This window comes from Balaenoptera ricei, chromosome 11 (genome assembly GCF_028023285.1).
Source record: "Balaenoptera ricei isolate mBalRic1 chromosome 11, mBalRic1.hap2, whole genome shotgun sequence".
NCBI classification, from domain to species: domain Eukaryota; kingdom Metazoa; phylum Chordata; class Mammalia; order Artiodactyla; family Balaenopteridae; genus Balaenoptera; species Balaenoptera ricei.
Window position 1 is genome coordinate 90,002,150 of NC_082649.1, and position 144,179 is coordinate 90,146,328.

Genomic DNA, 144,179 nt, shown 5'->3' on the forward strand with positions numbered 1-144,179 from the left:
GCTGGGGTGCAAAGTTGAGACTGTCCATCCTGCAGGGAAGGGAGCCTTAGCTAAGGCAACGAGGGCAGCGGGGTAGGTGAGCCTCTACCTGCTCGACACCCCGAGTCTCTCACTCTCTTTCCTTCTGATACCTCCCCACACTCTCTTCTGAATCCATTAACACATTCTCCTCTTGATAGCATCCTTTATTTTCTCATTACAAATTGGTATGTATTTTCAGAGAAAAATTAAAACATACAGAAAAATTGATATTAAAAGTGAAGACTAGGGACTTCCCTGTTGGCACAGTGGCTAAGAATCCACCTGCCAATGCAGGGGACACAGGTTTGAGCCCTGGTCTGGGAAGATCCCACAAGCCGCGGAGCAACTAAACCCGTGCACCACAACTACTGAGCCTGCGCTCTAGAGCCCGCGAGCCACAACTACTGAAGCCCACGTGCCTAGAGACCGTGCTCCACAACAAAAGAAGCCACTACAATGAGAAGGTCGCGTGCCACAACAAAGAGTAGCCCCCACTTGCCTCAACTAGAGAAAGCCCGCGCGCAGCAACAAAGATTCAACGCAGCCAAAAATTAATTAATTAATTAATTTTTAAAAATCCTGAAGACTAGTTGATCAGTGTTAATATTATGCCCTATTTCTTTCTCATTTTTCCCTATGCATGTACACTTTTAAAAGAAAAAACAGCACGGAATCAAATAATGGCTATATAGGGAATTTGTGTTCTCTTTTTATTTTCTAACCTCATAAATGTTAACATCTCTCGTATCTTTAATTATTTTTTTTTGAGTCAAGATTTTTAATAGCATCATAAGAACCCATCTTGTGATTGTTTTGCTTACCAGCATTTATGCAGTGCTGGGCATATGCTAGACACTTTATATAAGTGTTTTGGATAAAGGAGTTACTATTTAATAACTCAATTATTGATGGACATTTCGATTACTTCCAACTTTTTCTCTATTGTTAATAACACCACAATTTTTATATCTGATGACTTCCTTCAGTTGAATTCCTAGAAGTGGTGTGTATATATACATATGTATATAAACATATATATACATATACATGTATATTCTGATGCATATACCAAATTTTATTCCACAAAGATTGTTCTAATATTTCATTGTTCTGATATTTCAAACTCTTCTAGTTTGAGAAGTTTTTAAAAAAACTACCCTTGCAGTTAAATACGTAAAAGATATATGCTATTTGTACTCATGCATTGTGATGCTTGGTTTCCAGTCTACATCTTTTTATAATCTCTTAGAACTCCTAAGATGAAGGTAGAAAAAAGATTCATTTTTTTCTATCTCTCAACTTAAAAAATCAATAAATATTTGTTGAGCTGTAAATGTGTGGGGTAAGAATTTGATTACTACATGATAATTGAAATATAATTTTTAATCCTTAAATTACACACAGTCTAATAAGAGAAAGAAGACTCACAAATGAATTATATAATAGCACAGATATGAGGGACTACCATTTTATAGAAAATCTTTGGAAGGAATGATTATTATTGCTGGGTGAAGAAACTAGTCTTAGAGCTGGCTGTGGAATGGGTGGAATTCTGGTGAGGGCAGAGAAAATACATAGGAAATGAACAAGTGGCCAGGGTAATATGCCAATGTGTATGGGGGAACAGTTTGCCTAACGTGTGAAGTGGGAAATAAGATAGGGAAGGAAAAAATAAAAGGAATGCAGTCCTTCATGTCAGACAAAAGATTTTATATGTAAACTGATTTAATGATAATTAATTTTAAGGAGCTAAATAATAACAACAACAAAAATAAACAATCATAATACAGCACTGCTGGCAAGCACTTATTAAGCTCTTACTGTGTGCCAAGGGCTATGCAAGTTATCATGTTGCTATTATCCTTTTTAATATTCACATCAACCCTATGAGGTAGTTGTTCTATCTTTATTTCTTACATGAACAGAGGCTAAGCATATTAATCCATATCAGTAAGACACTGGGATTACTGGGATTTGAACTCAGGTGTGTTTGACAGCATAGCTTATACTGAAAAACAAAAAGGGAAGGGAAGGGAAGACGGAGAAAGACAGGGGTGAGGGGGGAGAGAGAAAGAAAGAAAGAAAAAGAGAAAGAGAGAGAGGAAGGAATGAGGGAGGGAGGGAAGGAAGGAAGGAGGAAGGAAAAAGAAAGGAAAGAGAGAGAAAGAACAAAGAAAACAAACTTGGAAGAGAAAGGGTGTAGAAATCCATCAGGTGGCTATTTCAGTGGTCTGGCTGAGGGAATATTTCCTACATTAGTGGCTTTTAAAGCTTAATGTGCAGAGTCATTTGGGTAGTTTATTTAAACTGTTTCAAATCCTCAAACTATACCCCAGGAAAGAGTTTTCAGCAGGAAATGACCTAACTTTATGCACTTTTAAGAAAAGATCTCTCTGGCTACTCTTTAAGAGGGCAAACTGGATGCTGGGAGACCAGTTACATGGCTACAGTCAGGAACTAGGTGACACTGGTTTGGATTAGGGGGTGGCAGGGCCATGGCAGTAAGTGGGTGGGTTCAAGAGTTACTCTGACTAAAAGCCAAAGGGACATGGGAGAAAAAGCAGGTTGAGGGAGAGGATGAGTTGAGTTTTGAGGGCCTATAAAATAGTTTTATAGATGGAGCCACTGGGAAGTTTAAAAGAAAAGTTTGGAACTAGGGATTCAGAGACAGGCTAGACATGATTCTCAGAAAATCATGCACATTTTGGGAGGGAGGGTAAAATTATCAACATAGATAAGACTTTTCAAAAGCAGATTATTGTAAGAAAAGAAGAAACACCTTTAGAGGCAGATGCTAGTGAAATGCTTATGTTTTACTGTTGTTGTCATCCTTGTAACTAACATTTATGGGACACTTACTAAGTTCCAAACACAACGCCAAGCACTTTTTAATATTCAAAAATATTTTGAATGTCCAGAAACTCCAGAAAATACAAGGCCAATCCAATGTGGACTTAAGAAGTATTTAACATCTTGCCATTCTTGTTTTAAATTGTTTTAAAGAATTGAGTTGAGACTAAGCATTTTACATGCACTGCCTCAAATATTCTCCAAGACGCCTAGGTGAGGTAGGTACATGTATTATCTCCTGTCCTCGGTTTTTCCCTTCAGGGGCACTCTCTATTCTTCTCTGTGTCCCCCTACCTTCATGGACTGCACAAAAGATTCTCTTGGCTTTTGGCTTTTAGCTGATTTCCACCAAGAGGGAGCATCTCGTGGAGACTGGAGGCAGGGAGGAGGGTAAGTCAGAGTCTGATTCACTATGAGGTCGCCTTACAGTGATCGTGTCCATGGCCAGAGGTCACTGTTGTGCTCAAAGGAACCTGTGCTCTCTCTCGTTTCAAGTTCCAGTAACCTCTCTCTATCTTGTCCTTTGTGGTCTAGAGGTGGGAATAATTTGGCTACTAGATATGGACAGTGCTGGGGTGGCATCTCCTGTTTTCTCTATACCCCATATATGCCTTTGTAATTTACCCCTTTGTAAATAAACCTCTTCAAATTTAACCTCATTTGGATACGTCATTTGTTTCTTGTTGGAACCCTGACAGTGCAACCCTATGTTACAGGTGAGGAAACTGAGGCTCACAGAGGAGGAAGTAGCAGAATCCAGACTCAGTTCCAATCCATCAGACTCCAGAACTTGTGCTCTTATCCACTCTGTAGCATCGCCTCCCTACATTAGGCGAGGGAGGTAAAACGAGGGTGCAGAGAGAGTCGAGCTGACCATTGTAGAAGGAACTTAGTTTCCTGAACAAGCCAAGCTTGTGCCCAACTCTGGGCCTTGTTTTCACTCTTCAATTTGTATGTAATTCTGTTCTGATTCCACTCTTTCTCATCATTTGCCTCTGAACATAATATCATATTTTCAAAGCAACTTCTTCACGTTCCTAATTTATGGTACTCACCCACTGTTACCCAGCCACTCTCTCATATCACTCTATTTTATTTTCTTTATAGAACTTGTATTCTCTGGATGGATCCTCTATTTATTTGTTTACTTGTTTATTGGTATCTTTCCTACCCCTCACCCTCTGGCAGGTAGAAGGTCTAAGTGACCAGGTACCATATGGGTGGTGCTTGCCCATAAGTTCCCATTGATGAGGACATTGCCTGATACACACAAGCAAGTGCTCAATAGTAATCAATGAATGCATGAATGAAGAAAAAAGGAAGAAATGAACAAGTGAATGCAATTATATCATTTTAAGGCTAACTAAGATAACAGATAGCTAAGGAGTGGGTAGTGGCCAGCTAAGAAAGAAAGCGAACACAGATTTTTCTTTCTAGATGTTTGACTTTGAAGGGAGAAGGGTAGCACAACAGGATGGAGCCCCCATATCCCAGCTGAATTTATGGTTCAAAGAAAACAAAATCCATGCTTCTGAAATTCTATTATTTTAAAGAACCATTTCACTATGATTATACGCTATTTTAACACTTGCAATTATAGAACCAAAATAAGTGCTTTAAAATAAGAATCAAGAGAAATTGGATTATATATCTATCAGTTTTCAAATCATATTGGTATATCTCCCACTTGGGAAGATATTTCTCCTCTTTTTTCTCGTTGTGAAATGGCAGCTTGTTGCATTTCTACTGCTGCTACAAGAGAACACAAGGATATAAATTAAATGGTTTATTTTGGAATGACTGTCCTTGTAAATCTTTGTCCTTTGAAATTCAAAGATCAATGATACGTTCTGTATGCAAATTTAGTTGTTAAATGTATTGCACATTACTAGTCCTGGCAGACAGGGAAAATTACAAATTTATCATGGCCATGGCTTCAGGAACATGCCAGGTCATTATGCACACAGTGTGACAACTAATGACAGTCTTTTTAATTCTCTCTTTTCAGTGGCCTCTTCCACACACACACAAAGCTAAAATATACCTTGCCCATATGTCAAAACCAAATTCAATATCTTTTTAGACACCGTAATTGATTGCAATCTTTCATTCTGCTGAAGATTAAGCTGAACTTCTACCCTTTAATAAAAACTTTAATAAAAACTCTCCGGGAAAATTTCATGTGGTCAAGTCTTATTTTTAGTTTTGATTTGGATGCTTTATATTGAAACTAAAAATTAGGAATGACGGGAACCACTGTTACTGTAATATCTTGAATTTGATACGATTCTTTTCTTTAAGGAGCTTAAAATGCTTTCACATACAGTGTTTCATTCTTCAAAACGTCAGTCAAAAAAGGAGATGTTGATTTTCATTTTACATTCTTTCATGCTCAAAAAATGTTTGATTTGCTCACACACGTGTTAATTTGTAAAAAAAATTAAAGAGAGGGGCAGGGGAGGGAGATGGAGAGATGGTGGTATCATGGACCACTGGAATTTAGGCATAAAAGAAACAGAATCCATTATTCTGGGTTACATAAGGAAGTGGATGTGGAACGTTGTTTTAAGTCACTTGGGTTTGGGGTCTCTTTGTTACTGCACCATCACCTCACCTATCTTGACCATACAGTATGAGTAGTTATCTACATTAAAAAAATTCTTTGTAACATCTATGAAAATTACAACATTTAACAAAAATTCTAGGCTCCAATCCTATTTCTAATACCTACCCACTGTGTAGCTAGAGCAAAGGATGGAAACTTTCTGAATCTCAATTTCCATTTCTATATAATGAAATCCAAACTGCATCTCTCACATGGTTGTTGTAAGAATTAATAAAAAACTTTGCCCAGTGACTGACATCTATTAAAAATGTATTAAATGGAATATCCATAAACACAGAATCCACAATTCCAGTGTAATAAGCTAGTGACCATCACTAAAATAGGTCAGATTGGCAAGTCATAATTCTTGCTATCTTCCCCAATTTTGCTTCTTTCTTTAGAAATTCTAAGCCATCAACTGTAGCAGCTTCTCCTAAGCTGCTGTTTCTTTAGTCATATTGGTATTCATAATTTGTTAACTATAGTGAGTGGTAACTAGGAACTGTACTATTCCTTTATCTTGATCTGGGCCTTCCCAGTCTTAAATATCTGGTTCTCTTTCTGGAGACAGCAGGCAAAGCTCCCTCCTTAACACATCTCTAGGTGAGTACCTAATTTCAAATCTGCAAAACTCTCATTCTATCCCACCGACGGTTTAGTCCTTCTCATTCCCTTAGGAAAGATGTCTCTAGTTATCTCTCTACAGTCCTGTGTGTCTTACTCTAGCTTTCCTTTCCATATTGATCCGTCATCTTCTACTACAGAAAACTAAGAGGTCAATGGAAGCTTTGTATTTTAAGAACTTCTAAAATAGATTTTGCTCTACTTTTCTATTAGTTGCCTAAAATAATCATGTACTTTTCTATGTTTAAAAATAATACATTGTTTCAATAGTGAACCACTGAAAGCTTTTACCCTAAGATCAAGGACCAGAGAGGGAAGCCCACTTCACCACTGGTATTCAACTCTCCACTAGAAGTTCTAGTCAGAGCAATTAGGCAGTAAAATAAGACAAAAGGCATCCACACTGGAAAGGAAGAAGTAAGACCATCTTTTTTCACAAGTGGCATGATTCCATATAGGGAAAATCCTAAAAAATTCACACATACATACAAAACCTATTAGAGATAATAAATTCAGCAAAGTTGATGGGTACAAGATCAGTATGTAAAAATCAGTTATATCTCTACACACTAGCAATGAACAATCTGAAAAGGAAATTAAGAAAATTCCATTACAACAGCATCAGAAAGAATAAAATGCTTGAGAATAAATTTAACCAAGGGGGTGTAAGACTTGTACACTGAAAACTAAAAAAAATTGCTGAAAGAAATTGAAGAGGACACAAATAAATAGAAATTTCCCTGAAATTCTACTCAACACATAGTTTCACTGTTAAAAGTTTGGTATATATTATTTTAGACCTTTTTCTATTTAGTGTCAATTATGGTTCTTGGTTAGAAGCAATAGAAACTGTCATACTGTGTGATATATGGCTTTTTTATTTTACCTCTCCGAGTTTTACCTTACATATCTGGTAAATGAAAATAATATCAGGACCTACTGCACTGGTTATTGTGAGAAGTAAAGGAGCTACAGCATACAAAATATATAAAACAGTATCTATTACAAAGAAAGAGGTTAATACCTATTTGTTATTATTATTTTCATATTTTAATTATTGCTGTTATAACTGGTTTTCAAAATCAAGTGTAGCTTATTATACAAAACTCTCTATTATAGATGGCCTCACATTACATCCTAACTTACCACTCCCAAGTCAAAAAATTATTTTCCTCTCTTGTAAGAATACTTTCCTTACTTTTATTCAATCTGACTTGTTAATTTTCTTCATCTGTACTTTAACTTACAAAGAAAATATTTTTCTTCAGTGCCATTTCCTTCTATCAGCAAATCCAACTCAAAAATTTATATAAAACCTACTTAAGTCTCAACACTTCTGCCACACATGCTCTGATCATTATGGCCCCTGGTAGCCATCTAGTGGCGATAATATGTGTGTTAGATTGCATTATTCTTCAAAGTGTTTGCCTTTCAGTAAGAGACCCCTCTCTACAGGAGGCTTTCTTACCCAAGGCTATATGACTTGCTCGAGCCAATGGAAAGCAAGTGGAAGTGACATGTACTACTGATTCTGGTGATGGTTGCACAACTTTATGAACATACTAAAAACTGTGAATTTTATGTGTTAAATGAGTAAATTCTATGGTATGTGGATTATATCTCAACAAATCTGTTACAAAAATACAGTACAATAAATATACAATACTAAAATACAATAAAATTGAATATACTTTAAGTAGAATTAATGAGAAGAGATGATAAAATAAATATTTTAGATTGTAAAAAAAGTATGTGAAATATTTCTATGAAGAAAAGCCACATGGAAGACGTAACTAATGTTTGTGAAGTTTCTGAGGTACTCATTCTAATTTCTCTAAGTTATATAGAAAACATTATCAACATAATAGTTGATATTAAACATGGCATATCAATATAATAGTATTGGTTTGGATTAAGTTCATCTATGAGTGATAGAAATCCCTAAATAATGGTGGCATAAACATTACTGAAATATACACTTCTCTGATATAAATGTAGGTAGTCTAGGACAGGTAAGTTGGCACAAAGAGCACCAGGAATCCAGGTGCCCTTTAATTTGTTGTTTCATCATCCTCAACTCTTGCCTTCTACCTCATACTACAAGATGGCTGCTCCAACTCCAGCCATCATACCCACAGTTTGGCCCCAAGAAGACAAGAAAGGGCAGGAGAGGGGCATGCCTCCTTCTTTAGTGATGTTACCGAAAAGCTACACAAACGTCTTCCATTTATTCAAATTACCATACCAAACTGAAAGGGATACTTGGAGTTTTTATTTTGTTCAGCAATGAGCCCAGCTCACATTAGGGGTTTTATGCTAGAGAAACAAGGCAGAATTCCTGTTTGGTGACAACCTGTGATCTCCGCTCAAACAACCAAAAGGCAGAATGCCCAGAAATGCTCCACGAATAATTTCATTATGCTCCAGGGCAAAAGCCATTTACAGAAATCCTGTTCTTTATATCAGCCTCTATTCTAAATACTTTGTGAACCTTAGTGCATCTCATTTAGGGAGAACAAGCAGTCTCAGGCAGGGTCATAAATAAAACAAGGAACAGGAAGGAAAATGAGGAGTCCCTGTGCTGGGTGACACTCAATTCGGTATGGGGAAGGTAAGTGGGAAGGAGGGGTCCTGGCACGTTGACAAGCATTGCCCTGCTGAATGTGATAACTAGTTCACAGTTACCACTTATTAAAACATGTGGAATCATGAGTCTACAACTAAAAGACATTCCAACTATTTAAGAGAGGCCAGATATCTGAATTTTTATTGAAATCTGGATTTTATAGGAAATCACCTTTTTCTTAATTTTGTTTAAAAACGACATGCAGCTTGCCTGTGGACCACCAATTTGAGATATCTGGCTGAGAACAGTGAGATAATGTATCAGCTGCTGAAAGACGGATGGCCCATCAGACTCTGAAAGTAACCCTTGTGCTGAGAATTATTATAAAGGGTGGTGACAATGAGGCGGAACTTATCATCATTACCGACTTACTGAGTATCAGAATGTTTACTGAGCATTTCCATTGTCAGGTATTGTACTCAACCCTTTTCACGTTCATTATCTTGCTTACACAAAAGTCTTGTGTTATTTCTTTTTTTTAAAGGGGAGTGGATGGAAAGTGTGGGCCATATATCTTTAGTAACAGACCCAGGGTCACACAGCTGGTAAGGGAAATAGTTGGGACTTCAATCTGGCCCTGTCAGATATCCAAACCCATGTCCTTAATCCTCATTTAATATCATATGCAGGCACTTCCCTGGTGGCACAGTGGTTAAGAATCCGCCTGCCAATGCAGGGGACACGGGTTCAATCCCTGGTCCGGGAAGATCCCACGTTCCATGTAGCAACGTGCACCACAACTACGGACCCTGCGCTCTAGAGCCCGTGAGCCACAACTACTGAGCCCACGTGCCACAACTACTGAGCCCACGTGCCACAGCTACTGAAGTCCACATGCCTAGAGCCCGGATCCACAACAAAAGAAGCCACCACAAGGAGAAGCCCGTACACTGCAACAAAGAGTAGCCCCCGCTCACCACAACTAGAGAAAGCCTGCACGCAGCAACGAAGACCCAACACAGCCAAAAAAAAAGATACAAAAATACCAAAAAAAATTATATCATATGCAATTTCTCTGCCTTTCCTGGAACAACATAGGGCAGGTTTGCCACAGTATAAAAATAGAAATTTAAGCAGTGATGCAGAATCTCAGCATTTAAGCACAGAGTCATCCTGTCAGAGAAACAGCACAGAAGATGTAAGAGGAGGATTAGCCAAAGTCTGAAAAGCCTCCAGAGGACCTCCCTGCTCAAAATATCATACATTATCTTTAAACAACATCTGGAGGGCCCTCACACCATTTATCCTATTAAATGAAAGAGAAATTTTGACAGTTACCATTTCGTGGCTTGAAACCCACAGCGGAGCTATGCAACTTATTTAGCACAGGTGTTTAACTGTGATAAATTGGAGGAAGTCCCGGTATTCAGTGTCCTCAAACTAACACTACCATCTAGGTAGAGCAGGGTACTGGCTTTCTGTCAACAAACTTGCTTGTAAAATTTCAAGGGTAGTGGCCAATAGGAGATCCACAGGGGTAGATCAGGGGTTTGGGCATGTGTGGAGGGGACAGAATATTTAAACCTTCCCCAGGATGACAAAATACTATGGAGGATAAACAGGAAGACTTTGTGCTTATTACATTTCTGAAAATCTACTTTTTTAATGCAATATTAAATACTAAAAACACGTGGGTATCTTAGTGAGAGACAGATTACATTGCCATTTTGTATGTTAAGGGAAATTTATGTTGACTGCTTTTGGCAAATCTTTCTGCCCATGAAGAGTGCACAAATGTTTCTATGGTCTGCCACGAGAAATCAGAGCATGTTTTAGTTAAAGAAAAATGGAGTAACAGAGGGACTTCTGTTTCCAACTGATGTGAAGTAACTGGGACTAGAATTATCTTCCCACCTGAAACAATGGAAAAACCAAATAAAATATAGGAACCAATGCTTTTCAAAGACATTGAACATCAGGCAACGACGGAAAGTGATTCTGGAAAGATAGAAAAAAATGAGGCTAGCCCTACAATTGACCTAGCTAAGTGACTTGAGAGTTTCCAAGCCACAATACAAGGAAGAACTGAGGCAGAACCTGGGAGACTCCCCAGGTGAACAGACAGAGCTGAGAGTGTGGGGGGACCAAAGCTGCTAGAGTTGGTAGAGTACCAGGGAGGAGGGGTCTACACAGAGAAAGTATTCAGAGAACTGCAGGGACTCACTCTCAAGTATCCAGTAGCAGACTTATTTATGCGGTGTGTGAGGAAACTACCAGAAACCCAGCAAAGATCACTTGAAAGGTGCATAACACCTTTATAGTGCATAGAACCCAGGCAGGGCCAAGAATAGTCTATTCTCTCCACCCAGATTGGGAAAACTCAAAATTCACAGGACATTGGGTAGAGCAAATCAGAAGAGTCTTGCCCTAGTAGTGGGTAATAATTAACCCTGTTAAAAAAGGAAACTGAAAAAAAAATTAAATGCTTTCCAAACAAGTGAATTGCATATCAAAACAAAGCTTAAGGGAGGAGCTTCAAGATGGCGGAAGAGTAACACGCGGAGATCACCTTCCTCCCCACAAATACATCAGAAGTACATCTACATGTGGAACAACTCCTACAGAACAACTCCTGAACGCTGGAAGAAGACCTCAGACCTCCCAAAAGGCAAGAAACTCCCCACGTACCTGGGTAGGGCAAAAGAAAAAAGAAAAAACAGAGACAAAAGAATAGGGATGGGACCTGCACCAGTGGGAGGGAGCCGTGAAGGAGGAAAGGTTTCCACACACTAGGAAGCCCCTTCGCGGGTGGCGGAGGGGGGAGCTTCGGAGCCATGGAGGAGAGCGCAGCCACAGGTGTGCGGAGGGCAAAGCGGAGAGATTCCCGCACAGAGGCTCGGTGCCGACCAGCACTCACCAGCCCGAGAGGCTTGTCTGCTCAGCCGCCGGGGCGGGCGGGGCTGGGAGCTGAGGCTCGGGCTTCGGTCAGATCGCAGGGAGAGGACTGGGGTTGGCGGCGTGAACACAGCCTGAAGGGGTTAGTGCACCACAGCTAGCCGGGAGGGAGTCCGGGAAAAAGTCTGCAGCTGCCGAAGAGGCAAGAGACTTTTTCTTGCCTCTTTGTTTCCTGGTGCGCGAGGAGAGGGGATTCAGAGCGCCGCCTAAACGAGCTCCACAGACGGGCGCGAGCCGCGGCTAACAGCGCGGACCGCAGAGACGGACATGAGACGCTAAGGCTGCTGCTGCGCCACCAAGAAGCCTGTGTGCGAGCACAGGTCACTCTCCACACCGCCCCTCCCGGGAGCCGGTGCAGCCGCCACTGCCAGGGTCCGGTGATCCAGCGACAACTTACCCGGGAGAAAAATAGGCGCCTCAGGCTGCTGCAACGTCACGCCGGCCTCTGCCGCCGCAGGCTCGCCCCGCATGCGCCCCCCTCCCTCCCCCGCCGCCTGAGTGAGGCGGAGCCCCGGAAGCAGCTGCTCCTTTAACCCCGTCCTGTCTGGGCGGGAACAGACGCCCTCAGGCGACCTACACGCAGAGGTGGGTCCAAATCCAAAGCTGAACCCCAGGAGCTGTGCGAACAAAGAAGAGAAAGGGAAATCTCTCCCAGCAGCCTCAGGAGCAGCAGATTAAATCTCCACAATCAACTTGATGTACCTGCATCTGTGAAACACCTGAATACACAACGAGTCATCCCAAATTGAGCAGGTGGACTTTGGGAGCAACGTTATATATATATATTTCCCTTTTTCTCTTTTTGTGAGTGTGTATGTGTATGCTTCTGTGTGTGATTTTGTCTGCATAGCTTTGCTTTTACCATTTGTCCTAGGGTTCTGTCTGTCCATTTGTTTTGTTTTGGTTTTTTTTCCTTAAAAAATTTTTTTTTGTTAATAATTATTTTTTGTTTTTTATTTTAATAACTTTATTTTATTTTACTTTATTTTATTTTATCTTCTTCTTTCTTCCTTTTTTTCCTCCCTTTTCTTCTGAGCTGTGTGGAGGACAGGCTCTTGGTGCTCCAGCCAGGCGTCAGGGCTGGGCCTCTAAAGTGGGAGAGCCAACTTCAGGACATTGGTCCACAAGAGACCTCCCAGCTCCACGTAATACCAAATGGCGAAAATCTCCCAGAGATCTCCATCTCAACACCAAAACCCAGCTCCACTCAATGAGCACGAAGTGACAGTGCTGGACACCCTATGCCAAACAACTAGCAAGACAGGAACACAACCCCATCCATTACCAGAGAGGCTGCCTAAAATCATAATAAGGCCACAGACACCCCAAAACACACCACCAGACGTGGACCTTCCCACCAGAAAGACAAGATCCAGCCTCATACACCAGAACACAGGCACTAGTCCCCTCCACCAGGAAGCCTACACAACCCACTGAACCAACCTTACCACTGGGGACAGACACCAAAAACAATGGGAACTACGAACCTGCAGCCTGCGAAAAGGAGACCCCAAACACAGTAAGTTAAGCAAAATGAGAAGACAGAGAAACACACAGCAGATGAAGGAACAAGGCAAAAACCCACCAGACCTAACAAATGAAGAGGAAACAGGCAGTCTACCTGAAAAATAATTGAGAATAATGATAGTAAAGATGATCCAAAATCTTGGAAACAGAATGGAGAAAATACAAGAAACTTTTAACAAGGACCTAGAAGAACTAAAGAGCAAACAAACAGTAATGAACAACACAATAAATGAAATTAAAAATTCTCTAGAAGGGATCAACAGGACAATAACTGAGGCAGAAGAATGGGTAAATGACATGGAAGATAAAATAGTGGAAATAACTACTGCAGAGCAGAATAAAGAAAAAGAATGAAAAGAATTGAGGACAGTCTCAGAGACTTCTGGGACATTAAACGTGCCAACATTCGAATTACAGGGGTCCCAGAAGAAGAGAAAAAGAAAGGGACTGAGAAAATATTTGAAGAGATTATAGTTGAAAACTTCCCTAATATGGGAAAGGAAATAGTTAATCAAGTCCAGGAAGCACAGAGAGTCCATACAGGATAAATCCAAGGAGAAACACACCAAGACACATATTAATCAAGCTATCAAAAATTAAATACAAAGAACAAATATTAAAAGCAGCAAGGGAAAAATAACAAATAACACATAAAGGAATCCCCATAAGGTTAACAGCTGATCTTTCAGCAGAAACTCTGCAAGCCAGAAGGGAGTGGCAGGACATATTTAAAGTGATGAAGGAGAAAAACCTACAGCCAAGATTACCCAGCAAGGATCTCATACAGATTTGACGGAGAAATTAAAAGCTTTACAGACAAGCAAAAGCTAAGAGAATTCAGCACCACCAAACCAGCTTTACAACAAATGCTAAAGGAACTTGTCTAGGCAGGAAACACAAGAGAGGGAAAAGACATACAATAATAAACCCAAAACAATTAAGAAAATGGTAATAGGAACATACATATCGATAATTACCTTAAATGTAAATGGATTAAATGCTCCAACCAAAAGATATAGACTGGCTGAATGGATACAAAAACAAGGCCTGTATATATGCTGTCTACAAGAGACTGACTTCAGACCTAGGGACACATACAGACTGAAAGTGAGGGGATGGAAAAAGATATTCCATGCAAATGGAAATCAAAAGAAAGCTGGAGTAGCAATTCTCATATCAGACAAAATAGACTTTAAAACAAAGTCTATTACAAGAGACAAAGAAGGACACTACATAATGATCAAGGGATCAATCCAAGAAGAAGATATAACAATTGTAAATATTTATGCACCCAACATAGGAGCACCTCAATACATAAGGCAAATACTAACAGCCATAAAAGGGGAAATCGACAGTAACACAAGCAGAGTAGGGGACTTTATAACACCCCACTTTCACCAATGGACAGATCATCCAAAATGAAAATAAATAAGGAAACACAAGCTTTAAATGATACATTAAACAAGATGGACTTAATTGATGTTTATAGGACCTTCCATCCCAAAACAACAGAATACACATTCTTCTCAAGTGCTCATGGAACGTTCTCCAGGATAGATCATATCTTGGGTCACAAATCAAGCCTTGGTAAATTTAAGAAAATTGAAATCGTATCAAGTATCTTTTCCGACCATGATGCCATGAGACTAGATATCAATTACAGGAAAAAATCTGGAAGAAATACAAACGCATGGAAGCTAAACAACACACTACTTAATAACCAAGAGATCACTGAAGATATCAAAGAGGAAACCAAAAAATACCTAGAAACAAATGACAATGAAAACACAACGACCCAAAACCTATGGGATGCAGCAAAAGCAGTTCTAAGAGGGAAGTTTATAGCTATACAAGCCTACCTTAAGAAACAAGAAACATCTCAAATAAACAACCTAACCTTACACCTAAAGCAATTAGAGAAAGAAGAACAAAAAAACCCCAAAGTTAGCAGAAGGAAAGAAATCATAAAGATCAGATCAGAAATAAATGAAAAAGAAATGAAGGAAACGATAGCAAAGATCAATGAAACTAAAAGCTTCTTTTTTGAGAAGATACACAAAATGATAAACCATTAGCCAGACTCATCAAGAAAAAAAGGGAGAAGACTCAAATCAATAGAATTAGAAATGAAAAAGGAGAAGTAAAAACTGACACTGCAGAAATACAAAGGATCATGAGAGATTACTACAAGGAACTATATGCCAATAAAATGGACAACCTGGAAGAAATGGACAAATTCTTAGAAATGCACAACCTTCTGAGACTGAACCAGGAAGAAATAGAAAATATAAACAGATCAATCACAAGCATTGAAATTGAAACTGTGATTAAAAATCTTCCAACAAACAAAAGCCCAGGACCAGATGACTTCACAGGCGAATTCTATCAAACATTTAGAGAAGAGCTAACACCTATCCTTCTCAAACTCTTCCAAAATACTGCAGAGGGAGGAACACTCCCAAACTCATTCTCCGAGGCCACCATCACCCTGATACCAAAACAAGACAAAGATGTCACAAAGAAAGAAAACTACAGGCCAATATCACTGATGAACATAGATGCAAAAATCCTCAACAAAATACTAGCAAACAGAATCCAACAGCACATTAAAAGGATCGTACACTATGGTCAAGTGGGGTTTATCCCAGGAAAGCAAGTATTCTTCAATATACGCAAATCAATCAACGTGATACACCATATTAACAAATTGAAGGAGAAAAACCATATGATCATCTCAATAGATGCAGAGAAAGCTTTAGACAAAATTCAACACCAATTTATGATAAAAACCCTCCAGAAAGTAGGCATAGAGGGAACTTTCCTCAACATAATAAAGGCCATATATGACAAACCCACAGCCAACATCGTCTTCAATGCTGAAAAACTGAAACCATTTCCACTAATATCAGGAACAAGACAAGGTTGCCCACTCTCACCACTATTATTCAACATACTTTTGGAAGTTTTAGCCACAGCAATCAGAGAAGAAAAAGAAATAAAAGGAATCCAAATCGGAAAAGAAGAAGTAAAACTGTCACTGTTTGCAGATGACATAATACTATACATAGAGAATCCTAAAGATGCTACCAGAAAACTACTAGAGCTAATCAATGAATCTGGTAAAGTAGCAGGATACAAAATTAATGCACAGAAATCTCTTGCATTACTATACACTAATGATGAAAAATCTGAAAGTGAAATTAAGAAAACACTCCCATTTACCACTGCAACAAAAAGAATAAAATATCTAGGAATAAACCTACCTAAGGAGACAAAAGACCTGTATGCAGAAAATTATAAGACACTGATGAAAGAAATTAAAGATGATACAAATAGATGGAGAGATATACCATGTTCTTGGATTGGAAGAATCAACATTGTGAAAATGACTCTACGACACAAAGCAATCTACAGATTCAATGCAACCCTTATCAAACTGCCACTGGCATTTTTCACAGAACTAGAACAAAAAATTTCACAATTTGTATGGAAACACAAAAGACCCCAAATAGCCAAAGCAATACTGAGAAAGAAAAACGGAGCTGGAGGAATCAGGCTCCCTGACTTCAGACTATAATACAAATCTACAGTAATCAAGACAGTATGGTACTGGCACAAGAATAGAAATATAAATCAATGGAACAGGATAGAAAGCTCAGAGATAAACACATGCACCTATGGTCACCTTATCTTTGATAAAGGAGGCAAGAATATACAGTGGAGAAAAGACAGCCTCTTCAATAAGTGGTGCTGGGAAAATTGGACAGCTACATGTAAAAGAATGAAATTAGAACACTCCCTAACACCATACATAAAAATAAACTCAAAATGGATTAAAGACCTAAATGTAAGGCCAGACACCATCAAACTCTTAGAGGAAAACATAGGCAGAACACTCTATGACATAAATCACAGCAAGATCCTTTTTGACCCACCTCCTAGAGAAAGGGAAATAAAAACAAAAATAAACAAATGGGACCTAATGAAACTGAAAAGCTTTTGCACAGCAAAGGAAACCATAAACAAGATAAAAAGACAACCCTCATAATGGGAGAAAATATTTGCAAATGAAGCAACTGACAAAGGATTAATCTCCAAAACATACAAGCAACTCATGCAGTTCAATATCAAAAAAAACAAACAACCCAATCCAAAAATGGGCAGAAGACCTAAATAGACATTTCTCCAAAGAAGATATACAGATTGCCAACAAACACATGAAAGAATGCTCAACATCATTAATCATTAGAGAAATGCAAATCAAAACTACAATGAGATATCCATCTCACACTGGTCAGAATGGCCATCATCAAAAAATCTACAAACAATAAATGCTGGAGAGGGTGTGGAGAAAAGGAAACCCTCTTGCACTGTTGGTGGGAATGTAAATTGATACAGCCACTATGGAGAACAGTATGGAGGTTCCTTAAAAAACTAAAAATAGAACTACCATACGACCCAGCAATCCCACTACTGGGCATATACCTTGAGAAAACCATAATTCAAAAAGAGTCATGTACCAAAATGTTCATTGCAGCTCTATTTACAATAGCCAGGACATGGAAGCAACCTAAGTGTCCATCAACAGATGAATGGATAAAGAAGATGTGGCACATATATACAATGGAATATTACTCAGCCATAAAAAGGAACGAAACTGAGTTATTTGTAGTGAGGTGGATGGACCTAGAGACTGTCATACAGAGTGAAGTAAGTCAGAAAGAGACAAACAAATACCGTATGCTAACACATGTATACGGAATCTAAAAAAAGAAAAAAAATTGGTCAGAAGAACCTAGGGGCAAGATGGTAATAAAGATGCAGACCAACATAGAGAATGGACTTGAGGATATGGGGAGGGGGAAGGGTAAGCTGGGATGAAGTGAGAGAGTGGCATGGACATATATACACTACCAAACGTAAAATAGATAGCTAGTGGGAAGCAGCCGCATAGCACAGGGAGATCAGCTCGGTGCTCTGTGACCACCTAGAGGGGTGGGATAGGGAGGGTGGGAGGGAGGGAGATGCAAGAGGGACTAGATATGGGGACATATGTATATGTAAACCTGATTCACTTTGTTATAAAGCAGAAACTAACACCCCATTGTAAAGCAATGATACTCTAATAAAGGTGTTTTTAAAAAAAACAAACCAAAGCTTAAGAATATTTATAGGAATGTAAAATATCCAACAGCCCACAAGATAAAATTAACAATGCCTGATATCATATCAAAAATTATCAGGAATGCAAAGATGTAGAAAAATGAGACAACAATGAGGAGAAAAATCAAAGGACCAAAATTGTATCAGAACTGACATAGTTGTTGGGATTAGCATATAAGAATATTAAAACAGTTAGTATAACTGTATTCCCTATATTTGAAAAGTTGGATAATACATGGAAGACTTAAAAACTCAAATCTAACTTCTAGAAGTGAAAACTATAATCCTGAGATGAAAAATGCACTGAATGGTATCAGTGGATGATTCATCATTGCTGGGGGAAAAAGGTAAGTGTACTTCAAGATACAGCAATATCAAGTATCTGAAATGGAATACAAAAAGAAAAATGATTTTTAAAAATGAACAAAGCATTATTGAGCTGTGGGACAAATTTAAGCAGCCTAATATATGTGTAGTTGGAGTCGCTAAAAAGAGAAGGGTGACAGAGAAAAAATATTTGAATAAATAATGGCTAAAAGTTTCCAAATTTGTTGAAAATGATAAAACCATGGATCCAAGAACCTCAATAAACCCCCAAAGCAAGGAACGTGGAGAAAATCACACCAAGGCACATCATAATCAAGTTGCTTAAAAGTAGGAGTTAAAAGGAAAAATTTGAAAAGCAGCCGGAGAAAAAAGATGTACTACATCTACAGATAAAATGAGGAAATGGCATATTTCGCATTGAAAATAATACAAAACAGTAGAGTAACATTTGCAAAGTACTGAAAGAAAAGAAAAAACTATCAACCCAGAAAGTAGAACTATGTCCTGTAAAAATATCTTTTAAAAGTGAAAGTGCAATAGAGACTTTTCAAGCATACAGAGCTGAAATAATTCCCTATCGTCAGAGTTGCATTATAAGTAATGTTAAGGGAAGTCCACTAGGCAGAAGGAAAATGATACCCAATGGATATATGGATGTACAAAAAGGAATAAAGGGTGCTGGAAATGCTAACTATATGGGTCAATATACAAGATATTTTCTTATTATTTAAACCTCTTTAAATGATAAGTGTTTAAACAAAAGTAATCATGAGTGTGAGGTTTATAACATTTGTAAAAGAAAAATACATGACAGCAGTAACACAAAGGCAAAGAGGAGAGAAACTGAAGTATCTAATTATAAGGTTTTTAATATGTGAAATGCAGCACCATTACTCGAAGTTAAACAGTGGCAAGTTAAAAGTACATACTATAAATCCTAAAGCAACTAGTAAAATATCCATCCCAACCTTTAAGCGAATAAGCTGATAAAAGAGGCAAAGTACAATTTTAAAAATAAACGTGTGATCCAAAAGTAGGAAGAAAATGTGGGAAAGGAAACAAAAACCTGATGTTTCAAATAGAAAATTAATGGCAAGATGAAAAATTAAAATTTAATCACATCAAATGTTAAAATACCTTTAATCTCCACTTAAAATGCAGAGATTGTCAAATTGGTGAAAAAAAGCAAGAGCCAACTATAAGATGCTCAGAAGAAATGCATCTTAAATATATAAACACACATAAATTAAAATTAAAAGATGGTAAAATACATACTATGCTAACATTAATCAAAGGGAAGCAAAGGGGGCTGTACTAATCTCAGACAAATTAGATTTCAGAGCAAAGAATCTTTCCAGGGATAAAGGTCATTTCATAACGATTAAGGGATCAATTTATCAAGCAAGCAAAATAATCCAAAGTGTTTATGCACCTAATAACAGAGCTTCAAAGCAATTGAAGCAAAAACGATAGAACTGCAAGGAAAAACAAATCCACAACTATAATGGGAGATTTTAATACCACTCTCTCGATAATGGAAAATCCTAATCAAAATCCCAGGAGGCTTTTTTTTTTTGAAATTGGCAAAATTATTCTAAAATGTGTATGGAAATGCAAAGGACCTAGAATAGCCAAAACAACTTGGAAAAAGAAGAACAAATTTGGGGAACTAACATTACCTGATTTAAACACTTATTAAAAACTACAGTAATTGTGACATTGTAGTATTAGCATCACTTTAGACAAATAGATCAATGGTACAGAGTAGAGATTTCAGAAATACACCCATGCATATAAGGACAATTTATTTCTGACAAAGATGCATGGCAAATTCAGAGGAGGAAGAAGAGTTTTTCAACAAATAATACTGAAACATTTGGATATCTGGATGGAAAATGCCTTATCTTCAACCATATACAAATATTAACTCAAAAAATAAATGTTCAACCTAAAACTATAAAGTTTCTAGAAGAAAACGTGGAGGAAAATCTTTGTGTCCTTAGATTAGGCAAACATTTTTTAGATATTACACCAAAAGCATGATTCACAAAGAACAAATTGATCAAGTGGCCATCTTCAGAATTAAAAAGTGTTTTCAAAAAACACTGTTTAGGGAATGAAAAGACAAAGCCTCAGACTGGGAGAAAATATTTGCACAGCACATATTTAATAAAGGATGTATATCCAAAATATATAAACAATTCTCAGAAAAAGAAAACCTGATTTAAAATGCGGGCAAAAATTATGAACAGATGCTTCACGGAAGAAAATATACGAATGGTAAATAAGAACATGAAATGATATGACACATCATCAGTCATTAGTGAAATGCAAATTAAAGGTGCAATGATATATATACCTTTCAGAATGACTAAAATTAAAAGGTCTTACCATCGCACATGGCTGTAAGGCAACTGGAATTCTCATCCACTGCTGGTGAGAATGTAAAATTAAGCAACGAAAAGTTAAACATACAGCTACCACATGATCTAGCCATTCTACTCCTAGGTCTTTACCCAGGAGATTTCAAAGTGTATATTCATACATCTATGTTCACAGCAGCTTTCTTTGTAATAGCCAAAAAGTGGAAACATTCCAAACTCCCATCAATAGGTGAATGAATAAACAAATTGTTACATATCCATACAGTGGAATAATAAGAAATGAACTATTGATAAATGCAATAAATTTATCATGGATGAATACCAAATAGTTATGCTGAGTGAAAGAAAAGTACATACTCTTTTCAATAAATGATGTGTGGCAAACAACATCCACATGTGAAAGAATGAAACTGTTATCTTACACCATATACAAAAATTAACTCAACATGCATCAAAGACCTAAATGTAAGAGTGAAAATTATAAAAGTTGCAAGAAAATGTGGGGGAAAGTTTCACAATACTGAATTGGGAAATAATTTCTTGGATATGACACCAAATGCACAGCCAATAAAAGAAAAAAAATAAATGGGACTTCATCAAAATTAGAAACTTTTGTGCATTGAAAGATACCATCAACAGAGTGAAAAACAACTCATGAATGGGAGAAAAATATTGGCAAATCATATTTCTGACAAAGGATTAATAGCCCAAATACATAAAAAATTTTAACCAAAAACAACCTGATTTAAAAATGAGCAAAGGACTTGAATAGACATTTATCTGAGAAGATATACAAATGGACAATTAGCACATGAAAAGATGCTCAACGTCTCTAATCATTACGAAAATGAGCATCAAAAATGCAATGAGATACCACTTCACACCGATTAGGATGGCTATTACAAAAACAAACAGAAATAGAAAATAAGTGTTGGTGAGGATGTGAAGAAATTGGAACTTTTGTGTATTGCTGATGGGACGGTAAAATGATGCAGCCACTATGGAAAACAATATAAAGCTTCCTCAAAAAATTAAACATAGAATTACTGTATGATCCAGCAATTCCACTTCTGGGTATATCATCAAAAGAACTGAAAGCAGAGATATGAACAGATATCAGTACATTTAAGTTCATAATAGCATTATTCACAACAGCCAAAAGTTGGAATCAACCCAAGTGTCCATTAACAGATGAACAAATGAGCAAAATGTGATATATCCATGCAATGGAATATTATTTAGTCGTAAAAAGAAATGTAATTGGAAACATGCTGCAACATGGATGAACCTAGAAGACATCATGACATATGAAAAAAGCCAGTCACAAAAGGACACATACTGTACGATTCCACTTATATGAAATATCTAGAGTGGTCAAATTCATAAAAAACAAAGTAGAATGGTGGCTAGGGACTGATGGGAAAGAGAAATCAGGAGTTATCGTTCAATGGGTACAGAGCTTCAGTTAGGAAAGAGGTAAATAACTCCAGAGATGGATGGTGGTGATGGCTACACACTAATTTGAATGTACTTAATGCCACAAAACTGTACACTTCAAATTGGTTAAAATGGTAATTTAATGTTATCTATATTTTATCACAATTTTTAAAAGAAAAAAAGTACATATTGTATGATTCTTTTGCATAGAAAAATTTTTTTGCATAAAAATTTAAACCAATCTATATTGAGAGAAAGCAGAGCAGTGGTGGCTTGGGGATGTAGGATGGGGAAATATCGAAGAGAAGGATTACAAAAGGGTATGAGGAGTCTTTTGGGTGTGATGGATATATTCCTTATCGTGAAGTGGTAATGGTTTCATGGATGTATACATATGTATGCATATGTCCAAATTTGTACAATTGTACACATTAAATACATAAAGCTTACTATGCATCAATTATATCCTAGAAGACCTTTTAAAAATTGATTAAGCATAAACAAATAGACCTTGAATCAACGACCTAAATGTAAGAGCTAAAACTGTAAAACTGTTAAAAGAAAACAGAGCGGTAACTCTTCACGGCTTTGCCTTTGGCGAAGCATTCTTAGATATGACACCAAAACATGAACAATAAAAGAACAAATGTAGATAATTGAACATCATCAAAATTAAAAACTTTTTTTGCTTCAAAGGAGACCATCAAGAAAGTGAAAAGATTAAATGTGAGAATATATTTGCAAATCGTATAATCAATAGGGAGTCATATCCAGTATCTATAAAGAATCCTCACAACTCAATAATAAAAAGATAAATAACCCTGTTAAAAATGGGCAAAGGATATGAGTTGATATTTCTCCAAGATATACAAATGGCTTATGAGCAAATGAAATGCCACCTCATACCCTGTAGGAAGGCTAGAATCAAAAAGTCAGATAGCAACAAATGTTGGAAAAAATGTGAAGTGGTGCAAAATGGTGGTGGGAGTGTAAAATGGTGCAGCCACTTTGGAAAATAGTCTGGCAGTTCCTCAAATGATGAAACACAGAATTATCTTTTGACCCAGCAATTCGTCTCCTAGGTATAGACTCAAGAGATAGGAAAACATACATCCACACAAAAACTTGTACACAAAGGTTCATATTAGCATTATTCATAATAGCCAAAATGTTGAAACAACACAAATGCCCATCAATGGACCAAAAGATACATAAAATGTGGTACATCTATATGGTATAATATTATTCCACCATAAAAAGCAATGAAGTGTTGATACATGGTACAAGGAATAAATCTTGAAAACATCTTACCAAATGAAAGAAGCCAGTAACAAAAGACTGCATACTACATGATTCCATCCATATAAAATGTCCAGAATATGGAAATCTATAGAAAGTTGATTAGTGGTTTCTTACAGCAACCTAAGTGGGAAGGGGGGTGGAATTAGACGGTGATAGCTAAAGGGTACAGGGTTTCATGGTGATGTGATGAAAATGTTCTAAATTTGACTGTGGTAGTGATTGCACACAACTGTGAATATACTAAAAGCCACTGAAACGTACGCTTTAAATGGGTGAATTGTATAGTATGTGAATTACATCTCAATAAAGTCATTTTTTCAAAAAGTAAGAAGTAGACTTGTACGTTAACACAATTATGATAAAATTTGGTTCTCTCCCTTTCTATCTCATTAATAAGAAGATGATCAAAATTATAGTTTCATCAGTCAGGATGTGCTCGTTTATGCTGTGGTAACAAACAACCCTCAAATCTCAGCGGCATAAAATAGTAAAGATCTGTTTTTCACTCACGTGTCCACTGCTAGCTTGCTGGGAGCTCAGCCCTTGCGTCCTCATTCCAGGATCCAGGCTGCTGAAGCTGCCACATAACAGAACATTACCTGGAAGAAAGAAAAAGAGAACACTGGAGGGTCTCACTCTAGTAAACAAATGCTTTGCTGGAAAGTTAGTTCTATCACTTCTCATTGGCTCACAACTCATTGGCTGAAAATAGTTACATGGCATCTTCCAACCACAGGGGACCGTGATATTCAACTGGACTTTTTCCGAAAGGCAGAGAGTAGGAACTATTTGACAAAGAGCCCTAATATCGACCACACAGCTAATATTCATTCAGGGTTTATTATGTATCAGGAGCTGTTCTAAACCCTTGCATGTATCATCTCACTTAATACTCACCAAAAAAATAAATAACGCTTTTGAGGTTGGTGCTCTTATTATCATCAACACCAATATTTTATGCAGGAGAGAATTAAAACATAGAGGATGTTCCTAAGGTTAGTAAAGTATTAAATGATGACAGGTTAGAAATTCAGGTCTCCTAGCTCCCATCTGGTACCTTTCTAGCCATCAATGTCTTCCCCACTTTCCTGGGCAGCGCTGTTCTTTCTCAGGCTCATCTCAGGCCTGCTGAGGCTTCTGGAAGCTTCAGACAGAGCAGCTTTGCTTTATCCCTTGTGCTTTCACTAATTCCATTTATTTCCTGGCTGATGAAAAGACAGTTGGGACAATTGTATTGTTCCATTCACTAATCTCCATCCCCATTAAGACACAAACTGTAAGGAAGAATAAATTCAAGCAAACGGATAAATCAGGCTCCTTGTCTATTTCTACGGTTAAAAACGCTTACTTCTATGTGAGTTAGGGCAAATGTTTTGATAAACACAGTCATTTATGTGAAGCATTGACTAAAGCAGATTCTAGCTTGGAAAAAATAAAAATACGTAATTCATACAAAGGCGTCATTAAGTAGAGGAGTTAGCAGTGAATGGTACTAACAAGGACCTAGTTCAAGAATACCAGGGCTTAGGGTTAAGAAATAGTGGCCTTGATCTTTCAATAGAGCCTGTTATTCAGATTCAGGGTTCATTGCATTAGTGCTGACTGATCGCCTGTGAGGCCTAGCACGGTGCCAATCTCGTGGAAGATGTTTAATGATACCTGTTGAATTATTTGAGTAAAAACTGAGGGATAATTGGAAGGAAGGATTCCAGGGCCACCAGGAATAGGAACACACTGGGTGGACAGGACACCAATCAAGTATAATGCTAAAGACATTACACAATCCTTCTGTTGTTTCTAACAATACAGATGCTGTTAATTTTTATGACTAAAGCAGACATTTGAACAGGTTAATATCAAACAAAAAATCTGGACTGCATCATTGGCATCAACGGGTAGAGTGACAGCCCAGTGGGAGAAAAAAATGGGTAGTCTTCCCAAAATGACACGCAAGAAAGAAGCATCTTTTTCATGTCGATGCTCCTAAGTGTTCCGTTAGCAGCAGGAACTAGTCTAATGTGATAATAACCTCTCTCTGGGGTGGCATCTTAAAAGGAAACAACTTCCCATTTCTGTGACCTTTTGGAAGAAGAATCGCGGCAGGGAAAGGGAGTCCTGGCAAACACCCTCCAGCACTATGAAATCTTTGAAGAGACCCAACTTCGAAGATTGCCTACCATATTGTGAGCACGCATGCACAGTCAGGGAGAAAACCACCCAACTCTGATTTTCCAAAGGCCATTTGAACTTTCCCCTAGATCTCCTTTTCGAGAGAAGGCGACCAAACCCCCTCGGAGACTGCTCAGAGGCAGCGAGGAGCCACAGAGAAAGCATATTTTCATCAGGCTGTTATTATGGGAATGTTGCCAACAGGAAAAATAATGGGCAAAGAAAGAAAATTCTGATTATCCCACTAAGAGGCCTAAAGCATCAGCATCTGTGGCTTAAGGCCAAGAGATGGAAGGGAAATTAAATGACAAAATAAATCAAAGATGTCTTCTCCCTCCAATGTGTTTGAAAGGGCAGAATGCTGTCTGTGTGTGCTGCCCAAGGTTTTCCCCAAGTAACATACTTAGTGTTGATTTTTAGCTCATTATTGCAATTCTCTTTCAAGAGTTTTAACAGTCACAATTCAATTCAGCTTCTGTCTCCCTTTTTTTTTTTTTTTTTTGGCCAGTAGTAAATCAAGCATTCTGTATGGGTCCTATCTGTGGTTTTCAGTTATCCTGGAGACTTTTCCCTGGACAGAGATAAAAAAGGAAGATTTCAAAAGATTCTAGAATCAAGGGGATGTCACTTTTCATATAGGGAAGGAGGAGGAGTTCAGAGATGGATCTAGTACAGGGCTGTCCAGGGGAATGACTAATAACATAGTCACCAGTGTTGAGCTCATGGGAAAATCATAATAATTTCATTAATGACTACAAATATTTCTCAAACATTACTCTGTCCCAGGCACTCTGCAATGAGTTTTATACTCATAGCCTCTCTTAATTTGGATGAGAAACATGGTGGTGCTTTCTAAAGGATTTTGTTCAATTAAAAGGCTCAGTGCTTTCTGACCACCTAGAGGGGTGGGATAGGGAGGGCTGGAGGGAGACGCAAGAGGGAGTATATATGGGGATATATGTATATGTATAGCTGATTCACTTTGTTATACAGCAGCAACTAACACAACATTGTAAAGCAATTTTACTCCAATAAAGATGTTAAAAAAGGGCTTCCCTGGTGGCACAGTGGTTGAGAATCTGCCTGCCAGTGCAGGGGACACGGGTTCGAGCCCTGGTCTGGGAAGATCCCACATGCCGCGGAGCAACTAGGCCCGTGAGCCACAATTACTGAGCCTGCGCGTCTGGAGCCTGTGCTCCGCGACAAGAGAGGCCGCGATAGTGAGAGGCCCGCGCACCGCGATGAAGAGTGGCCCCCGCTTGCCGCAACTAGAGAAAGCCCTCGCACAGAAACGAAGACCCAACACAGCCATAAAATAAAAATAAATAAATAAATAAATAAGCAAATATGGTTAAGAAAAATATATTTTAAAAAAAGATGCTAAAAAAAAGCTTTTAAATAGGACATAATTTGGAAATTATTTTATGGTTTACAGATGTTAGTTATTAATGTGATGTGCACACCATGGGGTCATATTTTAATATATCAACCAATGTGTTTTTCATTTCTAATAACTCCTTTTCATCCTCTGGCTATTCTCCATGGAAGCAAGATTAGAGAGTACTCATTGTCTGAAAGAATCGTTAGCGTAACACAAAGGGAGAGAAATGAATTTTTGAGCTTCAAAAGCCCCGCAGAGCTGATCCCATAAACAATAGTTCTGGGAGAATAATGATGGTAAGAGGCACCTTTTCTATGTCCAGGCCAGAAGCTGGACAGCTTTCTTCCCAGTGACCCTGAGAAGTGGGCCTGGATTTTAACCCCCTGGTAGGGTGCAGGAGAAACCTCAGGTCAATTTGGAAGAATCTGAGAATTTAGAAGACCTATGCTTCCTTCCTTGGATCCACCCTGGGGAAGTGACATGTCACCCACCACCCCCTCACCCTCAGGACCACTGGGGAATTTTAAAGAGAGGTGGCCACAGAGGGTTTCCAAGAAGATGAGACTGAGGCCTCATCAGAGATTTTCTCTGGGTTTCATTTGGCTCCAGGAGAAGCCAAATGTTTCTCTCATTTCTGGGTGGTCATGAAAATAGCTGGAAGGCAGCCAACCTGGAAGGCACCAGGGTTAGGCTGGAAGAGGAAGGGCAGCAATGAACTGACATCTATAACACTTCACAGTCATGCAGACCATTTAGCACATACCAACATGGATGGGGGACAACACCTTGACTTCATTCCCTGGCACATCATACTTCTCCTCTCCTGGAATACAGGCACAGCTCAGGGAGATCAATTGATTGAAATGACCCTCAACAGATTGGAAAGAATTCTATGCTTCTTGGAACAGTGAGCGCTTGAAAGAACAATTAAGCTGAGTTGGACAAAAATAAGGAAAGCTGTGTTTCCGCACACTGGTACCCACACCTGCACATATTCCTGGTTCCCACACCATCTCAGTGGATGATGTGTGAGAAGGGAATTAGATACCACATCCATTAGCTCCTGGGGAGACCTGGGCAAATCACGCTACCTTTCTGAATTTCAATACCCTCATCTGTTGAGCAAGAGAATTGGGCTGAAAAAAAAAAAAATGTTCTGTGGAAATACCTCAAGGGCTGCCCAGAAAAGTAAGGGGAGGTCATTTCATGGGACCTGGTTCAAGATTCCCCTGCACCAACTTTCAACTGGGGCAGCTCGATTCTAGTCTTATTTTTTTCTTTATGTATTGGAACCAAAGTACTGAGAGCAGAGTTTATTATTCTACTTCTTTGATGGCATATTTTCATCATGGTATCGTTCCTGACCTTTTCTTATTTCACTTTTTCCCTTTCTCCCCAGTCTCCACTCCTGTTTTTGACAGTAATTCTGGCAACCTCACATATTTCCCAAAGCTCCCATTTTACTTGTTTACATTGAGGATACATGTAAGATTTATTTTTGAAAAAAAAAAAAAGGATTAACTCCAGTTCTATACAGAGAAATTTAAAAACCATTTGGTTAGTTAATAACTTCTAAGGTCCTCTCTAATTTCTATAATCTAGGAAGATATTTTGGGGTGAATTGTGATCTTCCTCTCAAAAGACACATTGAAGCCCTAACCCCCAGTACCAAATTCCAAACTTATTTGGAATTAGGGTCATTGCAGATGTAATTAGTCAAGTGGTGGTAGGGTGTTCTCCTACCCCACGGGAACTGGTGCCCTTGTAAGAAGATGGCCATGTGAAGACAGGGACACACAATGAGAAAGCCATGTGATGACAAGGGCAGAGATTGGAGTGATGCAGCTGTAAGCCAATGAATACCGGAAACCATCAGCAAACTCCTAGAAGATGGGAAGAGTCATGGAGGGATTTCACTACAGGTTTCAGAGGGAGTCTGGTCCTGCTGACGCCTTGATACCTTGATTTCAGACTTCTAGCCTCCAGAACTATGAAACAATAAATTTCTATTGTTTTAAACCACCCAGGATGTGGCACTATGTATGGCAGCCCTAGGAAGCTCAGACAGAAGAGAAACAGGAAATATTAATTTATACACATAGTAATTCTGCTTCTCTGTTCCCAGTTGAATAGGAAGTATTCCAATATGTTCCTCACTCCTTTCTTCCATTTGTTACATATACTTTGTCATTCTCCCCTCTCTTCCTAGTTTTTTTTTTGTTTTTGTTTTTGTTTTACAGCCCACACTGTAAGATGGATTGCCAGAAAATAGAAGAAGCCATTTCAGGGTTGTTTTTTTTTTGAACTTTTCTCCTAGCGCAAGACAACCCCACTAGGGAATGGCATCTATAAATGTGTACACTCCCACCCACAACAAGAGGTTGTCTCATTCTCAAGGCGTGTTTTGCAGTCAGCCCCCAAAGCAGGATTCCAGGATTTGATCAACTCCTGCTATCTTAGCAACTGTTTCTTGATAGTTTCTGCTTTGGTGACATCACATGTTTGATTGCTGCCGTGTAGAGATACAACAAGTATAATTCTGTGCTGGAAGCCTTCAGTCTGGAAAGCCCAAGTCCTATGTGGGAGAAATGGCACTGGAACAAAAGCATCATGGTGCTGGCATGTTGCCATGGCCTGTTCTCTTGCACTGATTATTTATGTGGCAGGGCAGGTGGAGGACCTGCATTCAGAACGTGCGTCACTCCCCGCTGGGTTTGCTCAGTGAAAGTTTGTCTAGTCCCAGCATGCAAGTGGGTTATGATTTTTTATTTAGATAATTCACTTATGCACGTATACATCCATACATACAGTCAAAAATATTTATTGAACACCTGCGATGTGTGGGACTCTATGTGCCAGAGATATAGTAGTAAATAAGACAGGAAAATCCCTGTTCTCATGGATTACATACTGATGGATGGGGTGGGACAAGACACAGAATTAATATATATGATTTTAGAAAATGACAGCTATAAGCAAAAAATGATGAGAGTAAAAGGAATGCCTAATGTCTCAAGGAAGTGGGGCGGGGTTGTAATTTTAAACAAGGTGGTCAGGGAAGACCTCGCTGAGAAGGTAACATTTTTAGGGCAAGAAGCCTTGCTGCTTTCTGCAGGGAAATAGTAATGAACTTGGAATTGGAAAACCTGCATTCAACTCTTGTTATGAACTGAATTATGCACCTCCCCCACCTTCATATGTTGAGGTCGTAACCTTCAGGAACTCAGAATATGACTGTATTTGGAGATAAGGCCTTTAAGGAGGTAATTAAGTTAAAATGAGGTTGTTCGGGTGGACGGTAACGCAATATAAATGATGCCAGAGGAAGGAGACAAGAGTCCAGGGACATGTCTATACAGGGGAGAGACCTTGTGATCTCACAGCGAGAAGGCGGCATCTGCAAGCCAAGGAGAGGCCTTAGAGGAAACCAAACCAGCTGACACTTTGAAATTCCAGCCTCCAGAACCGTGAGAAATAAATTTCTGTTGTTTAAGTCACCCAGTCTATGGAGTTTTGTTATGTCAGTTCCAGCTGACTAATTCAACTCTGAACTCTGACACTTGCCGCACTGCCCTCTTGACCTCTACATTTGACCTCTACACTTGGACCTCTTCAAACCTAACGTGTCCAAAAATGAGTTCTTCATCTCCACCCTCATCAATCTGGCTCCACTCACAGACCTTCCCTCCTCTATTGATTTCAGCTCCAACCTTCTAGTTTCTTAGATCAAAAACAGTCACGCATGGTCCCACTCTTTCTGTCAAACCCTAAATCCAGCATGCCAGCAAATCCGGTTGGCCCTACCTCGAAAGAATATCCAGATCTAGTTGCAACTCACCACCTCTGCTGCTACCACTCTGTTCAAGCCACCAACATTTCTGACCTGAATTTCCTCAGTAGAATGGGTCTCCAAGCTCCCGTCCTTGCCTTCTTATGGTCTACTTTCACAGCAGCCAGAGCTCTTTAGCTCACCCACACCTTCCCCATGCAGACAGCCTCCAATCAGGACACACCTGAAGCCTTGTCTTTTTTCCACTGTAAAGCTTTCCCACTCCTCTTCCTGCCTCTGAGTTTTCTGTCGAATGCAAGTGATGGGGACTAACCCCCTTGCTATAGCAAACTCTGAATAAAGAAGGAGCCTTTGCTTGCTCCCATATGGGTGGCCTTCATTTATTTCCACAAACATCTTGTTTAAAACATTTGATAATGATGCAGACTGGTTTTATGGACCACACCGAATTTGTTTTTTAACTTTGTGCTCAATAAAGTGCTTATTTTGAAGATTGTATCTGGATCGAAATAGGAAGAACATTAAGTATAGATAACTAAGCAATTATTGGCCTAGATGGACTTGTGTGAGCCTCTCCTGTGTCATGCCCCAGCAGAGGATCATACTTAAGCCTCCTCTGGCATTCTCTAAAAATCTGAGTTGTACCTAAACACTTTAACCATCTCAATGTTTCACTCTGACGACCTTCTTTTCTTTCTTTCCTATGCATAACAATTTCCATTTTGTTGCAGTTCGAGTTTATGTGTACTTGTTCTCTCCTCAGTAGAGATGGAAATCAGCATATTCTACGTTATCAGCCCTTTGGACACCTGATACACTCTGTTAACTTGGACTTTGTGTTATTTTCTCAAAATTGGAAAAGATTTGTCTCCTTCATTTTTTCCATATAATTATTGTTTCCTGATACAACGTTCCCAAGAAACCCGTTTTGGGACCATTGCTGCATATGATTTTCTCTAATTACCCACAGGAAGCATCCTATGGTTAAACAAGTATAAGCATAATTACAGGACATCTTAGAGCCTGATATGCTAATATGCAGAGTGAATTTTTGAGAAGTGGAGATTTTTACATGGTACTGAAGAATTCTTTTTCTTGTAGAGCATTTTCATGTTTGTGTTTCATGCGTTCTAATCCTCATGTATTTTCATGATTCTGGTAATCTTTTCCAGGTTCTTCCCACTCAACAAGCCTTATCCCAGGATGGTATTTGGCTTATTTGTTAGAATACTTGGACTGAGAAGCTGAAGGCAGGAATCAGCTCATTCTCTCGTAAAATAGCAGTATGTTATAAGTAATGATGTGTTGTGGTCTTATATACTAATCAATTGCTTTTATCATGCAAACCTTTAAAAACACTCTACATGTTGGTTGGGTATGGAGGGGAAAACTATCAGTGCTTAAAATAACTGCTGCTACAACTTTTGTATTTCATTTTCCTGCCAAATAGGATCTGCTATTTTAATGCATTTTAATTAGTGCCAAGCCCAAGATGTCATTGTGCACAGACATGTTTAATATTGTGGAACTCTTTAATAAAATTTTGATCTGATCAATTTAGCTACTACAATCCCTGCTTAGTTCTTGCTTATTTGAAATGCACATTGTTAATTTTTCAAACCACCTCTCTGCCTCTCCTCTTATTTCATCTGGATTTTCTTCCTTCATTCTCTTTACATCTTTATCTTTCTTCCTGGCCTATTGGAACTTAAAGTCAGATGCCCATGCTAAATAAATAAATGCCTTTTTGTGTACATTTTCAATTTAGCAAGACCATGATTAAGATGGATCATTTATTATTAGGTAAAAATACAATCGGTTTATGAGAAGCAATAACCTCTTATTTCTGTATAGTACTTCATAATTTTTAAAGCACACTCACAAGTATTACTTCGTTGGTGTGTAAAATTGCGGTTAGAACGTCAAGCTCAGGGTCAAGGCAGAAATGGTCTTTGAATCCGGAATCACCACTTGCTGACTTTGGCTAAGTTCCTGAGCTTTTCTTCACGTCAGCTCACTCATCTATAAAATGGAGCTGAGAAGATACTAATTCAAATTGTTGTTGTGAGGATTGCAACATAATACAAAAGTTTTCGCTCAATATTTAGTACCTAGGATATTAAGTGTTCAGATGTTTTAGGTAGTGTCGGGGGTGAGGTCTTAACCACCATGACATAAGAAGTACAAATGTAACCTCCAATCTGAAAGTAGGAGCATTGATGCCCAGCTGGGTTGTGAGTTACTCAAGGCCATAGAGCTAATTAATGTAAGAGTCAGGCCTGGTAATTGACTTCAGTAAGTCTAGTTTAATGTTTCTCAAACCTCAACAGAGTAGTGGAATATTTATAAAATACATACAAGTATATTTTTGATACCGCATATAATCCCCTCTCACATTATCGTCCTCAGGCCATGTTCCAAGGACTTTGATCAACATTTGGAAAAATGAGTTGCTTATAAGAGACATGATAGAAATATTTGAAAGGTGTTCCTTCACCAAAATATTTGGGGTCGCCGCTGCAGCTGCTACCTGTGTGTGCTCATCAACTATTTCCTCTTCTGAAAGTAGTGCCATGTCTTCTATTTAGGATCTAGATCTCCCCGGCATATTACCATTACACTGTCCTGCCCTCCAGGGGAGCAGAAGAGTGTCTGTGTGACTGTATTTGGCCACACTCTGTCTCTCTGAATCTTGAAAATGATCCAAATAATGACATCAGATGGCTCGTATTCATCCTGAATTTGGTGCTTTATAGAGACGCATATAGAAACTTTATAGATTCGCCGAGAGCCCTGTAGCTGCTCTTTTTTTGCGGGGGGGGGGGAGGGGCTGGTTCTTTAGTCTATCCTTGATTCTGAGGGCTATGACTTATTCCTCTTTTACACTTAAAAAAAAAAAAAGTTAACCAGAGTCAGTTTCTTGTAGGAAGAGCTTCAACTCATAGTAGTAAGCTAATGCTACAAAAATGTTGCAAAACAACTCCAAAAAGTGCCACACAACATTATTTGTTTCTTATTCACACAACTGTAGGTCACCTGGGGCTTGACTGATGTAGGCTGGACTCTGCCTCAAGCCGTAGGCTGGTCCCAGGTCAGCTCCATATGGCTCTTATCCTCCTTGGACCAATGGCCTGTTCTCCTGGCAAAAGGCAGGAGCTCAAGAGAGCAAGCCCAATCATGTTGCCACATTTCAAGCCTCTGCTCCCACCTTGTCTGCTAATGTTCCATTGGCTAGGGCAGGTGAAATGAAGAAGTTCAAATTCAAAGGGTGCAAACATCACTCTAAACTTAGAGATAGTGAGCACAGCTGCGAATGGTTGCTGAGTAATGATCTCATCTACGGCAGATAGACTGATTTGCATTAGAAACTCTTTCCTTTCTGCCAAGGAATTACCTTTTAACATGCAAATGTTATTGAAGAAGAAAAAACATAAAGCCTCTCCTTTAACACAACCTGCCTTAACTTTGTTCAGTTGGCTGATACGCAATGTCCAGCGATAGCTAAGAAGAAGAATCTCTAGAGGGTACACAGATGGATCCATGTTACCACGAGGGCTTGGGATTCAGAAAAAATGGAAGACCACGTTCATATCACAGTATGAAGGGCACGTGTAAATCCAGGTGAGTGGGATGCTCAGGGACTAAGGGAAATGGTAAATTTCACTGGACATGTAGGTGCCCCTCCTATATAATACATGAGAGGGTAATAAAAGGAGACTACAGGTCCCTAAGGTTTACAGCCTATATCTATTTTGGGCTTACACAGAATGTCTCAAATACCATTTTTATTGCCCTGTGCTCTGCAATAGCTACACTGTCAATTTGGAGTTAATTGTTATAAAAAAGTTAGCATAATGTCTTTTTCCATGGGAGAGCTGAGTAATTCGGTTTTTGATTCTGATTCTGGGAAAGCATTTTCCTTTCAGTCACTTCTGGCTTTTAATTTATCAATTGTATTTGAGATGAGGTCATCAGACCCGCCAGGCAGTGTCATGTCATGAAATACATAGACTTTATAAGGCTCTGAGGCCTACGGAAGCTTCCAAGGAGTGTTAATTATTGTACCAGTTGGACTTCAAAGGAATGGGAGAAGTAGAGAGGCAATGCCCAGATCTGAAGTTTCAACTTGTCTCCAAGTGTTAAAACGTCAACATGTGTGAGAGTTTGCTTAGTGTGAGTGTGAAGGCAGGGGAGTGGTTCCTGTATAATCCTGTTTGGATGTTTAGAAGGATATAACTGGAATATAAAATAGCCACATTTGGACAGAGCACAATTCCACTCCCAAATGTATCAGCCTCCTCTAACTACACTGTCATGCAAATTAGGTCAAAATACGGCTTAAAAACCAACTGCTCTTGGAATGAAGGGTATTTCCCCCATGCCCGTTTTACACAAAATGAATGACACATACTCCCATAAAGAGAGATGATTGACACTACATATGCCATGAAATTTTCCTTTTGAAAATCATGACATTTTATAACATAAAGAGATAGCAATTATAGTATACATTCCTCAAAGTTAAAAATTAAAAAAAAAAAGGCTATTGGGAAAACAGAAATAATATGTCCTACAACGAATGCAATTAGGTAGAGCTAGATTAGAGAATCCACAGAGGATAAGCCACAGGGCTGATTATCTTGAATTTAATTTGCTGCTTTTAATATTTTTCCCCTGCATTTTAGTGATTCCAGAGAGATCAGCCTGCAACAGCTTCATTTTTCAATTTGGTTTTTGGTTTTTTTTGCATCAGGCATAGTAAACTATAACTACCCAGACCTATTATCAGTCTCCCAGCTGCCTTGTCATTTCCAGCAGGAAAGTGACAATAAGATACTTGACATCTAAATCTTCTCCCATGAGGTAGGTTCAGTCCAAATTTCTTTTAAATGGGGGCACTTGAAGTTAACTTTTATAAATACTGGGATGTGTTGAGAATGGACCCAAAGCTAGTTGATGGAAGAAAACATCTCTGGCTGCCTTTTCTGTCTCTTGAAATACCAGAGTTTCAGATAAACTGCCAAGAAGCTATAAATAATCAAGAGATGTCGTTTTTTCCACAAAATAGCCAGGAATTTTTATAAGGGAATTTTTTTATAATTATAAAAATTTTTATAATTTTTATAATTATTTATAAAGTAAATTTGTAACTTTTTAATTCTATATATGTAATTCATAAACCCCACTGTCCGCTCATCTAGGGGTATTGACTGTCTGCACCATGCCCAATGGCATGCAGATTTTAACTTCTTTTATATTTTCTTCAAGAAATTTTATCACATTCAACATATCATGGATATTTTGCTGCCTTTACTACAAATTTAGCAAGAAGATGGAGGAATTCTTTCTATATACAGCCCCCACTCTTGCAGGCAACTTCCTATATTCTCGAGAATTTGAGTTTCTCCAGAGTTCAAGTGGTTTTCCCCTCCCCTCTTTTTCTGCATCATTCAGACTTGCTTCTCTTTGTTTAAACAACTGAGCTCTGAACGCTACAAATTGCAGTGTTTGGTATAACAGAAATGCACCATATTGAGCTTGGCAACTGATTCTTTTCACTGGAGAAAGCTCCTTTAGGTGTGTCCATCCTACCACATCCAATTTCACAAGTTTTTCCTCTAATTCCACATAGTTATGCCCCAAGAAGTGAATTGGTAATACAGTACCAACTAACTTTTATGAAGCACTTTTTTCTTCTGAATTTTTGGCTTGGAAAAGAGATTGTAACAATGATATTATTTGGGGGGCAGAGGGGGCTTGGAGTTTCATGAGTGGAATTCAAATTAAGATGTTAGTAGACAGTGTATTTTCTCTTCCTTTGGATATCAAACAATGTAGAACTTTAAGGAAGTAGTTTGTAAAATAGACAAGATAATCTGGTTTTAATCAACCTACTGGAAACCTTTTTCTTACAATATTGTATCCTGTGTGTAAAGTGATTTAAGGCTTCTACTGGCAAGTCTTAAGGCTAATGCAACACCATCAATTCTTGAATCTGAAGGAAATAAACTATATATATTTTTATTATGGTCACTTCTTCTAGCCCAAAGGTAAACTAGACGGGTAATCTAGAAAACAGTTCGACTCTCTTATAGCTAGATACATAGCTAGATACTACATGTAAGGCCATTCTCAGCATAAAGTGAATTTGCTTTTTCCAATAAGTTTATTTTTTTTAATTTTGAGCTATTTGTAGACTTACGATTTTTAAATTACTACCTTATGCATACTTAAATTGCTTCTATAATATATATGTTAATTGTAAATTATTGCTTTCATACTCTCACATTTTATAAAACACATTTTTTCAAGCTCTTCCTAATGATCTTTAACACTAGTGTCTTTGTCATGACTAGAGCTACTGTTTGAGTCATCTAAGGCAGTTTTATGATGTCATTCCTCTGAGTTGTTCAATACTTTTCAAATCTATGTATGAGGCTGTCTCTAGAGATTTGTATCCTAAGCCACAAGTATTCATTCGTATAACCTGAGAAGAGTTGGTTTCTTGTTCATCCTGTAGGTGTAAAGTCATGCTTTCCTATTTCTGGGTGGCCTTGTAAGTGATCCGAAAAAGCTTGTTTACAATAGGCATCCAATGCTTGCAAATTCTGAGGTCACACGTGCCAGGATAATTACCAAACCTGTGTTAAATGTCCACGTCTTGACTCACTTGTTAACAATTCTACCTTTTAACCCCCTGACCTTTTCCAACCAGCATTGATTGAGGTCATCTCTGGCTAATGTATATCTTCAAACAGTTCTTTATTTGATCAAAAAAAAGGTAATTGAGACATATGGTAAACAGAGAAACACACCCTCCCTCAGAGAGGTCCATATTCTCATCCCCAGAATTTGTGAATATGTTAGTTTATACAGCAAACGAGAATTAAGTTTGCAGATGAATTAAAATTGCTAATCAACTGATCTTAAAATAGAGAGATGATCCTGGATTATGCCAGCCAGCCCAAAATAATCACAACTGTCCTTAAAAGTGAGGGAGGGAGGATGAAGGATTAGTCAAAGAAAGAAAATAACGAAAGAGGCTGCAAAGATTTGAAACACGAGAAGTGCTCTCAACTGCCCTCGCTGTCTTTGAAGATGGAGGAAGGTGGCATGAGGGCAGCTTCTAGAAGCTGGGGATAGTCCTCAGCTGACTGCTAGCAAGGAAACAGGGACCTCGGTATCATAACCACAGGGAAGTGATACTTCCAACAGCCTGAATGAGCCAAGGAATTGATTCTCCCCAGAAAGGAAACTTTAGAGAGGAATACAGCCATCCTGACACTGTGATTTTAGCCCTGTGAGATCCATACTGGATTTTTGACCCTACAGAACTGTGAGATTATAAATTTGCTTTGCGTTAGGCCACTGAATTTGCGATAGGAGACGAATATTAGAGAATACCTATGTTAGGGGACCATTGACCGAAACTGCCCGCCTTGACCAGGCACGATAATAACCACTTGCCTGAGTTGTCTCACAACAGGAGGTCGCAATAAAGAATGTGGTCCTGCTGCCGATAAATAACCAGGAGAATTCGGGAGGGGCCAGAAGGAGGGAGGAGACACCAGCCCATAATATATCCTGCCAACCTCCCAGAATCCTTCACGCTGGAATCCATCTTGGCTGCGAGATGCGCACGCCACCAGGAAGGACCCTGAGTCAGACCAAACATGGGCCAAGCAAGATGATTGGCCAGAGACAACCCAGAAACTATCTCCATTACCATAAAACCTGAGACTACGAGCCACGTGGCAGAGCAGTTCTCCTGGCTTCCCTTACCCTGCTGCTCTCCACCCGGGAGCCCCTTCCCAATAAAGTCTTTTGCTCTGTTAGCACGTGTGTCTCCTCGGACAATTCATTTCCAAGTGTTAGACAAGAGTCCACTCTCAGACACTGGAAGGGGGTCCTCCTTCCTGCAACGCCTTTAATTTGAGAGACTTTGTGAGGACTTTAGTACCAGGTAACACTTGCTTTTAAAAGGAACAATTTAGGCAGAGACAGTATGCCTTATTTTTAGTATATATAGTATATCATGGTAGTACGTTATTCCATCACACAATTATCACATCGACAATATATAGAGAGCAAATGATTAGAAAGCACAGCCCATTTCCTTCCTCTTAAAACGAATAACAGTCAGATCCTTAAATGCCAAAAAACAGGAATTTTTTTTTAAAGTCACAAGTAGATATTCCTAGAGTTAACCAAAGGTGATTATTTGCAGCAACAAAAAAGTTTTGAGAGAAAGGAGGATACACTCATTTTTCTAGTTTCTCATTGTTCTACTACCCAAGCATTTGGGGCCAAGTTGTTGAATTTCCAAGTTTTTGTCAAAATGCTGCCTTTACATAAGAATAACATAATTTCGTATCAGTTTAAAACATGAAAGTGAAGAAAATACCAGGTATGTGGAGGAGAGGCCCATGGTTGTGCAGCCCGAGTGTGGGATGCAGTGTGGGACGCTTTGTGGGATCCTGTGTGGGATGCAGTGTGGGATGCAGTGTGGGGAGCTGTGTGGGATGCAGTGTGGGATGCAGCGTGGGATGCAGTGTGGGATGCTTTGTGGGATGCTGTGTGGGACACAGTCTGGGATGCTGTGTGGGATGCAGTGAGGGATGCAGTGTGGGACGCTTTGTGGGATCCTGTGTGGGATGCAGTGTGGGACGCTTTGTGGGATCCTGTGTGGGATGCAGTGTGGGATGCTTTGTGGGATGCTGTGTGGGACGCAGTGTGGGATGCTTTGTGGGATGCAGTGTGGGATGCAGTGTGGGATGCAGTGTGGGGAGCTGTGTGGGATGCAGTGTGGGATGCTTTGTAGGATGCTGTGCGGGATGCTGTGTGGGATGCAGTGTGGGGAGCAGTGTGGGATGCTTTGTGGGATGCTGTGTGGGATGCTGTGTGGGATGCAGTGTGGGATGCTTTGTGGGATGCAGTGTGGGATACAGTATGGGCTGCAGTGTGGGATGCTTTGTGAAGAGCAGTGTGGGATGCTTTGTGGGATGCTGTGTGGGACGCAGTGTGGGATGCTTTGTGGGATGCTGTGTGGGACGCAGTGTGGGATGCTGTGTGGGATGCTGTGTGGGATGCAGTGTGGGATGCTTTGTGGGACGCTGTGTGGGATGCTTTGTGGGATGCAGTGTGGGACGCAGTGTGGGATGCTGTGTGGGATGCTGTGTGGGATGCAGTGTGGGATGCTTTGTGGGATGCTGTGTGGGATGCTTTGTGGGATGCAGTGTGGGACGCAGTGTGGGATGCTGTGTGGGATGCTGTGTGGGATGCAGTGTGGGATGCTGTGTGGGATGCTGTGTGGGATGCAGTGTGGGATGCTTTGTGGGATGCTTTGTGGGATGCTGTGTGGGATGCAGTGTGGGATGCTTTGTGGGATGCTGTGTGGGATGCAGTGTGGGATGCAGTGTGGGATGCTGTGTGGGATGCAGTGTGGGATGCAGTGTGGGATGCTGTGTGGGATGCAGTGTGGGATGCTGTGTGGGATGCAGTGTGGGATGCAGTGTGGGATGCTGTGTGGGATGCTTTGTGGGATGCAGTGTGGGATGCTGTGTGGGATGCAGTGTGGGATGCTTTGTGGGACGCTGTGTGGGACGCAGTGTGGGATGCTGTGTGGGATGCTGTGTGGGATGCTTTGTGGGATGCAGTGTGGAATGCTTTGTGGGATGCAGTGTGGGATGCTTTGTGGGATGCTGTGTGGGATGCAGTGTGGGATGCTTTGTGGGATGCTGTGTGGGACGCAGGGTGGGATGCTTTGTGAAGAGCAGTGTGGGATGCAGTGTGGGGTACAGTGTGGGGAGCAGTGGGAGGGGAGGGATGGAGGATCGGGTGGGGAGGTCTGGGCCATGGCGAACCCTGGCCGTCATTCTGGGGGAGCAGAACTTCCTCTGAAGGGATCCATTGAGGGGTTTATGCAAGGGAAGGGCATGATCAGATTTGAGTTTAGAAAGATCATTCTGGAGGACATAACAAGGTTAACCTACTGCTATAGTCTAGCTCCCACTCTCCCCAGGAAATCATAGATCTGGTGGGAGTTGAGATAGAGGCACAATAACAACAACATTTGTAAATGTAAACATATTTTCTTATCACATTCAACCCTCACAGTGATGCCCAATTTATCGCTGAGGAAGCTGAGACTCTGAGTGGTAATCTGACTTCCCCCAGGTTCATGAAGTCAAGGGTCAGAATGCTGGCACCAGCCCTTTTGAAATAAATTAATGCTCTTTCTGCATTCATGGGATTGACCTTTGTGCTTCCATCAGCAACCTATCTATAAAAGAGTCAATGATTATGTCTAACTCCACAGGTCACAAGAGATCAGAACTGTGCATGAGCTCTGAGTTCCATTTATTAATACAAGCAAGGTGCTTTAGAATTCAGAGTAGAAAAAACTAGTCTTCCTGCTCACTACAAGTGCTCTGATCATGTTAATTAAAATTCACAGAAACAAAAATGATTTGATTTTATAAGTGACAGGAAAAAGTAATCAAATCCTTTTATGTTTTGGAAATTATGAAATGAGTTCCTATTTATTGAGCGCTAAGGCTGTGCTAGGATAAGCACATCTTAACATTGACAGAATGAGATGACCTTGTTATCCCATTTTACTAGAGGAAAACAGAGGCCCAGAGAGGTTAAGTAATGTGCCCAAGGTCACGCAGGAAGTGAGGACAAGGTCAGAGTTCGAGTCTAGGAATTTCTAACTCAAAGTTCTTAACCTCCATGTCAAATTGCCTAAAATCTGAGAAGGAGGTAGGTAAACGGAACATGAAAGAAAGTCAATACAAAATTAACTTTTTGGTGATTTACAGGATCACATATGACAGCTTCTATACTTCTAGCATAAACTCAAGTTCATTGATTTCTTTGAATATACTCAAGGGAGTACATGAATCTAAAATATTGTGCATTTTTCTGGAGAAACTTTTAAAAATTTTTATCAGATTCTGAAAGAAGTGTGTGACCCTAAACATATAAAAGCCATCACGTCAAAAGAAAGGATTCATTCCTGAGCCTGCTTCCCCTGCCATCCTCAGGGTCTCAGTGACGGAAACCCCACCCCGTAGTAATAACTGCTTGTGGACCAGCATCAAGATGGCTCTACCCTACCTCCAGGCAGACATCCTCCAAACAATGCTCCTGTGTCATATGCCTTGGATCTTCCTTCCCGCAGAATCTTCTCGCCTGTTCATTTCTTCCTGATCGGAGGGATTCCCTGGTAAAACAGTAAAAAAATAGAATAACGCTGTTTGCATACAAATGAAAGTTATAAAATACAGTTAATATCTGTAGAAGTGTCATTACTGTTGTAGCTGCTTCACTATAAAATATCTGAAAGACTTAACTCTGCTGGGTGATAGACAATAAAAAACACCAGGAAACCAGAAGGGGTAGAAAGGAGATGGAAGACAGAAGAGGAAAGAAGGGCAACTTCATAAAGGACTCCCATGGGTGTCCTTTATGATGAGTGTTGAGGGAAACAAATGGTGACTTGAAAAGAAAGTACAAAATATTTGCCTCGTTCCCCTGCGGACTCTTGTTTGTGACCTAGGAAGTAAGACAGCTTCTTTTCTGGCATGGATTGCACCTGACAATACTGCAGGAGAAGAATGAGTATTTAAGATTACAGAAATCAATGAATTCATTCTAGAGCTCAGCTTCATTGTTTCAAAGACACACGAAGTTCAAAAACACAAAAAGTTTCTCTCTGCCACTGGAAACTCCTAATAAAGCCAACTTTAGACCTTGTTAAGGTACAAGTCATTTTTTTTTTCCTTTCCCCTTGTTTTGATTACTTCAAAAGGCCACCAACTTTACAGACAGCCCTTAAACTTGATCTATTAACTTTCCCTGGGAGCATAACGGCCGAGTAAACAGTGCCTCAGACAGCCTGCTGTCCTGTGTGAGAACTCTATGGCTGGTCAAAAGGGACCCTCGGGGCTGGGGATCCATACAAGAAGAAAGAAATATAGGCTGCCATCAGGCCACTTTGAAAAGACAACAGGGAAAATGTCAGGTGCTGAATTTCAGTTGTGTATCAATCATTTCATAAGGAGATTCCATTATTCCTGTTCACTCGCCAACTCTTGCTTGAATGGTCGCTCCTTTTTTTTTTTTTTACCCCATATACAATTTCTTTTGCCTCCAGGTGGAGAGGCATTTTAATTTTTTAACTTCATTTCACTCTCAATTTACCAAGTATGGCTTCAAGATCTGACAAATAAAATTATAGTAGTTTTATGACGTTAACTTCAGAGCTAGCATGCCTAGGTCAGGAAGGCTGACAAAGAAAGGAAAGTTCTCCTGGAATGCCTTTGTAAGATTTCCTTTGCGCAGCTGGAATAAAGAATTATTCACCAGTTGCTTATTGCCTATTTTCAAGAATCCAACTTAGATATTTAGTTTTAGAAAAAGAATGAGTCTTAGGGATTATCTTGTCCCTAAGGGTCAAATATTTTTCATTTCCAGGGTCAACCCTCATTGATTGGGCGTTGTCACCGGAAATATTGTGTTAAGTAGGATTCTGATGCTCAGTCTGGTTTCGTAGAAAATGAGCCATGATTAACTTCTACTACGTCCACCGTGACTGCAGAAATGGGGTAGAGCTGATGGAGATAGTTGTCATTCTGGCTCTAGCCTAACCCATTAATTTACAGATGACAAAACTAAGTCCCAGTAAGGTAAAAAGATTTAAACCTCAGTCACTCCAGGACATAATACAGAACCAGAGAGAGAATTTAAGTTTAGACCTGAGTTCCTCACACCAGCTACAATGAGCACTTAGGATAAGACGAACTTGTGAATATGTTTTGATTAACCTATTGTAGTTTCCTGCCTTTGCTAATTTCAGCTTTCCAAGATTAGATATTTCTTCTTTTGGTGTATAACTCTTGTTAAAATATTCTGAGAGTGGAAACACTTCACACTCTCTTTATATTTTTATATGAGTTACTCTCTCAGATAATTTGCTATAACAACATAAAAGAGAATGAGACCAAAGGGTTCTCTCTCTGGGTGAAGGAGGTGAAGAGGATGTATACTGGTGACTTAACAGTTTTACCTCCAGTAGAATTCAGAAGGGAGATAGAGAAATGTATGGCTTGGGAAGTAGGGGGATGTGGTGTTATATTATTTTCTGTCTTTATCCCCCTTGAACACCCCCAGAGTTCTTCAGTGTCCTGGCTTAGCACTTCTTCTGCCTAGAGAACTGTGTCCCTAAATATTGCCAGGCTGCACGCCTTTACTTCCTTTACATCTCTGTGTTTAAATTTCACCTTATAAGAATGATTCTCTCCCTCTCTTTTTTAAAAATAGCACATCCCATCCTGTCCCTCTGTCTCTTTACCCTAACATGTTTATTCATAGCATGTTATCACCTGACAATTGTAAATTGTTCACGGCTATATTTGTACAACATACCGTCTGATGCAGAATGTCTTTTACCTTTGTAATAAATGATGTGCTTGCTTTTCTCCCCTGCTGCTAGATTGTAAGCTTCATGATAAGCACAGTCTGTTTTGTTCCTGGCTTGTTTGTCAGCCCATGTAACAGTCTCTGGCACACTGTAGGTCTGCAAAGGAAACTGTACAGTATATGAAGCCTAAACTAGCCCCTATCTGACCCTTTGTAAAAAGGCTTGCTGATCCCTACTACAAAGCATTACCAGGGATGAAACTAGTCAGTGGTGGCCATAACTATCTTTCTGTAACTGACCCACATGATCTGCCAAAGAGACTGAAATAAGGAGGTGAAGTAAGTTACTGCTCAGAGTCAACGCCCCAGATCTTGAGCAGGCCTCAAGCTGCAAACTTCTGAGCAAATTCTGGATCTATTCCACAAAAATTTCTTGTGTACCTACTACGGGCCAGTCTCATTCCAAGACCCCGTGAACAAAAACAAAAGTCCTTGTGCCTTGAAAATGTACATACTAGCGGCAGAGACAGACACTAAGCAATGAAAACACGAAATAAGTGAAGTACAGAGTACATCAGAAGTTAAGTGCTATGGAAGATGAAAGGGGGGCAGGATAAGGGGTGTTGAGAATGTTTGGGGGAGGAAGGGGAAGATCATTTTATATAACATGTGGGATGCATTGAGAGGATACCATTTAAGCCAACACGTGAAAAGGATGATTAAATAGCCATGGAGATCACTTGGGGGGAAATAAGGAAGGCAAATATTGAATAGAATAACCAGTGCAAAAAGCCCAGTGCAGAAGTGAGCCTGATGGTCTTGAGGAATAGCCAGGAAACCCCTGTGAATGAAGGGAAAGAAATTCATGGCCTGGGGGGTGTCCACAGTGAGAGCATTCTGCTGCAATCAGAAACTCAAATGGGAAGGGAAATCCATTTCAACATGTTATGGAGAAACTCCCTTGGGGCATTCGATTTGGTCAAGTAAGATACAGTAGAATTTTGTTAAATGGAGGACATTTTATTGGCTCCAATGAATCGGCTCTCCCCACATTTCCAAATGCCAGACTTTGCCCCACTTATTTGGAGTCTCTAAGTTGAGGAAACCTTTGACCTTTGACTTCTATGCCCCTGATCCTTGAATTCCCTCAAGAAGGTTTCTGCTCAAGAAAGAAACATTCATCCTGAGGATAAAACCCTCAGCAGTCAGACTGCCAAAAATCCAGCAGTTCCTCCAAGTCACTGAACCTTTTCTTCTGAGCCTCGGTTTCCTCATCGATGAAATGGACAGAATAACAGTGCCTGTCTCACAGGGTGAACATTGAATGACACAATGTAAGCCAGCACTTAGCACAATCTTGTAAGCATTTATATACATGTTAGCGATTATGATTACATACCCTGTCCTCTGTTCAAACTCTTCTGCTCATGAGCTGATGACCACAGGGAACTTATGTCTTACTGAGGCAGCTCATTGCTTCTTTGGGCAAGTCTGGCTATTAGGAGATACAGCCTAAATCCACCTGCCTGCAATTTGCATCTACTGGCCCTAGTTCTATCCCTTAAGGTCAAACAGAATTCATCCATCTCCCACCTGAAAGCCCTTCAGTGATTAAAGGTAATCACTACATCCCTCTCAAGTCTGTTCCTTCAGCCAAGCCTCACTTCACTCCATTTTCCCTTCCCTCGCTGTAGCTTTGTTCTTTGACCTTACTCCCTTGCCTTTCACCCGTCTTCAATTACATTTAAGCTTCTTCCCAACTTCTCTCTCCTTGCTCACCTTCCAATTTAATTAAGTAAACTGTAATTTCTACCTGTCCAGGTTTATAACATGGGCATTCTATCCTATAACCCTAATTCCTACAGTTGGTTAGCTTTACTGCATATTTTTTTAAACTATAAATACCTGAGCTCTGGTTTGACCAACATGTGGGTTGGGGGTGGGAATCAGGCTTCCCCTCTCTTGATCCTAACACATCAATAGCCCGGTTTTTTTGTTGTACTCGTAACTCATCTTGAACTGAAGGTCCACATATTTCCCAAAATTCACTTTACACAATACTGCTTCTGAACTGCATGTGCCTGATTTTTCGATTGGACAGTAAGATGGTCTTTTGACCCCCAAACCAGATCTTATTATTATCTTCCCTGCTAAAATAAACTACATCAGCTTTTGTTTGTCTTTCCTCAATTTATCATGATCTTTTGGTATCACTGCTACCTTAGATCAATATGAAAATTTCAATGGCATGGTTTCTAAACCCTTATTCAAGTTATTGATTAAAATGTTGAGCGTCACAGGACTAAAGACAGAGCCTTTTGATGCACCCCTAGAAAGCTCCCCAAGCTTTAGTAAGATCACATATGTAAGATAATTCCACCGATTGTAACTCACACAGATTGCATGATACAGTCTTGACTTGCCCTTCTGACCGTGAGGTTATTACGAGGATTTTTTTCAAATTCTTTGCTCTACTCTAGATGCACATCAGTAGCATCCTGTGATTTCTTAGTCATATATTAACTAACATATATATATAACGTATATATGGTATAAAAGGAAAATGTCATCGTTCTAATTAGGCTTGTGGTTTTCATGCGCCCATTTACAAAACCAGATGATGACTGTCCCATGCTTAAAACCATCCAATGCCTTCTCTGACACATACAGTAATGACCATCAAATATCCTATGTGCTCCTTTACATTTTGGAGATCTCTTACCATTAGGCAGGGGCTGGTAACTAGTTCTGGCAAGGAAATATGAAGAGAAGTGACAGGTGTCACTCTGGCTGAAAGAGTGACAATCCCATATGCAATTCTGCAGTATCTTTTTTGCCTCCCTTGGTGGCTAGGGATGACTGGTGCTCTAGATGGTGTAGCTACTAGATGGCAGAGGCTCCATTGCCTGGGTCCCTGAATTACTGTGTGGAGCAGAGCTCCCTACTTACCCACATGGGTCACACACATGGTGTGCCACCTCTGCCTCGCTTCTTCTCTAGCTACACTGACCTTGTCGTCAGTCCTGGAGGATGCCACACCCTTTCTAGACTCGAAGGCTTCATGCATGTTTAGCCCTGGGAATCCAAGTTTCCTCTGCCTCAACCGCTATTCTCCCCTCTCTGGACTTACTTTGACTACTTTTCCTTCAGATCCTAACTGAAATACCGCTTCCTCAGGAAACATTTCTTGACTCACCCAAGCTATGTGAGAACCCCCATTACTATATGCTTACGAGGCATCTTGTATCGCTCCTTCAAATCACTTTGCAAACTTGCAATTATAAAATGTGCAGCATTTTAATTTAATTCTATTTTCTTTCCTTGAATATAGGCTCCTCAAGGTAGGGGCTTTGTTGAATTCACCACTGTAACCCCAAAACCTCGCATAATGCTCGTGCCAAACCCTCCAAATATCAACAACTACTGGATATTCCCATGAAGTTGGAAAAAAAGACAAACTCAACAGATTTTACACTTGTCCTTGAATTCCTCTAGCCCAGTTATCTGATTTCTTTTGATCTCTGAAGGCCAAGGCCCTTAATATTATGCTTGAAATAGAATTACCTTCTCCTTTAAATTTAGCTTATCAGCTCTCCACATGATGTGTCAAACAGAGGCAGAAAATGGGTGAAAAGAGCAAAGATGATGAATTTGGTGCCCAGCTGTGCCACACAGTCATGAGAAGAGTGAAAACTGGAGTAGCAGATGCGCTATGAAGTTTATGGATACTGGGGACGGGCGGTTCTGTCTGACCCAGGGAGCTGGAAGGAAAGGCGATATTTAAAGGCAGTTGCAGGTGCCAAGAGCAGTTACTGCCTTTCCTGGGGCTGGGCACAAACTACAGATTCACTTCTTATCTGCAGCCATGAACAGACTACTCCCAGTTCAACTCTATCACCTACGAAAATCAATAGCTGCTCCTATGGCACCTAGGTTGGTGCTGGGGGCATGAGGGCTTGTAACAAATTACGGCTGAGTCACCGATTCTGCTCTTTAGAGTCAATGATCCAGTTTTTTAAGTCATTTTGTACAGTTATTACCCTAATATGAAATCTCTCAGTCACATCTAACTTAAGCATCTCCAGGGAGGGAAAGTTTCAAGGCTAATAGTGGATTTTGAGTACGGTATTAAACTCAGCTGGTGTCTGAACATGTGTGTCTGCCTCTGTCAGGAGTGGGGATATCTGCATGTGTTCTAGTGCCACATACTGAAAGACACATGGCATTGCACTTAATGCAGTTTTACATATATTTTCAGTATCTGGGTACATATATGTACATATATGTACATATATATAAGTATACATGTGTGTATATATGTATGTATATATGTGTACTTTTTTAATAAATGTATACATATATATATGTATGTGTATATATATATATATATATATATATATATATATATATATATATATATGTATTTTAAGCACTTTTGGAGCCAGGAAATATTCTAAGCACTAACTTTCAAAATGAAAACAAGAAAAGCTAATTTGTATCTATACTGCACTATAAATGGAATGTTCTGGCATAAAATCTATCAGTCGCTGCTCTTCTGTCTCATCCTGAAGGAGCACACTTTAGTCAAGACCATCAGTGTTTCAAAGACTTGGAGACAGGACAGCAGTTGAGGACTCTGTAGGCAGGAAGAAACCAGAAGTCAGTGGGGATTAGGTATGCCCATCTTTTCTCCAACCACGGGCCCTTCATCTAATTTTACAGGGGGCAAGGGCCTCTATTGTTATTCATTTCACTTATTTATTCCTCAGCATTTCTCAAGTGCTTATTATATACATAACACTTGTTTGGTACAAAGGAAGTTGTGTTAAATAAAATTCTAAAAATACCCCCTATGACCCTCATCACTCTATAACCCCTCTCATTAAGTGTGGTGGACCTGTGGCTGTGATGAGATATCACTCCAGGAACCAGATTCTACCTCAACTTGAACGAGCTTTGAAGCAAATTCTTTCCCAGGGTTTTCAGATAAGAGCATAACACAGCCAGCACCTTGATTGCCTAAGTAACAATCCCAGTCTAGTTCAGTTGGACTTCTGACCTATGGAACTATAAGATCATAAATGGGAATTATTTTAAGCTGCTAAACTGTGGTAATTTGTTACGCAGCAATAACAAACTAACACAGAATAAATTAAAATTAGAAACTTGATCCAAATTTCAGAAGCTTACTCTCCAATTGGGAAAATAGGGTTTGTATTCCATACATGTTCACTCTTACCCCACCAAAAAAAGCAAACTACATTATTGTTTTTTGAAGTGTCAAGTCAGTGACAATCTTGCATCTCCTCCACTAATGTTTAACAAGCTCCTAGCATGTACCATATATTGTCCTGGGCCCTGGGATCCAGAAACAGAGTGTCTGTTCTCAGGAGGATTCTGGATTGGAAGTGTGAAAGCAACTACAGGGCAGATGTGTAGACCTGTGCTATGAAAAACCACAGAGAACACTGGGTTATGGATGATTTATTTTACCTAGTATGGGCAAGAAAAGCTTCTTGAAGGAGGTGATAACAAAAGTAATCCTGAATTTCTTTTTTTTTTTAATAAATTTATTTATTTTATGTAATTATTTTTAGCTGCGTTGGGTCTTCGTTGTTGCACGCAGCTTTCTCTAGTTGCCTCGAGTGGGGGCTACTCTTTGTTGCGGTGTGCGGGCTTCTCATTGTGGTGGCTTCTTTTGTTGTGGAGCATGGGCCTTAGGCACGCGGGCTTCAGTAGTTGCAGCACGCAGGCTCAGTAGTTGTGGCTCGTGAGCTCTAGAGCACAGGCTCAGTTGTTGTAGCGCACGGGGCTTAGTTGCCTTGTGGCATGTGGGATCTTCCCAGGCCAGGGATCAAACCCATGTCCCCTGCATTGGGAGGCAGATTCTCAACCACTGTGCCACCAGGGAAGCCCCCAATCCTGAATTTCAAAAGGCTCAAACATGCCTTCCAATATTAGGTTCAAATATGTCTCATAATATTTCCAGACAATTTCACCCAATGATTGTGCTTTAAATTTTGTATTGTTCAATGGACACCGTGATGCATTTAACTGCCTTCTTAGAAATTGTGAGGCCACGTATGCAAAATAAAAGTCCATACTGTCTCTGTTAGGTAATACCCATCATTGCCCCCAAAGTCATTTAACTTGATTCCTTAGAAAGCAAAATCTCAAGAGTTGAGGAACTTGACAGGTAGCTGTTGTTGATGAAAATTAAAATGTATTCCCCTCCTTTCCTCTTAAATACATTTGCAATGGATTTGAGAAAATAGACTTTTGAAGAGAGAGGAAGTGATTACATTTCCAAAACTGTAACTTTGTAGTGGAAGGATAATGACGATCACAGAGAAACTCAGCGTTATAACACTTTACAATAATTTGTAAGAGGGTCAAGAGAAACCGTGGAGTATCTGTGTATGTATAACTAAAGGTACAACTCAAATTCTCATTTGAAACCTCTGTCCTTTAGAAGCAAGTGAAACAAGTACATTTGCTCCCTAATTTTCTCTATTTTAAATTCAATTCCATATTTCTCTTTCTTGTGAATTGCAAATTGCCCTTCAATTTTATGATACTTTTAGAATAATACAGCAAGGTCAAGAATATGAAAGGGGGAACTTCCCTGGTGGTACAGTGGTTAAGAATCTGCCTGCCAATGCAGGGGACACGGGTTCGAGCCCTGGTCTGGGAAGATCCCACATGCCACAAAGCAACTAAGCCCATGCGCCACAACTACTGAGCCTGTGCTCTACAGCCTGCGAGCCACAACTACTGAGCCCACGCGCCTAGAGCCCGTCCTCCGCAACAAAAGAAGCCACCGCAATGAGAAGCCTGCACACCACAACGAAGAGTAGCTCCCTCTCACCGCAACTAGAAAAAGCCCACATGCAGCAATGAAGACCGAACACAGCCAAAAATAAATAAATTAATTAAAAAAAAAAAGAATATGAAAGGGAATTTTCATACAAAGATCACTTCTGTGCAAAATATATATACACTCATGCACATACATGTCTTCTCATTTATAGTGACTGACTTATGTCAATGATAATTTAGAATTGAACAAACTGGAATCTTGACAGATGATGTCTTTCCAGATTTCTTATGTCTAAGACCCAAGAATAATGACTGTTGATCTTTGGTCCACATTGTAAAAAGAAATGCACTTTATCCATTGGTTCATGATTAATAGCTCTCACGTAACAATAGGCAGTATAATTCAAAGTGCAAATTGTATTAAACAGGCAGGAATAAAACACCATAAAATGTAATTACAACAATAGAAATGAAAGAAAGCACACCTACTGAGTGAGAGACAGAGAGAAAGAAGGGAGAAGGAAAGTGCCTGTTAGGTGTGAGGCTTTATGATAAATGCAGCAAGAAAAGCTTTATTGAAGACCTGGGAGAGTTCAGTAGAGCTAGGAAAGAAGGGGGAAATTCAAAGGGTCGAGCTACTTGCATGTTACTTAGCTACTCTTCATAAGACAGTTCAGCTAGTTGGGGACCACAGACTGATAGTAGTCAAATGACCACACACACACACACATACCACACACACACACTACCCTGCTCTGCGTCCCTATTTGAAATTCTCGCCACTAGCACTGCTCTTCAGGTAGTCTTCTTGATGTCAATTACTGTGAAAACCTGCTTAAGGATTAAGGTATAACGTTTCTCGAGGAGCACACAATTTAACTAGGTAATATATTAACAAAGGTAAATTTATTTAAATCACTTTAGCACTTTGAAGCATCTAGCAGACAAAACAGCTCCGAGGAAATGAGACATGAAACAGGTTAGTTTCGTTGAGGGTCAAAAGATCCGATAGGGTTAGACTAACCGTGTGCTATCCAGTAGTGGTGGATTTGATGCCAGGCGGAGGAATCTGAAGCCCCTGAGTTGCTGAGAGCAGAGCGGAGAACAGGGTTGATGCACAGCGGCAGGAGCAAGAGTGCTATTTGCCACGTATTCTTCTAAGCACTTTACATCTATCAACTCAGTCCTCAAACAAACCTATGCGGTAGGAACACTTATCTCCATTTTAACTACAAAGACACCAAAAGTCACCTCCAGGAAGTGGTGCCACCAGTGCCAAAAAGTGCCAACAAAGTGTCTCTGGTGCCACTGGGACTGACCCCAAGAGTCTGGCTCATGCTCTTGTCCTCAGAATCTCTGGGTTGAGGTGGGTAGGCAGTGGCTGAGAATACCTAGACACTCCTGGGTTCAATCCCAGATTTGCTACTACTTAACTATGTGACCTTGGTCACTTACTGACCTTTTTCAACCTCAATTTTCTTATCAGTAAATTGGGAATAACAAGAGTGCCTACTTCCTCATGGTTTAGTTAAGAAGATTAAATGAGATGTTACATGTAAGGTGCTACCTGGCATGGGGACTTCTACATAGGACATGCTCAGTAAACCTCTAGTAATATCAACAACACAAAGAGCAAAGAGGTTGTGTATCAGTGACGGTCTGATCAAAGAAGTGCAGCTTCTGTAAATGCTGTAGAACAAGGGATTCGTTACGGAATTGGTTCTTGTACGATTGTGCGAGCTGATGGGGACATTTACACAGGCTATGGTCTCCGAGTCTAGTGTTGAGATTAGCATCGCTGGAGGCGAGGCAGACTGGCAGTCAGGAAGGAAAGCTGGACATGGAGGAGCAAAAGGATGACACGGAACCTATGTGGACAAGTAGAACCTGTGTTCGTCTCAGTGCTTCCCACCTTGATCTGGTGTTGAGTTGTGTAAGATGCTGGCTCCCTCTGTACTTGGCCCAGGGCTCGGGGAAACTGGCAGAGGACCTGTGGTCCACGTGCTGCCCCAGGCCAACAGCACGCACCAGCAACGATGCATGCAAGCTTCATGGCATCTTGTACCCTACCTTAACCTTCAGAGTATAAAGATATGGTTGCTGCATCGCATCTGCCTTCCAAATAATGTGCAAATTTTCTTTTATGGCTAACACTAAGGTTCACAACACAGAGAAGGGAATTCTGGGAAAAGGAGGTCCAGTTTAGCCAAAATGACACAGTACAAAGCCAACACATTCAGGGACACGTGTTAAAGTGTCAATATTGGCTAATTCCTTTATATTTTAAAATATAAATAGAGATTGTATCTCTAAACAACAGTCTGACTCTCACTGGGAACCACGTTCTGATGGGCAACAATAAATTTGGACCTATACCTGTCCTCATCTGGATTTCTCTGAATCCAAGACCATGGTTCTCACCAGCTTTGGAGCAGTAGCTGCTGCCCGTGTGCCATATTTGCAGTGCCAGGCACATTATACTTCTAACGTACCAGGTTTACTGAGCACTCCTGTATTTAAAAAGCTCTGTGAACTCCTATTACAAGATGATCAAAACGAAACTCCCTAAGTTGTCCTCCCTATCTGGTCTCATGCAGCTTTTTATTTTACTAGCTCTGTGCCCCTACATCATTCTGATCTACTTTTAATGTAGCCCCTCCAGATCATATTATAATTGGCAGTAGGTATGTCACCCACTAGACAGTAAGCTACTCATGGGTAGAGGCTGGCTCAGTAAATGGTTGAATGTATGAATACATAAAAGAACAAAAATTGTCTATGTCTCTTTTTCATTCATATTCATTCAGATATTTTACAAGTTTATATTGATGGGCTTCTATAAGCCAGGTACTCTAATCAACATATATAAAAGGGACCAAAACAGCTATGATCCTAGCCCTTGTGGAGCTAACATTCTACTCAGGAGTCAGATATTAAATAAGAGGACGTGGGAATCAATGTACAATCAGTCATTGCGATAAGGGCTGGGAGTGAAAATAAAATGATTGCAATTTTTATTAAATTAATTTATTCTCAGAATGACTGATGGAGTCAAGTAACTTGATTTGTGGACATCAAAGTGCAACATAAATTAGCTCAACAGAGAACGGACAAATAAATTTGTCTTGTCAGTGCAATGCTCCAAATAATTGAAAGAGCCCATTCAGTTCATCATTTATTAGTTGCAAAGCATTCTGCTAGGCACAGAGTGAGTGGGACCTCGAACACTGCCCAAAGAACTTTGAGAAAATATAACCACAGGCTCTGAATGGCTGTGTTATCTGCCTGAAGTAGGTTACTCTTAGAGAGTGTTCATCTTTGAAGAGAAAATCAGCTCTCGGAGATCAGAGCCATGTTATAAGATTTTGGATACTTCTTATCAGACTAAAGACTCTCAATAAGTACATAAGATATCAACCTCCTCAGGCAACAATTTGGCAAAATAACAGTTGAGTTTAGGGCATTGAATTTTAATAATGGAACATTAATCATTTATTTTGTATCCAGCACATAAAATTCCCAGATGCCAACTCCAGTGCCAAAAATGGACATGTGGAGAATAGCAGGTCTGAAATGATAAATCTTGTGATTTATATGCCTTGCTTGCTGAAGCTCTCTAATGATTCATTTCATCACCGTGGAGCAATTTCCCCAACAAAATGTGTCCTTCCCATCCCTGAATCCAAGCTACTCATTAACTATTCACTTTGTTTGTCTTTTGGTTTGGTCTTTGTCAAAACACTTCCCTCTTAAGAATTTCCTCTTTATAAACACTGCCTTTGATCACCTCCAAAACATGTGAAGGATTATGAGAGGTAAGAACAAAGAGAAGCTATTTAAAACCTTCCCAACCATCTGATTTCTTTGTTGATTACACCTGTTTGGGAATTTTTTTCATGTTGTATTTTTGTTTCATCTTGTCACAGGTGAGACGAGATATTAAAAATGCATGTAAACATTCACTAAACAAAAGTTTTGATATACTATGCCATGTTTAGTAACATAAATAGGTTTCAATTAATTTAATGGAAAATACGGTTTGAGTTCGAAGGAGTCTTTGTTTATTGATCTATTCCTTCATTCTTTCATCCATACATTTATTCTATAAAGATATATCCAATATATTTCAGGTACCAAATATTAGTGATCTAGTGGTAAGACAGACATGCTACCTGCTGACAGAGTGATAGAAAGGTTACGAAGAAATTAACACAATTTAATACAATACACTATATGCCTCTGTGTATGTGTGTGTGCACCTTAATACAATACACTATGTGCCTCTGTGTATGTGTGTGTGCATGCACGTGTGTGCACACATGCATATGTGTGTTGGGAGGGTACAATAACATCACACAATACATGCTTAATGTCCTGCCTCTGAGAGTGTGACATAACATCAGAACTATAATTTAAGTGAAGAGAAGAAGCCAGTCTGCAAAAATTGGGGGGAAAGATTGTTCCAGTTTGGAGAAGGAACAAGTTAAAAGGCCACGGACAAGACTGAATTTGGCATGCTTGAGGAACCAAAAGAAATCCAAAGTGGATGAAGTAGACAGAGGGTTGCAAAATGTGGTACAAGATGAAAGTGGAAACACAGGCAGGGGCTAGGTTATGGAGGGTTTATTTCTATCAGGACCTCTTCGTTTCAGGTATTACAGGTCTAAGGATTCCAAAAATTCACAAAACCCTTAATTTTGGAGTAAATTTTTTTGTTATACATTTTTACTGTGCATTTTTACAGTAGTGTTGACTCAAGGAAGGCTAAGGATCAAGATACGATCTATTGTAGTTTTAATCAAGTCTAAGAACTGGTGCAATGTGGTTTTCATTAAAATGTTGATAGGTACATCATAAATTTAGGATTAGCTTCTTTCAAAGTCTCATGACCCCTTCTATCAGTGATTGTAAAATCTTGGTACTTACACATTCTAATCCTAAATGGTTCAACTAGCTGCTGTTTGAGGTTTTGCTCTTTTCACGCAGGAAAATGGAAGTGTTTCATTAAATCCTGCCAAGGGTCATAGAGTTAAACTTTTTGGAGAAGAAGGATAAAATTGGATTAGAAGTTGTTTTATTCTTCTTGAACTCTACACCAACACTTCCTAAAATTGATATGATAGGTAATTTTTAACCCTTGATAATAACTAAAAAATGTAAACCTCTTCCATCATCATTTTTCACCAGTGTTTGATAACTATTGTGTGAGAACAATGGAAGCAGATATATGATACTATATTCAATATCCCAAAGAGATGATGAATGATAACACTTACAGTTTAAAAGAAAAATGGCTCAATTTCAAGTGTCCTTTCTGGAAATTCTGCGACTGTTTTGGGAAAACTTGCTAAAAATACTAAGGCAGTAGAGACAAGAATGAAAAGAGTGAAATATAGTCTCTGTTCTTTATGTTCCTAAGGATACTGTTTAACATACATCATTTTGACAAAGCCGACTTATTTATTAGATAAAACTTATGATCATTAAATAGCTTTCCAGATGCTGTGTCCATGAACAGTGAATTCTGAGAAGGTTCATTATATGAATCAAAACACTGAAAAATACCATTTTTAATGTGATAAGTGTCCTTGTCTGCTTTACCTCATAACTTTGACGGAAACGACCTGACACATGAGTAAGTATTTATATCAGCTTTTACCCTAAAAAAGAAAAGGCTGCTTGAAAGTGTTATGTTGCAACTATTCATGCATATTTGCCTGATGATGATCTATCTGTCTCTCGTTTAGGGAATGTTCTAAAATTAGCAGAATCTGGCACAGAACCATCAAAAAATATATTGACACAGTATCCAATTCGCAACTGATTGTAAGGGGGCAAGTCAGACAAGCCTCTATTAGTCAGCATAGCTCTGAATACTTGGTGTGGCTTTCCCACCGAAGTGACTAGCTTTAATTTTGTAAACTGTCATGGCTGTGGGGTTACAGTGAAAGGTATCTTTCTCTATGTGGTATGTTGGAAAGTTATCCTAAATCTTTTCTTTAGTTTGTTGACTCAGGGACAAGTCAGGAGTATTTAGGGAGATGGAGGAGGACCACCTGGAAAGAAGAAGAAAGACAGTAAAGTAGTAGTGATAAAGTCAGGACGCATCACAAAAGACTAAATATCAGAGGATGGAGTTAGAACTTTATCTGTGTGCATGGAGGAGCCACTGAGAATTTTTAATCAGAGGGATAACTAGTGACATTGACTTTTCAAAATGATTTATTTGAGCAAAGACTGCAAGATAGGCCTGAAGGAAGTGCTTTTCCGTTTACAGTGCAAATATGACCTCCAGCAATTCCTTCTAGCAAGAAGTAGAGTCTGTTTCCTCTCCCCTTAACTCCGGGCTGGCTGTGACTCGCTTTGACCCAAAGGCCATTGCAGAAGCGCTGCTACATTAGAAGCCTAGAAGTTTCCTCTTATGCAGTTTTGGAGCCCAGCTGCCATGCTGTAAGGTAATAAATGAAATCCTCCAGCATAGGTAGAGGCTCTGGAGAAAGAGGTGCCAGTGGAGAGAGAGTCTAAGTAGTAGACTGAGATATGAAGTAGAGCTAAGGTACCCCAGGTAACAAGCAGCCCTAAGGCCCAAAACATGTGAGAGAAACGTTTTTGGGCCCCCAGCCCAGCCCACTTGCCAACTAAATGCAGCTGATCAAGAAGACAAGCAGATGGATCTCTCAGTCTACTGACAAAATCTTGAGAAATAGCAAATCATTGCTGTTTTAAGCCATTAAGTTTAGAGGGGGGTTTAACTGCATAGCAATAGAAAACCAAAATAGCATCTCACAAAGTGTTTTTCTCATAATCAAACTCAGGGAAGATTCATTGAGTCAGAAGCATGGAAGCTAGTTTCGAATATTTTAGTGAGGTTAGCCTGGGCTAATGAGAACATGACCTGGGTGGAAAGACTGGGGTTTAATTAGGCTTACATTTTCTCCTCTCATCAGGAAAGAAGCTGTATAACAGGTTAAGATGTTGAGTTTAGAAGTCACACAAAACTGGGCTCCAAGCCTGGTGTCAGCACTTAAACATTTCTTTCCCTAACACTAGCTCACCTAAAACACAGAGCTAATAATAGTCCCCACGTAAAGAACTCATTATAAAGATTAACTCAGGGAATATGTGAAATTACTTAGCACAGAGATTTGCATATACTAAGTCCACGATGAGGAGATAAGATAGTATTTGGAAATATGACCAGTGGCTCCCCCATTTCCAAAGTTTCCTCTTTACCTCCCTGAGTGTCTTAAGTATCTCCAAAAGGGGGTCAAAGAAGAAATGCATAGAGAATAGAAAACAATGCTTTTTTTTAAGTAGATTCGATTTGCAATATTATATTAGTTTCAGGTGTACAACATAGTGATTCAATATTTTTATAGCTAATACTTCATTTAAAGTTATTATAAAATATTGGCTATATTCCCTGTGCTGTACATTATGTCCCTGTATCTTATTTATTTTATATGTAATAATTTGTACCTCTTAATCCCTTACCCTTGTCTTCCCCCTAGCCTCACGCGTCTCCCCACTGGTAACCACTAGTTTGTTCTTTATATCTGTGAGTCTGTTTCTCTTCTGTTATATTCATTCCTTTGTTTTAGTCTTTCAATTCCATATATAACTGAAAACATACAGCACAGAAAAAAAACAGTTCTTGACGGTTGAGTTTCAGAGGGTTAGAGAGTTTGTGTTTCCAATGGCTCTGCCCTGAGGCCAGTCTCTGGATGTTGAGAGAGTATCTGCGGCCTTCCCCTTGCTTTCTCCACCCCATCAGCCAGACTGGGGAGAAGGAAGAGACCTTTGACATTAGATTCTGGTGTACAGCCCCTAAGACGGGTCTGTTCTCTATCTTCAGCACCTCCTTCACCAGCCTGGCCATTCAAATCCCAAGATAGGAAGAACTATGGAAGATGCTGGATGAATCTGAGATATCAGAGACTTGTGTCCCCTTTATATTTTAAGGGGAAACAGACCTTAAGTTTCCTCTGTGCCCAGAAGCCCTGATTCCATGAGGAGATGTTGGGAGATTTGAGTGGGTAAAAAAAAGATTTCTAGATATCTTGTCTAGCATATCCTTCTGGGTTACCTCTGCCTTGTACTGTCTTTGAGCTATTTTACGGTCTACAAGTTACAGAATACTGATAGTAATACAAATACATCTTATCCGTAGAAATGCAAGTGGTGTCCAGTAAAATGAGTTGACTATTACCCTGTGTATATTGCCCAGTTTACTATACATTTGTAAATTCATTTCATCAACCCTGATGTCCCATAAGTGGGTCTCTCCTTTTGGATTTTCAGTGGAACCAGCCATGACTTTTGTTCTTTTTAAATTTCAATGAGATTACACCTGTGTATTAGTTTGCCAGGGCTGCCATAATAAAGTACCACAGACTGGATGACTCAAACAGCAGAATGTATTTTCTCATGATTCCAGAAGCCGGAAGTCCTAGACCAAGGTGTCTGCAGGACTGGTTTCTCTGAAGATCTCTCTCCTTGGCTTGCACATCTTTTCCTCTTGTCAGCACATTGCCTTCTGCTTGTGCCTGTTTGTGTCCTAATCTCTTCTTATAAGAACACCACTTATATTGGATTATTGCCCACTCATATAACCTCATTTTACTTTAATTCCCTCTTTTAAAGACCTATTTTCAAATACAGTCACATTCTGAGGTACTGAGGATTAGGACTTGAACCTATGAATTTGGGGAGAATAGAGAATACAGTTCAGCCCATAACAATATCTTTTTAAAAAAAAATAGTTCTTTAATACTTCTCAAGTGATGATTTCCCCCAAATGGACCTGTAAAGGAATATTTAAAATGTCCTAAGTGGGCTGACATTATGACTAGAGATTATGGGCTCCCTTTCCACCACATGTACCAGAACACATACACTCTATTATTCCTGGGTACTTTAGGATGAAAGTCTTCTTTTTATTATTAGTACACTTTTATAGTTCTATTTTCCACTTTAATCAAATCACTAACATTCTACCAAGCGAGGGGTATGACTCTCTTCACTGCCCCTCATCCTTGAGCTGTTACATATATATACATTTTCAAGGCTGTGTAGAATTAAGAAAATTGTGCTGAATAAAATTTGAAATAAGGTAAACTGAGGATTTCAAAGAATGTTAATGAAAGTAACAAAGGGTTAAACTTCCAGAAACACAATATCTAACTTTACCCAGAGTAAGTCACACCTTGACTTCCACTGTCTAGTTTACCCATCGTTGTGCTATGGATAAAATGAAGTTGAGAGCAACATCAAGGGCAATGTCAAAGGATGTGAAAAGTGAAAACCCAGGGCACCAACAAATTCTTCTAAATTCCTTTGGTAAACTCTTCTGGCATACTGGAATGAGTCTGGCTTTGGAGTCTAAGAAATTTCTGGCAGTGCGGTAAACAGATATGGGAAATCTGGGGGTGAAATGACAGCTTTCGTTCACATGAACACAAACGACTCTCATTTATTGACATTTTTTTTAGTCATATGTACTGCCTGATGCCCCAAGTGACCTAAGAATGTGAGCTCTTCGGAGTCAGAGACCTGATCCCTCTTGCTCATGGCTACCTCCCTAGACCAAAGAAAAGGGCTGCAACGTGGTAGCTGTTCAGTACATATTGTTGAATGAAATGAGTGAAAATCATTGAAGCTCTTTGGATTTCACTTTTTTTGTAACTGAAGCAAGCTGGTGGGTGTTAGTTAGTATTCACTGAACAGTGTTAGTGTAAGGAATAAATGTGAGAGTATGCATGAAGTTCTTAGATATAGCAGGACCTTGGCAGGAGTTTTCTGCCAGAATACTCCCCAGTTCCTCTGCAAATGACCTTCGGACTGGCCACTAGTCTGTAAAACATGCCTGTATGTTTGGTTCCCAGTTTAGAGTCTAGCTCAGGCCCCAATACAGCTACTTGTAATGTACAATTAGTTTACATTCCCTTCCCAGTGAAAAGCAAGACAAAGTGACTTCAAAGTGTCCCTTATTCAAAGACAGCTTTTCTGGTGCTTCTCATGGTATTTACCTTTAATTTCTACTCAGTAAATATTTATTGAATGAACCAATGGCTTTCACTCACAAAGCCTTTACGCTCTTCCCCTCTCCCCTCTCCTCTTTCCATCTCAGAAATGTCCCTTTCATGGATTTCTGCCATGATCACAGGTATTTATTCTATTTTGAACCTGGCTAAGGGATGATGCTAGATTTTGAAAAAGGCTTAGTGGCCAAATAGGACTTTTAGATGTATGACAATTTACCAAAAGTCTAACAGCTCCAGGAAAATTCTCCCAAATCAGACTTCAGGGTGACCTCTAGAAAGTGATGGCATTAGTCCTGATAGCAGCTGGCAGGTTCACTTTGGTGTCAGTGTCTAGAGGGAAAGGTGAGGACCTACTTATCACTCACCTGAAGTGTTTAGCAAGTTTTCACCTGAAAATTTTAGCTGCAGAAGAATTCTGCAGATGGGCACAACAAAGAACAGAAAATGGAAAACCACTTAAAACAATTAATAACCCTTTGAGGGGTATAAACCTCTTTCTCTCTCTTTTAAGTGTCTGGGTGGTAGAAGGACTCAGAGCCCAGCAGCGTTGATGCTGAGTATCTGTGGTGTTTTATATTTTTATCATTTTTGTGACACTTATTGCTGGTCCTTGGCCTCCTTCCATCACATTCACAAAAATAAGGAATTGGGATATAGGCATGATAGCACCCAAACTGGAAACTGAGAGAGGGGAAGAGAGAGACAGAGACAGAGAGAGCATTTGAAAATCTCCACACCGCTCCCATCAGAAACACCTTCACAAAATTCAAGGTCCTTTTTGTTTTAATTAACTATTTCTTCTGCTTCAGAATCACCCTCAGGAGGAACTTAAAAACCTCAAACTTCAGAACGTACAGATTCCCCTCAAGGCCCTTATGCCATTTTTCATAGGGCACCAAACATGATCACACTCTAAAACGTTTAGCAGGAACGTTTTAAAGTAAAAACATCCCTAAAAGACAGCCATTGCACACACATACACAGCTTTTGTCTCTTTAAAAAGGATTAGAAATTGCACTGATTGACAAAAGGGACTATTATTGCCTTCACCTCTCCCTGGGAACAAGCTGAAGATCTTTGGAAATTGCATTAACTCTTTCAGCTGAGGCCTGGACATGGACCTTCACACTGCTGTGTTAGCTACATCAGATGTCAGTATTCATAGTTAGCACTAAGATTTCAAAAGGTCACAAGGACATTTAAGGTTTCTGTTTGTGTTACTCTCAGTGACATTTGAGATGCAGCTCATTATTTTTCTTCTAAAATTATTTCTTTAGTTTGTCAGAAAGTCCTTTTTCTCAAAACACTGAAAGGAAAGGTTTTTGCTTTTGGATTGGAGGCAGTTCCAGATAATAAAGTGCAAAAAAGGAAGAAGCATATTTTGAAATCATGTGAGGTATATAATCCTATCCTATGACAGGGTCAAGTCATCAAGTCAGCAGGTGAAACCCAGATAGGGTCCAGTCAAAATTACACTTGAAGAATCCTCGGAAAGATGCCATAATAGAGATCCACCTACCATCTCTCAAACTGTTCAGATTAGTTGTTGAGCAAACATGTATATTTTTTAAGGGTACCCTGGATTTGTTTGAATCAGGTATAGGAAGACATGCAGACACAGAAATGACTGTGATGAAAGAAAGGATTTCCCCACAGTTCCCTAGAAACAGGAGGCATGACCCACCACACAGGGCCACATGGAGAAGCACCAGGGTCAGAGAGGAGGCAGAGAGAGTGAGGAGGAAACATGGGCAAAATCCCTTATTGTGGTTTCTGTAGAAAACAAGGGGTGAGGCAGGGTAAGCGTGCTTAGGATTGTTTAGTCTGAATAATTTCAGTGGGCCCTGGGGCATAGGAGCCTTTCCTTGTTGTCTGGCATCCGGTCCTGGGATGAGTAAGGCAGTTGGACAATGGCCCAGAATAAGAGCGCAGTAAGGGAAGTAGTTGGAACTATGATCTCTGGATTGCTTTGTTTGCTTAGGAAGGATGCATCTCAGGCAAGTCCTTCACTATCTCTAGGAATTAGCTAACCCTGGGCGGCTCAATGTCTGCAGGATTAGCAAGACCCCAAGATGTCAAAGCAGCAAAACCTCAAAATAAAAGGTCAAAAATACAAAATAAAAGGACATGAGATATCTCTATCCCTATCTATCTACCTATCTATCTCTCTATCTATCTCTCTATCTATCTATCTCGGGATGTAGCATCTACCTGTCTATCCTCTTATTTTGATTCCATGCGCATCAGGCATCGTTTGGATTTTCCTCTCAGTGCATTTGTCTTTTCAGTCTATCCAGAATCGAATACCAACCTATAATGCATGCTGTTTGGGGTGGGGCGGGTAGGGATCAAGGTTCTACTCCCTGACCAAGGGGTAGGAAGCTATGGCACAAGCTATGGCAAACTTTCTCTGTCAGGAAGTTGAATCTTGCATAGAGCTTCCCCATATGCTTTCCTCAAACTCATTTTTGATATAAGCTAGTCAGTGTTGGCTTCTGTTGTTTACAGCCAAAGAAACTGCAGTGAAGCCTATAAATATAGAAAGTGCTGGATTTAGACTTTTTCACATTGCTTATCTCTTTCCAGTGATTGGACTAAGTTTTGTTCTGTTTATGATTTGCTCCCTTTATCGTAGAAAAACAGTGAAATAATCATTTAAATACACGGACTTCAGTTTCATGGGACAGTTATCTATTCCATTGTGTGCTAATAAGTCAGCATCACGTTTTCTATCTCAGTCTTCTGCATTATAGTTAGCATGATGACTCATGATCACTGACAAGAGCTGGGCTCTGAAACCTCAAAGTGGAAGGTCAGGACCAGTCACCTTCTTTGAGACCCCATCACTCACTGAGGACCAATACCAGATATAAGCTCTTATCATCCTCTACTGATTTTTAGAGGTCTCAGTGACACTTCAGGGACTGAGGTGGAAAGGTTAACACAAAATTACTTTCTGGAGCTTGTGGTCATAGCAACTAGAAAAAAGCTGCATCAGTGCCTGCTCTGGCAGCTGCCAGGACAATCTGCTTACTGTTCCCTGACACTAGAGCAGTTCAGGCTTTCTTAATTAGCGCCATCTTGCCTGCAAGCCCTTGTGAATTTCTGCTCATTGATCTGTGACTAGCCGTGTTCACTCTATACATTCACACAAGGACCATATCATCTGGTCAGACAATGGCTCAGTTGGGTCTCAAGGGTTTGACAGCTTGAACATACCCTAAGTAATGTCAAGGCAACTAAGGGCATTGGAAGATACATTCAGTTGTGTTGTCCTCTGCTCTTTTATTACTTCTAGGAAAATAGAGTGTTTTCTCACACAGAGGGTAATTCAAGGAGGAGTGGGTGGAATCATGCCTCTTGAAGACATAACAGGTAACTGTAAAGTCAAGCTTAGAGATGGTCTTTTTTAAAACACAGTATTGTTGAAAGATGAATGGCAATGTATTGGAAACAGATATTGTTAGAAAGCCTCTGGTCTCAGGAAAGGAGAGAAGGATTTGATGTATACTTTCCTTAATCCCAAGGTAGCATATCCCATTTCCAAAGAAAATGTTTATCAAAGGACATATCACAGAAGCAAGAACATGAATCTTGAAATCTCATATTTCAGGGAAGTTAAGCAAGGAATCTCGGGCCATGGCAATACAGTAGTGGCATTAGTCAGTGCCGACTGTGTGCCATTGGCTGGTTGCCTGGAAGGCAGACTTCGGGGTATTTTTTACAGCAATCAAGAAAGTTTCACTGAAGGATAATTAGTATCAGGCAACAGTGGGAAAGCGTTTCATCTGATTCATCAAGCTCATAAACAAGGTAGTCCCCGCATGTCGTGGTTCCATGAAATGAAAAGACATTTGTTATCCTGAATTACAGTCAACAGCTATCCAGCTTAAGCCTCTGTGGGCTGAAGAGTCCAGAATTCTTGGTTGTTCTTTGCCAAGGTCCACTTGGTTTAATCTTTTGTTCTGTTTTCCTTCACATAGCAGATAGAGGGATGTCTCCTGCCTAAACAATAGAGGCCAAACCTTTTTTATCTACTAGCTATTGATTAGCTTTTAATATACTAGCTAATATATTCCAGAGACCACTGAACATTTTACATGCATTACCTCTTTTAACCTTCCACCACCACCAATCCCATCCCATTCTGTAGGTGGGGAAACTGAGGTCATGTGATCTGCCTTCTGAAAACGGCAATAGCCTCCCAGTACGTTTAACATGAAAACCTCAGCTTCTCGCAGTGGTTGGTAAGGTCCTGCAGAATCTAGCCCCTTCCCACTCTTCTGACATTATCTCATGATATGCTCTTCCAAACAGACTTCCCTTATTCTATTCCTTGAACTCACTGGGTATATCCTGGCTTCACAGCCTTTTCTCTGGTTGTTCCCTTTACCTGCAATGCTCTTTGGCCAGCTGTTCATATTTCGCTTCTTATTATTTAGGTCTCAGCTGTAATGTCACCCACATGGAGAGTCCTTTCCTGACCACCTTGCTAAAAGACTTTTCCCTATCTATTCCTTTCTTTTACCTTTTACTTAATAGCATGTATCACCATGGGAAACTATCTTGTTAAGTCATTTATTTTTATATCATACTTGCCTGATTAGAATGTAATCTCCATGTCAGATACCCGAGTGTTGTTCATCACCCTCTATTCACTTACTTGGGACACTTAGTTTACGTGTACAATACTTATCTGTTGATTAAATGCATGTATGAATGAATGAATGAACGAGCTTTGGGAAGTACAGGTGATTCACCAAAGGTCATATTAACTATTGAGTAACAGAGGTCGGACTCAAATCCAGGTCACGCTATTTCCAGAACTCAAATTCTTAATCCCTATCCTACACTGTTTCTCTCTGGAGCCTTAAGTATACCAAATTTCGTCATTTGAATCTGTGCTGAGATAAATGGGGTTCCAGTGAACTGGGGGACTGAGACCATAACCAACCATGTGAAAACATGGAGGGCTGACATTCACCTGGCACATCGCAACACGGCCAAATTGATGTTAAAGTATTAAAATGCTTCTGTATTGATTCCTATGTAGTCATTACTACAAACTCTCTAAGTGAGAAGATTCTCTCCAGTGCCCTTCCATGAGACCTCCTCAAGACTTGGAATCTTCTCCAGAGTCTCTGCTTGATCCATCAACTAAAACATTTACACCTGGCATAGCAGTGGGTTTCCAGGACCATTTTCATCCACTCTGATTGGTCAAACCCACTGATCATGGCTTCCATCACTTCTGGAAAAACACGAAGACAGCCATTGGGCAAAAGCCCAATTCTTAACTCGGTCTACCCTTTCTCAAGATATAAAACTTAAGCCATATCTGCTCAGCTGCTGCATGGTAAGGGAGAAAGTCCTTTTCCCTTTTATCTCATCAAATGCTTATTATAAATTTCAACTTAAAAAAAAAAAAAGGACAGGCAATAGTGGAGGGTAGTTGCGAACTGCTAATTGAACTGGCAAACCTAAAATGTCCTGAAAAAGATCTAGGGGCCTATAAGGGACCATAATAATCATTTTCCCTTCAACTTTAGCTTTTAATTCTCTTTTTGTCCCAGGCCTCCCATTTGTATTGAGTGCTTAAGAGTAATCTGATGAATAAGAAACAGTGTGAAAACTATCTTCTGGAAACAGGAATGGCCAACATTTACTGGATAGTTACCCTATGTTGGGAATTATGCTAGCTATATTATATATGCATCATGCATTTATTCAAATTCCAAGCTAACAGATATCACTCTCACAACACAATTTTGTAAGGTAGACAATATCATTCTTCTTTTACAGATGAGAGAACAGAGCACTGCAGACATTTGTAACTTGCCCTGGGTTGTTTACTAAATGTTGGCGTCCATATTTGAACCATGGTCTCCCTGGTGCAGATAAGATCTCTAAACCACTTAGTAGAACTGTCTCCCCAAAAAAGTCAAGCTTGACTGGTTTTCCAAGTATCTAGTTAACATCTCAGCCAAGAGAATCAAAAGAATGTAGTCAGTTTGTCTGGAAGTTCCTGTTAAAATGAAACGATTAACTCTTTTGAATTTAAGCAAGCTGTGCAGCAATGGTTATCTGGTTGTGCTTTAAAACTTTTCCATATGTTTCCCTTCCACTGGCGTATGGTAATGGTGAATTTAAGAACACCCTCCAATTCGCAGTGAAAAGAAATTAAGCCTCTGGATGAATCTAAACCCTAACACATGCCTGCAAGTCCATTTCACTAAGATGCTGTTCCTGGCACATTTGTCAGTCTAACAGCTAAAAGGCTGTATTAACTGCCTCTGGGGTTGGGAGTTAATCCCTTTGCTTTCTCTGACTTACGACTACCATGAACATACTTAATGTGGTAGTGGCATAGGCAGAAGAAATCCTACCTAATAAAAAACACGAAATGAAGTCATAGGAGGGGCTCTGGTGGGGAAAGTAAGCCCCTTAAGTGTTACTGATTAACTAATTAGTCAATGTTTATAAAGAGTCTTAACAATTAGTCTCACTATATATATTTTAAGGATCATTTTATTGATAGCTGGGCAGTACGGAAAGTACTGCTTCTCTTTTTCATAAGAGAGGGGAGTGTGGGTAGAATGGAAATAGGCATTAGATTGCAAAAGCCTGGTGTTAAAAGCACAGTATGACCTGGTTATCCATCCATCTTACTATGTCTAAAACACTTAAAGTACTCAATCCGAATATCAAGAAAAACAATCAGACTACATCCATTTTCAATTATTCAGAGACTAATCATCCGGGCTGAGGATGACCCAGCCCTTCAATCGTCTTGCATAGATTTAATTGGCTTTTACATTTTTTTAACTATTCATTGGCACTTTATGAGAATGTAGATAGAATAATGGGGATGGGATGAAACTCTACCTCTTTCCTTTCAAGCCAATCCCTTTGCCTTTCCACTTGACCACACAATTTTTGTTTGTCCTCTCTGTGCTAGGTTCTTGGCTTGGTATCGTTTCAGAAGTCAGCTAGGAAGCCAAGGTAAACTGTGGGTCTTGCCTCAGACACACACACACACATAATGATAACGCAAAGCAAACGGATATAGACTATAACAGTGGCACTCACACAAAAACAGCAACTGTAGGAAAAGAAAGGAGATGGGAATGGCATGGGAAAGCAGGAAACGAACGATTTCTGAACACTGTTTTAGACGTTTAATTCATGAAATTTTATCTAATCTTTGGCATAATCGTATGTGATGGATATTACCTTGTACTAGTTGACGGCCGAGTGATGAACTGGCTTGCTCAAAAACCGATGACTTGTAAGTGAAAGCACTACAATAAGAGCCCACATCATTGACCTGCAAGTCTATCACCTTTCCACTCCAGAAGATCTGCTCCTTTTCTGGTCCTGAGGAGACCTCAGGGAGAAGGCAAAAATTGTGCAAGTCCTTGAAAGGTAGGTTGAACTTGAATAGGTAGAGGAAGAGTGTGTTTCAAGATAAATAATTTGTTCAGAGGATAAGGGTATAAGGGGGTCGTGGTATAGAGCTGAAAGGGTAGACTGGGGTCAGACCTTGAAAGGCCTCAAATATCTGTTTTTGAAATATCTATGTGATACATTTTATATGGCCTCAAAGAGGATAAAGTTTATATACTAGTGGCAATGTTGAAAATGAATTTCAAGGGGGAGAAGACTTGCTATCTAGGGAGTTGATATGAGAGCTGTTACAGGCTGAAATGGTCCCTCCAAAAATTCATATGTTAAAGTCCCAACCTTAGAACGTGACTGTATTTGGAGATAGAAACTTTAAAGAAGTAACTAAGTCAAAATAAGATGATATCCATCAACAGAGGAGTGGATAAAGAAGATGTGGTACATACATACAATGGAATATTACTCAGTCATAAAAAAGAGCAAAATAATGCCATTTGCAGCAACATGGATGGACCTAAAGATTGTCATACTGAGTGAAGTAAGTCAGACACAGAAAGACAAATATCATATGATATTGCTTATATGTGGAATCTTAAAAAAAAGGCTACAAATGAACTTATCTACAAAATAGAAGTAGAGTCACAGATATAGAAAACAAACTTATGGTTGCCAGGGGATAAGGGGAAGGGGGGAGGGATAAACTGGAAGATTGGGATTGACATATACACACTACAATATACAAAATAAATAACTAATAAGAACCTGCTGTATAGCACAGGGAACTCTACTCAATACTCTGTAATAGCCTATATGGGAAAAGAATCTAAACAGAAAAAAAAGAGTGGATATATGTATATGTATAACTGATTCACTGTGCTGTACACCTGAAACTAACACAACATTGTAAATCAATTATACTCCAATTTAAGAAATATATTTTAAAAATTTTTATAAAAAGGTGATGTGGGTGAGACCAATCCAATAAGACTGGTATCCTTATAAGAAGAGGAAATTTGGACACTGACATGGACAGAGGGAAGATGACGTGAAGACACAGGGAGAAGATGACCTTCTACAGGCCAAGGAGAAAGACGTAGAACAGATCCTTCCCTCACAGCCCTCAGAAGAAAACAATTCTGCTGACGACTTGATCTTAGACGTCTAGCCTCCAGAACTGTGAGAAGATAAATTTCTGTAGTTTAAGCCACGTACTCTGAGATACTTTGTTAGGGCAACCCTGGCAAACTAACACAAAGGACAGATGCCTAACTTCCTGGGTCTCAATATTAGCAAAGCAGTACCTTTCCACTTGAGCTGATCATTTCCTGCTGTATGCTAGCTACCTAGTCTCACCATGCATACTTAGTACTTTAAAACTCTTTCCTACAGCCCTCATATCAAAACCCTCATTCTATCAAAAATGGAATGAATCAAGACACCTTACTGGATCTCTTCAATGTTTTATGTAAAATTAATCACTTTCCTTTTTTCACTTTCTTTCTTCCTTATTTTCTCCTTCCTTTCCTTTAAAACTCCAGCACTCTGCTTTAACCTGCCCTTCTCCAAATTAGGAGGATATTTGTAGGACAATTAACTCCATGATTCAAATACACAAATATGACTCACTAATAGCCTATGAGCTTATGAGGAATAGTTAAAAAATATTTTTGGCAAGTCCAGAGTCACAGTGATTTCTCTCTGTCCTTAATATCACTGATACGACAATACTACTATGTGAAATAACTGTAGGTCTGCAGAACTGTGCAATTTAAAAAAAAAACCAACCTATCAATTTGTGTCTTTTTAAAGGTTCTGAGCTCGATGAAACTCTCAGGACTACAAATTGGAGTCAGCTCTACATAGTTCAAGAATTAAGAGTAATTTTTCGGTAGTGCGTGTCAAGAAATTAAGTTCACCGTGTTTTATTTTTATATTGCTCTATTGAAAATGAAATGTTTAGTGCCTGTCTTCCTCCACTACACTGGAAGCTGCAAAAGTGTTGGGATCTCGTCACTGTTGTTCACTGCGGTATTTCCTGAACTTTAAGTAGTTCTTTGCGTATAGAAAATATCCCATAAATTTCTGTTGAATGAAAAAAAATTTTTTCCTATCACTTCAAATAATGGAAATCTAATGATACTGCTTCATAGACACAGATTAATCAGATGGAATTTGAGGTTACATTTAGGGATGTATCTATAAGTGCTTGTAATTTGTCTAGATTAAAACCACTTGAATCATTGGACTTGGGAGTAAATACTAGCACCTCAGAACATCAAAATATATAGAAATAATAGGATGAAGCCTCAAGGGAGAACAATTTTGACTCAGTAAAAGAATAATGAATTTTATTGATTTAAATCTTATTAAAAACAAGACAACTGGCCCAAAATGGAGTCATTTATGCTCGGCTCCACGACACCAAGCTGAGACAGAATTACAGTTTTAGCTCTCCCGAAGCAGGATCTCAAACCAGTCCGTCAGGAAACACCTCATCAGCACTACTGAGGTAATTCGCCGGAAAGCCCACCTAAAAGAAAGTAACTTTGCAGTAATTAACTTGCTTTTTTGCCTAGTATAACTTCCTTGTTGCCGCTCCCTTCTGCCTATAAAGGTCTTTCATTTTGTACAGCTTCTCAGAGCTCCTTTCTAGCTGCTAGATGCAAATAAAAATGCAATAGCTTGTCCTCCTAGAAAGCCAGTGTGAGTCAATATAGTGAGTATCTACACATTAATAATTTGGTCCCTATTACACTGGGACGTTAAAACAAATGGTTGTCACTGAATCACTGAATGATATGCATTTAACTTGTTTCTTACAAAAGCAATGGGTATAGTCAAAATGCATGCCCGGGGAACACTCATGAGGTTCTTATATGTATCCAAAGAGATGGGTGGGTGGTGTACTGAAGCTATCAAAGACATGACCAGCTGGATACACACTTAAAGGGACACTGACAAGCCTACATCCCCAGCTGCTGAAATGGCCAGAGTTTGAAGCATGCTCACAAACTTGCCATGGTTCACTCGGCCAAGGGCAAAAACAGAGCCAAATGTAACCTTTTAGTTTTGCTCATGACACAGCATGAGAGAGACATGAACCAATGTGTTCCCCTCTTCTGAGCAGCTAATCTAGGAAATATCAAGCAAATGAGGCAGATAACAGTGAGATCAAGGCCAACAGTTCTTGCCTGAGATATTGCCATAAAAGACCGGGTATGAACTGAAAGTATTCAGGAGCAGATAAGATCAGAAAGCAAAAATGCTGAGATGGAATAAAGATAGTTGCAGACTTTCAGGTCAAAATTGGCCTTTCTTGAGACTTCAACCTATGGCGCCTACATATTTTGATTTCCTAAATTTTTGGCACTTACACCCACCTCTAATAAGCATAAACTGGGCTGCTAGGAGAGAACACTGAGTTCTCTGGGTTCCTGACACCTTACAGCTCCAGGTTCTACCTAAGTCTAAGCGCACAATAAACCCCATCATCTCTGGAGGAACACAAATGAGTCTTTCTCAGCAATCAAATGAACCTAAGCAGCACAGACTGTGAGGTCCTAGCGGCTGCCTGCTCTAACGCACTCATACACGTATCTGAACAGTTACTGTAAGATAACAAAATCTATTGTGAGCTGAGTTTCTCAGATATTTTCCTTAGACCTACTTTGGAAGGGTTGTTTGTTTGTGCAGCATGAAGGATCTTAGTTTCCTGACCAGGTATCAAACCCACGCCCCCTGCAGTGGAAGCACAGAGTTTTAACCACTGGACCACTACAGAAGTCCCCTCCTTAGACCTACTTTCAGATAAAGACCCCCACTGTGTCCTCTTGTAACTGTTCTCTTTTCCTATTTATGGCCTAACTTTTATTCAGTCTCTTGACTGGTAAGTTGTTACTTTTTTTCCTGTCTTAAGCAGGTAGGACACAGACTCCAGACACAAAAAGCCCTAACCTAAGAATTTATAGCCAGGCAAAAAAAAATGCTACAGGGATGCCAAAATAAATAATAGCAAGAGAACTCACTTGACTGTTTTGGAAACTCAATGCTTTATTTATTCTCAATAGTTTCTTTGTTTGAGTAGATACGGCACTTGCTGTCTTTTCCAGAGTCTCCTCAATAAACAGCCCTATGAACACAATGTATGGGTTGGGGATGGAATAAACAGATGAGAGAAAGAGAAAGTAAAAGTCTCCTTTGCTCTTATATCTGTTCCTGTTTGTTGTCTATCATTGCTGAATTGCTGGTGAATTACTCTATGGATATTTGCCTCGTGGCAAAAGTAAAGGAAATATAATAGATCCTTTTAAAAGGGGGAACTAATAGCCTTTTCCTGTTAATTCAGATATAGCATTAATGGTTACATTCTAATTTTATACTAGGCAGGAAGTGGGGAGGGAGTGCTGCCATTTCATGGCAAACAGTATTGATCTTGTTGCTTATTTAGGCTTTATTATTGTTTGTAAAGTTAGCAATTTGAAATAACAAAATCCTTTATATGTGCAATTCCTGGGGAAAGAAAACCAGACAACTTAAATTACATTCCTATTTGAGAGAGGAAACCTACATGAGTATTTGGATATTCTCTTCAGTTATATCAGTGATTTTCTGTGCTTGGAGGCAAAGTTAAATTAGAGCATCTTAAAATTATTATTCCAGCTGTGAAAAACTGAAGAGAAGGGACTTCACAGACAATGCCACGGTCACGTTTGTCACACGGCTCACCCTGACTTGGCCAGACCAATTCGACACATGCCTGGATTTTGGATTTAATCAATGTCTCTCACCCAACACCACCTGCCCCCAAGTACTTACTGCATTTCAGGGAGGGGCTTGGGGAAGGCAAGGCTAGCTTTGTTGTTTTTGTCAGGTATTTTGGTGTAAGCAGGAGAAAAAATATTTTTGATATTTGTCTTGTTGGTTTGGATTATGTTTAAGTTTCTCGGTGCAGGGACTCCTGGGGAAGATGGAAATGGTGATAAGAATAATGTGACAAACTGGTTGTCTCTTGTCCCCTGGCCCCTCCCGATGGACATATTTTGAGCCCTGGTGGGAAAAGAGATTATGGGCAGAGGCTCCAAGGGGCAAGCTCATGAAAGTCTGTAAGATTCTAGGCACCAGCAGGGTTACTTCAGGATCCAGGTCATCAAGGTCCATGAAGAGTGGGAAGAAGGGCATTTCACCCATTTCCCTGTGCGTGCCCAGCGGCAGCCCCAGTGGCACTGTGGAGCAGCAGGAGAGCGGCCTCAGTGCCCACTGAGCCGGGCAGAGTGGCCCGGTAGCAGTGTGTGTTCAGCTCACCAGTACCAGTGGTCTCCAAACGTGGAGAGCCAGCCAGCTTGTTCCGGATGGAAGCGCATGCGTGGATTTCCTGAGTATAACAGACAGCCCCAAGGACCTTCCTGAGTAAGGTTTAGGGAGACATGGCCCAGAGGGGAACTGCACAGGAAGCCTGAGTTCATCCGACCAAAAGGGAAGGAGCTCAAATCTGGTGACATTCAGGATAGATGTTTATATGACCACAGTTGTACGTAACAGGCTGTTCTTGCCTTGTGCCTTCATTAAAATCCCAACCTGGGAATCCTCTGGCAGTCCAGTGGTTAGAACTCCGCAATTCCACTGCAGGGGGCACGGGTTCGATCCCTGGTCAGGGAACCAAGATCTCACATGCCATGTGGCACGCCAAAAAAAATAAAATAAAACCCAACCTGAGAAAACCCTAGAACTTGCAACTCACCTTGGGGAAAACTGTGTGGTAGACAAGATTGTTTGCAGACCATCTCGTCCCCTGACCCCAATTGCCATTTTGGTGTCTTTTTCTCTTTTTTCAGTAGTTCACCACCCTTTAGGTATCAGTAATCTCATTGAATAATACCCATACCCTTGACTCTGATAATCCACTGAGCTCTGCTGAAAGTTTTCATTGACTTTTCCAGCTCCTTGTCACTCCTTCCCTCAAAACATGCTGTCCTAAATCAGTGGAACAAAAGCCAGAGTCTAGAATTAGACCCAAATGTATACGGTAAATTGGTTGCAGTGTTTGATAAAGTATGTGCAGCATGTCAGTGAGGGGAGATGGAGAGCCTTGGAAATAACAGTTGCATCTCTCACTGACTGGCTTTAACTAGATAACTTCCAGAAGGATCAGCATTTAGACAGAAAGAGACAGAATCATTTTCTAGAATAAAGCATGGAGGAATATTTAATACAAAAAAATGGTTATATCTGGTTTCAAAATAATAATATTTTATGTAGGAAAAACTGTGAATGAAGCCCAATGGCAACTTCTGGTAAATAATATTTGCAATAGAAATCACTGAACAAAGGTTCAATTTTTCTTCACATAAAAATAAATACTGCAAATCAAAAATTAAAAGGTTAACAATCCAATAGAAAAAAATTTGCCTGAGACATGAAGTGAAAACTCACAGATGAGGAAAAAGTGGCATTTAAACATATATTTTTAAAAAAGCTCATACTACCCAAGGCAATCTACAGATTCAATATAATCCCTATCAAATTACCAATGGCATTTTTCACAGAACTAGAACAAAAAAATATTTAAATTTCGATGGAAACACAAAAGACGCTGAATAGCCAAAGCAATCCTGAGAAAGAAAAATGGAGTTGGAGGAATCAGGCTCCCTGACTTCAGACCATACTACAAAGCTACAGTCATCAAAACAGTATGGTACTGGTGCAGAAACAAATATAGATGAACGGAACAAGACAGAAAGCCCAGAAATAAACCCATGCACCTATGGTCAATTAATCTATGACAAAGGAGGCAAGAATATACAATGGAGAAAAGACAGTCTCTTCATTAAGTGGTGCTGGGAAAACTGGACAGCTACATGTAAAAGAATAAAATTAGAACATTCTCTAACACTATATAAAAAAATAAACTCAAAATGGATCAAAGACCTAAATGTAAGGCCGGACACTATAAAACTCTTAGAAAAAAACATAGGCAGAACACTCTATGACATAAATCACAGAAATATCTTTTTGGATCCACCTCCTAGAGTAACGAAAATAAAACCAAAAATAAACAAAATGGGATCTAATTAAACTTAAAAGTTTTGCACAGCAAAGGAAACCATAAACAAAATGAAAAGACAACCCACAGAATGGGACAAAATATTTGCAAACAAAGCAACCAACAAGGGTTTAATCTCCAAAATGTGTAAACAGCTCATGAAGCTCTATGTCAAAAAAACAAAAAAACCCAATCAAAGAATGCACAGAGGATCTAAATAGACATTTCTCCAAAGACATACAGATGGCCAAAAAACACATGAAAAGACACTCAACATCACTAATTATCAGAGAAATGCAAATCAAAACTACAATGAGGTATCACCTCACATTGGCCAGAAGGGCCATCATTAAAATGTCTACGAACAATAAATGCTGGGGAGGGTGTGGAGAAAAGGGAACCCTCTTGCACTGTTGGTGGGAATGTAAATTGGTGCAGCCACTATGGAGAACAGTATGGAGGTTTCTTAAAAAACTAAAAATAGAGCTACCATATGATCCAGCAATCCCACTCCTGGGCTTATATCCAGAGAAAACTTGAATTCCAAAAGATACATGCACCCCAATATTCATTGCAGCACTATTTACAATAGCCAAGACATGGAAGCAACCTAAATGTCCACCACCAGAGGAAAGGACAAAGAAGATGTGGTACATATATACAAGGGAATATTACTCAGCCATAAAAAAGAACAAAATAATGCCATTTTCAGGAACATGGATGGACCTAGAGATGATCATACTAAGTGAAGTAAGTCAGACAGAGATAGACAAATACCACATGATATCACTCATATGTGGAATCTAATTTTTTAAAAAAAACAATACAAATGAACTTACTTACAAAACAGAAACAGACTCACAGATTTCAAAAACAAACCTACGGTTACCAAAGGGGAAATGTGGTGGGGAGGGATAAATTAGGAGCTTGGGATTAACATACACACACTACTATATGTAAAATAGATAACCAACAAGGACCTACTGTATAGAACAGGGAACTCTACTCAATATTCTGTAGTAACCTATATGAGTAAGGAATCTGAAAAAGAATGAATATATGTATATGTATACCCGAATCACTTTCCTGTACACCTGAAACTAACACAACATTGTAAATCAACTATACTCCAATAAAATTTAAAAATATGTATAAAATCTCAACCACACTCATAAGAAAAATACAAATAAAAATTAAAGAATTGTCACATTCACCTATTAGGTCGACAAAGAGACAGTTGTCAAATAACACTCTGCTGGTGAGTTGTGTCGACAAAGATAATCTCATGAAGTTTTGGTGGGAACATAAATTGGTACACTCTGTACTGAGGACAATTTAGGAATATCTTTTAAGAACAAAAATGTTTATATCCTTTGACCCAACAATTCCACTTCAAAGAAGCTATTTTCCAGATAGTCTCAGATGTGTTAAAAGATGAGTAGATAAGAAAATTCTTTGTAAAATTTATCATAGCAAAAGATCGGAAACAACCTATCCATGGGCCTCATGAAATAAGTTACAGTACAGCCATATAAAATATTATTATGCATATATGATGTGGGAAAATGTCCAATACATATTACTAAGCTAAAAGATAGCCAGCTTTAATACAGCATGTACAGGATGTCACTATTTGTGTAAATACCTCCTCCCTCCCCCCAAAACACACATTCACCTGGATATGCCTTTAGTATCTCTTGAAGAAGCCTCAAGAAACAGATAACTCGTTGGTTTTACAAGAGAGAATTGGCTTGCTGGGGGACAGGAGAAAGAGATTTTTCTTTTCACTACTGATCTATTGTACCTTTTGAATATTGTACCTTGTGCCTTTTTAACCTATTTAAAGGGAATAAGTTATTTTAAACACTATCATATTAGTTCTATTTCTATACTCAGAAGGCCCTGTGTCTTTTACAAGGGAACTGACTTCACCATGTCCCATCCAGCACTCGGTAGGTCATCACTATTTGCTGAATGGATGAGTGAATAGTTAGCCTTTTCCCAACAGTTTTTTGGATGGCTGGCTCACCCAAAGGAAGCATGCACTCTCAGGGTCAAGCAGTGCATGGGACTTCACTCACCTTAATCCAGGCACTGTCAGTGAGACCACCTCCATGACCATATTTACTTCCATCATGGCACTTAATGCTCTGTAACTACCTAATCATACGTTTACTTATCATTGTCTTCCTCTGCCATTAGACTACAAATTCCATGAGGGCAGGGATCTCTTCTGTCTTTGTCCTGTGCCTTCTGTATTCAAAAATTATCCATTTCCATTTTTCTGGCAAATGGTAGACATCAAATAATAATTATAGGAAGAGTGACTGAATAGAGGCATACATAAGTTGTTAGCTATTTTTCCTCATACTATGGTTAACTTAACATAGAATCCACAAGACTCATTTTTTCCAGTGAATTATTTCCTCTCTATATGCTCCAGGTCTATTAAAACCAGCAGTGAAATGCACATACAACAACAGGGGGTCTAAATCATGACGGTACATCAGACTCACATACGATCCAGAATTTTGACGCCCAAGCCCCACCTCGGACCTACTGAAGAATCCCTAGCAGTAAGGACTCCATATCTCTGTATTTTTCTAAAGCATCTAGATGCCTTGCCTGTATCACCAGATTTGAGTACAATCTATGAATACACAATCGCATAACACATCCTTACCCATCATTCAAGAGGGAAATAAGGTGCCCACAAAACCAAGGGCTAATGAGAAAAAGGCAAATAGCTGGGAAATACATAAGGTACTTAAATTTGAACTGCATCAAGAGTTCTCCCTTAGTGGCAGTAATGTTTAGAGTCATTTAGAAAGAAAACTGTGAAAAGCAGAATGGACAGATGTCTCACTGACAAATCTTTGGGTTGCAAGTAACAGTGAGTCCTATTAAAATGGCTCAAACAATGAAGGATGTTTATTTACTTAAAATTAAAAGGTAGTCCTGCTTTCAGGCAAGATTTGATCCAGTCACTCAGATAATGTTACTAAGTGTGAACTTTTCTGTCTCTCTTCCTTCCTCCGTGGTAGCAATTCAACCCTCAGGCTTTACACAGTGAATGTCCCTGCAGAAGCATCCAGGCTCTCCCCTCATGGTAGCAAATGGCTGCCACTGTTCCAGCTATCACATTCATACTCCTATTTTACCTAATGGAACCAAAAGAAGATGCTTTCTTTTGGTTGCTTTTGTGGAATAAATCTTTTTTCCATGGGCTCCACTAAGCATAAACATCTCCATGAATCTCTTCACCTGCATTTGGTCACTTTTCTATGTCCCAAACCAATAAAAATCTTCAAGGTTTTTGAATATGCTGGTGAAGCATATTAGCATATTAGCCTCAGTCATTAAGAGACCACACCTCAAGCAGGGGTAGATTCAGCAGTGACCTGGAACTGGTTTGTACTGGTTCACAAGGGCAACTTGTTAAATTAGGAGGAATTTTGCAAACTGGTGGTTCAACACAAACATTATTCGATATTAAAATGTATAAACTTACAATTAAACAAATAATATGAAAAACAAAGGTAATAAATACTCAAAACCCATCACTTAATTGTTTTACTGCATTTGACCATTATCTATGCCAGAGGTCAGTAAGTTACAGCCCTCAGGTCAAATCCAGCCTGTTGCTGATTTTTGTAAACAGTTTTATTGGAACACATTCATTTACATATTATCTATGGCAGCTTTCACACTACATTGACAGAGTAGAATAGTTGTGACTGAGACCTTATGGCTGGCAAACCTAAAGTATTTGCCATCCAGCTTTTTACAGAAAAAGTTTGTTTACTCCTGATGGATACTCTTGAGATTATTTATGTTGAGTGTGTCTTTATGATGAACATATTATGAAATGGTGTGCTACTGCACGTTTCTCCCCAGCACTACATTCAGTGGCTTCTAGCTTGAGATTGGCCATGGGAATGTTTACACCATGGACATCAGCCAGCATTACACATTGGGGCTTTTTTTGTTTCCCTACACCCAAAAGCATCGGTTCGGTGTTTACCAGTACATGACTGCATGTAGTTAACCTCATCTAGAACATATGTCTGTGAATGGGGAAAGAATGGCTTCCTGGAGGGGGAATGGATGTGGGGTGATGGAAGATAAAGAAATGCCCTCTGCAGTTAGTACCTCCAGTCTTAGGTTTATTGCATTTAGTCAAACGATCCGACAAGGTACCAAGGGAAGATACACTAGTTTTTCTCAGGCTGAAGGAAGTTAAAGGAGCATGGGTATAGAAGATAGAAATTATAAATGGGAGCAGGAAAGGTGAATCCTAAAAATGGGTTCTGCGGCAAGGTGACAAAATCCGTAAGAGTCTAAAATGAGAAGAAGGAAAAGGCATACAACAAAACAGGAAACAAAGGGATGTGCTGTACGCGGCAAACAGTCTCATAACAAAATCTATTTAGAAGGTGAACATGAGTAAAAATGGAAAGAGCTGAAGACAAGATTGTGTCAGGAAACAGAGGAACAAACAGCATCCTAAATGAAGAAGCTCAAATGCGTCCACGGTCAGACTGTGGGTGGCGGCCAGTCAGCTGCTGAGTAGGATTTCCATTACCCAGAGTCGAAATACATTTGGGGGATTGCTTCATTTCCTGGTCCGTCAACATCTGATTGGATTTTCTACTTTCAAAGGTGAAGGGTAGAGGGGTGCCTGGGAAAAAAAATCCTACTTACTGAGCACAGGTAATACACAAAGCTCTTCTTAACAGCACTGGGCTGAAGGCCTAGTTACGCCAGGATGACTTTAACCCAGACAGGAGTCCAGCACAGCCAGAGAGGGGGCATGGAGGCAATATCTGCACCTGGCAGTCACTGCGATAAAAAAAAGCGAACAAAAAAATATGTCACATGGATTTTCTCATGTGGCCAGCAAGCAGCGCTTGTCAAATTCACAGGAGGCTTTGTACCTGGTATCAAAAGGGGGAGAAAAAAACCAAACCTGTTGGCAGTAGAGTTATGCACGATGGGGAACCTAGGGGAGACAGACACCAACACATCAAAGGATTGGTCTTAATGATCTTTTCAAATAGAACAGAGCTGCGCTTAATGGCTTCCTGTGATACTTACGTTCTTTAGAACAAAGACATGGAAATAATGTTTTCAACAAGTGAACTGGGATATAATTTAGTAGAGTGAAATGAAAGAAATAATTCCAACATACATATGGGAGGATTCATATTATCTCTATAACCTACAAAATATTGATATTACTGAAAAGCAATTAAAAAGATAAGAAAATTATCTTTTTAAAGTTCTCTTTTGTATTACAGAGTTTGTTATAAGGCAAAATCAGCAATTATCATGAGCTAGGGTTACTACTTCCACTTTGGGCCAAGGTTCTTTGTTTGACCGAACTTTAATAAAACTCCTGAACATTCCCTTAGGCCCGTCCACATACTTGCTTATGAAATCCAGTTTCATCAAGAACCCAGCCAAGTTGGTTTAACCAGAACCTCCCACCCTTGATATCCCTTCACTCTCCCTATCTGATCAGGTTTCTCATCCCCCACCAACTGCCAGGTGATGTCTGATCACTCTGGCCTGTCTTCAGCAAGAATCCTGTTAGGTTGGCTTAGCCAGAATTCCCCCTAATCCCCAACGTGCCCACACAGTAATTTTTCATCCACTGACCTCCACCGTGCTCTGTGGCTATAAATTCGCATTTGCCCATGCCATATATGGAATTGAGCCCAGTTTTACACTGAGGTATTTTGCCCCCTACTGCAATAGTTCCGAATAAAATCTGTTTTTACCACTTCAATTGCTGTTCAACTCTGGCATTTCTTTGATATTTTTCACACTCTGCTTTATCCCCTTACATCCAAATGACCATGAATTTTGAAGTATGCATCGTTTTTGTGTACATCTGCCTTGGATTTAGGGAGTCTCCTCTGGTTTACAGCAGCGTCCTTTACAGTTAGTAGCCTGACGTTCTGATATCACCATCAAACTCAGGAACCCACAGACTGAATTTGTTTCATCCTACAGCTACTTAGTCAGTTTGTCAGGGAATGGATGAATGCATTACAAAAAATATATACCAGATTGGAAGTTGGTACACAGATTTCTTTCTATCAGATGAATTCAATCAAAAAATATTTCCTGAGATTTCGCTTTGCGACTTGCTGGGCTTGGAGATAAAATTGAGAATTTACTGTCGAGTGTGGGAGAGAGGCAAGAAGAAAATTTAACTAATAATTAAAATTTGTGATACAAGTTATCATAAAATAAACAGGGTGCTAGAGAATAATAAAAAGAGAACTTGTAAATTCATTTAGTTGATAAATGACTGGCAATGGGAATAATAATTGTTCTCACTGATGTTTCCTTTGCAATTGGGCTAAAAGACTTAATGTGAAGAAATGATATTTTTATAGTTTAGTGGTTTCTAAAGTTGTTCATGTGTTGGACCACCTGGAAGATGTAGTGTTCCCTGCAGAGCTTAATGAAATATCACTACATGTAATGATATCATGAATGTAGTTAGCACAAACTTATGCCATTTGGTTAAATTCATGGTACTTAGGGATGTTCAATTTAATTAAATATCCATGCTACAAAACAATGTCTAAAAAAATCACAATGATGAACACTTCCCTAAAAACAAAACCCCTGCTGTGCATTATGCCCACAAATTTCAAATTCTTCCGCCAATATTCATTTGCTACAGTTAACTCATGGACAGAAGCACAAGATTTAAGAAAATTTATGGGAGGAAAAAAAGCACCTTTAGAGTCTACCCATTTGTCTTAATCTTACTGCTCTGTTCTGTATGCCCGCAGGTTGAGCATACTTCCTGCCCAACACTAATTTTTAGAACAATGACTTTTGGGAGAATTTCAGTTACGAAACATGGATTTTTCTATGCATGAAATCATACAAAAAAACCAATTATATCAATAGCTAAATTCTGCTGGTGAGGAATAAAATATTTGCCTGCCATAGAAGTAAACAAAGGATGCTGCAGCCATCAAGCCATCACATTACATCTACCCAGACAGTGAGACCTGAGGGAACTCAGGATGGAGACAAAGGGGCTGCCCACTGGCAAGCCCATCTAGCAGTCAGCCGCTGCAGCCACCTCTGCAGTGCACCCTGCGGAAACTCAGGATGAAAAAACACAGGATACTGGCCCCAGATAGCTGAGGTACCTGTCAAAGGAGTGATTTCAGTGAGCCCAGATTATTGCATCTTCCCATACGTAGAAAAGCGCTGAATTCCTTAACTTGAGATATCTGGTTTTCTTTAATTAAGAGTAATCTTTTTGATGTTCTGACTACCTGGTCTTTTGTTGCAGAAACTCCTATATATCCTGGCTACCCGCCTTGCCTCTTCAGAAGCATTTTCTCGGTGTTATCTGCGATGCTGTGTCCTGGGTTTCAAGTCCTCAGAAAGTTCACCAAATAAAACATAACTCTCAATTTTTAGGTTGTGCATTTTTTTCTTCAGTTGACACTGGTGTGTAAACAGTTCTGTAGCATTGCTTTTCCTATGTGTATATATTTTAAGTGTAGAGAGTTAAGAAGGGCAATCATCAGAATGTGAATTCAGACATGTTTTAAGAAAGATAGCGATTTTTGAGTTTGAAATCTAAAATATCAAAAACATTTTGACATGTATTTAAATGTCTCAGAGGTTGATTATTATAGGATATCATGCAAAACAGAGCTAGGTTCTTTGAACCTACGTTGCTTGTTTACTTCCTTTGACATTCATCGAGATGCTTTTAATAAGCTGCTTCTTTTAATGAGTACCCTTATTCAGCCTAGAAATGCTGCCTAAATGTAGCGGCATCTTTTAGCCATACATGGACGGCCAAGCTCCACTAATTTGCTATCATTATAAATATATATAAGGAATTCACATTGGTTCTTTTCTTTGGGCATATGTTATATGCTAATAAAGCTTTACAAAGACCTTGCCAACTTTTCTGGAGTGTCAGGTCTCAAGAATTTTAATGAAAAAAAAATCAATTATCATGAGGCTACACAGAAAGCTTTCAGTTTGCAAAAGGTAATCTCCCGCTTAACATCTAACAGTAACAGATATGAGCTGATAATGAAATTCTCATAGGTCAGAACTGCTTGGAAACAGAAGCACGTTTTCCAGCTCATTCTGCCAATTTTCCTCATGTATCTGCCCTGGAATCTGATGGCTTTTGCAGTCTCTTGTTTCTTGGTGATTAGGTCGAGATAACAGAAAGCCCTGCATACAAAATTTCTGAAGCAGCTCATTTTTACGTCAGTGTTCAGTAAATCAGCTCTTCATATGCTCACATCTAATTATCTTGGCTAGAGGTTCTTCACCATCTTTAGAAAACCACCTTCATTCTTTATAGAAATGTTTACGATTTCTGTCAAACGAACAAGGAGGACCTTTGCACACTAAAACACAATATATTGGTTATTATCAATCATAATACTATGTAAGCAGGCTAATCAAATCTATTTACAAACATCTACATTGCCAGGCAATTAGTAAGAATGATTAATTCTTTATATTTGTTCATTCATGGTTAGCCCTTCAAATTTAGATACTTGAGGATTATGAGTTTCCAAAGAGTGAAACACTCTAATCCTGGAAAATAATAAGTTCATCAGAATCCTAGAGCCATATATGTAAATTATACTATATGCACTACCATAAATTTCAAGATTAGACATAATCTATTACTTGTCAAACATGTATTCGTAAAATCCATGCCTATATAAAATAAATACCAAGCGGAGATATATTTCATAAAGTTTATAATACTGCTTTCTTGGTTATGTTTTTAATTTCCCATCATTTTATGAAAAGAAAAATCTTTTGCCGCATTTTATTTATTTAAGTACTCCATACTATGTATTAAAAGCAAAGTGTTTCTGTTTCCAAACTTAGAGCCCTGGCCTTATTTAACAAGTAAATATAAAAATATTTTTTAATTGAATATTAATTAATTCATTTATTCAGGAATTTTTTGGACAACATAATCTAAGCCAAGTAACTTCCTAGGCGCTATAAGTATAACACTGGTAAAAAAGGGAAAAAGAAAGAAAACCAAAGATACAAAATAAGGAAAATAATGAAGAATATTGTGCCTACTATTCTTATAAATACACAAACGAATTAAAAAAATATAAAAAGTAAAATGAAGAATGCCATTAGATTGAACAAATGAAAATCAGTGGGGGGAAGAAACATTTTGAAAGCAAATCCAAGTAGCACTTACTGAGAACCTACTAAGCAACATGGTCAGAACTCATTATTATCCCAAAAGCCTTGAAAGTAGGTATTAACTCCACTTACAGAATGTATTTTGTTGCAATCTTCTCCTTTTCCAGTTTTTCCATGTTTGTGTATTTATTTTTTATTAAAACAATTTTCTAAAGTTTTAGTAGTTTTTCAGGAGGATGTAAAGTGATTGCCTATTTTCATATACACCTTCTTACACTAGTAGGTAATAATAGCTTCTTTTTAATACATGTTCTACGTGCAAAGAACTCTGCAAGGTGAGGCAATCAGTACTGAAATGTGTAAGGCATTGTCTTAGTCTGCTTGGGCTGTTATAACAAAATACCATTGACCTGGTGGCTTTAAATGACACAAATGTATTTTTCACAGTTATGGAGGCTGGGAAGTCCAAATCAAGGCGTCAGCCAGCTCAGTTTCTGGTGAGAGTTCTCTTCCTGGCTTGCAGATGGCCATCTTCTTGTTACGTCCTCACACAGTGGTGAGATAGAGCCTGTGTCTCTTCCTCTTCTTATAAGAGCACCAGTCCTATTGTATTACACCCCCTCCTCACCTCTTATGACCTCATTAAAACCTCTACACAGGCCCTGTCTCCAAATACAGTCACACTGGGGGGTTAGGGCTTCAAAATATGAATTTCGGGGAGACACAATTCAATTCATAGCATCGGTACAGTCTCTATTCTGAAGGGATTTATCACAGAGTTAAAGAAGGAAAGCCTTCACACACACAATGAATCAACGGCATAGTATTTCGTGAAGGTGTTGTTTAAGGAAGATCCTAATTCATGATTTATTTAGTGTGGAATATGGCATGAGGTCAGGAGACTCAAGGAAGTGTGGCCTATGTTGATATGGAGCAAACGTAGAGCCAAGTTGGGTCAGATGCAAATCTCAGCTCTACCAAAGTGATTTGGGTACGTTACCTAAATCCTGAGCCTGTTCCATGATTTAAAGATGGAGATGATATAACACCCCTTGGACTTGTCACAGGCCAATAATGAAGAAAATGTTTTTAAAGGGCCTGGGTATGGTACTTGGCTCAGCAAGTGTTAGCCACCAACTGGATTACTATTGATGCCCAGGAAAGGAAGGTAGACAGGAGGAGTGTGGGAAGGAGAGAAGAAAAAGATGGGGAGAAAGAAAGAGGAGTTTATATCAGCCTACATATGATTTTCTGTAATAAAACTTCAATTTAAAAGCCATCCCTGGGCTTCCCTGGTGGCGCAGTGGTTGAGAATCTGCCTGCTAATGCGGGGGACATGGGTTCGAGCCCTGGTCCAGGAGGATCCCACATGCCGCGGAGCGGCTAGGCCCGTGAGCCACAACTACTGAGCCTGCGCATCTGGAGCCTGTGCTCCGCAACAAGAGAGGCTGCGATAGTGAGAGGCCCGCGCACCGCGATGAAGAGTGGGCCCCACTCGCTGCAACTAGAGAAAAGCCCTCGCACAGAAACGAAGACCCAACACAGCCGAAAATAAATAAATAAATAAATAAATAAAGTTTAAAAATAAATAAATTAAAAAAAGCCATCCCTTATCATTGTCTGATAGAAGCAAAGGACCAATATAGCATGTTAATGGCCCATTACTGAAAAAAGGAAATCAAGCCCTAAGTATGATCTTCTTTTGGCCCAAGATCCTGGGATTGCAAAGAGATGTAAGTGAACATTTATGAGCTGGGATAAAATTGGAAATATTCTGACCGTTGGGGCAAGGCAGTCATGTGCTAATACTAATTAATCCTTGTTTACCCTAGTAGAGCAACAAAGATTCACATGCAAAGGAGAAAGGAGAGTTTTTAAAAACACCACTTTCTTTCACTTGAACTTCAGCACTTTATCCATTAACCTGGTCTCTTGTAATATTATTTTGAAAATTAATTCTCTCAGAAAGAACTCTTCATATGAATGACAGTGAACACCAGTGAATCCAAATCATAAGCATTCTTGCCTTGAAATACTTCTACAGGAAATGACTTCCTAGGTAATTTTTTTCACAGTAATTATTGTTTCAGGCAGCAGCGGTGTGGAAGTTTTCCCTGTGGATAGTGGGTAAGATTGCTTCTAAATAATTCTTAGTGCCTGAAATGGCTGGTTGTTCCCTTTTGGGCAGGGGAGGGATGGGGAGAAATACATGTTGGATGAGGGTTGGACCTGAACAGTAGTTTTAACGTCATACACATACACACAAACACAGGCTCCCCTGCTGTTCCTTGAAGTGGTAGCTTTACCCAAGCAAAGGAAAACTAAATTAGTCTCACAATCTCTACCAACTGGCTGAAGAAAATTAATAAATGACCCTTTGACATGGCTCCAAGTCTCATATATGAATGTGTGAATTTCTCATTAAGGTTCCTTGCATTGTATTACATGGTTCTTCCGGAATAAATAGGAAATACCTATTTTCAGCTAACAGGTTGGCTTGACATTTTGTGGCTTGAGCTGACTTCATTGCACTTCCTCTTCCTTTTTCCCATAGGATGTGTCTCTTTCTCTGTTATATCTCATCTTTGTTTAAACATGAAAGAAGACTTCCTTTTCCAATTATGGGTTTCCTGAATTTCTCAATGAAGAGAAGTGGGTGAAAGAATCAAACTGCAGAGGTCCCACATCACAGCCACCAGCAAGCGAGGTGCCAGGTCACAGGGACCCACGGAGAAGCCTGGTCTAAGCCATGATGTGGGGAGAGCACAAGAGGGAAATGAACCTAGGAGCCTGCCAGGGGAGTATCTCATTCCTCTGGAAATATCTATACAGAACAAATTCAGGGGATAAGGTTAGAGAACTATTCCTGTGAGCTATAAAAGGGCTTTTGAAAACCCTGAAATTTTACTCTAAAGAGGACAGGAAGATTGAACAATTTGATTTGCAAATGTTTTCTCCCATTCTGTGAGTTATTTTTCACTTTCTTGATGGTATACTTTAAAATCCAAACGTTTTTAATTTTGATGAAGTCCAATTCATCTTTTTTTTTTTTTTGGCAGCTCAATTTTGGAATCCTACAAAGCAGTAAAAGAAATCAAAATATACACTGAAGGAAATGGAAGGAAAAAAAAGAAACACATCCTATTAGAAAATATTAACTCAAGTCTCAGACCCCATGACAGATAAAACATACTAAAGCTAGCATAGGTTTCAGAGGATTTGAGTAATATCATTAATAAATTTGAACTAATTAACATATACTTAATATGTTAATATTTTCATATGAACTAACTGCCACATATTTAATATTTAATATATATTTAAATCCTCTTGACAGAGCACACATCTTCATTTAATGCCTATATCATATGACCACCAAAAAAAATCTCAAATTCTGGAAGGGAAAAACATAAATAATAAAATAATAATAACAATAAAAATAATAATAACAATAATAGAAGAAATAATAACAATAGTAGAAGAAAAGTAAGCCAAAAAAAAATTAGTCCTTGGATTTCAAAAGAACACTCCTTTAAGCAATTCTTAAACTAAAGAAGCAATTCTTAAACTAAAGAAGAATACAAAGTTGAAAATACCAAGTCTCTAAAAAGATTATAATAAAAATACATCATATCAAATTTAGGACATATGGTTAATGTTGTATCAGAAGAAAATTTATAGCATCAAACATGTAAATATGCAAGGAAATATAAAAATAAGTGAATTAAATATTTAACTTAAGGGAAAAAAAGGACGTATAAGTCTTTTAAGAAGATGCCAAGAAAAATAGATGAAAGCAGAAAATATTGAAATAAAAAGCAATAAAATAAACTGATTAAAAACATCAGTGACTTGTTATTTGTTATTTCCATACACAAATAAAATAGTCAAAACAATCTCTAGTTACACTAATCAGGAATAAAAAAGGACAATTCCAAAAAACGTGGAAATGATCACAGATAAAGATGAATTATAGCAGTAATTTTTCAAAACTCTAACAAAGTACACTTGAAAACCTGAATGAAGTTAATCGTTTTTGTAAGCATGAGCTAACAATATGGATCCTGATATAGAAAAGAGAAAAATAAATCTGAAAACACTAGGAGCTCATTTCAGAGAGTCCTACACAATGTACTAGCACGTTTTTAAACATTTTCACATAACCTAAATCTGACGCTTTTTAAACTGTTGCAGAAAATGATAAAAGAAGATAAACTTCCAAATTCTTTTTATAACACCTGATGTGTTTCAAAATCTGACAAAGGTCATTTCCTGTGTTAGTATATGTTAGTTAGTTAGTTAGATCTAATTTATTAATATTACTCAAATCTTCTGCTAGATTTAGTATGTTTTTCCTGTCATGGGCTCTCAGAATTGAGTTACTACCATACCAAATCACCACAATTTAGTGGCTTAAAACAATACACATTTATTATCTCACAGTTCTATAGCTCAGAAGTCTGACATGGGTCTCATGAGACCAAGATCAAGATGTTAGTAGGGCTTTGTTCCTTTCTGGAGGCTTTAGGAAGCAATTTGTTCCCTTGCTCCCTGGGGTGTTGGCAGAATCACTTCCTTGCCCTTATGGTCCCTGTTTCCTTGCTGGCTGTCAGCCGAGGGCTTTCCCAGCTTCTAGAAACTGCTTGCATCCTCTGGCTTGTGGCTCTGTCCCTCCATATGCAAAACTGGTAACTAGGTCAAGTTTCTCTCACTTCACTTCAAATCTCTCCCCCCTTTTAGTCCATCACTTCTCTCAATTAAGTTTCTCTGCTTTTAAGGATGTGTGCAATTAGATCGGACCCACACAGGCAATCCAGAATAATTCTGGATTCTTCTCCATCTCAAGCCAAATAACCTTAACTACATATGCAAAGTCCCTTCTGCCATGAAAAGCAGCATATTCACAGGTTCTGAAATTTGGGCATCTCTGTGGGAAGTCATTCTTTGGCCCAGCTCACCACCAAAAAAAAAAAAAAAAAACAAAGAAAAAAGTTACAGGTTAATCTCATTCTTGCATATTGATACAATATAGGTAACAAAACAGTAGCAAATAAACTATAACAGCATGTTAAAAGTAAAAGAATTACACCTTTGGCTAAGTGTGATTCATCCTGAAAATTCGAGCGTGATTCAAAAATGCAACTTATACTAATACATCACATTATTCAATTCATGACAAATAAACCAACACATGTTTTTGCTCAACGTTTAAAAAAATTTCTTTTCCACCCCATGAAAATATCAAGGAAAAGGAGAAGAAAGTGGGATGGAAGAGGTAGCTCTCTAAAGCCTGGAAACTTGATCTTGGGACCTTTTCACTTCAATGGCTCATGATACCAAATAACTCAGAGCACTAACACTTGACCAACCACCTAACACATCAGTGAGGTAGGTAGTAGTACTGCCGCATTTTATACAAGAACTCAGGCTTCATTCATGAGATAACTTGCCCAAGAACCCTCAGCCAGAGGCTTTCCCTCCATCATTTTTTCTGCCCCACTCCCTTCAGGGTCCAAGTGGCCACTACAACCACCATCACAGTGGGACCTGCAAATTGGCACTCTACTTCCAAAAGGCTTCCAGATCCTTGATGGAGATGGAAGAATAAATAAATAATTCAATTTCCTAGAGCTAAAAAGAGCCTTTAATAGTCTCTCCTCCAACCCTGTGTTTCTGTAAAGTAGAAAAAGATTTAAGACACAGAAAGGACTTAAGATCTTGCATTTATTTTGAAACAGTATCTAGATTAGCATCCAGCCATCCAGGTTTCTTCTTCCCTTATGCTGCTTTTACTGTCCTGGCTGAGGCAAAAGAAAGAGACACAGAAAACTTGCTTACCTCCAAAATTAACTATGTCCTAAGCAAAGTGACATTCTGACATCTTTTGTGGTGGCTTTGGCGTTTGGGGGACTGGGGATGTTTGAATGTGCCTTCTTCCTTTCCTTCAGTCACTGGCTAGCCCAATCCTGATTGATGCATCTCTACTTTCTGTTCTGCTCCTTGTCTTTTGGTCATTGTGTTGTGTGTAAGACAATCATTAGAACTTGGGAAAGAAGGTAAAACTAAATTTGTGACTCTGGCAATTGTTTTAATCATTGAGAGGTTTAATCTCCACAGAAGAGCCGTCTTCTGCCTGGGTCTTCACATTGGCTTCCCTCTGTACCTAAACATATAATCCAAGATTCACCCTCAAATTTGAGTTTACATCTTGACTTTCCAGCATACAGTGACATATTCCGCCTCTAAATCCTGTTTGCTGAACATCTCTATTATGTGCCACATATTGAGTCAAAGGCTTCCAAATATCCTCATTTATTTAATCTCAGAACAACTTGCCAAAGAAGACTTATTAGTTTTAAGATGAGGAGATAAGAAAATAAGGAAGGATCATAATATTAAGAAGATCACAATTATAGTCATTACCATTTATTTGAGAATATACCATGGACCAAAGGCTGTGCTATAGGCTTTTTATGTATTAACTAGAGAAATTCTCAGATAATTCCATAAGGTACTACTGCCATTGCCCCCATTTCACAGATAAGAAAACTGAGGCATAGGGGGCTCAAGAAACATCCCCAGGGATGGACACTTAGTAAGTAGCAGCATCAAATTTTGAAGCCAGGCAGTTGAATACAGAGCCTGGATTTTAATCACTATGATGATTTATACAGCTTCACAGATCAAATAGAAATAGTCTTACAGAAACAACCCAAATGTCCATCAACTGAGAATGGATAAACAAAATATGGTATATCTATACAATAATATTATTTACAATAAAAAGAAATGATATCTAATTGATAGAAACCAGTCACAAAAGAATACATCTTAACTGAATCCACTCGTATGAAGTGTCCAGAATAGGCAAATATATAAATATAGAAACTAAAATAGTGGTTACCTTCGGCTGAGAAGGGAGGCTGCATAGTTGAAGGAAAATGGGGAGTGACTGCTAATGAGTATGGGGTGTTTTGGGGGGGAGGGGTGAAAATGCTCAGAATTGATTGGGGCTGTAGTTGCACAACTCTGTGAATATACTAAAAACCATTTTAAATGGGAATATTTTATGGTGTGTGAATTATATCTCAATAAATTTATTTTTTTGAATAGGGTTAGATTGTCAACCCGAGAATTTTGGATTTGAATCCTGTGCTTTTTTGGGCTGTACCTTGCTGGCCATCACTTCTTCAGCCTCTCCTTATATCACTAGTTAGCTTTCCTTATTGGTTAATCTTCTCCTCCTAATTAATCTAATAGACCACTACAGGGCATGAGCTGTGTAGTAATTATCTTTGTTGCATCAGATCCCCAAAGGCCAATTGTGGTATTGTTATTCCCAAAGTCAGCTCAATACATTTTCTGTTTGTTAAACGATTAAAATAAAATACTTCCAGTTGAGGTGATTCTAGGCTTCCAGAATAGGACTGTTCCTGAAAAGTTGAATAAGACTTTAATTTTACATTGAATGTCTAAATATTCTTGTGTGCTCAATATTTAGAATTCATCACCATGTCACTAGCTCTGTCTTAGAGTGAATGGCCATCTGTCTCATTTTTATTTTTGGAAATCTGATTTTTGGGGGGCATATACTCATTGAGAGTTCCTTAAAGCAGGTACATTTTAAATCTTCTTGTCTATTCCAAGTTGATTTGGTTCACTGGTACAACACTGGAGACTCTACATAGGAAAATTCAAACGTGTTAAAAGTGTTTTTGACATTCAGTGGCATAATATTCTAAGTGGGTTTCATTTCAACATCTCCATTAGCTGGTGGTAATAACTTGTAATAAAAAGTAACAAATGATTGGAACATTAAAAAGGTGGGTAAACAGCTATAAAGATGCTGTGTGTGTGATTCTGCAGCAGTTTCCATGGATTTGTGCTATCAAAGAATCACATATATTCGAAGGTAGTAAAATATTATTTTTAAGTATTCATATTTGGTCGTACCCCACTTCCCCACTTACTGCTAAATCTCTCAATCATACAATAACGGCTTTCCTTGCCTTTCTCTTTCTCTCTCCTCCCTAACCTCCTCCAACTACACACGAATTCTCCCAAGAGGATGATGGGAATCACTTACTGTGACACAAAACATTCTTAGGTATACTTGGAAGCAACAGATAAAAGAAAGATGGCTGAAGAAGAGGGAATGGAGGGAGGAAGAGACCATTCTGACTGTAGAAGGATAAAAGAACTTCTGCTGAGAGCACAAAGATGCCATCCCTCCTGTTCCCGTCCAGACAACACCTCCCATCAGCTCACTAGTGTGAGCTGGTGTGAATACTGAGTTTGACAAAATGGGTCAAGTCCCTGCCCCCAGAGATTCTTCTCTGTGCATCTATCCACCGCCCTTCCAGGGCAGGTGGACCTACAGAAAATGGTAATAAATGTCAGAACGCTTTCTTTGTTTGTAGGCAGCATTTTCTACAGTACAAACCACTCTCACACAGCCTCATATTTTATGGAGAATTTAACTTGTGTAAATTTGAATATCTGCGTTCAATTATAAGGAGAGAGAGAGAGAGTTAGTGAATGCAGTATTTCAGAGGTGGATCATGGGAACCTCATGGTCTTTCTAAAGTTCCAAATTCCCTTGCTTTTTTGGCACAACTATACCACATAAGTTATAAATTTTGGTACAAAATGGCCTTCAAAATCTACTCAACTTCATCTGGTACTCAAGCAAGGAAAGAAGGATAGCTCCAGTGCTGCTGGGAAAATCTGGCTGGATTGAACTTACCAGGAGACAATATATATTATTTGCTAAAGGTTTGTTCAAGAATATTATGTATTAGTGACGGTTGCATTCTACACTGGCTATAGAATGAATACTTAAATACTTTCATCATAGTCTACTTCATTTTATTGAGTTAGCCAAAATTTGTTTTCCGTTTGCTTTTTTAGTGGGTTTATGGTATTTATATTAATTATATAACTAAAACATACTTTTAAAACATTAGCAAATAGTATATCTGATAAAGAACTTGCATGCAAATACATAAATAATACTGATAACTCATTAAGGATTTTTTAAAAAACATCTTAAAAGTAATACTCCATTTCTGTGACATTCTTTCCCAAAACTCATAACTCTAGTCTAATTATGGGAAAAAAACATCAGACAAACCCAGATTGGGAGACATTCTACAGGATATCTGGTCAGTATTCTATAACACTGTCAAAGTCATGAAAAAAGCCAAAAGACTGTGAAACTGTCATAGACCACAACAGAGACATGACAATTAACGCAGTGTAGTATCCTAGGCTGAATACTGAATAGAAAGAAGAAATTATGGGGAAGTTGGTGAAACGCACATAAAATCTAGAGTTCAGTTAATAATAATGTATCAATGCCAGTTTCTTAGTTGTAACCAATATACCATGTTAACATAAGGTGTTAAGAGGTATACAAGAACTCTCTGTACTGTCTTTGTAAGTTTTTTGTAAATCTAAATTATTCCAAAATGAAAAGTTTATTTTTAAACAATGGGCAAAATATGTGAATAAACACTTCACCAGAGAAGATATACCTGCAGAAAACTGTTTAATGGTTTCTTGTAATATTAAGCACAAATTTACAATATGACTTAGCAATTCCACTCCTAGTTATCCATCCTAGATAAATGAAAATATATGTTCATGGCAGCATTATTTGTAACAGCCAAAAAATGGAAACAAGACAAATGTCCATCAACTGATGAAATGATAACACAAAATATGGGTTGTCTATACAATGGGATATTATTCAGCCACAAAATGGAAAGAGGTACTGATACATATTACAACATGGATATATATATATATATATATATATATCTTAAAAACATTGTGATGAATGAAAGACAGACGCAAAGACGGACCACATATTGTGTGATTCCATTCCTATGAATTGCCCAAAAAAGGCAAATATACAGAGACAGAAAGTAAATCATTGGTTCCCAGGGGTTAGGGGTAGAAGTGGGAGTAACTACAAATATGCACAAGGTTTCTTTTGTGGGGGGGGGGGGGTGGTGGTGACAGAAGCTCTAAATAGGATTGAGGAGAGGATGGTATAAAATTTGTAAATTTATTTAAAACATTGAATTGTCTTCTTACAATAAGTGGATTTTGTTTTATACAATTTATACATCAATAAAACTGAAAAACATGTTTTCTGTATAAAATTTAGATTATGAAAGTATAAAGGCAAAGTACTTATTACGGATAATTCCATCACTTAAAAAATACATTTTGGTATGTATCCTTGCTGTTTCGTTGTTTCCTATTGATTTTAATTTTAAAATCCGGGCAAGTCTTAAAGAAATTTACTTTTTTTCAGTTGATGTATATTAACTTAGAGAGTTAACAAATTAGGGTTTATATCTTGGGAATTTTATTGCCAGAATATGATCATGCCTTTCTATCATCTGGTTTAGTCCTCAGTGATGTAACTGCCAGGTAGCACTGACTGCTGGTCAAACCAGCCTGGAACATCTCACTGTACCTTTGCTCTCAAGGGAAGCAGAAGCCATAGCTTATAGCTTCACTTCTAATCCAATAGAAATACAAAAGCTCTGCCTCCAAGAAAACAACTCAGGAGATCAGGAAGGTTATATACTTAATTTTGGCTTTTCAGACCAGAATGTAGAGGGCACTTTTCTTGTCATTTGAACAGATGAGGATGGCAGACCCTGTCTGTGACCTTTGGCGGCCATGCTGTGCAGTGAGCTGCCTGCAGTTCTAAGAAGAAGAACGCTCAAAATGAGAAGTATAAGGTGGTTTGGAAGGTTTTTTTCTCCGTTTCGTTTTCTTATTTTATTGCTGTTGGTTTTGGTTTTCCAAGCAGAAAGCAGCTCAGACATTTCTGAAATGAATAACAACATCCCTTACCCCAGACTAAATAACCACCCAGAACAATTTTTAGCTGATCCTGAATGAGATTTTTTAGCATATGCCAGAGATGTAACTCGCCTTAGCCTGTGTCCAGAAAATATAGGCAAGGACAAGTTTGCAGAACAAAGGACCTTGCAGAACACACACACACACACACACACACACACACACACACACACCTTAAATTATTTCATTCAAATCACCGGCTGTCCTACACGTAATTTCTTCTCAGATAGGTGAAAAGTATAGACAAATCTTGCCTGCCATAATGGATAAAGTGACCAAAAGTAGAATATCCCAACAAATCTATATATTTTTACTCTTTGTCAAGAAAGAAGCACTCATAAAATTTCTCATGTTGTCTGGGTGTTGATTTTTTTCTCTGCCAGCTGTGAAACAATGGGGAGGAATCTTTCTCTAAGTAATTAACTTAATTCCAAACACCCTAATTAGAAGATGCAAAGCACCTTAGAAATACGCGCACAAGCACTAGAGGACAATGCTGGCCAAATACTACTGAGATCCAAGGATACGCTAGTGAGTATGACTGGATCCGCAATTGTTTTCACGTGAACCATACTTCAGATGCAACTCTGAATATTCTACCTCTGTGAGCAGGCTGCAGTTTCCAGCTCTTTCCTGCCAACCTGATTACAGGAATGGACAAAGAGGACAAGGTTTTCTTGGTAGCAATCAACTCTGCTTCCTGGCTTCATCAGGGCAGGGCATTTTGCCCAGACTGAGGCTGGGCCAGTTAAAGAGGAGGCTGGCAGAGTGAGGAGATAATGGCCAATGTCAAAGCCCAGAATGTTTCCGGAATCAGAAATCAGAATCAAAGCCTGGAATCTGCAGTAGAAATGAAAAAAGGCTGTTCACTCAACTGTCTCTCATGATCTCATAGGACGCAGTGGTGCCCAAGGAGTTACACGAGGGTGAGAACTATTTATACATGCTTTAAAAATTAATCTGATTAAAATCTAGATCACAATTCACAAGACTGTAAGATATTTTGTGACAGGTGTCGTGGTCGTGATTGCAGTAACAATACAGGATTAAACTCTCCGTTTAATTTTTCTCTCTCTCTCTTCTGCAGTCTCCTTGTGCTGTGGAATCATGGGACTGCTGAATACTTGGATAAAATCCCCTAGTACATATTCGGCAGCATTCAGGAACTTGCTAGAAATTAAAATACTTAGACATGACCCCAGTCCTCCCAAGTCAGAATCTCTGGCAGTGAGGCCCAGAAATCTGCATTTTAATAAGACACATATGAAAGTTTGACAACCACTGGACTAGAGTGAGGGCAGATCAGGTTGTATTTAGGAAATAATGACTATTATATAATATCATATACATTACAATCATGCAGTATGTTAACTATGTCTTATACACTTGCTTTTTATCATATACACACAAAAATATCTCTACATGGTAATACCTACTTTCCAGAATACATAAATTATTGTTATGCAACTGAAATTGTATTTCATACATAGAACTGATTTAAATATTGATGGCTAGATTCTAAAACTAGACCAGGGGTTCTCATTAAATTTCTAATAATAGTACTGATGGTAAAGCATACAAAAGTGTAAAACTTTAGTTTACAAAATAGCCTTCAAATAGAAGATAAAATAAAATCAAGTAACTTCCTGAAAGGCATACAATTAGCATTGAGTAGGAAGCCATGATTCGAATGCAGAATTTGTAACACAAAGATCAGTGCTCTTCCCATGACATCAGAGATACTTTATAAATGAAGCACTTTAAGTATTCATCAACAACACAAGTAACATTGTCACCATAATATGATTAGGCAAAACGGTATTTTCTTAAAACATGCTGGTGTTTGATGAAAACCAGGTTTAATTAGAGAAAGAAAGGAGCAGATGGAGTTTTCTGGAAGTGGCAGGAAAATTGGGGACATTTTGTAAGAATTAAAGAGGGTGTCCAGGTATGGAAAAGAGATTATGTAGGTGAATCTCACTGAGCTCTAAACTGTGCAAAATTGAAACCCTGGGGACATGTAGTGAGTGCCCAATGCCCCTGCAGGGGAAGAAAGGAAAGAGAAAGACATGTTTGGGTCATAGAGCTAGTTGCTATGAAAGCAGAAGGGTTTGGCACATCTTAGACTGAGCAAGACAGGGGAAAGTGTGACTTGCTTATAATAAATCAATCAACATTTATTGAGGTGCCACTATGTGCCAGGCGGTGTCCCAGGGTTGGGACGAAGGTGAGGGGAGTGAGGCAACTGCCTCCTGTGCAAAATCAAAGGGGACAACAAAACCATTCAGCAGTCAAGACAAATAGTGTTTTAATGCAATATTTTTAAAAATTACAAATGCGTAGAGAACAGACTTATGGGTGCCAAGGGGGAGGAGGGGTGGTGGAAGGATGGAGTGGGAATTTGAGACTAGAAGATGCAAACTATTACGTAAAGAATGGAAAAAAACAAGGTCCTACTGTATAGCACAGGGAACTATATTCAATATCCTGTAATAAATCATAATGGAAAAGAATATGAAAAAGAATATATATATGTATAACTGAATCACTTTGCTGTACACCAAAAAATAATACAACATTGTAAGTCAACTATACTTCAATAAAAAAAATTATAATATATGCAAGAAATACATGATGAAGAAAAATAGCAAAATTCCAAATAAAGATGGGATCCATTTTATATTTTGTTTCAGGCTCCAATATACCACTATTACTTACTGATCTTGTCTTTATTTACAATTTTGATACATTACTCACTTTGGGATTTTTTGCATTAATTTTGATTTTGAAAAATATAGCAGGAAAATAATATCAATATTTACATTGATTATTGACTACCTTGATTATGATTGAGTTAAAAACTCAATAATCACTTAAATTTTACAGCAGGTGCCTCACACACTGCACCCCAGCCTTGGCCCTACACTGTGCGAAAAGCTTCACATTAATTATTTGAAGGCATCGTCACAACCCATCAAGTACACAATTTGTAATGTATGCACATTCCATGGTTATTTGATGAAGGAAACAACTCTGTGTTTCAAAATATACACAAGCACATAAAAATACACAGACATGTAAATATCCCATCATATTTGAGAGATACTATATATCAGTTAAATCTCACATGCCAGTTTCTTTTTGTAAAAGCAATAGTACACAAGGCACGATTCCATGTGTTTGACTCCCTTGTTATGCTTTTTGTACTGCTTTCCTAATTTCGTATGTGAAACATGCTAAGATTTTTATTAGTCCTGTAAATTGTGGGAATCATTGGACCACCACTAAAAGAAATGCTTCTCAAAATCAATACCTCAGAATTCTAGTGGAGAATTTATTCTGGCTGCATCCTGATATGGAGAGATCATAACAGTGAAGGGACAGGGGTAGTAGGACCCAGTGAAAGGAACAAGAGAAAGAAGATGGGGCAGAAGCACTAAAAAGAAACACAGTCCCCACTAAGGCAGTTCTTGACTTCCCCTCCTTTGTCTCAGAATCAGCGGAAGCTTGGGACCTTCTCCCCTGAGGTTTAGATTTGGCTCGTCTGGGTTGGAGCCCCAGTATCCCAGAGGGTGCAGCTACGCTTGAGAACCACTATGCTAGGGGACCCAGGAAGTCAGCCTGGACTAAGTCAGTGTAAATGGAACTCTCCAAGGTCCTGATCAAGCAACGGTGGATACTCAGTATCGGGCTGTGAGTGTGTTCATAAACAGAGGGAAATAGGAACTATTCCAGGGAATACAGGGAATTTTTAAAGGAGGTTTGTGGTTGTAGAAGGAGAAGGAAAGATGAGAAAGCTGAGAATGGGGTTTCTAATATTGCTAGCATGTGTAGTGCGGTATATCAGTCCTTTTCTCTATGTACCCGTGTCATCTTCAGTAAAACACTTATGTCTCATGGTGGCCTTTGGCAAAGGCTATCCGTGGGAGCTGATGTCAAATTGTAGAGGACTTTGCAAGAACAGAGAGACAGAAGAATAGGAACTGCCCACAGGAGATCCTTTACTCTTCAGTTGGACGTTTTAATAAGAAAGGGACTCTGGCAAATATAGGCCAGAGGATCCCAGCTTCTGAATGGAGAGGGTGCCCTGTGCTGCTGCCATTCTCTATGAATGAACTGGAATTTCACAGGAATGGTGACTGGAAAGCATTTTATTTTTCTAGAATCACAGTCTGGATGGGATCTGCACTCAGGGTTATTGGGTAGTGGGCTATTACTACTTATTAGACCCTTTTTATAACCTCTTGTTGAGGTGTTTCACCAGTGTGAGAGTGGCGATGTGTCAGTGTGTTATATTTTTCAAGTTGAGCTAAATGGTATGAGTCATCATGACCCTGAACCATTCACGTAAAGTACCTGTGAGGGTTACACACATTCACTCTTGATCATTTTCTCTCATAAGCAGAGTTAAATAGAATACATTATAAAAGAATTTCATGAAATGCCAGCATCACGAAAGTGTTAGGGTAAGAGCAGCAATTACTACTTGAAGACGGTATAGCCCAGACATTTGGAGGCAGAGCTGACACCTTGTAGCTGTATCAGCTTCACTTCTGACCTTGGATAAGAGATCTAGACTTCTGAGCTCAATTAATGCCATCTTCCCAATTTCCCATATTAAATAAAAAGAGAGATCTCATGGCATTTTTTCTTTAAAAATGGCCACAGCAATATCTCTGTTTTGCATGCTTTTTTCCAGAACCTTCATACTTTGTTTATTCTCCCCTTGAACATGGACACACTTGTGACTGTGTAGACAAAAGGGTTCAGCAGAGCTGATGCTTTGAGACTTCCCATTCTAGGTCATGACTTCTCCTCGGCTGACATGTGAGATATTCCATTGCACTCAAGATATCATGATAAAGAGATCATGTCATACAAAGAGACCCCATAAAGACAGAGAGAGGTGCCTTAGGAGCCCCAGGTGTTCCAGAGTCTTCCCAGCTCAGGCACCGGGAACATGAATGAATGAGTGAGCTTTGGATGATCCCAGCCTGAACCTATCAGCTTCCCCAGATGACACGAAATGGAGCAAAGAGGAGCCGCCCTGCAGGACACTGCACAAATTGCAGATTCATGAGCAAAATAAATATTGTCATCGTTTTAAGACATCTAGTTTTAGGACGGTTTCTTACACAGCATTAGATAACCAGCACACAGGCAGAAAATCTATCAGTGACAATAAATACCACCAATGAAAGGAACATTTCCTGACCATCTAATATAAAATAGCAACCATCACCTGCCACTCTCTCTACCCCTTACATAGTTTACCTTTCTCTGTAGTAGTTACCACCACCTAGTGTTATATATTTACCTGATTGCTTATTTATTTCTCTTTCTCTACGCTAATAAAGTTCTACCAGGAAGTGACATTGGTTGTTCACTTTTGAGCATCTAGAATGTACCGTAGTTAGAGTGAGTGAAAGACACTTTATGCGGGGCCCATTACTATCAGAAAAGTCAGAACATAAGTTTTTAGTCTATATTTATTTCATACCACTTATGAGATTCGGGTCAAACATTTGACTTGAATAAAAAAATATTCTTCAACAAACTTACTTTCATTTTAGCAGAAATGGCTGAATTCAGTTTTTGTTCCATAAGTATTTTCCCACAACTTCAACACTGGGAGAGAGAAAACCAACATTTCAAAAGGTTTTTTTCCCCTTAAAGAAGCTTGATGAGTTATGAAATGTAGGTGTGCCCAACCTTCCCAAGAACCTAATCAATGAAATCTTCATGAAATGGTTAAAGAAATTAAACTTAAGATCAGATTTATAAAATCTTTGTAAGGGTTCTGTGACATGACAGTTGATACTTCCAGAATATTAATCACAACAAATGGTTCAGGACATTACTTAAGTCTCAAACGCGTGGAAACAAATCAGCATAATGTATCATTGTGGAAAGACTGAAAAGAGTCTCGAAATAGCATACGATCTTATTCAATGTGGCCGCAAAGCCAATTCTGCTTAATTTTTTTGGTTCTAATTTCAAATTTCTCAATTTTAAACTCCACATCATCAGGTGTTTGCTGAAAAGAATCTACTAAGCAAGTCTATTAAACACGAATGGAAAGGTTATTTTGTGTGTTTGTGTGATCCAAATGAGCTGTTTTTAAGCTCCACCCAGAGAGAATCAATGAAGCGGTCAGAGCTTGACATAGAGGGTCAGATTTTATAAACCTATGGCTCTAAAAAAGATGAAAAGTTTGGGGACATTTCAAGAGGAACAGTTCAGACATTAGACTAGTCTATGAAAGTCCACCTGTGCATTTGTGTGTTACTGTAAAATTTTCCTTTCTTAATTATTATCTAGTGTTACTAAGTAAAACAGTTATAGGAACTGTCTTCAAGAATACTGACCATCTCTAACCCCATCCATGTAAACCTTGAGGAAACTAGAATCTTTTAGACGCCATAATTTTGATAGCAGAAAACAAATGGAATCAACTCTATTTTCCGACCCTATGACCAAGACCCATTCCTGCTTCCCATTAGGAGGTTTGAGCAGCACAAAATATCCATTTCCTTAAATGCTGATACAGTACACCCAGCTACTTCGTGTGGGACATTAACAACAATGACACAATAAATAACAACAAAAGTTTCAATGAACAATTAATACATAAACAGCTGTCTTCATTCACATTATTTTCTTAATGGAAATGACATTTTTGAATCAATAATTAACACTCTTAAATTCTCACGACATGTGTTGCCATATTTCTTTCCAGAAAGGCAATGTGCATTTACATTCCATTAGCAGTGTGTGGAGTGTCTATCTGACTCTGCTTTCATCAGTACTGAGCATTATAATTTATAAATCTCTGTCTATTTACTAATTAAATAATTTCAGTTTCTTTACTTAACAGTAAGGTTCAGTGTTTTTAATCTACTGACCCATAATTACTTTTTTATTGTGGTAAAATATATATAACATAAAATTTACCACTTTACTCATTTGTAAGTGTACAGGTCAGTGGTATAAAGTAGGTTCACAATGTAGGGGAGAAAAAATAATTTCCCTCTACCCTTCTGAGTTCTGGGCTGAGATTCCTGTAATAAAAGACAAACTAATAAGAGAAAAACATATAGAATTTATTACCATGTATACCTCATGTATACATGAGAGATACCCAGGGAAAAATGAGTAACTCGCCAAAGTGGCTTAGAATGCAGGCTTAAACACCATCCTAATAGGGAAAGGGGAGGGTGGAGAAGGGGGACATGTAGACCTTTTAGAGGAGGGCAAATGATTTTTAAGAAAGATGAATGTGCGCTTAGAAGAACAGGTGGGAGATACGATAGTTTGTGACAAAATTCATCTGCGTATAATGTCAACCTCTAGTCTCCTCTCCTGTGATAAAAGGCAAAGTTCCCTGGTTGATGAAACTGCCGGGAAGGGGATTAATAACTGAAGTCCTTTTGAAGGATCTGTCTTCAGAGAAGATAAGGGAAATTCAAAGAAAGCCTCTCCTTGCATTTGCTGGGTTTCAAGTGCCTGCAGCTCAACAAAAAGTCAATATGCTAAAGTGGTCTATTCTAGGGTGACATATTCTGCTGCTACCCTCCAACAATGTTGTGCAACCATGACTACTATCCAACCAGAGAACTTTTTCACCATCTCCATCAGAAACTCTGTACCTGTTAAATAATAACTCTCTATTCCTCCCTCCTCACAGCTCCCAGTAACCGCTCTTCTACTCTCTGTGTCTAGGCATTTGTTTACTCTGGGTACCTCATATTAGTGGAATCACACAATATTTGTCCTTTTGTGACTGGCTTATTTTACTCGCATAATGTTTTTAAGGTTCATCCATGTTGTAGCATGTATCAGAATTTCATTCTTTTTCAGGCTGAATAATATTCCATTGTGTGTATAAATATATATATATTTATAATTTATAATATATATATATTACATTTTGTTTATCCTTAAGTTAAGAAACATGGGAGAAAGTAAACTAAAGAACTAAAGAAACTAAACACATCTCATGAGAGGAGGAACGTTGCTTCTGAGAAGTAAGGGGGAAAACGAGCAAGGCAGACACTCTTAGGGGCAGGGAAAGCAGGAAAGACAGAAAAGGCTGGTACAAATGTATGGTGAAGAACGTGGGAAAGGTCCTGGTTAAAGGATATCCAGTGGACATTTTAAGAATGTGAATATCTAACGTTCATTTTTAACTTGACTACCTGTAATGAAACTCCTCTTCCACCTCATTTCCATATCCTTAGTAAAATCAACACTACACTCAGAAGCGCACAGTAGGACTGATGCTATTCATTCATTCGTTTATTCATTTTTCAACATCTATTGAGAATGAGCTGAACCTTATGTGTGACTCAGAAGAAGGGCTGAGAGTTAATCAAGAAATGGTAAGTTTCCAGGAATCCGCTAAAATATTGCCGAGGGCTTTAGACTCTCGTGGGGCAAGCATGAGGGTCAAGCCAAAGACATCAAAATTTCAAGGGGCCTAGGCATTCATCCTATCACATAACTGGTCTAAGTATACGTCACTCTATTTTGTAGAAGGAGAATTTTGAAAAATTATTCTACCAACCAGACCGAACAACTACCACCTGGCGATGCTGGGCAGTGGCAGTGAGCCTCAGCTTCCAGTCGGCCACAGAATCAGGAAGGTAAACAACTGACACACTTAAAATGAATCAGTCCCCAGACAACCATTCTGTTTTTCACTTTCAGTACAGTATCTCACAAATTACATGAGTTATTGACACTTTATCCTAAAATAGGCTTCGTGTTAGATGACTTTGCCCAACTGTTGGCTAATTTATGTGTTCTGAGCACGTTTAAGGTAGGCTAGACTGAGCGGTGCTGTTTGGTAGGAAGGTGTATTAAATGTATTTTTGACTTAAGGTATTTTCAACGTATGATGGGCTTATCAAGCTGTAACCCCATCATAAGTCAAGGAAGATCAGTATATTAAAAGAGGTTTCACCTTAACTATCAGAAAAATTTCTCCTGGTTGGTGTTTACAATCTTTCCATTGACATATGAGACTTTCTATTCAATTTCTCTTCGTGCATTCCAGTCCCCACCCCCATCCTGAACACACACACACACACACACCCCATCATCATCATTCTTTAACCTTTTGGCTGCTTCTTGCCATAAATACACTCAAGTTAGACATCTTTCTCATAACATTCCTCTCTTTTGATCAGGGAAAAAAATCTGTTAAGATATTGAGATGGAGACATCATTAAAAGGTAGTGGTGCCTTCAGTGACTGATATGTTTGCTATAGTGTGTTAATCCTTATCAGCAATTAGCCTGTTGAAGGAAAAAGTCACGAGGACAAATAAATGAAAGGCCTAATGACACTATGAGGAAATAGGTTTTCAGGTTCTACTCCCAGCAGGTTTATTTCAGGGCCATGTCCCACAGTATGCTCATCAGTTGCTCCTTTGGAATCACTGATTTGGGCTGACGTCAGTCCTGCCCACTCAGGCATATCTCTGAATTACGAGAAGATAAATGGACCTGATAAAGTAATCAAATTCTTTGTCCAGTGCAATTACTTGAACTCATTTTATAGGTATCCTTGTTCATATAACCTTGTTTAATTCCCAGTACACAACTTGATGTTCACCCTTTCATGACATGCACACTGAAGAATTCCAGCACAGTGACCAGGGACTTATGCACTCTGCATGACTCAGTGCCTTCTCACTTTCTGCACTGCCTTCTGATACCGTGTGGATAAATCTGAGACAAAAGAACGCAAGTTTAGGAAGCCTCCGATCTAGATGCTGTACACAAAAGTCAAAAAGTGAAATTAATAAACAACTGTCAATGGGATGGTTTAATTCTTCTTTCCTTTGTTCAATCAACAAATCAGCCATTCTAAAAAATACCCAACACATTCCCTGCCCTTGAATATACTTTCCAGGAAAGACTGACATTTAAATGAAGACTACGATACAATATGTTGGGATAAACGCTATGACCAAAAGCCTACATGAAATGCTTCCAGGGCTAGGAGTTGAAGATGAGCCAGAAGGAAAAATTCTCAAGTATGTAAGGTCACTCTGGGCACCTCTCTACGTGTCATTCCTATTCACCTTTTTCTTGTGTAGTTCTTTATATGTAATGTAGTCATGACTATGAATATGATTTGAACAAGAGAGACACGGTTTCTCCCTTCATGGAATTTATGATCCAAAGATTATAGTACTTTGTCTTAGAAGCACTTTGTATTTATTAGTAATTTCACCACCAACAAAATAGCAACCCTAAATAATATTGATAGCTAATATTTCTTAGGCAATGGGTATGGGCCCTGACACTGTTCCAAGTGTCATGAAACATATTGAATTCTCACAGCAATTCTGATGTGAGTATTCTTATTATCCCTCCTTTTTACACATGAGAACACTGAGGGGCAAGGACATTAAACAATGTGCCCATGGTCACGTAAGTAGTCAATGGGAGAGTCACCCTGTGAACTGAGATGTCTTACATCAGACAGTGTTCTGTACTAACTCCCTTCTGAATGTTGGGCGCTAGTGTTCCCCTTGAACCTGATTCTTCTCCAAGTTCTCTTCTGATGGAAGGAGAAGAGAAGGGCAAGTGAAGCCAGTAATAAATCTATACACTGAGAGAACAGAGGGGCCCAGGAAGACTAGGAATGCTCAGTAGATAAAACAATGGAAGAGGGAGAGGGTGAAGAAGTGCTAATTAGGAGAGATTTGAATTAAGATGAAAATCTGAAGATATTCTGTTGTATCTTTAAGTAGTTAATGAAGAACATACACACTCTAAATGTTTCTCAATAAATCAATTTAATAATCTTAGTTAAGTAATGGTTGGAAGCCCTTCACTTCCTGTAATAGACAAATTGAGGTCTGGAATCCATTCAAAGCACTTTCTGTCACTTCCTTTGACATGAGGCTCCCTGCTATGTTTGTCCGCCTTGTAGGAGAACTTCCTCTAGCATTTCCGAACATCTAAACTTTGGTAAATTGGTAACCAAATTCTTAGAATTATATCTAAAATTCAGTGTTTGGATAGGATTAGAGGCTTTTCTCTAATGAGAACATTCTACTTTGGTCATCACTGACAACTGTATGGCCAGAGGGTGCAATTGATGATCAAGATGAATGAATGGCTATCATTGGAAGAAGCAATGAACAAACCCTGAAATATCTAGAAAAATAAATGATTTAATTTTGCCTATGAATGTGTTTTAAAGTAGAAAGTTGGCACTTTTTAAAATATGGGCCATTATCTTCCACTTCTAGTGTGGCAAATTGGTTTCTTTTTACTTGTCAACTTTGATGCAAAGTTCAAAGCTTTGTGGAGAGTGGGTTGAAAAGAAATATGAGGCAAGAATGCATAGAGACCAATTTGTAATGTCTGCAATAGCTTCTGGAATGGGCAGTGATTATGTGTATATACTATTTTATATATACACACATACAGTATTTGCTAAGCCTATTCTGGATCACCATTTTAAAAGAGATGCCCAGCCAAAAGATGATTCTTTATAGAAATGGGAAATAATACATGTTCTGTACTGCTTCTGTGCTGTAGATGTGAGGGCAGATGAAAACAATCATTTCTCAAGATGTTTGAGGAGCTAGAAAATTTCAAAATGGCTTCTTTGTGCCCTAATTTCTTATCACTGAAGCTGAGTAAGCCTGTGGTTTCTTGGTTCCTTAGGCAGTCTCCATGGAAGTGAAATGTAACCTCTGTTTGCAAGTGGCAGCCTCATCGAGAACTGGTATCTATGAGTATTATAATTATTTTGTTTCTAGATTTTTAAAATCAAATGCACATAACAAGTTATTTCAGGTCCCTAAGGAGGCATGGAAAACACAATTAAAGCATTAAAACAACTAAAATTTTCATAAGGAAGCCCGTATAATAAGCCCTTTAAAAAGTCAAATGGCAATACCGAAGCAATAAGGAAATAGATGTGAATTCTGTTTTGGCCTGTTGGAGCATTAATACACAGAAATAAAGACCAACTTGATTTGAACTGTGTGGTTTGAACTGTTTCCCTTTTATATCACTTCTTTTTACCCACCGAAGACTTTTCTCTTGAAAAACCCAAAAGGCTTAAAATATGCTGACTTAATGCCGAGGCGAAGACTGACTGTGGGTGTAACTGTGACATTTCTCCACATCTTTGGCATTTTGTCCACTTATATATCATCACCACGGCTAGCGATAACATTTAAAAGAATGCCGATGTAAATCTGACAGCACCTCATTAGATTTTCTTAGAATCATGTAATTAGGTAAGAAAAGACCACTGAGGAGAAGGTTACAGCTGCCTGGGACCAGATTACATTTCCCAATTAACAATCACAACATTCCTCTCCAAAGCGCTTCCCAATTTAGCGGACGCTCCTTTCAGCTGGGAATCAGGACACAGGAGTTTTAAAACTTAAAGATTTAACAGGGGAAAAAAAAGAACAACCTTGGGAGACCATTTCTTGTCTTGGAGGTGTGGTTAGCCAGAAGCAGAGGTTGCTGCTTTTCTCCTTCCTTTTCAAAGGACTCAGACATGCTTTGATGCTGGCTTCAGAAACGCTTAGCGCCCTATGAAGGTCAAGTCCCTGGATCTTAATATTTGTAATTTACCATCTTTATTTTTCTTAATAAATTGAATATAATTAAGGAAGGTAAAGTGCCAAGAAATCAAGGATGAAAAGCCACCTACCAACAGAAAAGGCACACATCTGATTCATTTCCTTAATAATCTTTAAATCTACAGCTTATTCCTGGGCCCAGAGGTGAAGTTGAAGTTAAACATAATTTTTAAACAAACACACTCTGTATTCTGTAGAGGGAGTGGCATGAAAGCTGTTTAAGCTTCCACCATAGCTGCCGTGTTTGCAAACAGGCATCGTAAGTGCTCAGTTCGACATCTTTGGGGTTTTAACTGGGGGAGAATGTTTACACTCTTGAAATCTTCTATAATGAGGAAGAATTTAGACTACTTGGCAAATCTAATAGGAGAGCTGATTAGTTTGTACAAAGAGCTCAGCTCCATTATTTGACACAGATTGCACAACTGTGGGCTTTCTTAAGAGAGCTCTCTTCAGTTTTATAACAGAGTGAGGGGAAAATGCAGACAAAATCAATTTGTTATTGTTTTCAAAAGTGTTGCTGTCCACCATGGAATTGACTTATAAAATTTGTGCTTAGAATCAAATGATCCAATCTAAGAGAGGAATCTATGTAGTCGCACCTACCATACCAAGTAAGCAAATAGAGACAGTGGTCCAGAAGGAAACTGCAGAGCAGAGCTCCTGCACAATATGTATTGTCATGGGGTGCTGGTATAAAATTGACATTAAAACAGAATGGAGCCCCCACTGATGATATTACGTTTTACTCTCTGCTTTTCCTCAAAATGGTACGTTCTCAACTATTCACCAATCATATTTAGAGAAGTAAAGGTTGACAAGTTGAGCTCTTTACCACTCCACCTGACTTTAAATCACTGATGATCAATTGGGAGGGAGGACATTTGAATTTCTGAAGACACATTTGGTTGTCACAACGTAGGTTGTCACAGCTGAGGGTTATGCTACTGGCACCTAGTGGGTAGAGGCCAGGAATGCTGCTAAACATCCTACAATGCACCAGATGCACCAAAACATAAACAGTACAAAATGTCAATTATGCTAAGGTGGAAAAAATTCATTACATAGATGCACTGATTTTTTTTCTTAATCTAGTAAATAACTAAATGTTTCTTTAAAAATCATTCATTGCCTAGCCTTCCAAATTTGTTCCTTCTGTCTCTTTATGAAAGAGAAGATCCTGATGGGGCTGCAATACGTAAAGAACTCTAAGTCTTTCAAAGTGGTTAACTCCTTTAACTTTCCTTCGGAAACAGAGGAGCTGATATTTTCCACTGAAATCACCGGATAGAATCCCTCCACTTTGCTCTTTAGAACACATGCCCAAAGGTGGCCTTCCAACCTGAAATCCTGGGAGGAAACAGCAATCTTCCAGGCAAGGATGTTCCTTAGAAAAAGCAATTTGTGCCATGGTCAACTGTACTGCTGTCTCGAAAGAGGGCATGAGCAAAGGCCAATTCTGGGCTAAAAGCCAGATCAGGTGAAAATTCCTTATAATGACAAATGATGGGCCCTTGGGTAAGCTCTAATATGCCCCCAATGATGAGTGGAATGGCAAAACAAATCAGAAAAAGTCCTTGTTTTTAGACCAAACGAAAACATTGCTGAAAAAAGCACACAAGCTGTCTGCACATCATTCCTTCTCTAAGACAGAGATGATTATGATTTAAACAAAAACACTGAGGGAAACTGATGGTATACATTTCACAACAAACATTAAGTCAGAACAAATTTATTCTTTATAGAGCAACTTCTGTACTGGTGATTAAATATGATGTTGCCACAGGTCTCATCATTTGAATTAACACAAATATGCAAGTATTACATTATTTCGAACAACAAGGCAAAAGCTTTTCTAAAAATGGGCTCCTAGATCATATATCTACCTATCCCACCTAACTCTGTGATAAAATGGTTTGGAGTCCATAGGAATTATTGCCCCATAAAGAGAAAGCTTATGAAGTAGGTATTTTAAATTCAAGACTGCAATTAAGTTAGCTCAAGTTAATGTTTCAGGATTTATACCAACACAGAATTCTGCAAAAAGCTGAGATCAGACTGCAGGCTGCATTTATTATTCTGCTATTTGGGGACTGTAATCCTGAAAAGACAAAGCATTCCTCTTCCAGCTGTAATCAAAAGGGGATGAATGACATGAATCTAGTTGAATTTTGGCAAGATGATGAGACGACATGTTGCTGTAAGTTCTGCAAAGATCAAGTGACTGTTAAACTAAAAATGAAACCAGCAGTTTCTGCTTACTATTTAAAAATTAATGGAAAGCCAAAGCTTAGAGATTAGCAAAAGTTTCAAACCTATACTTCCCACAAGTAGTACTCTACCTTCTCAACTTATCTTCTCTACTTGCTTCTCTTGCCACAGCTTCTACAAGCTATGACCTTTTTCTCTGAGGAAAAAAAAAGGCTTGAATCTTACTGGAAAGATTTTGTTTGGTGAAAAGAATTAGCTTCCAGATACATGCAGTCTTGTATTTTTATGCATTCCAGATCACTACTCTTTTTAACACAGCGTGATTAACAACTGTATTTTCTTTACTCATTTATCTGACAATTTCTGGAAATATAAGGCAGGTACCAGTCTGTAGATGTAGATGACAAAGGAGGAAAAAGAAAGGGCTTAAAAAAGGATGGAAAAGGAGGTTTAAAAAGCTCTTATAAACCCTACGACCATCACCAGGTCAAAGGTTTACTCTCTCTTTCTCATCTTATGCCAGAGATACAGAGGAGATTTGACGTCCAAATACATTTCAGATAGCTTATATTTGTGCTGTACAGTGGTTATTATTCTTTTTTTCGATTGACTTCATCACTTTAGGGGAAAAAAGGAAAATACTTAGAAATTGATGAAAAACATAACAGCTTTTTTCCCCCCCCCCAACAGAATACTAGGTATTGCCTTACCTTACCTAGTACGTAGCTTACAGAGCTGTAAAATACTGATAACAACACAAATGATTCTTTTCCATAGAAATGCAAATTGTTCCCAGTAGAGATACAGCACTTGATTATTATTGCCCTATGGATATTTATCAAATTTACACGAAGCAAGCAAATTCATTCAGCAATCCTGATTGCCTATATATATGTGTTTGGATGCTCCTTTGAACTAGCTGTAATGTCTTATTGTTTCCCTTATTAATCAATTAGTTAAGTAAAATATTTGATATGTATTCATTTTATATTTGAATGAAAGTCATTTATACTCTTTTTAAAATTGTACTTCAAGATTACCAATGTTTTAAAATTGGAAGATAATACACAAAAGTCAAGTTCGACATCTTCTCTTCCAATAAAAAATTCTGGCAGTCAAAGTTTGTTGTGTCTTATTGCGATCAGTTAGTTCTAACAGAGCAGTGGGTGCGCATTTGGAGGGAGACTGCACGCACGTGTTTTCTACAGCCCCCATTAGCAATTGAGTTTGCAAACCCAGGTTTTACAAATAGTCAGGACATTCCATTCCGCTTTTTAAATACTATTTAGTTTTTAAAAGAAATCCTTTGACCTGAAGCTGCACAGAATTAACTTGCTTATATTTATCAAATCTATCAAATCATGGCATAACAACAACCATTACTCTGTCTTCTCTTTTGTTTTATCTAACGTGTGTATGTTTTTCCAGTCCCAGTTCCCTCCTCTTACCATTGGTGGCAATCTAGTGTATATTAAAAATGTTCTCCCAATCCATATTTTATAGATTTATTTAGATATATGGCTCCTCAGAAACATTTATTTAGATCTATGGATTCTTGAAAATATACCCTGTTGTTCTGTATGTTAAGTTACATGAATGGTAGTATAACACGTATCTCATTCTGTGTCTTCTTTTCTTACACAATATTGTTTTTGAGATTTATACAGCCATGGGTAAGTAAAGTTCATTACTTTGGCTGGTTACAGAGCATTCTATTATATGTATGTAAGACCAGGCTTCATCCTTTCTCCTGATAATGGAACCCAAGTCATCTCCAACTATCTGCTACCAACAGCACAGCAATGACCATCCTAGCATGTTTCTCCTGTGGATCTGGGTCTGACAGTATTCACATGCTTGGTTAGACTCAGCACTGCCACATGGACCACTGTTAAATAGGGACTCCACTCCCACCAGCACTGCGTGAGTGTCCCAGGTCCCACAGTATTCTCAATATTAACACAACGTTTACATTTTTGCCACATGTATAGACTGTGCAATGGTGTCTTTTTTTCTGTCTTAATTTGCCTTTTCTTCCTTATGACATATTTTCTTTTTGAAGGTGCCCTTGATGTTAAGAGAATAGCAGCTACAGAAGAAGAGAGCTAATGAATGAAGAGATATAAAAGGACTGTATTCAATAAATTCCTTTTCTTACAGTCCACAAGGAAAGAATCACTGGTTTAGTCTTTTGAAAATCAGATCCTGAAAGACATGGGCTGATTCACACATTAAAACAAACAGAAAAAAACATGCAAAATCTAAAAAAGAGAAACAAATTGGTCAAATATTTAACTAAATTTTCTACAACTAGCAATTACAATTTAGATATTGTTTCATCTTATTTATTTATTTGAATTTTATTTTATTTTTTATACAGCAGGTTCCTATGAGTTATCTATTTCATACATGTTACTATACATATGTCAACCCCAATCTCCCAGTTCATCCCACCACCACCCCGCCATCCAGTTTCCACCCTTGGTGTCCTTACGTTCGTTCTCTACATCTGTGTCTCTATTTCTGCCCTGCAAACCAGTTCAGCTGTACCATTTTTCTAGGTTCCACATATATGCGTTAATATACGATATTTGTTTTTCTCTTTCTGACTTACTTCACTCTGTATGACAGGCTCTAGGTCCATCCACGTCTATACAAATGACCCAATTTTGTTCCTTTTTATGGCTGAGTAATATTCCATTATATATATGTACCACATCTCCTTTATCCATTTGTCTGTCGATGGGCATTTAGTTTGCTTTCATGACCTGGCTATTGTAAATAGTGCTGCAATGTACATTGGGGTGCAGATGTCTTTTTGAATTATGGTTTCTCTGGGTATATGCCCAGGAGTGGGATTGCTGGGTCATATGGTAATTCTATTTTTAGTTTTCTAAGGAACCTCCATACTGTTCTCCATAATGGCTGTATCAATTTACATTCCCACCAAGAGTGCAAGAGGGTTGCCTTTTCTCCACACCCTCTCCAGCATTTGTTGTTTGTAGATGTTCTGATGATGCCCATTCTAACTGGCGTGAGGTGATATCTCATTGTAGTTTTGATGTGCATTTCTCTAATGATTAGTGATGTTGAGCAGCTTTTCATGTGCTTCTTGGCCATCTGTATGTCTTCTTTGGAGAAATGTCTATTTAGGTCTTCTGCCCATTTTTGGATTGGGTTATTTGTGTTTTTAATGTTGAGCTGTGCAATCTGTTTATATATTTTGGAGATTAATCCTTTGTCCGTTGCTTCGTTTGTAAATATTTTCTCCCATTCTGAGGATTGTCTTTTCGTCTCGATTGTAGTTTCCTTTGCTTTGCAAAAGCTTTTAAGTTTCATTAGCTCCCATTCGTTAATTTTTGTTTTTATTTCCATTACTATAGGAGGTGGATCAAAAAAGATCCTGCTGTGATTTATGACAAAGAGTGTTCTTCCTATGTTTTCCTCTAAGAGTTTTATAGTGTCCAGTCTTACATTTAGGTCTCTAATCCATTTTATTTTTGTGTATGGTGTTAGGGAGTGTCCTAATTTCATTCTTTTACATATAACTGTCCAGTTTTCCCAGCACCATTTATTGAAGAGACTGTCTTTTCTCCATTGTATGTTCTTGCCTCTTTTGTCATAGATTAGTTGACCATAGGTGCGTGGGTTTACCTCTAGGTATTCTAACCTGTTCCAGTGATCTATATTTCTGTTTTTGTGCCAGTATCATATCGTCTTGATTACTGTAGCTTTGTAGTATAGTCTGAAGTCAGGGAGTCTGATTCCTCCAGCTCCATTTTTTCCCTCAAGATTGCTTTGGCTATTTGGGGTCTTTTGTGTCTCAATGCAAATTTTAAGATTTTTTTCTTCTTGATCTGTAAAAAGTGCCACTGGTAGTTTGATAGGGATTGCATTAAATCTGTGGATTGCTTTGGGTAGTATAGTCATTTTCACAATATTGATTCTTCCAATCCAAGAACATGGTATATCTCTCCATCTGTGTCATCTTTGACTCCTTTCATCAGTGTCTTATAGTTTTCTGAGTACAGGTATTTTACCTCCTTAGGTAGGTTTATTCCTAGGTATTTTATTCTTTTTGTTACAATGGTGAAAGGGATTGTTTCCTTAATTTCTCTTTCCGATCTTTCATTGTTAATGTATAGGAATGCAAGAGATTTCTGTGCGTTAATTTTGTATCCTGCAACTTTACCAAATTCATTGATTAGCTCTAGTAGTTTTCTGGTGGCATCTTTAGGATTCTGTATGTATAGTATCACGTCATCTGTAAACAGTGACAGTTTTACTTCTTCTTTTCCAATTTGGATTCCTTTTATTTCTTTTTCTTCTCTGATTGCCGTGGCTAGGGCTTCCAAAACTGTGTTGAATAATAGTGGCGAGAGTAGACATCCTTGTCTTGTTTCTGATCTTAGAGAAAATGCTTTCAGTTTTTCACCACTGAAGGTGATGTTTGCTGTGGGTTTGTCATATATGGCTTTTATTATGTTGAGGTAGGTTCCCTCTAGGCCCACTTTCTGGAGAGTTTTTATCATAAATGGGTGTTGAATTTTGTCAAAAGTTTTTCTACATGTACTGAGATGATCATATGGTTTTTATTCTTCAATTTGTTAAAATGGTGTATCACATTGATTGATTTGCATATATTGAAGAATCCATCATTTTGGATGATCTGTCCATTGGTGAAAGTGGGGTATTATAAAGTCACTTACTATGCTTGTGTTACTGTCGATTTCCCCTTTTATGGCTGTTAGTATTTGCCTTATGTATTGAGGTGCTCCTATTTTGGGTGCATAAATATTTACAATTGTTATATCTTCTTCTTGGATTGATCCCTTGATCATTATGTAGTGTCCTTCTTTGTCTCTTGTAATAGACTTTGTTTTAAAGTCTATTTTATCTGATATGAGTATTGCTACTCCAGCTTTCTTTTGATTTCCATTTGCATGGAATATCTTTTTCCATCCCCTCACTTTCAGTCTGTATGTGTCCCTAGGTCTGAAGTGGGTCTCTTGTAGACAGCATATATATGGGTCTTGTTTTTGTATCCTTTCAGCGAGCCTGTTTCTTTTGGTTGGAGCATTTAATCCATTCCCATCTAAGGTAATTATCGACATGTATGTTCCTATGACCATTTTCTTAATTGTTATGGGTTTGTTTTTGTAGGTCTTTTTCTTCTCTTGTGTTTCCCACTTAGAGAATTTCCTTTAGCATTTGTTGTAGAGCTGGTTTGGTGGTGCTGAATTCTCTTAGCTTTTGCTTGTCTGTAAAGCTTTTGATTTCTCCATCGAATCTGAATGAGATCCTTACTGGGCAGAGTAATCTTGGTTGTAGGTTCTTCCCTTTCATCACTTTAAATATATCGTGCCACTCCCTTCTGGCTTGTAGAGTTTCTGCTGAGAAATCATCTGTTAACCTTATGGGAGTTCCCTTGTATTTTATTTGTCATTTTTCCCTTGCTGCTTTCAATAATTTTTCTTTGTCTTTAATTATTGTCAGTTTGATTACTATGTGTCTCGGTGTGTTTCTCCTTGGATTTATCCTGCCTGGGACTCTCTGCACTTCCTGGACTTGGGTGGCTATTTCCTTTCCCATGTTAGGGAAGTTTTTGACTATAATCTCTTCAAATATTTTCTCGGGTCTTTTCTCTCTTCTCCTTCTTAGACCCCTATAATGTGAATGTTGTTTCATTTTATATGCTGTGTATACTTACATAGGACATGGATTATTTATGCTCATTTCACAGAGGACTAACTTCATCAGTCACAGTGGGCATGGTACTGAGTGCCCACAGTGCTTTAAGGGACACACAGAACTTTTATTATTATTATTATTATTATATTATTATCATCATCATTATTATTATCATTATTATTATTACATATTATTCTGACATCATGTGACATGATTGTGTTACATGATTGTGCTGTGTAGTCATGAATGTGCTAAAAACAACAGGTTTACACTTTGAAACCTTAAAGAAAGAACACAGATAATCTCTTCTTTTTTGTTTCCTTTTTTGGGCTATTGCTGCAAAAATAAATGATATAGGAGCTCTGTGCAGTCCAATGACAGAATAAGGACATTTATAAAGCATAGATGGTGAATGCACATTGTCATGACGGAGCATAAGGGGCCCCTTGGTATAATACTAAATCCAGTCTAAGTGTCATCTTGGGGTGCAGGTGAGGCTGGGGAGAATGCTTCATTACGTTCTTTATCTTTTACTTCCTTCTTTCCCTTCCTCAGTCTATACAATGATCAAACCTCTTCCATCTCAAATAAGGTCCTAAGTCCTCATCCCATTACTGCTCTTTCCCTCGTCTTTCTGCTTGTATCTCTGGAAAGAATTGTCTACACTCACTGTCTCCACTACCCCACTCTCTCCTCCCCTTCTTATGCCCCTTCTATGTGGATTTCCCCCCATTACCACTACTACTATGCAAAAGAAGTACAACAAATAATTTAAGAATTCCTTTACTTTCAGACATTTAGATTATTTTCCATTTTGGGCCATAAAAAAAAAAAAGATGCTGCTACGAAGATGTTTATCAGTTCTCTCTGTGAACTTACAGGGAGTATTTTTCTAAGATGAATTCCTGGAAAAGGAATGGATGGGTCCAAAGAATAAAAGGTTTAACAGATACTGCCAAAGTTTCTTTCAAAAGGACTGAACAAGTTGATATCCCTCTAATGGATTTCTCTGTAGCAAATGGCTTTAGATTCTTCTTCTTCTTCTTTTTTTTTTTCATGAAACTCCCAACCCTACAGATTTTCAAATTCTACTGAAGATGAGCAGAATTTGAGGAGTTAGTTAAAATGTGGAGTCCTGGACCCCACCCTTGATTGGAACTTTCAGCAAGATTCTCAGATGATTCTGATGCACTAGATAAGAAGTTAAAGAAACTCTCCCTGCCCCTCGGCCTTCCTCCTGTCTCCCTGTCTTTCCCATGGAGGTTTTCTTCTTATGCTCAGCCCTTGAACAGTGGTGATCCCAGGCTTACCTCCTCTCACTCCACACAAGGTCCTGGAGTGATGTTACTCATTCACATGGTTTCAGTTACCACTGATATGCTGACAAATCCCAAAAATATATCTCCAACTCTGACCTCTCCTGAGAACATCACACCATACATCCAATTGTCTATGGGCTACAGCCACATGGATATTCCACAAATTAAAGTGAGCAAATTCAGCGTGTATCACCTTTCCCCACCAATCTACTCTTTCTGTATTCTGTTGGTGATGACCACATTAGAAACATCCTTCTCTGCTGCTTCTCATTCATTTCTCATTTCTCATCTATTATCAAATCCTGTTGATTACACCACTTAGATAATTCTTCAGTTCTTTTGCTACCTTCTATACCTATAACTACTGCCCACTTCTTGTCATCATATCTCTCATCTACACTCTTACTGCAGCTTTCTAAATGGTCTCCAGATCTCCCTCCTTCCATCTTTTTCTTTCTGATCTCCTCCTCTCTGAGCCAGAATGAGCTGTCACAAAGGCAATGGGACCAAGTAACTCCCTTCCCTAAAACCTCTCCATGGTGCCACCGTAAAGCAAGGTATGCCAGGGCATCTCTAGCCCCTCCACTCTCACCAGCTTTCCCCTTCCCACTCTTCTCATCCTACACATCATTCCACCATAATATGAAACTGGGTCTATTTTCCCAACACAGTAGGCTGCTCGTGACTCCATGCTTATGCCTCTGCCTAGAAAGCCTGTCCCCCTGTTGTTTTATTTTGTCCAGTGAATTTTTATTCATAGTTTACAACTTAATTTAGGTATGATCTCTTCTAGGGGCAGTCTTGGAATTCAGCTCAGATAAAAGGTGCCCCCTTTGTGATCCATAATAACACGTTCATATTTTCATCCTCCCTTTCTGCAACAAATACTAACAGAGTAATTCTTATACATGGGGGTCATGATAAGCATTGGGAACACAGTGGGGAATAAAATGGAAGGGCCCACTGAAACACCATAGGACTTTGCTATATTACAGGAAGGAGTGGTTTTGCATCAGTCTCCCCTAATAGACTGTCACCTCCTTAAAGTTAATGACAATGTCTTACTAATCAACTTTGTATCCTGTTTCTTTGTAATAGGTCCTCAGTTAATACTTTGGACAAAAATAGACAGCTTTCATCCAAATGAGATAATCATGGCTTACAAATTATGTGAAACTTTTAATTAGTATTTGAGATGAGTCTTAAGGTCAGTTTTCTAGAATATCATTTTAATCTGAGATTGGAAAAAGTTACTTTCCACAAAATAACCTTAGAGATAAACATTCTAATATGTTCTAGGGAATCCAGAAACATCCAAATATGAATGTCTTCAGGGCCTGGGGAGAACTTCCACAACTATAAAAATCTACTTTCAAAAGGGATGTTTCACCTCATTTTTTACCATGTGGTTCAACAGACACTTGGACTAAAAAATTTCCGTGTAGAAAAGAAAGCAGTTAATTAAAATTGACCAGAGGAGATCTGTAGTCTCTATCTGCTTTATTAGTTTATAAAATACGGTGGCTTATCAGAGATATCCACAAACATCTCGGATGAAACTGAAAGACCACAAACTAACAATATTTGAGTGTCAGCAACTCCCTGGGCAATGGAAAGGCCTGATACCTTCAGAGGCTTCCATTTACAGGCTTGAGAAGGGTTTGTAAAGCTAGCACACCGGTTTATCAGAAATACCAGATGCTCCCTGACTATGACGGTGTTGAGCCCCTGTAAAAGAATGTTTTGCTGAATTAGGCTTCTATACCATGAGATTTCAGGAATATGACTTTGGGTTCAGGAAAGCAGTATTTGGCTCTCTTTAGGTTTAATTTTTTTTAAGCATAGGTGTCCCCTAAAGGGTAAGGCCTGCACGGTGTTTTAAAAGTGCCTACATTCCATTTCAGAGTGATGGCAGAATATATATCATGTCCATGAATCACAACACTGCCTCACGCCTTTTCAGAGAGGCAGTTTTCCAGAGTTCTCTAGATAGTGAGAGTGATGTAGCAGATGTTAGCACAAAGGAAAGAGCAAATAAGATGTGAATTACAGGGTGGCGAGGCTTGTATGAATCTCATTTGTTTAACCATCTGAACGGTACACTCCGGGTACTAAATGACCTAGATAGTACGGAATGCAGTTGTCTGAATAGCCAGGAAGGTGGCTTAATGAACTCTGCCCACTTGAATGTCCTCATATCATCTTGCTTTTTCAACCAGCCATAGCTTACTTAGCTCTTCTCTCTAAGTCTTTTAAAGGAATGCTTTGGATGATTATGACCTTGTCATTCCATTTTCTAGGTAATGTAACATCAGGGATTATTACATGATTAGTAATTTAATTAGCAGGTGTATTAGCAGAGATTCACTTGCAGATTAAGAACTTACTCTTAATAACCACTCAACTTCAAAGGAGCTGGCAGTTTGAGGTGAGCACATTTAATCGCTTTTCTTCCTCATTCCCACCCTGGCTACTGGGAGCTGCGGTATCCGCAACTTTCCAAGATGTTACTTGTCTAAAAACAACCTTGCAGTTTTCCCGACGATTTCAGGCTAAATGATGTGACTGGATTAGTGATGCAAAGGTGTTGGCTCAGGATAACTTCTCTTTTCTGTCACTTCTGAAACCTGGTGAAACCACTTATTCTTGAGTAAGAGCAGAGACTAAAATTTAATTTGCCAACAATAATGGATAGTTCCGTCGTTCATTTCTCATTCGCTGGATGTGTTTCCCTGTTCACAGATGAGAATTTCAATGATCTGAGAGGATAAGTTAATTTTAAAGCTCACCCACGTGGACAACCTGGAAGAAATGGACAAATTCTTAGAAAGGTATAACCTTCTAAGACTGAACCAGGAATAAATAGAAAATATGAACAGACTAATCACAAGTAATGAAATTGAAACTGTGATTAAAAATCTTCCAACAAACGAAAGCTCAGGACCAGATGGCTTCACAGGTGAATTCTAAAAACATTTTGAGAAGAGCTAACACCCATCCTCCTCAAACTCTTCCAAAAAATTGCAGAGGAAGGAACACTCCCAAACTCATTCTATGAGGCCACCATCACCCTGATACCAAAACCAGACAAAGATACTACAAAAAAAGAAAATTACAGACCAATATCACTGATGAATATAGATGTAAAAATCCTCAACAAAATACTAGCAAACAGAATTCAACAACACATTAAAAGGTTCATACACCATGAACAAGTGGGATTTATCCCAGGGATGCAAGGATTCTTCAATATATGCAAATCAATCAATGTGATACACCATTTCAACAAATTGAAAAATAAAAACCATATGATCATCTCAATACATGCAGAAAAAGCTTTTGACAAAATTCAACACCCATTTATGATAAAAACTCTCCAGAAAGTGGGCCTAGAGGGAACCTACCTCAACATAATAAAGGCCATATACAACAAACCCACAGCAAACATCACTTTCAGTGGTGAAAAACTGAAAGCATTTCCTCTAAGATCAGGAACAAGACAAGGATTTCTACTCTCGCCAACTATTATTCAACACAGTTTTGGAAGTCCTAGCCATGGCAATCAGAGAAGAAAAAGAAATAAAAGGAATCCAAATTGGAAAAGAAGAAGTAAAACGGTCACTGTTTACAGATGACGTGATACTATACATACAGAATCCTAAAGATGCCACCAGAAAACTACTAGAGCTAATCAATGAATTTGGTAAAGTTGCAGGATACAAAATTAATGCACAGAAATTTCTTGCATTCCTATACATTAACAATGAAAGATCGGAAAGAGAAATTAAGGAAACACTCCCATTCACCATTGTAACAAAAAGAATAAAATACCTAGGAATAAACCTACCTAAGGAGGTAAAATACCTGTACTCAGAAAACTATAAGACACTGATGAACGGAGTCAAAGATGACACAAACAGATGGAGAGATATACCATGTTCTTGGATTGGAAGAATCAATATTGTGAAAATGACTATACTACCCAAAGCAATCCACAGATTCAATGCAATCCCTATCAAACTACCAGTGGCATTTTTTACAGAACTAGAACAAAAAATCTTAAAATTTATATGGAGACACAAAAGGCCCTGAATAGCCAAAGCAGTCTTGAGGGGAAAAAAAACAGAGCTGGAGGAAACAGACTCCCTGACTTCAGACTATACTACAAAGCTACAGTAATCAAGACAATATGGTACTGGCACAAAAACAGAAATATAGATCACTGGAACAGGATAGAAAGCCCAGAGATAAACCCACGCACTTATGGTCAACTAATCTATGACAAAAGAGGCAAGAACATACAATGGAGAAAAGACAGTCTCTTCAATAAATGGTGCTGGGAAAACTGGACAGTTACATGTAAAAGAATGAAATTAGGACACTCCCTAACACCACACACAAAAATAAACTCAAAATGGATTAGAGACCTAAATGTAAGACTGGACACTATAAAACTCTCAGAGGAAAACATAGGAAGAACACCCTTTGACATAAATCACAGCAAGATCTTTTTTGATCCACCTCCTAGAGTAATGGAAATAAAAACAAAAATAAACAAATGGGACCTAATGAAACTTCAAAGCTTTTGCACAGCAAAGGAAACCATAAACAAGACGAAAAGACAATCCTCAGAATGGGAGAAAATATTTGCAAATGAATCAACAGACAAAGGATTACTCTCCAAAATATATAAACAGCTTGTGCAGCTCAATATTAAAAACACAAACAACCCAATCAAAAAATGGGTAGAAGACCTAAGTAGACATTTCTCCAAAGAAGAGATACAGATGGTCAGGAAGTACATGAAAAGCTGCTCAACATCACTAATTATTAGAGAAATGCACATCAAAACTACAATGAGATATCACCTCACACCAGTTAGAATGGGCATCATCAGAAAATCTACAAACAATAAATGCTGGAGAGGGTGTGGAGAAAAGGCAATCCTCTTGCACTCTTGGTGGGAATGTAAATTGATACAGCCATTATGGAGAACAGTATGGAGGTTCCTTAGAAAACTAAAAATAGAATTACCATATGACTCAGCAATCCCACTCCTGGGCATATACCCAGAGAAACCATAATTCAAAAAGACATCTGCACCCCAATGTTCATTGCAGCACTATTTACAATAGCCAGGTCATGAAAGCAACCTAAATGCCCATCGACAGACAAATGGATAAAGAAGATGTGGTACCTATATACAATGGAATATTACTCAGCCATAAAAAAGAACAAAATTGGGTCATTTGTAGAGACGTGGATGGATCTAGAGCCTGTCATACAGAGTGAAGTAATTCAGAAAGAGAAAAGCAAATATCGTATATTAACGCATATATGTGGAACCTAGAAAAATGGTACAGATGAACCACTTTGCAGGGCAGAAATAGAGACACAGATGTAAAGAACAAACGTATGGACACCAAGGGGGGAAAGCGGTGGGGGGTTGTTGGTGGGATGAACTGGGAGATTGGGGTTGACATGTATACACTGATGTGTATAAAATAGGTAACTAATAGGAACCTGCTATTTAAAAAATAAATAAAATTCAAAAATTAAAAAAAAAAAAGCGGGTCTAAGCTTTCCCTGAGGACACACCTTGAGCTCTATTGGGTTCCATCCTGCTTCTCACCATTCTTTCCTGACTGCCTGTCACAAAAACCTTTGGCTCTTGCCTGTGGGTGCCAGCCTGCTTGTGATGTTCCCTTCCTGACTTTCTGACCTATGGGATATCAGATTTGCTTAAGCAGTCCTCACAATTTGCAAACCAATTCCTTGGAAGAAAACAATAAACAAATAAATAAATAAATAATTTTTAAAAATAAAGCTCACCCACAGATGTGCTATCCTCCAACGACTTCTGGGAAATAATTGGATAGGGAATAACATTTAAAACAGATAACAGTTTTGTGGCTGGAAAGTCAATATTTCCAGGAAACTTTTCTGACTTGTAGACAATGTAGGTGGGTTTTTTTTAAACGTTCTAATTAAAAGCAATTTGACTTGCACCATATGTGTCAGTGTAGTAAACAGAATTTCATTTTTCCATTTTGTTAACAACTAGATCAGTTTAGGAATACATAAGCCTAATAGAACTCATGTGAGAAATATAAAACTGATGATTTTTTTTAAAAGATTAACACTAAAATATGGGTAAATCCACATGCTATACTTTAAGTGCTATATCCTGGGACTTAAAGATATCCTCTGTAGGTGTCTTATATTTCTGATAACTCAGAAGCAGGGAAAGGCCAGAAAGATAGAGGAAATTCTTTAAAGGGAAGTTGAAGGGTCATAAGAGGTGAAACGGGAATTTGATGATCCAGCATCCAAGGTTAAAATAGACACCCACTCAAAGAAGCTAATAACGTAGTGAATTCACTGGAAGCGTTCATGCTTATCTCATGCACCTGTGGTGTGCTGGAGCCAGCTCACGAGAGACCGCAGCAAGGGGGAGGTTATTCCCATCACTTTCCAACTCTGTATTCAGTGGCATCTGTTGGTAGCTTGAAATTGGCCAAGATGGAATTATTTACACCATGGAAATCAGCACAGGCTATGGATCTACTTTTTGTTTTTGTTTTCCTGGGCACACCACTGCACTCTGACCAACGGCATCTCATGAGGGATGGAAGCTGGAACAGAGAGGAGTAAACCAAGATGATTCTTTCTGTAACTCTAGGGCTTCAGAGCCTCTCCTGCCACTCCTGCTGCTTCTGTTCTCCTTCTGTTGAACTGTTTTGTGGATTGGCATGGTTTCCAAGTTAAAATCGTCTAGGGAGAAATAGAGTAAAACCAGAGTCCCCTGTATCATCAGAGTACTTAGTGTCAGCAAAGAGACAAAGACTGGTCTGTAATGAGAATCTTGATGGGGATGTGACTTCCACCCTTGCCCCCATACAGTCTAGTCTATACACACCAGCCAGAATGAACTTTTTTTATGTGATAGTCAGTACATATCATTCTCTGCTCAAATCTTGGAATGGATTCCACCACATTTAAAACAAACTCAGTGTTCTCCCCATGACCTAAAGGGCCCATTGTCTGACTCCCTCCCCCTCCAGGATCCAAATGACCACTAATCTCTCCACTTGGTTCCCCTTCTTCTGGCCACACCTTCCCTTGCTGTTTCTCAGACATGCCAGGTATCCTACCAACTGAGGCTTTTATAAATATGGCCTAGGAAGACAAAGTAATATTGACTACAGGGGAATGAGTGCATCAGGACAGGTGTCAAGCAAGTTCAGTAGTATTATGAAACATATGCCCTGAACAGGAGGCACAAGCAATATCTAGACAGTAAATGAGATTCATAAAGAGATGAGATTAAAGGAAACTAAGAAAATGGAGAAACGCTAAGGAGCAAGAAAACAATACTTGGGTAGCAAGCCTACAACAAGGCTTTCAAGTGACCATGGGAAACATAATAACACACTATTAATGACACTTCCTTTCTTTTAAACAATGCATGGTACTTTGGAGAGAATCAAATGATTGTGAGATAAATCAAGCACAGTATTTAACATAGACAAGGTTGGCAAGTGTTAAAAAATGTGAAAGTCAATGGAAGAATATACCGTAGTTTTCCCCTGATAAATAAGGATTTCCACTTTTTCATACCTCACTACAAATCATTATGTAAATCAAGAAAAATACTTTTCAAAAGCTGGCAGTGGGAATGATTATCGGTGAGATACTATATTAATCTCTGTAGTAAGCAAACAATAACCATTAGCTATGTGCCAACTCTAGAGTACTATACTATGCAGAGAGAATTTAGATAGATATAATTATGTATATAATTTAGGTAGGTATAATTATATATATATATATATATATGTATATAATTTAGGTAGGTATAATTATATATATATATATATATATATATATATATAATTTAGATAGAGGTACATACAGATCAATCTATCTATCTACAGTCTTTCTTATATCCCAACAACTCAGTGAGAGGGGATGGTATTAGGAGTTCCATATTATTGATGGAAAAAACCAAGGTAGGGAATGGTTAAATAAGTAGGCTGTGGTTTGATTAGTTAGCAACTAGAGTTGCTTACCCATAGGCAATTTGCAGCCAAACTCCACTCTCTTAGTCACCTACATTCTGATTTTTTACAATTATTTCTTAAACATTTACAATTTCTTGAGCTTTTAAGGCTAAGACTGCCTTCAGTGAGAAACGTCAACGCAAATTGTTTCCTCACTCTTTACATCTAAGCCACATGCTCTCCTGCTCTCTGCCCATCCTCACCACCTGCTTCTTGTATTACCACTCCATCTCCTAGCTCCAGCCTTTCCCATTTCAATCTATTGTTCTCACCCTCACCCTTCCTTCTCAGACTGTACAATCAGCCCCTCATTCCTGTGTGGTGTGTGTTCCAGGGCCCATCTTCACATGGTTTCTAAATGGTCCACAGCAAGATAAGTACAGACATTGAGAGTACGCATTCAGTCACTTTCATAGCTATGTGTCAGAGTCATTTATATCTTTTGAACTTAATAACAAAAGTTTGAGTTTGGATTTTGTATGTCCCTTTTAATTTCATTTTTCCAGTAATTTATATTATCACATTTTATACAAGTATGGATATGTGATAGATTAGAAACAAAAAAGGGTTTTCACCACAGATAACTGTAGCAACACTTCTCTACTGTAAGGTGGCCAACCATCCCACTTTCCCAAGACTGAGGGCGTTCCCAGGACCTAGGGCTTTATCTTCTACAACTGAGAGAGTCCCAGGTACACCTGGATATGTTGGCCAACCTAGTCTCCAGTTCCTAGTCCACATTCCAAATGCCTCTGCTTGTCTAACAGTCTGTTTTTGACCTGATCTCACCTTACCAGCCACCCTTGCTTTTTCCTTTTCCCCAACACACAGAATTTTATTTTCTGACATTGAGAATTGTCAGTGAAAAGGCTCTGGGCTAGAGGACATGATTCATCCTGAATGCCAACTCTGGTCACGTACAGTTACCACCCAAAGCACTGTGCCGTGGTCTTGTCTGAGAAGGACAGATGATGCAGTGCACGGGGAAGAACAGGGCTTTCAGAGTAAGATGGCAGCCTGCAGGCCCTGTTCTTCCATTCTCCCATGCCTGTCCCATGACAATTACTTTCCTCTTTTATCCAGTTTACTCAACATGATGGTTAATTTTACATGTCAACTTGACTGGGCCACAGCGTGCCCAGATAATTTGTTAAATATTATTCTGGGTGTGACTGTGTGACGGTATTTCTGGATGAGATGAACATTTGAATCAGTAGACTGAGTGAAGTAGACTGCCCTCCCCTTTGTGTATAGGCCTCATCCTGTCTACTGGATGCCCAAATAGAACAAAAAGAAGTTAGGGAGAATTAGCTCTCTCTGTTAAATCTGTTTTTGAACTGAGACATTGGTCTTCTGCACTCAGACTAGAATTTACCATTGGCTGGACCATCAGCTGTCCTGGTTCTCAGGCCTTTAGAGTAGGACAGAAATCAAACCACTGGCTCACCTGGACCTCCAGTTTGCTGATGGCAGACTGTGGGACTTCGCAGCCTCCATAATCATGTATCACGTGAGTCAATTCCTTATAATAAGCAGAGAGATGATATGGATGTAGACATAGACATAAAGACAGACACAGACAGAGGTAGAGATATATCCTATTGGTTCTGTTTCTCGGAAGAATCGTGGTTAACCCATTCATCTATAAACTAGTGTGGGTGTCACGAGACTCTTGGGCAGATTATAGGACACAACATATATAAAGCAGGTTAGCAAGGCACTGAGCATCTTACTTGGTACAATTAAGTTATTACCACTATTTCAGTAGTGAGTGATGATATTGGCCATGGATTGGAGGGTACCTGGAGGGAAGTGAGAAGGGACTGTGTATTTGGCATGTATTTGTCTTCCTTTATTCAATTTGACATAAACACATGTTGATCATTGTTTGAAAGTTCTTCAATTTACTATTCTGAACCAGATCCATATTAACTCGGAGTCTCAAAAATCCATACTGTTGGAAAGTTGTCGGTGATGTCTGATCGTATCTGAACTGTATGTATTGTATTGTAATACATCATATTAAACATGCAACAATGATAAAGATATTTTTAAATAAATAAATGAGACCTCTCATATCATTGTTGTCCTAAAACAATATTGCTTACTTTTTGTACACCAGATGTCACATTATTTTTTCATGACTTTGTCTTTTGTTGATTTAGTTCATCTTGGTTTCAAGTTTGTTGTTGTTAAACCTATACACCCTAATTTACAACAGAATATTTGCTAACACTGTGTAAATATTTTCGGAAGGGCAAAAATTATTTTAACCAAACTGTGAAACTTTGCACTGTATATAAATCTCATTTTCAAAACCAAACTTTTGAATAAGGTTTTAATGCCACAATTTTCCTCTTCTTGTTTGGTATTAGCATATCCTGTTGGTTGTTAGGATGGTAGCTGCAACTGTCACCAGTCTAGTCAAGTGTGAATCTTACATGTGGCACTTTCTACTGTTGGATGTAAAAATGCCGTAAAAAGTTGAAGGTCATTCTTACCATCTGTTCATTTCTAACTATAGGAAAATCCTAGCATTCATTTGAAAACAGTCCTTGTGTTATTTGGAAATTAAGTACTGACAGGCTGGCAATCAACTAGCTTAGAATAGATGTATCTGAATTCTAACAATTTCAATGCTTAATATTATCAATTACAATATTCATTTTAGAAATAATCAAACTTGTGTAGGACTTTGGCCAATTTGCTTAGACTTCATATTTTTGTTCAAATCAACACTGAACCTGGTCATTTTCACTGAGTTCTGCCAGCTTTCTGTGGCACAAGTAAGATCTTTGGTCACAGGTAGACTTGAATTTAAATCTTAATTTGTGCCACTTTGCGATTATTTACTTTTTTTTTTTTTTAAACATCTTTATTGGAGTATAATTGCTTTACATTGTTGTGTTAGTTGCTGCTGTATAACAAAGTGAATCAGCTATACGTATACATACATCCCCATATCCCCTCCCTCTGGCGTCTCCCTCCCACCTTCCCTATCCCATCCCTCTAGGTGGTCACAAAGCACCGAGCTGATCTCCCTGTGCTATGCAGCTGCTTCCCACTAGCAATCTATTTTACATTTGGTAGTGTATATATGTCCATGCCACTCTCTCACTTCATCCCAGCTTACCCTTCCCCTTCCCGGTGTCCTCAAGTCCATTCTCTACATATGCGTCTTTATTCCTGTCCTGACCCTAGGGAGGACAATTTTTTTGTTGTTGTTTTAGATTCCATGTATATGTGTCAGCATACAGTATTTGTTTTTCTCTTTCTGACTTAACTTCACTCTGTATGACAGACTCTAGGTCCATCCACCTCACTACAAATAACTCAATTTCGTTTCTTTTTATGGCTGCATTATATTCCACTGTATATATGTGCCACATCTTCTTTATCCATTCATCTGTCAATGGACACTTAGGTTGCTTCCATGTCCTGGCTACTGTAAATAGTGCTGCAATGAACATTGGGGTACATGACTCTTTTTGAATTATGGTTTTCTCAGGGTATATGCCCAGTAGTGGGATTGCTGGGTTGTATGGTAGTTCTATTTTTAGTTTTTTAAGGAACCTCCATACTGTTCTCCACAGTGGCTGTATCAATTTACATTCCCACCAACAGTGCAAGAGGGTTCCCTTTTCTCCACACCCTCTCCAGCATTTACTGTTTGTAGATTTTTTGATAATGGCCATTCTGACCAGTGTTTCTCAGTTTTAACATCTGTAAAATGGGAAACTAATATTTCCTGCAAAGGGACTTTGTGAGGCTTGAATCAGAGAATTATTCCTTCATTTACTCAACAAATATTTATTAAGTATCCACTAATCTAAGGCACTCTTCTAGACGCTGAGGGTACAGCGGTAAAGAACAGTCCCTTTTCAAGTAAGAAACATGCTACATGGTGCTTTGCATAAAGTGGATCATCAGTGTTGGCTTCCTTCCCTTTTAAAGTCGAAATTATTTGATTTTATATGCTCTTATGCACACTAAATTATATATAATGTCTTATTTTATTAGCTTTCCTTTTCAAGTGTTTGTGTCCCATGTAACCAACTAGGCTATTTGAGGACAGGGAGAATATCTTACAATTCTTTCTGTTTTATATAATACCTGGCAGTACTATTCACCTAGGTGGTAATCAGGAAATTGCTTTGATGCAATCATTAATGAATGACTAGCATTTTGTCTGGAGAAGATGGAGGGGAGAGAAGGTTTGAAGACCAACAGCATCAATCTAGCTCTTAACTTAAAAGGCACATTCTTTGATGACTAGACTCAACTCCCACATTCTACTGGATACCCTAAAGGGTGATTGCTGAAAGAGTATTACTATTTTTCAGGCAGGACTGGTAGAAGAATATCCTCCTTGTCATTGGCATTTCTTTGCATACTCTAGCATCAAATACTAATGTTTGATTTCAGAAAAAAACTAAAAGCCTTGAGCAACACAATTATTTTTAAATGTCAGTCTCATGCATCTCAACATATTTCATTGCCACAGAACTAATTTTTTCTAAATATTTAATTATAAAATTAATTTCCCTTAGATAAGAACTGGAGTTTTACAATATTCCTCCCACTCTTTCATATTTACACATGCATGCACATGCATGTACACACACACACACACACACACACACACACATATATGAGCACTTTCCCTGGACCTGAAAATTGACTTATCCTTAATTTATTTTATTTTATTTTACTCCAAGAGAAATAGAAATGACCATTGCTCAGTGTTGTGTGAAGTTTTGTTTCTAGGATTTTTTGAGTAGGGCATATGGGTTTTCAATATATTATGACTGAATCAGCCTTTTGGTAGATCTGTAAGAATGTCCTCAAGACTGTACTTAACTATTCCCATAAATGCAAAATAATTAATACTCTATTTCTAAATGTCCTAAAAGTAAGTCCAGGAGAGAATAAAAATGGTTTGAAGGAGAAAATATATAGGAACTTCAAAAAAATGTACTTTCACTTAAACAAAAATGTAACATGCATTTAATTTAAACTCTGTCTACTGTGATTACAAATATCTAATTCCCTGTAATGAAAATATTACTGGACACAGGGATTTTACTCATTTCTACAGGTTGAGATGAACATGTTTTTTCCTGAATAATTTAAGTTTTTTTTTTTTTAAGGAATTCCTTTATTTTTATTTTCTATTTATTTATTTATTTATTTTTGGCCGTGTTGGGTCTTCGTTTCTGTGGAAGGGCTTTCTCTAGTTGCGGCAAGCGGGGGCCACTCTTCATCGCGGTGCGCGGGCCTCTCACTATCGCGGCCTCTCTTGTTGCGGAGCACAGGCTCCAGACGCGTAGGCTCAGTAATTGTGGCTCACGGGCCTAGTTGCTCCGCGGCATGTGGGATCTTCCCAGACCAGGGCTCGAACCCGTGTCCCCTGCATTGGCAGGCAGATTCTCAACCTCTGCACCACCAGGGAAGCCCCATAATTTAAGTTTTGAGGGAGGAAAGCACTGCTCAATTATAGGACCAGCAAGTAGAACTATAAAATACCTATATAATCATATCCAAAATTACTCATTTTGAATTACCACATTTTTGGATTTTCTTTTCTGTAATAATCACAAGACACTAAATTGTATGTAGTTACAACTTGGTTCTTGTAAAGCCACACCTGTTCTTGGATGATGTCCTCTATTGTTGATTGACGCGTCCAGCTGCCAAAGAGACCCTGACACTTGGAACTTGATTTATCATCAATTGTTCACCACTGCGCCCCCATCAGTTTTTTTCTTCAAGTCACTCTTACTGCATAAACTACAGAAGTCATTTCTGAATCTTTACTCTTTTTCCCTATCACATCTCACTGCCCAACTATTGATTTTTCCTTCATGGAATCCTCTGTCTTTTCCTTGCCATTTTCTGATTCAGAACCATGGTACCCTATGCCTGAGTGATGGCCAAAATCTTGTAATTGGTCTCACTGGTTTATATCCTTTTGTTTAAATTCTTCACCGATTCATACCCTCTGTTTATACCCTTACTGGTTTATACCCTTCATTCCAATCCATTCTACACACTGTCACAAAGACCAAACTTCCTAAACAACACTGTGAAAATATCTTCATCTTTCTTGTCCTTCCTTGACCTCACAAGGCATAGAGACCCTCTACAATTGTTGCAATGTTCTGCTAAAGCCTTATTCTAGTATCTCACTGCCTTGAGTACACTGAAACAGTTAATTAACATTGAGTGAATGCTTACTATCTATGCCAGCACTGTTACAAACATTAGCTGCTTTTACCAAAAAAATAAAATAAAATCATTTTACTGACATTTAATATACACAGAGAAAAGAGTGCATAATTGTATAGCTTGATGAATTTTCACGTACAAAAAACCTCTCTAAAACCTGCTCCCAAACAGCATTGTTTTTTTAATCATCACATTTATTCTATGTGATGTTGTGATCTGTCTAAAAGAGGTCAGTTATACAAGGATGAGCTTAAATTTAAACCGATCTGTCAAAATCCAGAGCCTATGCTCTTAATGACATTTGTAAGCATCACCTACATTTGATACAGACAAATCCATATAATCATTGCCCACCGAACACATTTTATACTTTTTTTGCCTCCATTCTTATGTTATTTTTATAACCCCTAAATATTCATTTTTCTTTTTCCTCCCTTCTTAACTCTCTCTCTCTCTCCTTCTATCTCCTCCTTGTGTTTTAATAATCAAATCAAGTCTTACTTCTCATCGCCTGGCATATTTTGGCAGCATGGGGTAGCAAACAGAATCCAAGCTTCAGAGCCAGATAATTCTGGGTTCAAATTTCACCTGGGCCCCTTGCTAGCATTTATCAAAAGTCTCTGTGCATTGTCTTCATGTAAAAAGTAGATTTAAAGATAACCAGATTTTAGGGGCTTCCCTGGTGGCGCAGTGGTTGAGAATCTGCCTGCCGATGCAGGGGACACGGGTTCGAGCCCTGGTCTGGGAGGATCCCACGTGCCGCGGAGCAGCTGGGCCCGTGAGCCACAACTACTGAGCCTGCGCGTCTGGAGCCTGTGCTCCGCAACAAGAGAGGCCGCGACAGTGAGAGGCCCGCGCACCGCGATGAAGAGTGGCCCCCGCTTGCCGCAACTAGAGAAAGCCCTCGCACAGAAGCGAAGACCCAACACAGCCAAAAATAAATAAATAAATAAAAATTTTTTTTTAAAAAAAACCCCAGATTTTAGAGTTTTTCTAAAATGAAAAACATCCAACATAGACTGCCTAGCACAATGCCTGGTAGGTAATAGACAGTCTTTAAAAGATAACCTTTATCCTTAATAAGCCTTCAGCATCTCTCTCCCTCCAATAACTCTGTTAGTCTCCACCCATTATGTGATTCTTATTCATGCACAGCTGGTGATTTTCTTTATCTTTGTCCTAGATTATTACTGATTCCTTTTCTTCTAATTCAGCTTCATTTGTATACATTCCTTGTGTTTCCCAATAGTTCATAAGCTTCTTGCAGGTAGAGAAGGCATTTCGTACTTATGTGTACTGTTCATTAAAGGCATGTTCTGAAGCCACCCTAGATGCATTTGTTGATTCATAAACAACCCTTTCATGGTAACCAATGGATGAGAAATTCCTCCATGACAGATAAGAATAATATCTACAAGCAACCTGCACCAAATCTAATATTTTCAATAAAATTATTTCCCCAGTTGCACTGATATATTTATAGGGAGGAAAACAGCTGACATGAATTGTGCTCCTTAGTTTAATTTAATTACCTATGTTATCGTAGTTCTAGGAAGAACAAAAAGTGTAGTGTAATTCTAGCTCACTAACTCCATTAAAAGAAAGAAGAATTCAACTTCTGTGAAATGAAACTTCTGCTTTGAAAAATCCACAGGATTTGGTACCGTTGCCTTTAAATTAATGATCTAACCCCTGGCTATAAGAAGTAGTTTTTGTACAGGTGTAAAAGAAACAAAATCGGCCATGTAGAGAAGAAATAACTGCACTCTGGGAATGGAAAGTAATCAGGTTGGAAATGTAAGAAATCGAGTGGGAAATGAATGAGAATCTTAACAAACCATCAATATACCAATTCTTGCCAATGGTTCAGCCCCTTAAGGCAGGTAGTGATTGTTATAATTTGGAAAATAATTTCCTTTGAGATTTTTAAAGGAGGAGTAGTTTGAAAGTTGTTTATGTCACAAAGTCAGGGTTTCTACAAGCTGCCCCACTATTTATTGCTAATATTTTATGTGTCAGTGATTGAATGAAAAGATACTAAATTATAAGTATTTGAAATATCACTCACTGTTTCTGAGAAGGAATCATTCTTGCTCACTTGGACAGATCCTAAACACTTCTGAATGGACAGAGACCAGTTAGGGGGAAATGAAAATGAGAAGGGAATTAGCAAGGATACTTGGGTCTACATAATGAAGAGCTCATCTAGAGAGAACAGGCTGCAAGGGAAACTAAGAAGGAGAGGCTGGGGGCTTTGGAATGAAGGAAAGATTTTAGAGCAGCTTATTCAAGTTTGAGAGATCATGAAAACAAGAGGGATGGGAAGAATACTAATGGCTAAAAGATATGAACATATGTCCCCTCTTTGTCATTTTTGTGAGAGGCAGATATTACACCAGGGCAACGGTCAGTGCAAATTTCATAAGCTGAGAGCCACACGCTACTTCAAGAAAGTTAAGAAACAAAATGCCTTCCCTCTCTCAATATTCCCCTAATGCTTCTTAGGAGATGCAGCTTAGGTATCTGTTTGCAGGTAACTTAGTATAATAGCAGCAGCAGCCACAACAGCTGTTAATATTTATTGAACACTTACTACGTGACAATGGGAATCAAATGAGAATGAGTCTCTGGGTCACTGTATTTTATTATCACACAAATATTTTATAGTGTCTTTATTATCCCCAAATGATAAATAAGGAAACTGAGGATCATAGTAACTCAGTAATTTTCCATAGCACATACACTAATTCAGTGGTAGGACCACCCCAGACTTCAAATCCAGAATCTTTACTACAATGTCTTATAAAACAAGCAAACAAAAAAAAACTGTGACAAACATTTACTGAGCGCTTACTCAGTGCATCAGAAAGTACATTTGGCACTTTACATGTTTTTTCTCTTTTAATTTTTCCCAGGAAAAAAATTTTAAATAATGTTCCATAAATTATCTACAAGCCCCAATCATTAATGCAATTTGACACCTAAAATCCACAGTATTGATTAAACGTTCATCAAAATCTAAACTGTTTAGTGACAAAAATGCTACTAATTTAAAGTAAATAGATTGGAAGTTTGGAATTGACATATACACACTGCTATATTTAAAACAGATAACCAACAAGGACCTACTGTATAGCACAGGGAATTCTGCTCAATATTCTGTACTAACCTAAATGGGAAAAGAACTTGAAAAAGAATAGATACATGTATATGTATAACTGAATCACTTTGCTGTACACCTGAAACTAACACAACATTGTTAATCAACTATACTCTCCAATATAAAATTAAAGTTAAAAAAATAAAGTAAATAGAGGTCTAATTACAACAGAAACAGAGCAGAGTACTCCCACTTTTGGGAAGATGGAGTAGAGGTGTTTTCACCACCAAGTACATCTCAAAACCCTAGAAATTATATATAAAGTAAATATAACAAGACTGAACGTTTGTTGGAAAACTCAGGGCCCAACGAATCATGGGGTGATTGGTTCCCTGGGTTTTCTATGTATCCCAGATAGAGTACTACTATGCCAAAGGGCACAGGCAAAATGTCCCAACAAAAGCCTGATGTCTCCAACCAAAGGACCAGGAAAGGACATCCTACCAAGACAAAAAAACTTTTAGACAATAACACTCTACCCTAGCCAACCATCACAGTAAAAACTGTGGCACCTCCTCCACCCATACCAACAAGTGTTAAACAGGAGCCTCAACTTCTACCCTTTCCAGGCTGTAATAAGGTACTCCAACCCCCCTCCACCAGCCTGGTGTCAGAGAAGGCTGAGTAGGGAGTTAGGACTTTTATTCCTAGGGACAGTAATGAACCCACCACATTTCCCCTTCCTGTGATGTCAATGAAGACCATGTAAGAGGTTTGGACTTCCACCTCCACCTGGCAGTAATGAGGATACACTCCTACTCTCCATTGGGGTAATGTCAGAAGAGACCTGGAGGAGAGTCAGGAATTTCACCACCACCCCATGGTGGTAATGAGGCCCCTGACCCCACTCATGATGTCAGTAGAAGACACATGGGAGTAGTAAAGAAACATTCTTACCCCTTTCAGCCAGGTAACTATCTTATCAGTGAAGCCTACTTGAGATCTAGAATCCCCACCCTTACGTAGCAATATGGAGTTCACCCACTAAATTGGGTGTTAATGGAAAAGAGTGGAGAATCTAGACTTCTCCCTCTACCTGGCAATAACATAAGAGCAAACATCCTTACTGCCATAGCAGTGTGAAAAAAAGCCATCTGAAAATATAAAGATCCAGAGTCTGAAAACACAATATGTAAAATGTCCAAGTTTTAATCAAAAACCCACTTATTGTACAATGAATCAGGAAGATCTCAAACTTAATGAAAAAAAGACAATACCTGCCAACCCCATGATGACACAGGTATCAGAATTATCTGAGATTGTTTTAAAGCAACGATCATAAAAAAAAAATGCTTCAATAAGCAATAAAGTACATATTTGAAACAAACGAGAAATAGAAAGTCTCAGGAAAGAAATAGACTGTTTCAGCAAAGAAATGGGACATATAAAGAAAACCAACTGGAAATTTTAGAACTAAAAAATATACTAATGGGGAAAATTTTTAAACTCAATGCATGAGCTTATAAACAGAATGGAGGGGACAGAGCAAAAAATTAGTAAACTAGAAGCTAGAACAATAGAAATTACTCAAGCTCTACAACAAAGAAAATATAATTACACAGAAAAATGAACAAAGTTTCTAGATCCTGTGGGACCATAACAAAAGAGCTAACGATATTGTCAAGGGAGTCCCTAAAGGAGAGAAAAAAGAAAGCAGAAATGAAAAGATAGTAGAAGAAGTAATGGCTGAAAAGTTCCCAAATTTGGCAAAAACACAAACCTAAAAATTCTAGAAGCTGAGCAAGTTCCAAACAGGATAAAACCAAGGAAGTTCACACAAGCACATATAATTATACTTCTGAAAACTAAAAACAAAGAAAAAAATAAATGAAAGGAGCTAGAGAGAAATAAATGCATTATCTATAGAGAAAACAACAATTTGAATGACAGCAGATTTCTCACCTGAAACCACAGAGATCAGAAGGAAGTGGCACATTTTTAAGTGCAGAGACAAAAGAATGATCCACCCAGCATGCTATATACCTTCAGGGATGGAGAAGAAATCAAGATGTTCTCAGATGAAGGAAAATTCAGAGAATTTGTTGCCTTCAGACCTACCCTAAAAGAACAGCTATAAGAAATTCTCTAAACAGAAACTAAAAGGAAACTAAGAGAGAAGGAAGCTTGGAACCTAAGGTAGAAATAACATGATAATCAAAAAGATGGATAAATACAATAGACTTTAGTTCTTTCTTGAGTTTTCTAAATTATGCTTTATGTTACAACAACAAAAAATTATAACACCATCTGATGTTGTTTGAAACACATTTACAAGGAATATTCAAGACTATTATGTTATCAATGTGGGAGATTAAAGGGAAATAAAATATCTTTGATTTATTCTAAATAGTAAATTGAGGGCACAAGTAGACTGCCATGAATTACATGTATGTAATGTACTACCTAGAGTAATCACTAAAAACTGTGCAAATAAATACCCTGAAAAATACTACAGATAAATTAAAATATAATTATAAAAATATTCAAATAACTAACAGGAAGACATGAAAAAGAAATCTGGACAAAAAAGTGACATGTGTAAGCTCCAATATATCAATAATTACATTAAATGTAAATATAAATAGTTTAAATTCACCAATTAAAAGGCAGAGATTGCCAGACTGAATTTATAATTATGACCCAACTGTCTATAAGGAACTCACTTCAAAAATAGTGACACAGGTAGTTAAAAGTAAGAAGATGCAAAAGATTAATCAAATGAATGGAGGAGTGTCTATATTAATATCAGATAAGGTACACTTCAGAATAATGAATATTACCAGAGTCAGAGAAGAACATCGTATAATGTTAGTGGGGTCCCCAAAGACATACCAACCCTAAATATGTATGCAGCAAACAACAGAGATGCAAAATATGTGAAGCAAACACTAGTAGAACTGAAAGGAGAAACAGAAAAATCTGTAATTATAGTTGGAGACTTCAGTGACCATCCTCAGTGGCTAATAAAATAGCAAGTCAAAATATCAGCAAGAATATAGAAGAACTCAACATCACCAACCAGTAGGACCTAATTGACAATTACAGACTATTCTGCAGAAGAACCGCAGAATGCATGTGTTTTTCATGTGCCCATGGACATATATGAGGACACACTATATCCTGGGCTATAAAACAAATCTCAAAAAATTTAAAGAATTGAAAACTTACAGAGTATGTTCTCTGACTATGATGGAATCACAAAATAAGAGAAAGATAAGAGGAAAAAAACCTCCAGATATTTGGAAACTAAACAACACACTTCGAATAATAGATCAGCCAAAGAGAAAGTCTCAAATGAGAAAAAATAAAAATTGAACTGAATGAAACTGAAAATATAATATTTCAACATATGTGGGATACAGACAAGTGTTGAGAAGAACATTTACAGCAGTAACTGCATATGCTGGAAAAGAAGAAAATCTCTAATAGTTTAAGATCCTATCATAGGAACCTTGAAAAAAATAGCAAAATAAATCCAAATCAAGAATAAGGAGGAAAATAATTTTAAAAAATGCAAAAATCAATGTAATTGAGAACAGGAAAATAATAGAGAAAAAAAATCAATGAAACAAACAACTGGTTCTATTCAAAGATCAATAAAACTGGCAAAAGTAACAAGATTGACAATGAAAAAATTAAGAAGAGACAAAGTTCCAATATCATAAAAAAACAAGAGTTATCACTACAGATAGTTCAAAAATCAAAAGAATAAAAAGTTAATAGTACAAAAACTCTGCACACATAAATTTGATAATTTACATAAGACAGACCAATTCCTCCAAAAACATCAATGTAGCACATCACACCCAATATGAAACAGATCATTTTAATAACCCTATACCTATTAAGTAAATTGAATTCTTTCATAATTAAAAACTTCCAAAGAAAAACTCCATGGCTAGGTGGTTTAACTGGAGAATTCTATAAAATGTTTAAGGAAGAATTAACACCAGTTCTAAACAATCTCTTCCAGAACATGCAAAAGAAAACACTTCCCAGTTCATTTTATAAAGCTAGAATTACCCTGATACCAAAATCAGACAGACAGTACAATAAAGGAAAAGGACATATCAATATTCTTCATAAATAGAGACAAAAATAATTCTTTAAAAAGTTAGCAAATAGATTTCAGCAATGTATAAAGAGGATTATATACCGTGACTAAGTAGCATTTATTCCCCAAATGCAAGGCTGTTCCAAAAACTAGGAAAATAATCAGTATAATCCACCATATTACTAAGCTAAAGAAGAAGAATTAACAGATCATATGAATCTATACAGAGAAAGGATTTGACATAATGCAGTACACATTCATGATACAAACTCTCAGAAAAATAGGAACAGAGGGGAACTACAACAACCTGATAAAAAATATCTGCAAAAACCTTCAACTAACATACTTAATGGTCAAAGAATAAATTCTTTCCTTCTAAGATAGGGAACAAGGCAATTCTGCTTGCTCTCACCACTCTGATTCAACATAGTGTTGCAAGTTCTAGCCAACATGACAGGGCAAGAAAAGGAAATAAAAGTATACAAATTAGAAAGGAGAAATGAAACTCTTCTTTTACATTTATTTACAGTTGATATAATTGTCTATGTAGAAAATTACAAAAAAAAATCTCCAAAAAAGGTAGAACTAATAAGGGAATTCATCAAGGTCACAGGATATAGAATAAACACACAAAAGCCAATTACAGGGCTTCCCTGGTGCTGCAGGGTTTAAGAATCCACCTGCCAATGCAGGGGACACGGGTTCAAGCCCTGGTCCGGGAAGATCCCACATGCCGCGGAGCAACTAAGCCTGTGGGCCGCAACTACTGAGCCCATGTGCAACAACTACTGAAGCCCGCGCGTCACAACTACTGAAGCCCACGTGCCTAGAGCCCGTGCTCCGCAACAAGAGAAGCCACTGCAACGAGAAGCTTGCATACCACAACGAAGAGCAGCCCCCGCTCGCCGCAACTAGAGAAAGCCCGCTCGCAGCAACGAAGACCCAACGCAGCCAAAATTAAAATAAATAAAATAAATAAATTTATTTTTAAAAAAGAAAAGAAAAAGAAATCCAATTACATTTTGATGTATTAACAATGAACACCCGGGAACCAAAATTTTTTAAATATAATACCCTTTACAACGGCTCAAAGAAATGAAATACTTAGGTGTAAATCTAACAAAACTTGTATGCTGAAAACTAACACTAATGAAGGAACTCAAAGAAGATTTTAATAAATTGAGAGATATAACATTTCTTGGATCAGAAGATTCAACATAGCAAAGATGCTAATTCTCCCCAAATTTATATACATTGATGCAATTCCTATTAAAAAAATGTAGCTTTTTTTTTGTAGATAAATATTGCCTTATTCTAAAATTTATAGTTAAAGACAAGGGCACTAAAGTAGTTAAAAACATATAGAAAAAAAAAGAATAGAGTGGAAGGAAATATTCTTTCCAATTTCAGGATTTATTATACATGTACGGTAACCAAGACCAAGTGATATTGGTGGCAGGATAAACATAAATCAATGGAACAAAACAGAGAATTCAGGAGCAGACTCATTCAAATATACAAACTGATTTTTGAGAAAGGTGCAAAGTAATTCAATGGAAAAAAAAAATAGCCTTTTCAGTAAAAGGTGCTTGAACAAGTGGACAACATAGGGGATGGAAAAAGAACCTCAATTTAAGTCTCACACACTATACAAAAATTAACTCAAAATGGACAACAGACTTAAACATAAAATGTAAAACATAAAACTTTTAGAAAAAATGTAATAGAAAATCTTCAGGGTATTAGGCTTATCAAAGAGTTTTTAGACTTGACACTAAATGTAATGATCCATAAAAGGGAAAAAAATAATAAAGTGGACTTCATCAAAATTAAAACTTTTGCTATGTAAACAAGCCTGCAAAGAGGATGAAATATAACACTGCCAGGAAGGGGAAGAGGCAAGAGAATTCTGAAGGTCGTTGCTGCAATGTGATATTTTGGAAATTTTTCAATTTAAGAAAAGAAGAAAAGGGATACTTCATTCTCGGTCTCTCAGTTGTCTCAAAACCTAGAAATCAGTATATTTGTCTTGAAAGAAAAACTGGTTTCACTCTGTTCAGCTTATGTGCTAAACTTAGAACCATAGAAAAGTAGAATAGTAGAGTATTTTAGGTGTTTATTCCTTTCTTACAAATAAAGAAACTGAGGCCCAGAGAAGCCAAGTGACTCCCATTTACTGACTGAGCCAGGACTAGAATCAAGGTCTTTAGCTTCTAACTTGGGATTCATTCCACAATAGCACATTCATGTGATTAGTAGAGTACCTATAGGATTTCATTTCAACCCTGCTAGAGACTTTCAAATTGAAGGTAGCCCTTTTTAATCTAGACACAGAAGATTCCTACAACTGACTCCAGAGATTTAAAAAGGTGACTCAAAGAGTTATCTGATGCACAGAATGGAAGAAAATATTAGCAAACCACATATCTTGTCAGGGACTAGGAACTAGAATATATTAAAAAAACTCTCAAAAACTGAATACTAAAAGGACACACAACTCAATTCAAAAATGGGCAAAAGTTATGAAGAGAGGTTTCACCAAAAAGGACTTAGGGATGGCAGACAAGCACATGAAAAGATGTTTAATATCATTAGGGAAATGAAAATTAAAACCACAATGAGATATAACCATACTCCTATCAGAAAAACTAAAATAGTAGTGACCGCCACAAAGGCTGGTGGGGATGAGGAAGAACGGAGTCACTAAAAAATTGGTGATGGCCATGTAAAGTGGTAAGGCCACTATGGAAAACTGTTTGGCAGTTTCTTAAAAAACTAAATATGCAACTGTTCTATGACTCAGTAATTGTACCCTTGAGCATTTATCCCAGCGAAATTAAAACTTATGTTTACACAAATTCTGTACAAGAATGTTTACAGCAGCTTCATTCACAATAGCCAAAAGCTGGAAAAATCCAGATGTCCTTCAGTGGTGAATGGTTAAACAAACAGTGGTACATCTATACACTGAAATTCTACTCAGCAGTAAAAAGTAATGTAGTACGGATACATGTAGCAACCTGGATAAATTTCCAGAGAATTATGCTGAGTGAAAAAAGCCAAGCCACCCAAATTATACATTGTATGATTCCATTTAACATTCTTGAAATGAATAAAAAACCAAAATCATGGAAATGAAGAAAAGATTTGTGGCCACCAGGGATTAAGAAGGGAATGGGCATGGGAAGAAAGCGGTGTTGTTATAAAAGTCTCCATGAGGAATTCTGTTTTAATCACTTCCTCTTCACTGCATTAGTGAAGGATAGATTCCTGCCCTAGGATTATGGGGAAGGCCAAACACCTAACATCCAACCCTGGACAAATGAGATCAAATGCAGCTTATTAGTCACATGTACTCACAGCCCAGGGAAGGAGGACACAGCACCACACTGGACCACATGGACCAGAACAATGCAAGACTGCAAATCTCAAAAGACCATTACAGAATTCAACAATTATTCTTTCTATGCATTTGCATGCTGTCTATAGTCTATTGTTTTTTTCGGCACAATTTAGGATGTGGGAATAAAGGTAGAAGACATGGCCTTCACTCCTGGGGAAGACCCTGCTTAGCAGTTTTTAAACATATGAATGGATCAGAGAAAATAAAAGCTAACACATTCCAGTGTGGTTCTGGTCAGTACAATACTAACGTGCTCAGTGAATGTGAGAGAGTTTAGGTTTGGGCGTACTTATAAAGCAGGAAATGGAAAATGCACACATCATAATAACGTAATTTGAAGATGCAGAGAGAAAGAGAAAAGGATAGGCTTGGAGGAGTGAATAAATACAACAAAAGGTGCATAAATGTATATAGTGTGTTCAGTGACAACAATTAGTCAGCCCAAGCAAAAGAGAAATTTCTTTGCAAAGTATTTCTCAGTGGCTAAGACATCGCATTCTGTTATGGAACTGTCTGGTTCCAGCCATTGAAAGTTGGGCAAGTTATCTAACCTCTCTCAGCCTCATTTCCTCATCCATAAAAAGACATGAAAATAGCACTTTTTTATAAGAGGGTTGTGATGTCTAAATGTGAAAATGGGTACTAATTTGTCATAGTGCCTAGCATATAATATGCATTTGATAATCATTAATGATGATTTAAAAGTTGCTATCATACCTAGATTGGGCCAGATAATCAGGGGTTTAAAATTTCAGGATCCGGAATCTCAACTTGGTAGGTCCAGGAGGCAATGAGGAGCCATGGAAAGTTTTCTCAAAGGGTTTACAATCATTAACTAATATATATTGATTGGAATATTTATTGATATGCTAGAACTCTTCCATTTGCTGCTCTTCACAATCACTCTGTGATACTGGAGTTGTTATACCTGTTTCACAGATAAGGAAAGTGAGGCTGAAAGAAAGTGAGTTACTTAAGTACATACAGCAAAAAAAGGTAAGGGCCAGGCTTTCTAACTCCTGGTCCAAAGCTCCTTGTGTCAGGCAGTGTTTTCCATGGAGAGTCGTTGACCCTCCTGTAGAAGGGGTAAGTCCTACCTCAGCAGGGAGGATGAGGGGTGCACATGTGAAGTAAGGAAGTACAGTATGGAAAAGTTCATTATTGAGTAGAATGAAAGTAATCATTTAGAAAAATTAATCTTTAGTAGAATAAAAGCTGGACGGGGAGAAGTTGGATTGAGTGACCACATTATCACAATAATCCAAGAATATGAGGAAAACCTCTCCCTTAGTTACTTAGTCTTGGTAATTGGAATGGACAGAACAGCTGGCACATCTAAAGGAGAAGTCTACTGGGAAATCAAGGTATATTTTGAGACAGATGTTTTAAATCTTAGAACAGTGACCTCTATCCTTTGATATCTTTTACACTCATTAATTAACACGTCTTTTTCCAAAATGTCCCCCCAAATCAAAAACCATCTTCAATATAATTACAAGGGGCAAAGATCCTTAGGTCTTTTTA